Source organism: Chelmon rostratus, chromosome 4, assembly GCF_017976325.1.
Source record: "Chelmon rostratus isolate fCheRos1 chromosome 4, fCheRos1.pri, whole genome shotgun sequence".
NCBI lineage: Eukaryota > Metazoa > Chordata > Actinopteri > Chaetodontiformes > Chaetodontidae > Chelmon > Chelmon rostratus.
In genome coordinates this window covers 9,259,490-9,373,090 of record NC_055661.1, presented here as the reverse complement: position 1 = coordinate 9,373,090, position 113,601 = coordinate 9,259,490, and the positions used below count along the sequence as shown (strand labels likewise).

Sequence of the window (113,601 nt, the reverse complement as noted above, 5' to 3'; positions counted from 1 at the left end):
AAAGTTTTGAACCGCGCTCCGTCATAGCTTCTGAACAACTCAGCCTTAGGCAAGTTAGAGTTGAGGGAAAGCGACTGTTACGAAAGCAAGCGCTGCTGCTTTTTCACCATAAAACTTCCACATGACTTCTTTAATGTGAGGAAAAAGAGAAGGGATGTTGGTGCGCAGCGTGAATCTCAGCCAGGACTCCACACACAACTGACTGGGTAGGTACACGAGGTTCAGTGCAGCTCTGTGGTTTGACCGCGTGGAGCTCAGCAACAGGTGATTTTTATTTCCCCAAATGAATCTGACAGAATCGGCAGCGATGCTGCATTCACTGTGCCCACTTATACTGTAGTGTTTGAGCTCGCGCTAAACAGCTCGCTGGCACCATTAAACCAGCAGTTTTCTCTCTCTCTGCCTCACACGTGATTACACAGAGCTCTTCCTGAGGCCGCTCATCATCATGGAGGGTGGTTGGATTTGTTGTCGTGTGCAGCCCCGAGGTCGTTGGCTTGATTTTATTCACATAGTGTCGGTGATGTCAGTAGAGTTTCCTGTTCCTTTCACTGTGAGGACGCCGTGACAGCCAGAATGTGACCGTCCTGCTGAAGCCTGCTTGCCAGAAGCTGCTGCTTGGAGATGTGATTAAACACAAAATAAGAAATGAATGCTCCAGACGCGGCTCACGCTCTCTCAGCCGGACCCTCTCCGCTCTCTCACATGTCGCTCCTGCAGATCGAGTGAAGCTCCCGCAGCGTTCATTCACGCCTTCGCTCACAATAGTTTGGTCTCTGAGCCGCCGTGATGTCGCAGATAACGACTGGTCCTGTGTGTGTGCTGGAGGCAGTGATTGCAGGAACTGTAGGGGTAGGTGTGTGAGTGTGTCTGTGGGTGTAGCTCTTGGCAGGTAATGGGGATAAGGAGAGACAGGCTGAAAGGGAGAGAGAGGAATGGAAAAACAACTCCAGCTGCCTTCAGCTGCTCAGCCTGCACACATTTTTCTTTTCTTTCTCCTCTTGTCTGCTCACTCAGTGAAGACTGTTGGTCATGTGTGCCAGACTCCTGCATGTTCACGTACCTGTAGAGCTGTCTCTGCGTCACACACACACACACACACTCCGACACACTGGAAGTGCGTCCTCGCTGCTCTGTTGGACTCTCGCTGACCATTTCTCCCCTCTGCTGTCACGCAGCTCTCCAAAATGTGATCCAAGTCTATATGGAGACATTGTCGCCCTCCTGTTTTTATGCTCGTTACTGTCGACGCCAACATAGAAAAACAATCACAGTTTGCATCTCTGCCGCAGGCCGACTGACAAGCATCATTCCCGCCTCCCTGCTGAACGGATATCTGACAGCGGTCTAATTGTAGACGCTCAGATGCAGACACATAAGGTCACAGTTGGCACGGAGCCTCCGAACGTGTCAGTCGTGGGATGTGCAAATGTGGCGGCTTTGTGCAGAATAATCCCACTAAATCTGCCCCAATCACATTTAAAGGGTAAGGCCGATGATACTGTGTGTTTCTGTTATTGTCAGCAAATCCCACGGAGGGACTAAGGTGTTAGTTCATCCCTGAATATGTTCTGACTGCTATGTCCCAACCCTGTCTACTCCTACTGAAGACAGAAATCTTTAAAAATCCATTATATTTATACAGTTTTATGTTTTTTAAGGCTTGATAATCTCCTAAAACAGCTGGGTACTTTAGTTCTTAGCAAAGGCTAATAAAGCAGGAAGAAATAGTGAATTTGGTGGGACTATTTTCAGCTGCGGATGAATACATATTTGGGGCTTTAGTGAGCATTTACAGCAGCAGGACGTCCTCCCATTCATGCGTCTTCAGTGTTTTTGCACAATGAGCTCTGTAACACAGAAGAGTTAGATGAATTAAGCTTTTAATGCAGAGGCAACACCTCTCAGATTTTTCCTCTTTTAGTGGGATCTTTATGACCATAACCATGCAGAATATTTCCAAATGTATCCTTTAAATGAGTCGGCAAGTGGCTGTGACCTGTGCCAAACAGCTGGTTCAGCTCCTGTGATGGAGCATTCAGAAGCCGCCACGGCTTTCCACCCGCAAGACAAATGTCAGCTTTTCTTACTGTCTGAGTTTGACACAACAGGTGACCAGAATGTCTCTGCAGACTGGTCAGTTTACAAGCCCCTGCAGGATGTAAATAAGAAAAGCCAGGAATAAATCCCACGGTTTGTTCTTGTTAGCAGCCATCAGATGTTCATTCTTCACCTTGGAGGTGGTGTTTTGGTGTCTGTTGAGGCCCTCTTTTCTGTGAACAGATTAGTTCTGGTGTTTCACAACCAGCTGATTGTGTCTTTATTCTGGTTTTCTTTCAGTTTCTTCGACCTTTCAGTCTGTGGTTTTGTTTTTAGGGAAATGAAAGTGTTCATATAGATAAGATCCTCATCTAGATGTGGAGTTTCCCTGAGTCTGAGCGCAGCGTAATGTCATATGGGAAGAAGGTCTTGACACTTTTTGCCGTTTCATCACGTCACCTACATGTTTCTCATTGCTGCCGTGCGTTTGGTAATACGAGCTTAGTTTGGTTTCACAGGTGATTCTGTGCCTGCGCCTGTGTTACAAGCCCCGAACGATCAGCTTTTGTTAATGCACCTTACATGTCTGGTTGAAAACCTTTGAAAAGAGCCTCTAATCCCGTTTGTTTTTGTTGTGTTTCTAACTGAGGACTCCTTCAGATACCTGCCATGCTCAGACGTGGATACTGATACTTCTTTTTTTCCAAATGCTTGGAATTTAAATGCAATATTATCTTTAAAACTGCCTCCCACAGTAACAGTATGGCAGAAACAAATAGTTTTACAGCTGGGGAAGGAGACATTTTTTTTACTTGTGTGGTTATTTACCTTTGCAGAATATCAGAGACTTTTTTTATTGGGGAATGTTGTGTGTTCCTGAGCGGTTGGGCTGATAGAGAAAAGGTTGGATCTCTTATTTTTCTGTGCCTCTCTGTGCCACCAACTAGACGTGACGTCCTCATGATGATTGTACACAAAGGGGCCCGGTTCCCCTTCGGTAACACAGCACAAGCAAAGCCCGCTCACACACACTGTTCTGGAGTCTGGTGTAACGCTGGGACCCTGTTAGCGAGCCGGCTGCAGTTTGTTGCAGTTCAGGACAGATTGTGTTTCTGTGTAAATGCAGCCTCGGCTTATTTTTGTTGGACTTTTAGTTGATAGAAATATGATATTAAAATGCAGTTGTTTTACTTTTAGAGTTCATTTACATCAGAACAGAAAACTTTATTTGTGGTCTCTATAGTTGTGGATTTTTTGTTTGTTTGTAGTGTTAACACCAACACGGCTCAATCACTTCAGGTTCAAATCCAGATTTTTCTGTTCTTGTGTAAACGAAGCCTCCTCTAAGCTTCAGTGCGTTGCCATTGTACCAGTATGTATTCTGCATATTACACAAGGTCATTGGTGAGGCTGGACTTTGCAATAGTGAATGACTGTGTGTGTGCGTGTGTGTGTTGATTACAAAGCTTTGCAATACTCAAATATTTCAGATTTTTTGACACATTTTAAAGGCTGTAGATAAATCTAGTTTTGCTGTGCTTCTTGCTTTGTAAACAGGTTTTTGCTTTTTAAGTATGTGGATTTTCGTCTGACCTGAATTATACTGTAGATTTTGCAAAATTTTATATCACACTGACATTGCTATTGTTTTACTGTGAATAAGGTATTTCTAGAGCAATTTTAGCATGCCTACTTACAACTGTAATATATAGAACAAACAGTTTCCAGTAGTTAATAATATATTGCATTTGGACTGACACAGAAAGAACACGACACTGATTTTATTTATTTTTTCATTGTGTATTTATGGATACTTTTACTTTACATGAATCATACTTTCTGTCTTATTTTTTTTTGAAAAATATATATATATTTCTTTTCTCTTATTTTGAGCAGAAGGAATTGTCTTTTACATTCCTAAATAAAATGTGGACTGAAGCGCAACTTTGTCTTGACTTTTGTCTCTTTCTTTTTTTTTTGCCTTTGTGCCAACAGTCACAGTAAAAGCCACAGTACAGTTGCAATGAGTAAACTGACCATTTCTGAAATCATGATAATGTCTGACTGGGCGAGACGGCTCTCCTGATGGATTTAAGACCGTACCCCCCCTGCTCAAACTGTTTGACATACATACATACATACAGATAAAATACACTTCCATAATAGTTCAGGCATATTGGAGGATTAAAAAGGAAATGATAAAAATAAAATGCACATACGTAGTTCTGAACGTTATGTCAACAAGAGAAATTATACTTTTCAGAACAAATGAACAACAAATGAGTGCCATGTGTATAATCAGCGGATTATTCAATCACTACAAATCCTGTTTACTATCTAAGTCCTTCCATATATACTCAGCAACAATGGCAATTGGCTCTTCTTTTTTGCAATATTATGTAAAGTATACAGACATTTTATCAAGTATTTGTGGCCTTTACAGATTTGAAGTTAAATGTAAAGCTACAAAGAGAATTGAGGGAAAAGTGAAGTGATGCTGCCCTCAAGTGTCTCTCACTGGTACTCATCTTAATCTCTCACTCCACAACTAACACCAGTGCTGGATACTTGAGGACATAAGTGGACTAATTGGATGCATACAGGCTCTTATTAACGATCCGCTACATTATTTGATGAACTGAACTCAGATTCTAAACAGATCCACCTCAAACAATCAGGCGGCCTGACAAATCTCAAGACTGGATCTGACGCAGTGTAAAAGATGATTTTTCCTTCCTGGTGGATGAAACCACATGAAAGGAGATTAGAGAGCCATAATCTGTAAAAGAAAAAATGTTTTCTCTTCCTGAACGTATTCTCACTGGTGTCTGGTTACAGTGCGTAAGTCAAGCATTTGATGTATTACTATAATTACATACTTATTAAAATGCAGGTACAAATAAGGACTAATTCATTTTTGATTAATCTGTGCATTATTTTCTTGATTAACTGCTCTATAAAATGTCTGAGATTAATAAAAAGGTCCATCACAGTTTCCTGTTTAGTCCAACCAAGTCTAAAACAAAGGAAAGCAGAGAACCCTCACAGCTGTGAAGCTAAAATCAATGAACGTTTGGCCTTTTAGCCTGAAAATGGCTGAAGCAATTAAACCATCTTTCAGCCTCTACAAGAATGACGCAGTGAGAGGACTGTCGCTGACTGACTGCTGGCATCTGCACGTGAGCAGAAAATCCAAACGTTTAGCACACATCATGTCACAGCTCCCTAAAAGGAATAATGTGTCTATGAGGGAGTCTATGAAACAAATGGCAGTGGCACAAACAGTGAAAAACCACATCATCATCATCTGTGTTATTGCCCGTGTCCCAGCGTCTCCATCCCGTCCATCCGAGCAACTCTCGTGATTCATCGGCGATCCACTCCGTCACAAAGAACGCCACACATCCGTTTGGCTGTGTGAGCGCTGAACAGTTCCTTTCTCTGCGCTGATTCCACCGTTCAAGGTTCCATGAATGAGAGCGACATCGGCCATCAGTCCACACAGAGGCTGAATGGTTATGTGACCGCACCGTTGCCGGTCCGACTCCAGCCGGGGGACCTTTGCTGCATGTCCTGACTCTCGGTCTCTCCACAATTTCTGTCTGTGTCTTCACCCCACTCCGTCCAACAAAGGCGAAAGATGCCCATAAAATATCTTTAAAAAGTCCACACAATTATAAGGCAGCACATCGTATGAGCCATGTGTCCACATGAGTTTTCTTGCAATGCAGAGAGCGAAGTCTGTTAGATACACTCGGAAGTCCTTGGTAAGATACACGGTCATATTAAGCAAGGGGCGAAGGCTACAAGATTCAACGAGACTGACTGGTTTCATCCAAAAAACTCGGCTCAAATGATGAAACATCAGAATAATACGAGAAATACGAGAGCATCAAATGAAAATGTTAGAAATATGCCAGAGTAAAACGAGTTGATGAGGACTAAAGTTCTTACTAACAAAGTTGTGGAAGGTTTATATGCGAGAATGAAGGAGCTTTGGCTGAAGCTCTCGTCCTTCTCGACTGTCTCTGTGAAGCTGCAGAAGCAGATGCTGATCTGGGGTAAGTTTTGAGGTCCGCATCTTTTCCCTGGTCGGCCCGCTGAGTCGCCTTCACTCCCGGAGCCTCCGCCGGTTTGATGTTTAAAGGTCGTTTTGTGGTTGGAGCTGTTGCTGCATGTTGCTCAGTTCCTCGATCAGGCGACTGAAGGTGATCCTCTTGTCGGGCATTTGCTCCCAGCACTTGCGCATCAGCTCGTACACCTGTTGAACATGAATTTTGTTAAACTGCGGCATAAAATGTTAAACCTGACAGAGAGATCAGCTACAGATGCAACATGTGTCGCCTGCAGGTGTTAAACTGCAGCAGCTTTTACTTTCTTTGCCCGCAGTGGGAGAGATCAACATGTTTACATCTGCGGGTACAAACTGCTGCTGCTTTAACTTTCCTTCCCTCTAGGTGGCGCAGGTTAGTGCATGTCATGTTTTGCACTACTAATGCTCCATAGTTAAAGTAGTCTTTCCTTCTGTGTTCTTTCCATTTGTTTCGTAAATACAGACCATACTTTAGAACATGCCGAGGAAAACCTGCGTCTGTGTCATTATTGTGTCGGTACAGAGAAGACAGTTTCTTACAAGCTCAGGACAGCCGTCAGGACGTGGCAATCTCCTCCCTTCTGTCAGCACCTTCACCAACCGGATGACAGTCATCTGACCGTGAGTCCGACCAATCATACCGAGGAAGAGCTGCGTGGGCGAAGACAAGGACGGGTTACAAAAGAAACCATGTACAGCACTGTTCAATGCTGGCTCTATTTTTATTCAGACGTGAAACACCTGAGAAAACGAGCTAAAGACAGTGACGAGTGCAGCTACAACGGCTTTTCCTTTTTAGCTTCTGTTACATCAGGTCCTTTCAACAGGTCTCATTTTTAACATTCGCTTGACCCGTGCAGGTTTTTAATGACTGATTGTCTTCCAGTAATGGTTACAGGTCAGTCAGGATAACAGTGGCAGCTAAAAGCCTGATGTAAATCAAAGATCTTCATGATAAACTAAGCTCTTTAGTGCTGGCACAGGCTGCAGTTTGGACACAGCTCCTGGTGGAGTCTGTCGTCTGCTGCTCTGGCCAAAGACCAACACCATCTGCCACATACAAATGACTGTGTGTGTGTGTGTGTGTGTGTGTGTGTGTGTGAGAGAGTGTGTGTGTGTGTGTGTGCGTGAGACAGAGAGGGAGAGATAAATTCAGTTCCTTATTTCTGTACTGACTGGTACAGTATGGGTTATTAACTGTGTAATCATTATCCAAGCTTCCAGTGATAAAGGATCAGAAGTGTTTCTGGAACACCTGAGTGAGCGTGAGGACGATAAGAGGAGTGCAGCACTGACCATCATCGGGCTCTTGGAGGAGTCGCAGTAGGTGATGAGTTCGTACATCGTGACCCCAAAGGACCAAACGTCCGAAGCAAGGTAGAACTTACAGTGAGTCAGACACTCTGGAGCGTACCTGAAAAACAAAGTGCTCCAGCATGAATACTTCAGTTGTTATCAGGCGGTTTTATTGCACCTGCAGGTTAATATCAAACGCAGCATGTTGTTCCTGAAATGTACTGCTTTAATGGTTTTTATACAGTGTTGCACACCTTCAGATGCAGTACGAGCTGCAGAGAGAAACAGCAACAACACACCACAGAATCACAGAACTCTCCAAACCAGCCAACAGAGACGATCTCTTCTATTTACTGCATATTGTCTCTTTTAACAATAAGATCTCAGCTTTCACAGTCGAGCCAGACGTTTCCAGCTGCTTCCCTCCTCTCGACTCACCAGAAAACAGGGCTGTCGTTCTCGTCTTTGACCGTGTAATATCCGTCATTGTCCTTGATGCTCTTGGTGAGGCCGAAATCTCCGATCTTCACCGTCCTCTCGTTCTCCACCAGCACATTTCGGGCGGCCAGGTCCCGGTGGATGTAATTTTGAGATCCCAGATAGTCCATTCCCTAAAAAAAACAAACAAACAGGGTCACTGTTCAACGGGTTCAGAGCAGCCAGTATTTATTTAGATTTATGAGGCATCATCCATTCATTCTAACACTTGATGCACCTGCCAGCCATGTGGGTTAAATGTAAATGACTGCTCAACAGTTCCTCATTACGGCACTGTGTTCACACCATACTGACACTTTATACTACTGCTATGCTAATACTATACTCACTAGTACTGTACATAAATATTCTTCTGCATTGGCTTCACCTGCTTACTCACCTGGTTACTAACAGTTTGCATCTCGGCATATGTATACTAACTTTACTACCGTGTTCAAGCTTTGTATACAGTGAAGTACTTTTACATCAATGCAACCAACAACAACCATTTGAAGGTTCCTGTTCATACCTTTATCAAAACATTTGACAATCGCATGACTACGGCTTTGGAAGGTAGTTCACCACCAGAATCTAAACAGGAAGTGTTAAAAGATCCAAAATGGTTTGAGTGTGTGTGCTAAAATAACCTTATTTACCTGCGTAGTGGTCAAGTGTTAAATGCTAAAGGCTAACGTCTTGTATTTTACTGTTGCCAGTTAAATATGAATGAAGGATGAAGAAGTGCCTGATGGTACAACCCTGATTCCAGAAGAAAGCTTGAACGTTGTGCAAAACATAAATAAAACAGAGTGTGATCATTTCCTAATCCCTTTTCACATATACTCAATTGCAAACAGTACAGAGACAATATATTTAATGTTTTACCTCATCTGATTCAGTATTTTTTGTAAATATCTGCTTATTCTGAATCTGGTGCAGCAACACGTTTTAAACAAGTTGGGACAGGAGCAACTAAAGACTGGGAAGTTAAAGAAAGCTCCAAAAACACCTGTTTGGATCATTCCACAGGTAAACAGGTTGATTGGTAACAGGTGATAGTATCATGGTTGGGTGTGAAAGGAGCATCCTGGAAAGGCTCAGTCATTCACAAGCGAGGATGGAGCGAGGTTCATCACTTTGTGAACACATGATTGTATAAAGGAGATTAATACATGGACTCAGGAACACTCTGTAAAACCAGTGTTGGTAAGTTTGTTTACAAATGATTGCATTCTGTGTTTATTTACGTATTACACAGCGGCCCAACTGTTCTGGAATCAGGGACGGACCAGCTGGTCTCATGATACAGCCTTGTGAAAAGGAAGCTTTACCTTGCATATCTGGATAGAGTAGCTGAGCAGGGTGCTGAGGCTGGTATCCTTTTTGTGTCTGGGTAGATACTCCTTCAAACTGCCCAGTGGAACGTACTCCATGATCAGTTTAATGGCCTGACCACCTGCAAGCACAGTTACACATGAACAGACACAAATTCATCAGTAGAAATTGTGTGTTAATATAGAGAGAGATTCCGTGTGTGTGTGTGTGTGTGTGTGTGTGTGTGTGTGTGTAAACGCTAACCCCAGTTTGTGCCTCTCATGTATTACCTTTACATTTAAGTCTCAGAGCTAAGTATTCGCTTCTCTAAAAAAATAATGATTGGATCTTTGAACAGCCCAGGAGGCTGTTTAAGATCTTACTGCTGCTCTGAAGGTATTTTGAGATACATCAAAGACTCTTCTAACCATCTGGATGAAAAAATATTCTGTTCACTGCACGATAAAAAAGATTTTCAACCTGTTTCCCAAGTTGTGCCTCTTCTTCCTAACCCAAACAAAGATGGCAGCTGGAAATGACATATCTCCTTATTCAATTAGCTTGAACGAAAATGAAAGATGTTGTTACCAGTTATATTGTCAGGGCTGATCTGCAATAGCAATATATTCTCCTTATGTTAGTGACCCAACTTGGAAAATGGGTTCAAGACCTTTTTTCTGTGCTGTGGATGGAATATTTTATTATCCAGGTGTATGCTTATTCAGGTCTGTGTGCATAACACTGGTTCCTGGTAAGGTACACTCCAAATTACTGAAACACCTGCCTAGAATTTGAGAATTTAACTAAAGACACATTATGTGACTCCTGCCCTTACAGGCCACACTGCCCATCTCTACATAAACTCTTCAACAAGGAGCACATCACGTTAAGACTGCATGTACGCTATACCTGGATTAAAAATATACAACCTCCAACTGAATCAAGGTTTGTTAGTGCTTGCGTGTTTTTGTGTATGCACTCCATCTTCCATCTTACCTTCCTCTTGACAAATGCCCTTGTATTTGACAATGTTTTCATGGTAGAGTGCCTTCAAGATGTCGATCTCACGCGCGAGGTTGGTGCTCTGCTCCTCCCGGTTCTCAGGCTTTAGTGACTTCACTGCCACCTGCTCACCCGTTTTATCCCCCCGAGGATCATAGCGACACAGCTCCACCTTGCCAAAGTGGCCCTGCATGACAAACATGGGAGAGATTTAAATTAGTTGGACAATCAAGAACAAGTTATAGTCTACTTCCTGTGTGGGACCAGTTGTTTCTTATCTGTAGATAATATTGTCTGTATCTTGTTAAATCCATACAGCTGGTTTTAGGTCATGGATCATACTGGCTGTGGCATTTTGTAATAGTAGTAAGAGGAACTGACCCGTTTAATAGGAGGCCATGCTCACTAAAGTACCACAGTACAAAATGCACTTAAGGTAATTATAGATTAATACAAAACATCTACCCATGTATGTAAACTAGATGCTGAAGTTGTATAATTTGTGCATTTGGGAAAGCATAAAAACAGCAGGAACAGCGTACCTCTCCCAGATCTCGGACCTTCTTCAGGAATCTCTTCTCAAACACAGTTGGGTCCACCTCTGGTGTAGGTTTGGGTTTGATATATGGATCTGACAGATGGAAAAAGAAATGCAGCTCGAGTTGGGTAAGACATGTCTTTTCTTCAACGTAAGCGCACTTGCATCATAGGAAGTCCATTGTGGTTGGCAGTGTCAAAGTTTTCTCCAGAATTTGCTGTGGTTATATAACCGTCCTCTTGTTCTGGTTTCCACAGCAGTAGCCTTTATAGGTGCGACTTGTATTAGACCAATATTCTAGTTAAGGTGATTTTGTAGATGTCCTGGGATTTTAATTTAAAGTAGTCAAGGGATATTAACCTGAAGCTTTAATAGGGCTGAAAGTTTGCAGTATCAAATTCTGGCCAGCAGGTGGAAGAACAGAGTCTATTATGTTGCCTTGGGGCCCAGCTGAGGGGCAGATCAGTGATAATGCACCTAGTGAACTTCCTCATGAACATCTGAGCTGAGTAAACAACTCTCGCTCTCTTTGCACTGCACTGTACTAGACTGGTGCCAGGTGAGATACAAAACATGCAAAGCATTCAGATCGTATTCCAACTGTTAACAACAGCCTTGAATGTTTGAACCTGTAGCTGCTTTTCAGCCTGTTCTTCAGTGTGCGCTCAATTCTAACATGTTTTGGGAAACACCCAAAAGGCAGAAAAGGCCGACGCAGTAGCAATAAGCACTCAAAGCCAAGAGACAAAAAGAGGTTTCACTTCACACATCTGACAACCACATTATATGAGAACACCTAACATACAATGTGGAGTAGATGAGTTCCCCTCATACGTACTCTTTTCCTCTAGCATGTCTATGTCTCTGACGATAGCCCTGAAGAAAGGTCTCTTCTTGGGGTCGTAGTTCATGCAGTCGGTCATCAGTTCAGCCAGCTCTCTGCAGTCTGGGGTGGCCAGCTGGCATTCTGTTTCATAAAACCTCTCCTTCTGCACAGCACAAATACAAAAAGGACCAAAAAAAAAAGAGCAGGACAGCTGTCAGATTTGAAATAAAAGAGGCGTGGCATGAGTTCAGATGGTTGTATGACTATATACGGTCATTGCTGTACAAAGTTCTTGCATGTGCTTTACCTCTGTGAGTTTCTTCTCTTTGAGGGGAACCTCTCCATCATAGCAGATCTCCCACAGGGTGGTACCAAAGCCCCACTTGTCAGCGGCGACGCTCAGGGAAGACACACTCTTCACACACTCCGGAGCGATCCATGGGATACGATGCACACACTCTGCAGAGGCAAACAGAGTCCGCTTCAGCAACTGTACGTCAATTAAGCGCACATTTGCTTCAGTCGGCTGGTGTCTTGGTAAAAACTAAAGATTATTAGTGAAGATGTGTGAAATACAGAACAAGGAAAATATTCTGATGAGTGATGAGACCCTCAGAGGTGAACCTTGCCCTCTTGGATGTGATGGTGGATACCAAGCAGAGAAAACATGTACTCACTGTCTGTCTTACGCACAGACACCTTCAGCAGACAGAAATCATAATAACTGCTAAGTAAGGGATAATGCTTCGCGTCGGACGGTTCACGCCTCCGCGTCGTCCATTCATTTCTGATAATGGACACCTTGAAGGGCATTATCCTGCTTATACCACGGTCACTTACGAAAGAAATAAATATTAAATCAATTATGAATACCTTAATGTTGTTTTTTACCATTAAAATCCTAAGTTTTTCACAAGAAGCGGCTGAGCGGACTATTTAATATCTCTCGTTGTGATGCGTTGCCAAGGTAACCAGCTCTGGCCACAGAACCTGCAGCTCAGTCGGCCTCAGCTCCCTTGAACACAGTGTCGCTAATGATGTTGACGTTTCTTAAGTGTCGATTAATGCCGGCTCTCAAACTCCTAAAACTGGCAACACTGTATTCTCCTCCTTCCTTAGTCGACTGGACAGACGCATAAAACAGTCGCAAAATGTCATTGAGAGTAGTGGCAGTGTAGCTCTCAAAGTTGATGTCCGTGTTTTTCTAGGAAGCTAGGAAGTCTCTTAATGTTTTAACTGCCCATTTCGTGGTTTTCTTCGTGTTCACCTCGTCCTTTTCAACCTCTAAATTGTTCAGTGTCTCCGGTGTCACCTCCTTGTGTCGCATCTCCTTCTTATATTCTCTTCACTCTTTCTCTTCTGCTGCATCTCAGTCTTCAAAATGATCAAATTCACCAAACAGGTTAAATGAAACTATAAAATCACTCGTTTTGTCTACTGTCTTGCCGTTGTGATAAATAAACTGTGAAATAACGTATGTTAATGTATGTTCTGAGCTTCTGTTGCCACGGTTACCAACTAGCGTTTGAGCCAGCGCAATAATTTGGAACAATCAGGCTATTTGACCGAAACTTCTTTTATAGGTGTCCTATAACACTTTTTAACGGACACCCTGCAGCCAATCAGAATCAAGTATTCACCCAGACCATGGTATAAACTGTATTAAACCATACCGGCTCATCTGGCTCTAACATTTATATTCTGTATTGGCTTTTTAGTCCGAGTCCTACAAAGGCTCTGCCTGACATCTTGTCTGATTCACATTCTTCATATATGTTTGCTTTTAGTTTGCTAATATTCTCATTCTTTTTCTACATATCATAATTTTGTTTTGTATTATTGTTGTTTCTCTTTATATATGGCATCCATTGCATGTCTGTCTAGGATCCCTCTGATCTTCTGGATGTTGTTCTTCCTGAGGTTAACTCCCTTTGTCTACCGTTGGAGGTTTTTGTGTAGTTTTTTTCTTCTCTCTGATCTGAAACTTGTCATTTTGTGTTATCTAAACAAAAACTGCCTTGAGCATCTTTATTCATCTTTATCTATAATCCTGTTCTTTAAAGAAATTGTCAAATTAAGAACAGTATTTGGAAGTACTGGTTGGGTCTGAGCTAACATATTCTCACCATGCTACAAATACTGGAACCATTATTAAAATACAGTACCACTCTGACAGGCTGATTGAACGGGCAGAAGGCTTAAAATGTTGACTGATTGCATCCCCTGAATCTAGAAAAAAACCTTGGCATCGGCTGTCTGAAATATATTACTCTGACAGGAAGACAGGCTAACTGATTGGCTGACCTCCAAGGTTGGCTTTTTGGCTCCACAAATCCATAACATCAGAGGAAGGGTGTATGTTAGTAAGTGCATGCAGCTCAGACTGGCACACAGGATGACTGACTGGTGGGAAACAGGAGGAGGAGAAACGAGGGGAAGTAGTGGAGTAGAGTAGTGGAGGGGCTGGATGGGGAGAAGGGGGAAGATGGAGACAGAAGTGGGAACAGGAAAGCAGATAATTGAGTCTAAAAAAAAAGAAAAAGAGAAAAAGAAAGACAGTGAGGAAGTGATGAATGGGTTTGAGGGTTTGAGTAAAGTGATCAGACATTGCTGGGAAGCAGGGCAGAGCGCTCCCAGTGGGTTTCTCAGCACTTTATCCACTACATGTTCAATCAAATCTATGTACAAGGACATCAATGTGTAACTGGAAGACTGATTGTTCTGCAAAGTGGTGGAGACAGGAGAAGAAATATTAAGAGTTCTGGAAACAAAGGGGGGGGCATCCCCAGGGGGGTGTAGCGATGGACATTTGCGCAGAAACATTTCCAGCCTGTGCTGTGGTTTGCCAATCCATCTGCACAACCACACTGTGTTATATCACACAACTTCTAGCTCAGACAGACAAACAGAAACATGAGGTGGCCATTTGAGGGGAACCGTGCAATCTGAGAAATGTCCTTGTTGTGCCATCTTCCCTGAACTCAGATCTAGCTTTTATAAAACAAATTACAGTCTGAGGGGGAAATGTGCACAATGCATTTTAAGTATGTGAAAATATGATTCATGTTACTGACAACCTCTGCTTGATGAGAAAGGCTCCTCTTTTTTTTACTTGTTTTTTCTTTTTACTGTTTTTTTTTTTAGAAGAAATGAGGTACGTAAGATGACATTTAAGCAAACAAAACAAAGACAGAAATCCAGCTCTGTGCGGCTGTGGCATTTTCTGCATGTTCATTTACAGCTGACTGGAAAGTTATTTGTGGAAGTTATTTTGAAATTTTCCATGGTACTTATATTCTAAACAGTTAGGTTTCACTTTTAGTAACCCTGAGAGAGCAAGAGAGTATGTGTACTTTGTACTCACCCTCTCTAGTGAGTACTGTGATTGGTATTCCTGGGTCGCTGAGCTTGATGAAGGGCCCTCCTTCATCAGTTCCCAGTCCGTCCCTGGCCAGCAGGATGTTTTTAGCACACACAAAGCCATGGACCAGCTTTTTGTCCTCCTACACAAGATACAACAAATCTTTTACCTCACAATCAATAGAGCAAATATAAGGATTATGTTGATAAAACTGACTTAACATGGTGCAGGTAATTCCATGGATACATACAGGACTTTAATGCCTACATTCCTATAGTTTGTGTTTACATGTGTTTTCCTGTCTCACCAAGTAGCTGAGGGCTGCAGCCAGCTGCTTGGCCACCTGGAACTTCCAAGGTGTGCTGAGCGGGCTCTGCTGTCTCCTCATAAACACATCCAGTGGTCCTCGCTGGACAAACTCCTCAACCATGATATCTGTTAAACAGAAGCACAGAGAGAACATCAGGTTTTATAAAGAGACCCACACACTCATTCCTGTGTACACACACAGCTCTCAACATGCACTTACTCTCCTGGTGGCGGACACACACTCCATACAGCAGCACTATGTGTTTGTGGGACACTTGTCGCATCATACTGGCTGTTTCGAAGAAAGCCTGTCAACAGAAAGACACAGATGACTCAATACACAGCACACCACAAACATCTTCATGGTCTGATTAGACTGTGAAACAACTTACTGATAATAAGTATTTCAGTATAGCTTCCAGTATGGTTAGATGTTACACCACCATGGATGTCTCCATGAGCAGACGTCCATGGTGGTGAACAAGCATCTAGAAAACTGAGTGTCTCTCACCAAGGAGATGTCCCTGTGTCCAGAACCCAGCACCTTCAGGACCACCTTGACCTCCTGAAAAGATGAGTAACCTGCATCTTCCTCCTCCTCACTCTTCACCCTCAGTGTGCCTGAGTATATGTTGGTTCTTGTGCCCAGGCCAAGGTGCTCCTCCTGGTTTAATCAGAGCAGAGACAGCACAGCATTACATAAAATAGTTACCCAGTATCCAAACTGTGTTTACTACAAGAACACCAATTTGAAGACAAATCACATTTTTTCAGCTGAACACACTCTGAAACTTTTTTTAAATCAATGTTTTTCTGCCCAGAGAAAAAGTCTGTTTATTCCATGTGTGCTGCAGGATAAGCAACATCTGCTTGTGCACCCTTCTTTGAAATGAAAAGACAAGAACTAATAGGTAAACAGATATAAGTTCAACTGTGTGCTCTGTGAGGAAAATATGCCAATGTGTAAACCCAGACATAAACTATACACATACATAAGTTTAAAGTTCAAAGAGTCAAAATAATGTCTTCACAGGTCTGATGACACTAGACTGCGTTCATGTTCGAGGGATCCCTTTTACATACTGTAAATTAAGAGAAAAAGGGAAGATTCAATCAGTTATTACCGGTATTACCTATGTGGATTACTGCAAATGTGTGGAAAAAAATAATTATTTGCATACTGTAAAATTGGTGAAAAAACTGTGACAATGCAAATGCAATGGCCTGCAATAATGGCACAATTTTAGAAGCTTATGTCTTGACTAAACTGCGGTATGGTTACAGGCTGTAGTTTGTGGTGGTCCGGTGTTAAGAATCCATTATATTCTACACCCTCATTTACATATATAACATGCAGCACACTGGAAGATTAAAGTGTCACATAAAAAAACATTGCATCTACAATATATTTAAAACGTTGTAACACATTATACTGATTCGCATTTTCATTATTTATTTGGAGAGTTTTTCATCTGCAGACATCCTACGACTGCATTACACAATCTGCGGTACCAATTTAGAGACAGAGAAGATATGAAGGTGCACCTGTTCAATCTCCTCCTTGAGAATGCGATGGAAGCTGAGCTGAGACTCCTGCATCGGCGTCTGAGGAGCTGGAGCTCTCTCTTTAGTGACCACCAGCAAGTTGGATATCTCTGCAAGAAACACACACACGAGTATGATACTGTTTTAGATTCTTCTTTGTCAAAATTGAACTACAGAGAGGTAACCCCTCACAGAGGATGTCATATTTGCTTGTATTGTTGTCATGGTCATGTTATTGTAACACTGTCAACAATTTAGACTGATTTGAATAGTCTGCACTACATTTGCACAACAATAAAAGCAGAAATGATGTTCACACACAGTGAAGTGATCTTGGGTTGAGGTGTCTTTCGCAGCATGCAAGAATGCTACAAATGTATAAACGCTTATATATGCACTGGCATTCAGCATGAAAGTAAAACTGTGTTTACATGTGGTAAAACAAGCTCTCAACAATTACGTCAATGTGGCAATGATGTGAACAGCTATTCAGGTCGGGTTACCATACCGATTCGGTTTAGTTTTTGTATATACAGAGCTTTGTGTGGGTGGATGAAGTCAGAATGTGTCTTTGCATCCGTACTATATGTGTGTGTGTGTGTGTGTGTGTGTGTGTGTGTGTGTGTGTGTTTGTGGGTGTCTAATGTTGTGACAAAACCAGCACACTGTGGTTTAAGGGGGAAAAAGGTATCTGCAACCTTCAGCATCACTGTGAAAGACTGTGAAGAGCACTGTTAAGTAACACGCAATCTGTGTTTTCATGCAAAGCCCTAACACAACATACACCCACACCTACCGTTGACTATTACATGCTGCACTGCACCTACTCTTTAATCCTCTGACACAATCCAAGCCTAACGTTTATCATTTACTCTGAGTCTGGTACCAGGACACACAAGTGCCCACTCTCAAACCATGAAATTTTTCTTTCACCCATCTGCCATCATATAATTACTCTATATTATTTTCAAGTAAAGGCAAACTGCATCATATTCTCAGGATGTAGGCATATCAGTCTGTTATCGCTGCAGCAAGATTGTTGTATAATGCATTATAAATATTTTAACAGGGACAACAATACAGCACTCAAGTCTTTTATCTTTCTCTAAAGCAGACACAGCCCAAACACTGACCCAAAAAAGTCATGCCTTATGATAAAAATCAACACCACACAACCTCAACAAACAAGTACAGCTCAACAAATCCATGCACACATGCAAACATGGCTCCACCTTTCCCTGAGTGAGGTAAACACAAGAGTGTGAGTTTGGCTCCGGAAACCCACATTTACAACTCTCTTCCTCCCTGACACCATTTCACACAGACAGATAGACATGCACATTGTCCATGTCAGCTTCTCCAATCTCAGCTAGTGAGAGACTCAAGAACACGCTCATGCATTTACTGTCAAGAGCAACATCACTCTAAATCTTGCATGGAGGAAAGGTTTTGTTCAGTGACCTCTATAGGTTGAAAGTTTTAAGGCTGTCTCATTTTTAACCCCACCCATGTAACATAACAGGTGTGGTTCACAGCTGGGTGTGGTGACACCCAGCTGAGTTGTAGCATTGCAAAAAGTAGTGCATAGAGAAGTGTTGTACTGCACATGGTGTGGACTGAGGAAGCCAGAGCAAGCAGGAGTTTTAGTCTGCTGTAGCATCTATCTGTTTTAAAAAGTATGAATGCTGCTGAGGGTCAAAGGGCTTTTCTTAAGTATTTGTCGTCGCTTCTTGCAATGAGGACCTTGCAATTAACCGTAGCCATTTGGTGGAAATGGTTTTAAGGAATATGTTTTGTCGACCATCATAACAGACAGATGTCCCAGTTATATAAATCAAGTGTGCACACGCTGCAGAGGGGTCAAAAACAAGCCACTCTGTCCTGATAGCTTTTATATGGACATTTTCAGTATTTATTAATAACGCTGCTTGCTGTAAAACATTAAAATTCATTATATCAATGGAAGGACTCATCTTTTTCTGCAGAAATGGAGGACGCCACTGAAACTTTTGGGAGTTAATTATAATCTGGACTTAAATTTGTAATATGATGGTCATTGTCATTCTCTCTCTTATTGTCATACATCGCCGCATATTACATGCTACTGTACAAGTGTGAATTATTTCTCTGCTAAGCTTGTTTGTGGTGTGGACCAGTCTCACAGCATTGTTTCTGTTCCTGTAATGATCGTGTTTATTGTGTACTGTGTGGTTGTGTATCTGTGTTGAAAACAAAAATTTTATAAACAGAATTTACAAAAACAGTAAAAATACTTAGAGGTGAAGTTGTGTGTGCTACTCATCCTTAAAGGATACCTTTCGTTTTTTACAACCTGGACCTTTTTTCTAGCATTAAATACGGCCATTTACTCACTCAGACAACTTTGGTGGCATTTGGAGTCGTTTTGAAGAAATTAGCCCCAGAGGAGCAGCGCGTATATTCGTATAATGCGAGTACTCGGGGCACCCGTGCGTAGCCTCTATATAATGCATAATCTGCGGTGAAACTCGTTCATATTCCAATATTTTGTTATAATATGCTGGTGCTGTTCCCCTCTGAGCCGGCGGTCGGCTGGTTTAGCTGTAGTTTGGTACAGCTATGGTTCGTTATTGCGTATTCGTAGCCGACCGCCGCAGAGTTAGCCGTGTTGTTGCTGGCAGCGCGTTCGGTAATGACATCATCCACGTCAGAAGCAGTTGTCTAGAGACACCGGATGTTGATAACATGCCACCACGGGCTCAGAGGGGAATAGCACCAGCATATTATAACAAAATATTGGAATATGAACGAGTTTCGCCGCAGATTATGCGTTTATAGAGGCTGCGCATGGATGCCCCGAGTACTCGCATTATACGGATATACACGCCGCTCCTCTGGGGCTAATTTCTTCAAAACGACTCCAAATGCCACCAAAGTTGTCTGGGTGAGTAAATGGGCGTATTTAATGCAAAAAATAAGGTCCAGGTTGTAAAAAACGAAAGTTATCCTTTAAGTTTCTAAACCTTTTTTTATTGCATGCTTTGTGTTGATAACATCTGTTGGCTCTGGCTTGCCAGCATAACACAGCACAGAAGCCACCCTCAATCAAGTACATTAAATGAAATATATGAAATTGTTGCCGTTTATCATCATAGGTTATCGATCATTCTGGTTGGTGTTCTATCCCCCCATGTGTGCACATCTCCCAATGGTGTCTCTCAGAAACTTTTTATCACATCTAATACAGTTCTTATGACACAGCTGCTTTAAAGAGCTTTTTACTGTAGCGAACCCTGCACGGACATAATTCACCAAACTTGTTATAATTCACTCTCTTGCTCTTGGTGTATGTAATAAATGTTTCAGATAAACAGCCACAGAGGTGTGCAGCCAAGAAGAGAGGGTTACTGGTCTTTCCAGTGACTCCTACAGTGGTGACCCTGATTTCGAGCCTTTTCTAGCTCAGTGAATTTTTGGTAACTGTGTGCCTCTCTTTATTGGGTATTGGGTGTTACTGCATGTGCCTTGTAGTTGATCACCATGACACTTTCTATGTCTGTGGCAGGATTAAGTTTACCTCTCGGCTGTGGAGGGCAGCAGTGTAGCAGCTGGAAGTGAAGGTTATCGGTGCGAAGACTTTGGCCCTCCAAGTGCTCCAGAAGCTCCCCAAGAGTGGAACCAACCGTCTGAGTGCCGTACAGGCGGAACCCGTCGGAGGCCACTTCAATCTGGAAGTTCTTATACAGACGCACAGGACGAGAGTCCTTCAGGTCGATCTGGAAGAAGAAGAGAGTTTGTAACTGGGACACAACAAAATGACAAACATGGAGGTACGGGAGACTGAAGGAGAGATCAAATGAGCAACAAAAGTGAAGCAGACAATTTTAGGAGAGAAAAAATCTGAAAAGTAAACATTAATGAGGAGGAGCACGGAAGACCAGAGAGAGTCTCTATGTCCTCTAAGAGTATGCAAGGAAAAATGGAAAAGGGCACTGAACTCATTCAAAGCTGATGTCAGTATCTTAAAAACTAAACAAATGTTGATGTCTAAGATGTCTTAGAGTGTTTATCTTTTGTAGAAACTATAATTATATTTGAAACTGTTTCTCTTTCTTTTCTTTTTCAAAAAACATTTCTACAGCTCTGCTAAAGCTCAAACTACACATGCAAACACCACAGAAATGTGTCACTGCTAAAACACCTCAACATCCTCATCTAAACTGTGTGTAAACAGTGGGTCAGCTTTGTAAATTTTTGTGTGTGGGTGTTTCCACCCATGCAGACTCATACAGCTGCTGCGCACTGTAGTGACCTGCCTTAATCCAAGCATCCTGTAATCCAATATAAAACAAATATTTGGTTTGATGCTCCTGCGTCTCTTTGAGTGTGTCACGCCCTCTGATTGGTGAATATCAGACACAAGGCCATCCCAGGACACCACTGGTATGCCAGTCATTACCTGTCCTAAAAATACACGGTTCATTCATATTGTCTATTACTATAGTCACAGAGCGCTGCTTGTAGGACTAATTTGTTGGTATGACACTATGAGGACAAGGACAGATTGCATAAGAGGATCTGAGCTTACATCAGTTTATCCCTGAAACTATTTTATAGCAGCGAGGCCTGTGGAAATATAACAGACACAAACAACAAAAATGGGTGTGGTTTTGTTTCCAGTCTTTGTTTTTAAACTTATTGCATCTTATAGACGTGATTACACTGAAACTTTTGTCTTTTTATCTTTGTTTCTCAACAGGCACACAACATTCATCTTGGGTTTGCCCTTGGTTACTGAAATAACATTTCAGTTCAATTAAAAAGAATTTTTCAAATAAATTTTCATTTTTTTTCCTTTAAAATCATCTGTAGTCGCACAACAGTCTGTAAGATTTTGTAATCTGAAAATACTTAGAATACTCTGGAAAAGCAATCCACAACTACGTCATTATTTTGACCAAGTTATTAAAAAATACCGACTAGATATGGATGACCCAGTGTTGTAAGAAATTTTAGGGGCCTATCTGTTAGGAGCCTACCTGTCAAAGTTAAACAACGGTATTATATCCAGACCGTATAAGGGCTTTATGACAAAAAAAAAATCATTCCACAGAATATGTCAAAAACAAATGGGAAAATATGGGTAACTGTGAGATTTCGAAGGAGGAATGATACAACTATTGCATCTTTCAATGGAAATGCACCAGCTCACATACATGGAGAGAATTTGGATTAAAGTGTCTAATTAGATTTTGTATTACCCCAAAGCAGAAAGCACACTTTACAGGAGAGGATTCAAGGTGCTGGAGCCTGTGTGGGAGTCAGGATGCAAATCACTGGCATATATTCTGGGAATGTCCAGTAATAAGACCTTTCTGGTCAGAGATACACAAGACATCAGAAAGCATATTTAGTGTGAAAATACCTTTTCAATTCTGTATTTTTATTTTAGGGAAAGCTGATTTTCACCGAGGGCACTTCAACGAATATTTATTTGGCGTTCTGATATCTGTTTTTAAAAAAACATCACTAGGCACTGGCTGCTTCCTGACTCCCCCACACTAGAGGAGTGGAAGGATATAGTTAATGAAGCATAAATAATTACAAAAAAATTACCCTTTCACTTTGCCTACAAATGTACAGATTTATTAAGTTATGGTCAAAATGGGTCTCTTATGTACAACAGTCACAGCCAGATTTTGTGGAGTTAACAAATTGATAGATTTTGTTTTTGTTGCGGTGTTTTTTTGTTTTTTTCCTTCAATGCACAGATTTACTCTCTTGGTCTCCTGCTCATTTTATTTAATTTTATTTTAATTATTTATTTTATTTATATGTCTCCCAACATACCAATGTACATTTCCATTACATTTCCCTCTTTTCAGAATTTAATAGTTGTTAAAATTCTACAGGATGCATACTGTTTAAAAAAAAAAAAAGGATGGATGAGAAGGGAAGGGTGACAAATCCTGCTGTGTATATGTTGTATATTTGATCCTCTCTGTAATTGCAAGGGAAAGCAATTCTGTAATGCTCTCACTTATCCTGTAAATAAAGAATTGAAAAAAAAGAAAATACTTAGAATAATACAATTCTTGTACTACTAATGCATGTACTAATTATAATTTATGAACTGTTTATTCCATAATGAAGCAATGACACACATAATTTCAAGTTTTCCAGAGGTCAACAAAGAAGGGTCAGTTGTTTGTTGTAGGGTCTGATGTTTTGGGAGGGATAAATTAAATACAGCTTCCTAAGGAATAAGTCTACTCTACCTCATTGCAGACAACAGTGATGATGATGTACTGGTAGTCAGTGCAGCTCCAACGCAGGATGTAGGTGCCCTCCTCGTTGCCCTCCTGACGCAGCTTGTGGATGGCATACTCGGTACTGGGGAAGGGAAAACACAATAAATGGGGGCAGTAATGGGGTTCTATCAGAAGCAGATTGAAGGTTTAAAGTTCAATAGAAGCTTCAATGAAAGATGGTGTGTCTGTTGGTATTACTGTTATACTGTTGCATGGTACTAACTTGAAAACACAAACAATAGCAGCTAATTGTTTATTTTTTGGTCGTTATTTAACACCTTTCTGACACATGGCTAAACAGTGCTAGTCAAATAAGAACTAACCAGTAGTCTGTCATTACTGTTGTTTTAGGTGCATGCTCTTTACTCAAAGCAACAATGGCCACGCGTGAATGACACCATCTTTTCCCAAATGCCCTGTTTCACATATAAAACCTTGTAAAAACCATAGTAAGATAGAATACAATGATAACAATGGAACAACAGAGGCTGACAGACATCTGTTTGGTGACTGCACTGATTTCTTAGGAGTAGTGAAAAACAACATTTAGACAAACCCAAAATTGCTATAATGGAAAGGATGATTAAAAGCATGGGTTAACAACGAGGCTGTTGATACCCTTTATTACAAACCCTTCATTTAGGCTGGCTTTTAACAGCTGTGTGTGATCTTTGTCCAGGTAGGAGGCAGACAGGGTGTAGGTAAATGCAAATTATGGTCAGCAACAGATGGTTTATGATGAATGTGTGTAATAAAGCTGCCTGAGTCCACTGACATTGTGCTTTTGTGAAGAAACAAGCACACACACATTCCACCAATAAATCTGCCAGTACAAACCAGATGGGTCCGTGGCAGCCGTTGTTGATGTTGTGCACAACTGAAGCAGGGGCCACCTCCTTGCACAGGAAGTGGTGGGCATCCACTGTCAGCCTGAAGTAACCATCCACAAGGGCGGCATAGGACAGAGCCTTAGCCCGAGAAGCCATTTGCAACTCCTGAAAAGAGAAAAGACAGGGAGTGAGAGAGATGGAGAGAAGGAGGGAGGAAAGAGGTGAGGAAAATAGGAGCTCTTACAAAGCCATAATACTCCAGAGGGCTATCTAAAAGAGCAGTGCTGTATTACAAAGCTCAAATCCATTTTCATGGTGAAGCATGATATCATCATTAGTCATGGCTAATGGCATGTGGGCAGAACGGCTTTGCTCTAATTTGAGGAAAATCCAAATAAATGTTGCCGTTGGTCACATTAACTATAAAAACAAGAAGTGGCATAGGTCCAGGTTAGGAAAAACAAGTGAGAAAGGGTAATCCTATTATTACTGTACTAAGACACATCACAGCTGTATTTGCTTTGATATATTGAGGCAAACACAGCAACGCAGCCACAGGGATTTTGTACAGTGAATCCTTTTCAAACTAAATTCTTGAAACAACTGTTGTTGCAATGCAATGTAAACGCAGTCTCTTTACATTTTCTGTTGTAGAGCGACACTCCTTTACTATGCAGTCACATTTTCATACTGTAAATGACAATCCACAGCTCAAAATACATGTGAAGTCGCTGCTGGCGTTAAACAGATTTGGGTCTCAGTGACAATATGGAGGGTGATCCCACATGAAACACTGTGCTCTTTGATTTGTTGTTATGTCTGCCTCACCATCCTCTTGTTGTCCTGTCTGTAGATGGTGACCGTTGCCTCTTTGATGACAGTGTGGGTGATCTCATGGAAGTCACAGAACACCACCCAGCCTTCGTTCACCTCTTTCTTTCTATCGTTTTTCTGCTTTCCATCCAGCTTGTTCTTCTTTGACTTGCCCTTTTCTTTAGAGATCACAGGTGTCTGTTTTTAAGAAAGACAAAGCAGGTATACATACTAATTATGTAAGAAAATAAACCATTAGTATTGGTTTGTCCTTGATAAAATGCAGTACCATCACATGTGGACTAGTTATTTCAAGAGCTAATCAAGAACAAAATGAAGACAACTATGCTGCTCTTTCAAAGCGATTGACACTCTGGTCCATTATCATGAAAATACAAGGAGATGTGTCCCGTATAAAAACATCTCAGTAATGTCTTGAGAGGTTTCATTAACCTAACTCCAGTTCTGCATGCATAAGAATAAGAAACCAAAACAAGACATTTGATACAAGTCATTTGTTTATGGTAAATATTTTTCACATGTACATTATTCAGCGGGATTTTACGACTGTTAAAGCAGGATGCAGATGGGACACATTGTTAACGAGCAAGCACTAAAACAAATGAAAAAAAATGAGCACTAGTTCACAAAGTTTCTAATTTCTGTATAATATTCCTATTATATGCCTACAGGAACTTGAAACTTGGGACTTGATTTTATGACTTCATGCTTTACATTCTTACATTCTTGAATGATATTTCTTTCTTAATGATCCTAATGTAGCTTTATCTGATATTTGGTGACTTTATCCAACTTAACCTTAATCTTAATTTTCCACATAGAAACATGTGTTTGGTTGTAGATAGTCAACACGGAGTTAACAACATTTTTCCTGTATGACATTTGCATAATTCTGTCGAGAAGTTTTCCAGATAACAACAAAAAGATTTGTCTCCACCAGTTTATCTGAAACTCCTATTCGCACACAGTTTCACTCACTGTAACGGGCTTCTTTCTCCAGGAAATGCCAGTGGTACCAGTAACCAGGACCTGCATGTCATGGCTTGTCTCCATGTTCTGACTCTGGCTCTGCCCTTGGCACTGGTTGTAGAACCCTAGAAACAGCAAACAAACATTATACTACCGCAGTTAAACATGCAGCCAAAATGTATGAATGCTGCAGTTACAGGACACATAGACTGCAGAAACCTTGATCACTGCACGAACATTCATAGCTAGTTGGTTTCTCAGTATTGTTTTTCAAACCTCTTGCAGTGATTATGCAGAGATGTAATCTTATTGGCTATGGCTACTGCATGTTTACATTGAAAGAAAGTTCTGATCTTAAGCAGGTTGCTGAAACCATCCGGTTCTCCATCAGTGCTTGAAAACATCACACAGTGGTTAGAAACATCCAGGGTCTGGTCTACTCTGTGATAAGTGGGTTAATGTGACATGTAAACATCTTGTTCCTTTCACTTTTGATTTTCACCATCTGCACAAAAATGTTTAAGGTATTTTTGGCTGTGTGGGTAGGACACCACAAGTTCTCTGAATGTAAACATGCCAAAGTAACCATATAATAACTCTTATCCAATATAGCTGGTTCAAATGATGCAATATGTTGCAAAAGGGCTGTATTTTGTCTCATCGTGCCTAATTATTTAAATAATAATGATCGTTTTATCTGTCTCTCTCTCCTGGCTTAACACCTAGACAAACTTCCTGTATTGTTTTTATTGCAACTCCCAGTGGTATTATGTTGGTAGACAAACAGTTCTCTCTTTTAGTCATCTATAATCTCCTGTAATTCTAATAAAACTACATCTCAAACAAAACCCGACCCTGAGCTGTTGCCACAAATCTGGCACAGTTCTCTTCCTGAAATCTTACCATAGTAACCTCCATTGAAGAGCTCCCCTTCCTGCATTACACTGAGCGAGATGGGCTCAAACACCTCGCTGCCAAATCCGCTGGTCAGGCCCTCTAATGTGGCCAGATACTTGATCTTCAGGTCATACGGCGTGATGTTGCTGTCCTTGACTGTGCGGCGGTTGAATTCGCTGAGGAACTTCTTGAAGACGTTGTTGATGCGGATGCGTGTCAGAAGGTTACGCTGCTTAATGTTGCGGTTCAGCGACTCTGGGATGAAACGTTTGTAGCTGGTGGGAGTAAGATAGAAAGATAGAGAGGAATGTATGAGCTTTTTCTTTAAGTACTTGCTATGCTTTGTGCAAGTGTTCTGAAGGTAAGGGAAAATAATATGTGACTTCTCAGAAACTATGGATAGAAGAGTGGCCATTAGGTATGTGTCTTTTTGTGTGTCTACAGGCACTCTAACCTTCAAATGTGGGGTGTATTATGAAGTGGAGGACATGAGCAAGAGGATAATTATGTAGAGGTGGCGATGGAGATCCAATTAAAGTTGCCAATATTTTCATAGTTTTCCATTATTTGCTTAGTTTAAAGTGTAAACAGATTGAAAAGTCTCCCAAAATGCATACTGTCTGAACTCTTGGTTGTACAATGTATGTAGAGGAAAAAAATGGAAGTTAGCTTGTGAAAGCAATGCAGTCTTGCAGCCATCTCTCAAGTTGATGTCAGAGCCCCCTGCCACCGGGGCAGAAGATTACAAATATGGTATGTTCTCAACATGTGGAAACACAGGTGTGTGTCAGTTAATTATATGCACACTTTGTTCTGCTTTCAAGGGAGAGTATTTCTGTCTCTGGAACTGAATTCAAAACATCAGAGCCCCCCCTGCAGCTATATGGTGTCACCAAGTCTGTCAACAAGTCTACTCAGTTAACTGATAAAATTCACCACAACTATAAACAAGAAAATTTAAATTAACAACAATTAAACTTGTTTCGAAAATCAATGATGCAAGCACATGCCGTATTGTGCGTGTGTGTGTTTTACCTGATTTCATGTGAAGTGGGCATATCCATGTTTGTGGCATAATGAGTGATAGCAAGCACAGCCATGCCCAAACACTCATTTTCGATCTCGTGTTGTTCTGCTTCTGACTGGGACATCCTCAGTGGAACCACGCCTTTCTGAAAGTCATGCTGGCCCTGCACAACAAATATATATTTATGTTTAGTAGAAACGAAAAACATAGACACAAGAAACACATATGAACAGAAACACCTAAAGAGAAAAGGCAGAGTGTCTTATTTACAGAAAATCCAGATGGACCTCTTCTATTTGAGACACTGACAATTCAATTATGCTGTTATTTGTTTGGAAACATCAGTTCCTCTGAGTTACAATTTCTTTCAGTCGCTTTATATTTGAATGGGCTGAAAGGACAGTGGCTCTAACTTACACAGAAATTAGTGCTGCCTATTGCTGAACTTATAACTGCACTTCCTGGTATTGTTACATTTCCTCCCAGCTGTTGACATTTTGAAACACTGTGAGCTGTGTTGATGTTTGAGCTTTAAAGCAATTTCAACCAAAAGAAATAATAAATATAAGAAAAACAGTTTTTGGTAGACTCTGATCTTCTTAGGTGGTCTGTCCAAATATATTCTTTATATAGGCGACAATGAGAGAGCAGTGCTTAAAATTACTCCCATGACACTACAAAGAAAGTCACTGCTGACTGATTATTTTTCCACCTGTGAAAACAGGTAGTTCAGAGAGGCAGCATCCAGCAGCGGCGTCCCTTCCGGTGTTTTCTGTGGTCCTCCTCTGAGTTTACTGATGCAGTGTCTCCAAACTGGAGACTCTCCTTCAGTGGTGCCATGCCAGTTTCTGAAATAAAACCTGACAAGCAACAGAAAGAAGACAAGTTTACAAACTTTATACAGGGTGTGCAAGCAAGAAAGTACACATGGCTTTAAAAAACAGTACTAAGTGGAATACCCAGTGACATTACAAGATCAGATGGGTTGCTTTATGCTCAATGAATTCCAGAAACCCATTTTATTCTTGTGCTGATTTGAACTCACTACTAGGATTTGAAATTACTGTCTGGAAGGAAGGACGATGTTCTATAAATATCAAGCCTTGAGTTTGCATTGATGGGATTCTGGCGTTTCGTCAGAGAGGTGCCTGCCAGGGGTGGAACATCAAAATGAAAAGATGAGCTGAACTCTGGATTGTTATATGCATGCAGCTGAACCACTGCTGTGCACTAAATAAAGATGTCCAGTGTCCAGTGTTCCCCATTTTGTCATCTCTGCTCTCACATTTCATTCAAATATTACCCTTTTTTTGCCTATTCTCCTGTTTACTCAGAAATTAAGCAATATTTGAGCTGCTTGAGATAAGACTGCAATGTATTTCAGAGGAAAAACCAGCTCTGTCTGTTCAGTGTTACACACATCTGTCTAGACATGTGGCAGTGGACAAGGGGGGAAACTGCCAAGCCAACATTTGCACAAAAAAAAAAGAAAAAAAAAAGAGAGTATACAAAAGACAAAAACGGAAATTTTAGCAAATAAAACAATATATTCAGCTAATGGCCACACAGATACTGATGAGGCCTGTGGGAGGAAACCTGCAGGACAAAGGCAAAAATCGGCATTTTTGGCCCAAACTGTTCTGGAGACTGCCTGAGAGGAACTTTCCACCGAGTACCTCCCCCAAGAACTACATATCTTCTTGGGCTTTTTTCTGTTTGCATTTGCACTGCAAACCAGAGCGCTAAAGTTATTTAAGCCAGCTGGCGGATGCCATCACAACATCACTTCTGCAAGAGATTCAACAACAATTTGGTGGACATTTGTCCATGTTCTGTTCCATTTCTTAGGACTACAGTTACAACGTTTCATACATTTTTAAAAAATGCAGTTTCCAGGGCTGATTTTGCTCATGTGTTCAACCAATCAATACACTTACATCTGGACCAATCAAAGTACAGTGACATGTTGACCTATCAATGTACACTTACATCAGTCATGGTTCCTCTTATGCTGGGAGAGTACCTACTCTGAAGCAAGAGCTTAAAAAGTCCCTAAAACAGTGTTCTAACAAATCCCATCAACCCCAGTTATTGTAGAGTGGAAATCATAAAAAGGCAGGTACTTAGTACTACACACCTAATGTTACCCATAAGGAGCCACCCTGCTGTCCGTTGGTAATGTTGGTCTGTATATATATATGTATATATATATCTATTGGATGGATTCCTATGACATTTTGTACAGACATTCGTGGTCCCCAAAGAATTTTTCTCTGGACAAATATTAGCATGCTAACAGAAGGTAGACTTCAGCGAAAAGCACGACTGTAAGTACAGCCTCACAGACTTGGTTACAGACTTGAAATCTGTTATTTCTTCGTTTTTGTTGACCTGATGGGAATCCATCCTGGTGGCACTTCAGTCCCTGTGTGGTTGTGTTGAACATCTGTTTATGCTTAACACTGCGTGTATATCACGACTTGACCACAATACCCTGCCTGTCTGGCAGATTGCACTACATCACGCAAAGCAGGCTGCAGCACACTTACACACAAATACAGACACAACACACCACAGTCACACTCTATGCATACTCAATTTTCTCTCCACTTGCTACTGTCAAAGCAGAGCACAGCGAAAGAGGAAGTGCAATTGACACCACAGTAATGTTTTCTTTCCTCTTTGCGTGAAATGCTACCTACTTTGCAGAATAGATTCTCTGAGGAGGGACATAACTCTATTCAAAGTAATCCAGTCAGGTACAAATGTGACATGGTCTGAGTAATAAAAACTTTTCCCTCCAAACTCTAACAACATTTTTTTTTTTTACAGGTTTCTTTGTCAGCAGCATCACTGCCATTCTATACACCTGGCTCTGACAACACACATCCATCACACATTCATGACATATTTACAACCTCCAAACCTACCAGTTATAGTAACAATAATAATCTATTTATATAGCACCTTTCTCAACAAAGCTATAAAGTGCAGTCATGACTCATTTCACATTCCCAAATATCATTACAATGTTACGTGTTTTGCTGTAGATGAAAATACCAGACTTGTGGCTGGGTGACGGATGTGGAGGTATATGCTAATAATTACTAAGAAGGGAGCTGTTAGTCACTGATGCCTTGAAAATATAACAAATCTGTATTTTCTCTTACCCATTTAGATCATTTCTGGCTGCAGTTCTACATACAAGGTATGTACAAGGTAAAAGGTATTTTTTCATTGGTTAATTTCTATGAAAACATAAACTGAAAAAGTAGCCGGTTGCATACAACTGAATGAGATCTGTCAATAAAATGATGGTTTAAATGGTAAACAATGTTTGAAAAGTGTAATGGTGTAATTGATTCTGCTTCCTGACTATCCTTCAATATGGACAAACTGTTTTCTAGACAAAATACATGACACATGATAGTAGCACGATAAACAAGGCAGCCCTGGAATCCACCTCTCCATGTCTCTCAGCTTTTTCTGAGGAATCCTGTGGCATTGCTAGGCCAGTGCAGTCAGTCCAACACTAAACCTCTAATTTGGACATGTCCCTTGAAACCTCCAAAGGGAGGTCTCCAGGAAGCCTCCTGATCCAAAGGCGATCATTTCAACACAAAGGAACACATTTCAACCACTTGAATTCCAGATCTCATCCTTGAGATACTTCCAAGCAGCCAGTTTTTCTGGCCTCTGACTGTCATTCTACTTTGGCCTGAAACAACTCCAGTGCGCACTAGAGTTCACAGAAATACATCACGCACTCAAAAAGCAGTCCTGAGATCACCACACCAAATTCCATAGCAGGAAGGCTGTTTCTCTTGAACACTTCCCTCCTTATTCTTTTGACATCACAGAAATGATCGTTAAAGTCTCCTGGCAGAGCTATGGTGTCACTACGGTAGCAGGCTTTAACTGTTAACTTTACATAGGTGAAAAGAGTTCACAGTTAAAGCCTGCTTGGTATTGCTCCACCTCCTGCTTCTTCGCACCAGAAAGAGGCATTCAACATCCCAGGAGGCAGCATGCTTTGGTTCCTGCCTTGGCCTGCCACAGACACAGTTCCCTGCGCCTACTCCTGGGGGTTAGGTGAGGAGGCTTGATTGAGAAGGATACACCACCAGGATTAAAAGTCCAGACAAAGTTGCTCTCTGCTGAGGTGGGTGTTTCATATACTGTTGGTCTTTAAATTGCTTTTACTCTGAACACTCATCTCACAATATTTTTCAAGAAATATTTCCACTATCTTGAAGACTAAAGAATTTCAAATTCAAGAAATTATTTCATGGAAACAAATGGCAGCTATAAAATTATAATATTCAGCTTCAGTGTAGTCATCCACTGCTGTGATGCCATTCTTACCTCATGCGGTAGCTCAACTTGAGACTGGTTTCATCTGTGATCTTGAACTCATAGTTGGGGGGGTACCATGTGTCAGTTGTCTCATTGTACAGGGCAAATAGATTATGGCACAAGGGAGAGATTGCTGAGAAGGAAAGGAGAAAAGAGGTAAAAACAAGAACAAGTCAGACCAATTGTTGGATTGGGACACTTGCAAATTTCTGCATTAAATGCCGGACTTCAACTACTTAACATTTAAAGAGACTGACATGATTTTCATCTTAGCCCAGCTAACCAGAGTCAGCTAACCAGTCAGTTAAATGACTAATTGTAAATTAGAGAGAGACACGTTTTTTAAGATCCTCTAGAGTGGCACTTGGTTTTACAGCATATGAGTCATTGCTTTTGCACACTTGTTGCTTTTGCACTTGTGTGATGTACTATGATAATATTACTAAGGGGAGCCATCATGATGTGTATCTTTATTGGAATCTAATGTACTTCATTTAACATGTTGACAGCTCAATGAGGTAAAGCAGTAATAAATGTTCATTTGGATTTCAGATTCTTGCATTAGTTCCTGTAGTTTACGACCTCTCTTGCCAGTTGTTCCCGTCCTTGTGTTCATATGTCTCTCTCTCTCAGAGTACATGCCATAAAAGTTTATTTGCTTGTTTGTTTGAAAACACCCTGTAACCTTGACTACTTCACCAAAACCAAGACCCGGAAGACTGCATCTCCTAATAGTCTGTCCCTGTTACCGACCAACAACTGTAACAGTAAATCTTTACGACTAGTTACCAGAAATTTTTTGCTAATGCAATGTCATTTAGGAGTTTTTTTAATCCCCGAATGATTTACCACATATATACCACGTATGAGACTGACAGTAAAATGTACCCACGTCCTTCATTACTGCAATCAACAGAGATTATAACAAGAAGCAAAGCAGGGAATTCTTGATTTTGTCAAACACTCAACAGGTCAGTCACTCACAGCATTTCTTGGCGGCATTGACACAGAGCTGCTCTGCAGTGTAGCAGCCGCTGAGATACTCTAGCTGGTGCACCTCTGGCATGTAAAAGTGGATCTCCAGGCCCAAAGTGGAAGTAGGAGAAGAGGGGAACTGGGCCCTCCTGGACCTCCTCATCTTCCCACAGAGTTGCCTGCTCAACTCCATCACCCACAGAGTTGACATTCAGCCACTGGAAACAAAGTGAAAAAGAGAAATGAAGAAAGTGGGAATCATTCACATAAATTGTTTGCCTTTAGGTCATAGTTTCTATAAGCAACTACTTTGAGGCTTTTCATAATGAGTACACCCATGTACCCACAGATTATTGTATTTTGATGGTCAGTGGAAACTCAAACTTCATATACCCTGTTTTACAAGTAATTACTACTAAGTAGCAAAAACATTATTATTATCTTACATTTTCAAAAAAATTCTTGTGGGTGTTTTTAAAACTTAACAAGAGCTTTTGATACCAAGTTCACTACAATTAACATACTTATGTTAGCCTGTCCCACCCTTATATTTTTAACATTTCAACATTTTCTGAGGAAATGGGTGACCACTGTGTAGTTAACATCAATCAAGCGTGTTTGAGGGGTGTGTGTATGTGTGTTACAGAAAGGCAACAGTAGTGATTGTGTGGCGACCTCAGCAAACAGCAGCAGAGACTCTGAGTTCAATGTTCATTAACCTGATGACTCACACTGAATGTCGTGCAGAGCCACAACACACAAAAGTAGACAGAATACAGTGATGCCTCACTGAAGTGCAAATGAAATGACGTCAGCCTCTCAACTGAATTGATGACATCCACACAGAAGGCAGATGGTTGCTGCGCAGGGGCTGCGAGGAGTGTGTGTCTCACTACTGGATGAGTCTAATAGCCTTTCTACACCAGCTGCACAGCAAAAGCAGCACGTCAGCAGCAGCAGCCCTGAGTCCTTCATCAGCACGCTGGACCCATTCAGCCACTTTTTTTTTTACACTCAATGGTGTGCTGACAGCACTGACAGCTAAATAAAAAAAACATGCAGTTAAGTGCAAACATAAAGAGGAAAAATTATTTTAAGCCGGAAAAGACACTTCAAGTCGCAGACACTCGTGTGAATACAAGATGTTATTTGACCCAGGTACACAGCTGCATTGATTTGATGCATCGATTGGATACTGATATCAAATATCAGTCCAAGATTGATTCAAATAGCTGGATCTGGTATCAGTGACAATGTGGCATATCTTAGGGTCGATCTATTACAATCAATTTTATGTTTAGAGCCTTAGTGCCTATTTGCACTAAACATTCCTGTTTATTTTGAATCATTTGTTTTTACCAAGTTACTTGTGTGTACTACTTGTGGGAAATGGAATTCATCAAGTTTGCACCAGTTTGTGACTTAATTGTGATTTAATTGATTTAATTACCATATTTCTGGAGCGCAATTATTATCATTTTAATGATAAATAACATGCATATCTGTGGAATAATTGAGGGATTTTGTTTTACAAAGTTAGGAAAGTAATGTTTAAATCAAGCCTGATGTTGCCTTCACATACAAGAATCATCTCGGTCTCTTCCACACAGTGAAGCACAGGACTGCAACTGCTCATTATTTTCATTAATTTCGTTGATTGCTCTGTCAATTTTTTTCTCAATTGGTCTATAAATTATAGGGAAAGGGTGAAAAACATTGATCAGTGTTTCCCAAAATATTGACCAGTGTTGCCCAAAGTGATTTTGTCTTGTCTGTCTTTTATCCAGAACAAGATATTCAGTTTACTGTCATAGAGGAGTGAAAAAAACAGAATATTAACATTTAAGAAGCTGGAATCGAAAATGTTTTACTATTTTTTTCCCCTAAACTACTAGTTAGAGTAAACTGAACTATTTACCAAAGTTGGACTTTCGGTGTGAGGGAATATAAATTAAAACAAGGTGCAATGACATCATCATCATGTCAGTCAGCCAGCTTTTAGTTTTAAATTATAGGAAATGAATAGTAATTGTAATCATAACTGTTAATCATTCCTGAGCCCTGCCTCTTTCCTTCAATGCTCCAACAATATTGACGGCTAGGCTAAATGCCTCAACAGTTTAGCATGATACAAAAGACAGTTAAAACACATGTTGCATACATATTGGCCCAAACGGTGGCATTCTGCCAGCTGATGACATGTACAGCCTGATCATCTCTGACAGAGAGAAATGTGAAGAGATTGTGATGTAGAACTCAACATCAGCTCAACATCATTGTCTTCCTCTCGTTTCGATAAACCAACTTTGGAAAGAACAGATGGCACAGAAAATGTTTGCTAGTCACTGACATAAGACTAAGAATTTTGTTTACTTTATCTCTGTGTAAAGACTCTACCCAAGCTGCAAGCAGATGTTAAGCAGATATTATGGGACAATGCACACAAAGTTTGAGCACTATAAGAGGACTAACACTGCTGGCCTGTGTAGGTGAGATGGACTTCGGTATAGCATTAAGTCTAGTTGAAGGCTTTCAACAGTGAGTGGATACTGAATTCTACTGATTTTAGACACATGAATGTAGAAATATGAAAAGACTAATACATCTAGGATCATAATAAACACACACACACACACACACACACACACACACACACACACACACACACACACACACACCATGACTCAGGTTTGATATGAAGACAGACCGGTAATACCAAATTGTAACACTAGGTGTCACACATGACTCAGCTGCTCCTGAGTGGAGCATAAAATGAGAGCTCATGAATGAGAGTGTAGTGGCACCACGTTAACTGAGTGACAGTTTTAGGGAGCACCCATTGCGTGTTCATCTTTGTTTTGAGATGGATTAATGACTCTTGTTGGGAAGCTCTTATTGCACTTACAGTAACATAACGAGTTGTCGTCAACTCAAAGAGCATTATTTTCACTTCACCTGTCTGTGTGTGGAGGGGCTAAGCCCATACGACCATAAATGACAATAAGTCATTAATAAAGTCTCTCATACTGAGCTGAAATGAAATGAGTGCACATAAATCAGGCAAATAACAAGCAAAATATTATGCTAATCACATTGTCATCACTTTTTCTTGATTGCTTAATGCAACACAAGATGGATTTAGCACTGTCTGTTTGCCAAGGTCATACACCGGACTGGACCACAAAAACAGAAACCACCCCAATCCAATAGTTCATATGACTGTTCAGTAAAGAGCAAGGAGCATAAATCACACCACAAACCTACAAAGCGAAAAATCATCAAGTCGTACTCTTCCCAAACCAGTGGGGCGCACAACACAACGCACCCATGACTTCGCTGGCCCAGTCCACCAGCACAAGCAGCCAAAACATTGATAATCATTGCGCAGGTATCCTATTTCACACTAAGCTTAAACAGTCTTCATTTCTCATTTTTTGCAGCTGAATTTCTTGAGAAGAGGTTTTCAATGAGTCATCTGCCTTTTACAGCAACTGAGTTAATCATTCCTTTTTCTACCTAAATTCAATGTAATACTTCTGAATGTCTCTAATAAATGTCATTTGGTGTCTTTAACAAACGAAATGATCAAGACTGGTTGAGACTGGGAGCATTTTGCAATCTTAAGACCAGACTTTCACAACTTCTCCAAGTTCACTTCAGATGGTAGTTCTTCCTTGTCCCCCTCAGTGATGTCACACCGCCTTGTCTGCGTGCCCTTGTTTTGATGAAGGTAAAATGACTGGAGCCATTATTTCTGGCAAACAAAAAGACTACTTGGAGCAGCTTATAATGTAACCAGTGACAAACAGCCAATCCCAAAAGGTGTGTAGGAGATTCAGATGTGGGTAAAATTGAGGCTACTCAAAAGCCATAACAAATACTGCCTCCATGTGTGTCTGCCTTAAAATAGTAAAGAATGAAATATTGTAACAGGGCTGCATTGATTAGTCCGATTATCAATTAATCTGACCATCATTTTCTAGATGTATCAAATTTGGTGTCTAATATGTCAAGAAGTAGATAGTAAGTAATGGTCGTCACAAAGCTGGAACCAGAGAATTCCTGATGTTTTTAAGAAATTATTATTATTACTAATCATCTTACAGTTTCTGGTTCTTTAAAACGTTTTACAGGGTATGGTAGCTTGAGTGGACTGAACCAAATATATCAATACATCATTTGGTGCCAGTGATTTTATACATGTTATATAAATTAATACTTGTACAAAGAATGTATAAATTAGGTTGCTTGGGTGGTCAAAGCAATCAAAAAACAAGAAAAGAAAGAAAATAAATACCACACCAACAAACAAATAAGCTCTTCTGCATCACTTCAATTGGCGGCCCTTCTAAAAAGTGGAGGTAAAAAATAAAAAAAACTGACCACAAGCATCATGAGAACAAGCTGAAGAACGAGAAAGTGAAACTAAATAGCCTCTTTTTAGCTATCACAACCTGCTCTTACAGATACAAATCTTCCTTCCTGTAACTTCTTTTCACAATAAAACACTTCTAGCAGAGACAATGGGGCATGACTTTTATTGTGTTTATGGGAGACCCTGGTTGACATCTTATCATAGGTTACTTAGGTGTTCACTAAGTTTTTCTTTAGGTCAATTAGACCCCATAAGGTGAAGATCTGCAGACAGCGACAACTTTGCTTGTGGACAATTTGTTTTATTTTATTTATATCTGTGACTTGTGACCACACCTGTAACTGATGCAGGGTGTGATCCAAAAATATTTTTAATCATCAAGTGAAAGCACATCAAACCATTGATGAATCAAAGTTGCCATTTGTTCCAGCAAAATTACGGTATCAATTAAAAAGGCTTTAGGCAATCACAGATGAGCATGCTTTTCTCCTAACACATTATGAGCTTTCACACCCTCCTGCACTCATGTTTGAGATAATAGTTATCAGTGGGGCGAATAATGAGTGATAATGAATTTATGTGAGGTCTGTCTGTAATATGGCTACAGTGCTGCATTGAAATAACATAATAAAACTTATCAGTGCTTGGTTGCAACATTGTTGTAAGGATGCATGCTGACTAACATCCCCTGAAATGTCTCAGCTTTAATAAATAATTTAATTAGTGCACTTTTTCTGTTCCTGTTTTTCATGACTCAGCAGCACGCATGTAAATTTATGGACAATACACTATTGGCATACCTCTGTCGCTAGGTCAAAGTCAGCCACTCAAAAGCTTAAACTATTTTTTACTATATTCTATATGTTCATTAAATTGGCTCAATTGTACTATTTTGCAGCAAAGGAATATTAAACTAACAATAGCATGAATGCGTGCGTTGATGGTCAAGGATTCAAACTTTCTAGATCTTCATTATGGTGTCTTCCCTTTTGATTCTCTAGCATCTTTTGATATTTTAAGCAGATGCAACTTAATTTCACCATAACCACCATATAAGGAATTTACATATTGACTTTCTGTAAAGCATTGTTTGCATTGCTATGAATTAAAAATTCTGGTGTTGTGACACCATAAGCAAGTAATTTCACTTAATTATGTATCTTAAACCAGAAAAGTAGTGGTAATGTCAATTCAGAGTAGGTCTTCAATAATTCAATAAGTCACGCCACTGAATTTGATAAAATAAAAGTTGAGATAGGGGGACTATGCTTAAAACACATAATGCTGTAATTTGAATAGGCAAGATTTTCTTTCAAAAATGACCATTTTGTTTCATTTCAGCAATATGTGTCACACCATGTTTTGCTTTTTGAAAGCAGCAAAGCCAATGTGCCTGAAAGGAAAATGCAGTAGCAAAGCAATAATGTCACAGAGGCCATTCAGTTATTTCAAGAAAATGTCAAGTAAGTGACAAACTAGTGCTCTTTGATATTAAATGTCAAGTTACTGTGGACTTATTTCTTCAACTGAGATAAACCTCAAAGTTTAAAAAATTGGAATATTAAACTATGAAGAACGTACAACTTTGATCACAAACTGATACCAAGAACATGAAAATTTTCTGACTTTTAATCCACATCAGCAGCAGCCTACATTTGGATGAAAAATTACCCCTTGCGAGTTCAACTTGAAATCCAAGTTCATTGGGTTAAAACACACACACACACACACACACACACACACACACACACACACACACACACACACACACACACAATACAAGGGTATTTGGTCAATACAAGGGTTAATAGTAAAAACAAAATAGCACTGAAATTAAGACTGCCACTTGTTCATTCTGATATGAACACAAGGGCTATCAAAGGTAACTGTGTGGTTGAAGCGCTTTAAACGTTCAAAGTCTGACAGTACACTCAGGAAGAGCCGCAAGAAACCACGTTCCCTCAATGTTTGAAATGAAATTTTAGAGAGTGGTGGTGAAGCCAGGAACTGTGTGTGTGTGTGTGTGTGTGTGTGTGTTGGGCCCAGAAGGAAGCACCTAAATTTGTCAACCTCCACATGTATGAATCGACTTTACCTTCGTCATCAGGATTTTTTTATGATTTAGTACATTATGTGTATTACAGGTAGGGCTGCATCTGACAATTACTTTGCACTATTGACAAATCTATGACTCTTTTCTCAAGTTATTAATTACATGCCTGGTCTATAAAATGTCAAACAAGGAGCCTTCGTAAGTTCCCAGAGTCCAATGTGACTTCTTCAAAATGTCACGATTAGTCAGACGAACAGTGAAAAAACGAACAGGCGTGGATATTCAGTTGATTATCACAGAAGAGTAAGAAAACCAGAAAAACAGTGAATTTTTGCTATGTTTGCCTGAAAATCAACTTAGTTATTGAATCACTTAACAAAATAATTGGCAATTAATTCTCTGTCAATATACTAATATATACTAATAAATTAATTGACTAATTGTCACAGTTCTAATTACAGATGAGGGACACAAAAGTGACACCTTTGATAGGAAAATCCATTGTCCGTCTGTTCTGTTAACATTTTAAATTCCAGTTAACAGGGAAGTCATCGAATCGAACCATTTACTTATTTATTTATTGTTATAAATAATTTACTTCCTTTACCCATCGCTGTGTTGTGTGGAGGCAGGGACCCAGTGGGCCTCCTGGTCACAGATAAAACTAACACAAGTTTCCTTTCACAGCCTAAAAGCACAATGAAATCATGTAGACGGCTGGCATGCATTTATTCAGACATCTTTCGCTTTCCCCACTTTCAGTTTTACGGACTGTCGGGACAGTCTGGTTTCAGTGGACAAAATTTTATTCAATCCAACACAACATCCTTGAAACACAAATTGTACTTGTGAATCTTATAAGACAGCAATTGTCCTTAGACGGAGTCAAACTTTTTTTTATTTAATGGTAACGTTAGGCCCGACTTTGTGATGGCGTTGATGTATTAGATTGCATCATATTACACGATCTAATAATTTGTCCTCACTTTAATCAATACCATATATTCCTAACTGAATTCTTATTTGGATTAAGTTTTAATGACACGGTACATCCGCCCAGCATCTCTGTCTGCACTGAGCCACTGGACATGGATGGAGACTCACTGCTATCACGCCAACGTTGGTTAACATTAGCTTCTTCGCCACTGAACTAGCCGGTCAAAGCTAACGGCAGCTGGATGTTTCTCTCGCTTGACAACAACAACGAAAGATGACAGGCAAGTGTGTGTTTCCAACGGACCAAAACACAGACATTTTCTTCGATGGCACCATTTAATAAACGGTTATCTACTCACCTAGCAAGCTTAGCCAGGCAGCAGGCAAGTTATTTCCGTTTCGTTTAGTACATTTGACGCTTCAACCAAGTTGGAGCTCCTCGCCAGACGGATTTTCAGTATCGTTTGTCGGCTATTTGATTCCAAAACGTCCAGAGAAAAATACCCGGTATCCAGAAAGAAAGAAATATTTATTTAATTCCACGGAATTTATTGGTAGTTTGTAGCTTTAGCGGAGACACAGTCCACCTCTGCTCTCGCTGAGCCTTCCTGACAAGCGACGTCCCCTTTCCCGAAAACTACGCAGTGGCCTTGTGTAGAATACGGCAGTTGATTGGCTGCTTAGCCCGTCACAGATGATGACATTAACCCTTCGTTGGCTGGACACAGAGAGGGGTGTGTGCGTTTTTTCTTAAAAAAATCCATGCTGTAGGAGTACAAATGTATTTACACAATGGGGACTCACCTTTCATTTACAGATAAATAAATGAAAAAATGAAATAAAATGTTTGTTTTTAAAACAAATTCGATCAGAGGTCAAACTCTGTTCCCTAGGTCAAAAACGAACATCCAGCTTCATAGATAGATAAACAGATAGATAGATAGATAGATAGATAGATAGATAGATAGATAGATAGATAGATAGATAATTTAAACACAGATAGATAGATAGCTCCAGATCATCTACTGGATGAACCTTGTTGTGAGATTGTTTTTATCAACTGTCTCCAAGGCAATGGTAAACTTTCAACTTCAATACAATTTTAACATGAAGGCTTGGATTTTGGTTAAGGTTAGAGTCAAGGTAGGGGTTGGCCCTAGAAAATTATTACAGTTGAGGTTTAGACTTAAAGACCTAAATTGATGTGCTGTGAATAAAAATTTGTGTCTGGTAAGGATTTTCCACCAAAAAACTCAATACATATGTTAAAGTTTTTATTATTATTATTATTAACTGCCTGTTCTCCTTCATTGGAAAATCCAGAATCTATGAGGTGTAATACTGTGTAATTGCTTGAGACAAGATGTCTCCTATGTTTCTCTGTTAAGTCAGTGTATGTTCACCAGAGGTTTTACGTCATCGCATCACACTTGTGTTCATTGCATATTGGCCCACAATTGGCTTCTGAGCTATCTGTGATGTCACAAAATTATGCGTTGGTTTTTTGTTTTTTGTTTTTTTGTAAATTCAAAAACAGCCCTTTGGTATCAGACTCTGCATGTATATAACACCATATATGAAGGTCAAACATCCAAGTTAAGTAACACTCTGGGTGTAATGTATTCCTAAGGGACAAAAAAAGGCATAAAGACAGGGGAACAAATAAGGACTTTTCACACACATGGACTTCACAGCTGTGCATATCTTCTGAACACTGTGGCAGGGAGTGTAATCATTCATCTTTGCCATTGTGTAGGTGGCAAAATGTAGGTAGTTCCAACAAGGTCTTTGTTTGAGCTACAGTATCTAAAACATCTTTGTGACTGTGTTTCCCAAACCTGACAATATGCAGTCATTGCCTGTGTTTGTAATTGCACTACCCCATCTCTTGCAAATTTGCATTACTGCCCTTTTGGATGATGCTGTTTACTAGAAGCAGTGTTTGTGCAGTCAAGTGGCCAAGCAGTGCCAATATCCTAATTGTGCTTAGACATTCCACACATCATGTCGAATACGAAGAGATTCTGTTGCAAGTGATACATCAGTTTCTAATTTCAAAGAGAATTTTGTAACAAAGGGGAAATCAGAAACCTAGGACAAGAAATGTGTAAAAAATATGTGACAAATTTTCATCTTAAAACTAGGAGTCAGCAAACTCATGGGATGATGTCACCACAAAAAAACAAATAGTGGCATTTCCCCACTGATTGCATTGAAAAGAATCTAACCCAGAGACCAGGTGTACATATTGACATATGTCAATCATCACTTATGAACAGTGCTGTGACAGTTAGCTCTGTGAATGTGGAAAGAAAACAAACAGATCAAATAGATGAGTTATGTATCACCTGTCTGCCAGGTGTAGCATCCCTGAGCATTCCAGTGCAGCTAATTAATCCTACAACACAAGTTTAGGATACCATTTTACTTTAAGTCCCCTTATTCAGCATTCGTAAGCAGAACACAGTCATTTAATGGAATAACACTCACTATGATTTTTATACAACTTTAGGACAGTTTTAAGTGTTTATCAGTACACAGTGTTTGCCAGCACTTAGGCACGTCCACTTCATAAATAATGGTTGTTAAAACACTCTATCTCCTTCATAACTACTTTATAACTGTAACTACATTTGCAGCATTTTATAAACAATGTATTAAAAGTTTATATTATGCTTATAAAAGCTGAATACATGCTTTAATTACAATAAAGTGTTCCAAAGTTGGGTTTGGTATTTTTGTACTTTCTCACATTTTTTTTTCACACATCAGTCCTCAGCTTGCTGCGGTCAGTCTCAACAACGGTCCTTCTCAAAGCTGTGAGTGAGCACTGCTGACTGGCCATCAGCTCCGAATCACTTTGCTGCTTCAGTTATAAACTGCTAGTCACCTGGTCAATTGTTCCAGCAGCTTAGGGGATATACATGGGTGGGTGATGATACAATGGAAAACTGCTTTGTTTCTATTGTCTATTGAGCATGGGCATGAAGCCAAAAGAAAAAAAAGGGGGATTTTAAGGAAGGGAACTGCCACATCCCAGTTATCACTTGTTTTCTTGCTTTATAGGAAGTTTGACAGAATTTCCCCATGATCATAGCTGTCGTTGTCAAGTACAGTTTTGGATGTTCACTAAAACAGTACTTGACTATACTATCAGGAAATTTAGCAGATTTGAATGCCTGTTCTTATTTTAACAATAGCTAGCTCTTTTGAGAAATGTAAACCACACTGAACTTTTAACGGTTTATCATTAAAAAATATGCTTAACAACAAACATGTAGATATCACACAGTGAGTCAGAAAAACACATGCGAATCAAGACGAGCTGTGCAGATTGAGGTTAGAGTGAGACAAAAACAAAATATGTTTCATGACACTTTGGGGATTTCCACCGCAGCCGCAGCATGTACCCTCTGAATGAAACATTCTAAGGACAGGTGCAGAGTGACCTGTAGTTTATGAGACATGACTCAAGCAGTGCATGTATTATTCAACAGTGTTCTGAAAAATATGATTCATTTCAGCATATTCAGATTCACAGATCACAGTGTGCTTTGATCTGTGATATATTGATATTATACACTGAACATGACCTATGATTAAAACAATAATGAGTTAGGAGTTTAAACCAAAATGGAGGCTGTAGTTGTCGTTGTGTGTGATTCATACATTTAGTCCATAAATGGTCTGTTTAACTGGGAAAACTTACTCACATAGCCTCGTAATGGCACTATAAATTAGATTCTCCTTTTGTGTTGTCAAAAGTTTATCTGACAAGAAATGTGACAAATGAGCACTTTCGTTTTGATCAACTTTGCTATCAACATACTCATTACTTAGATTTCAGAAACAGGTTAGACAGGACAGAGCTGTCGTTGTTCAGACCACAAAGCACATCAGTACCAGGTCTTTGGCTCCCCCTGTTGATAACAATGTGGAACAACCACTGAGGACCATCTTATACTTCAGATTGTAATATAGTGCTTCTGGTGAGCCGGTGTAGCGCCTAACCCCTGATAGTTAAATCAAGAAAAAACATGGAGAACACAGCATTATTATAAAATGATATTTATAAGGAGTTAGGACATACGTCACAATGAAAGGTTCAGGAGCATTAGAAATATGAGGCTTGACTATAAGGAAGCAGGAAATTAATGTGGATAAGCGTGCATGATGCACATGAGTTTTACAGCCAAATGGAACTTCAGTCTTCCAGTAGTTGACTGTTTTATGGCTGCAACCTTCTCTATGTAGGATCCACTGAATTTTCAATGATAAATAAAAGAACGTAGACATTTAACTAAAAGAAAATTCACTTTATTTCTTACAGTGAAGCAGATGTTACATGAGCAGTGGAAATAATACTAATGCACAAGGTTTGAGCTGAATGTTTCTTAAATACACAATAATAGCCTCATAGATATGTCATTGACCAAGGTGCGATCCATGGACAGATTCAACAGTTTTGTCAGTAAAAACACACAGACTTTTGGACATCACATCAAACCTTCTTAAATCAGCACACCGCAATAATTTCTTTCTTCTCTTTGGTCTTCTGGCTCATTTAGCCGAATATGTTCTGATTCGCTGCACTCGTGTCAAGTTGGCAGCCATCCTTCAGTTATCACAGTACTGTACCTTCGATGGGGACAGCATCAGCACTGTGATAACTGAACCAGGGCAGCCTGTCAAATCTAGCAGTCCGGGCCTTCGCTCCATTCGTCATTCACCCACCTGATGTCAACAGGTGCAAAGATAACAAAGTTTCCCTTTGCATTTTTTAAAGCTTATCAGCTGGTATCTAATTTAAATCATGTGCAAGTTGCATCTCCAACATTTGTTTGAACACAAATAATTTTAAGTAACAAACAGTTGCTAATACTATACCAGATAAATCTACAGAGTAAGACTGTATAATCATGTAACCAAACAAGCCCTAATTTGAATACAATACTTGTTGAAATATCCTTTCCTCCATTGGTCACCAGCAGGAAGTGTTTTGCCCTCTAACAATGGGATTTAACCCTTTAAAATTCCATAACTTTTTTTTTTTTCTTTTTGGAAACACAATAAGACCATCAGAAAATAAACAAAGTCAGAGTGAAAAAGGTTCAAATCAGAAGCTACATTTCATAATTTGACTAGGGGAACAGAAATAAACATAGAGACCTCTTAAAAGAGGAATTGAGTACTGGGCAAACCAGGGGAAAGTTAAGTCAGTCCTCACGCCTTGTTTTGATTATGCAGGTTTCCTTCATACGACATCCTACTGTTTGTGTCCGAAAGGCTAGATTCAGTGAAAGTGGCTGAGCAGTATGTTTTGCACATGCACTCCAATCAGGACAGTGATGTTATTGTACAATTCCCTTTAACGTAAATTTGCACAACTAACGTGGCTAAATTTGCCCTGCAAAAGACAGACTGCGTTGCACATTACATGATGAAACTCCTACCTGTGTCTGAACGGTGGACAGTTAATAATGCACAACCCTGCAGCATGTGTAATTTGAACTCAAAGGCCTTCTGGATGTGAATCTGTGATTACAAACAACACTGTGTAATTCCTGGAAACGGGAGGAGGATACCTGTAGTGTTGCGCATGATATCATGAGGCACATGTTTTGTAGACTCTTTCCATATGAAAGTATTTTAGCTCATTTTTTTTCCATTCTGCTCCTGCACGGAGGCCTCGTTAATGTCTCATCCCATAAAACAATTACGCATACAAAGACCCCCCCCCTCAACCTCTTTCCAGCTAGGACTCGGCAGAGACAAACTACTGTATATTATTCATACCAACCACAAGGCCGAGTGACGTCAGACTTGTTATGATTCTCCACGCGGGCTCCGCCCCCCTCGGCGCGAGCAGCCTCTCGAGCGCTCGCGGCTCCTCCTCCTCGTCAGTCCGCCCTCCGCACTTCATGTAAACAACTCCATTATTAGCCCCGCTGCTCAGGGCTCTGGCCAAAAATGTTCCCGACGGACGGGAAAAGCAAAGCAACATGTGTACTAACTAAGCAGGGCAGAGGACAAACAGCGTCGGGGCTCAGTGGCCCCAGTAGCTGTCACGAATGTCTGTTGAAAAAAAAAAAAAAAAGAAAAAAAAAAAGGAGAGAGACCCCGTGAAGAAAGCGCGTCCATATTGTTTAAACCCTCAATGTAAATAAGTGGGGACTGGCTCCTAACCTGACAGTGGAGCTAACAGGCAATACACATCAATGGCTCCGACACTAGATAATAACGACGGCAGCACAAGTCAAAGCGGTGCCAAAGCTTGTTGCCGCTTTCTACAAATAAACTAAAGTTGGCCGGATCTAAACCGCGCTGGCATTTATGTCACGACACAACAACATGCACACCTGCTTCAATGAGGCGAAATAAGCTCTACAAAAAGCGACCGAGGGTAAAATCTAAATGCAATGTTCGTATTGAACGCTGTGCAGCCCAACGTTGACGCCCAGCGTTGCATACACACCCCTTTCCCCAGCGAAAACAAACAGCATGCCCTAACATCTAAATATAATCATTTATTCTTAATTACGTTCAGTCCGCATTAAATACACAACGCACATTTGGCTCACTCACCTGCTATTTTCCCGTTTAATCCCCCGTGTTTACATGAATATTTTTAATGACGCAGCAAGACCACACAGAGCAACGTGATTGTCGCCATTTTTTGTTGTTATTGAATTCTCCAAAGCCATGTGACAAATTGACAATGATTTTAAAAGCAGGCTTCCGGGTGTGGAGACAAAAACTAGTTTCGCGAAGCTAAAAAACAAGAAAGAAAGAAAGAAAAAAGGTTAATCTTCCGAGTTGTTTGTCTGGTGGATTAGTCTGGCTTCTCCACTGACTGGAGGCTGTGCGCAATATTTGACAGCTCCGGGACGCTGCCGCCGCCGTATGGCTCGCAACAACTACTCACTCGGTTCCTCCCGTCCGCAAACGTTGCGCAGAAAGACAGCGACTCATGTGCTCTTCTGCGCTCGCTGCCAGCAGCGCAGAACCACACGAAACAGCAGCCCTCATGGAGCACAAGAAACGCTAGAAGCTCTGTTCCGACAGAAATGCTGTCAACAAGTGGTGGAATGCAAGACATGCCCACTTTATCAGTTAGCGGGGTAACGTGCACGATGCACAGTAACTCTCACACTCGTTTATTTATTGCAGAACTGAACGGAAATGTCAACTTTCTGGGCAGAATCTGACAAGTTTATCCATGCAGATGAGCAACTTGCAAATTGCAAAACCCACTTGCGCTATTTTCACGGCATCAGGCGACTTTCAAATGACCGCACCTTTTTCTGGTTTGTATGAAATAAATGGCCCGACACTTTGTCACCAGACTGTGTTTGTGCCGAGCTGTTACAGGGTGTGCTGCTGTAAATGTTAGACAACCGCGCCACCCCGTGGTTGAATCCTGCATGACACTTAGGAACCGGAAGAGTCGCAGCCGTGCGCCACTGCCGTGCTGATGCCTGAACCTGAGCCCGCACGGGAAGCGTGGAGCCTTCACCAACATGCAACAAGCCTCAACATGTACTAAAGGCGGAATAGTCTGATTTTCCAGATGTAGATCGCTATAACTTGATAATGATTTAGTCTTAATCAGCTCTAGGGCATTCCCTCACTGTTCTAAACATCTAATATGTTATGGTGAATTGAATTGATTATGCATTTAATTTAGTTATTCTTTTGTTTTTGCTTGCTAACATGAAGGAAAATATTCTGGTCCTTTTATGATAAATTCTAAAAAACCTGTCCTCCTCCTCCTCCTCTTCGTCCTACTGCTTTTGTTAGATAAATGTAATATTCTTGTCTGGGCCTTTTCGCAGTCGTCCCTCTCTTAAGGGAAACTGTAGTCAGTCACCAACAGTGACAGACTACAGTTGTTGTGCCACTTGTACGTTAAAAACTACAGTAACCAGTTTACCCCGCATGGTTCGTGTGGATCAGTCATCCGCATTTTTTGTGGGTGATGTGCGCAGGAAAATAGGGCGTTGTGGCGACTCCTTCATTCATTCGCGGAGAAAAAGTCTCTGTCTTTAAAGCGTAACGTACCCATAAGCGAGCAGAAAGGCGGAAAAAAAGAAAGAAGAGAGGCGTTTTGACTTGATCGAAGCAGGATAGCCCCAGTTTGCGCAGAGAGTGGGCTCTGCGTAAAGGACCGCTCACTCCAGAAATACGCAGAAATTTACTTTGGCAGGACAAATTTCCAAGACGTCCAATCCTTGGACACGTTCGACCGCTCATGCGCGCATCTGGTTAGGACTCTAATTTAGAGATAATTCGCTCCCTCGCGCGCAAACAGGAACATCAGCATTTGTGCGTCCCGGGGATTTTACCGTTGGAGCCTGTGTTTAAGGAAGACATGGCCAAGTTATTCCGAGCTGCAATCATGGGCCCACCAGGATCAGGGAAAGGAACGATATCCAAGAGGATTGCGCAAAGCTTTGGCCTGCAGTATCTGTCCAGCGGCCACTTTCTACGAGAGAGCATAGCGGCAAATACAGGTAAGATACTGCACATCTGCTCGCGTGCTGTTGCCCAAACATCCAGACTACGGTGCCAGCAGGAAGAGGTCTGCAAAAAAGTTGATCCAACGCGTCAGTGTTTGTGCTGAATGTGTTAATTTGACGATTGTAATTTTTCTTCCCCTTGATGTCATTCTAATAGTCAAATTAAGCAAACCAGCATTTTCCTTGATTTGACTTCAATCTAGTGTAGAGACTTGAGTTGCATAAGTGTCCAACCACACAGTGAGTCACTGTTACTCCAGTTAAAATCCCTCCAGCAGGCCTTTTATCATGATTATTTTCCCAAACTTACACATTAAATCATGGGTTGTGTCTCTTCCTCATTATAGCTGCACAACTGGAATTAATTTAATTCACAGAAGAAGTCCACGTACACCCTACCGATAAGAAAATTGGAGTTCAGTGCAGAGAGCTTAAGTAAAAACATATGTGCTTGGTTGCCATTACTGAAACATTGCAGAAAAGCTGGGACAGTGGGAACCAAACCTTTTTTTCTTTAAGCTTTAAAACAAGTTCCAGGATTCATGAACCAACGCATTCAGTTGGTGCGTTTGTTAAAATTCAGTGGCTTAAATGAATTCAGCGGTTTAATTATCCACAGCAGGAGTGTCATTTAAAATGAACAAGATAGGCAAAGTTACAGGCAGGGGTTTGCAGGTACAGTTAGTACAGTTTTTTTTTTTAACTATTTACTATCTCTGATCAGATAGTTACACAAACAAGATGCTCTTGAGTGTTTTATTTTTAAATTTTTTTTGGCTAGCTCAGCAGTTCCTGTCCTGTTGTGTTTTTTTTATTTATTTTTGAATAGACTTGCATTGACTGCCTTTCCCTGTCTGTTGTGTATCAGAGGCAGGTCTGCTGGTGAAGACCTACGTAGAAAGAAGCATGCTGGTGCCGGACCCCGTCATGACCAGACTGATGCTGCCCAGGCTGGAGCAGCTGAGCGGCCACAGCTGGCTGCTGGATGGTACGAAAAACGGAGGGTTTGTTTTTATGCAAGTGCATGGTCTGTACTTTAATCTGCTGATGCACTGTGGTGCACCGGCTTTGCAGACTTTATCTCACAGCAGCCTCCATCCTTTGTCTCCCTTTGTAGTGAGGGAATATATTCTTCATATTGCAGCCTCATGGCCAGAGGTGGGAACTGCCAGCCACCCCTTAAATCTGATTGGCCACCCCAGGTGCCACCCCCAAAATTCGCAGACTCATAGCCATGTTAGAGGCAGGGCCATGAAGCAAGCTTTTTTATTCACACCTCTGCACATTCAGAAACATGGCCCCCAAAGTGCCATATGTGCTGCCCCCTTCACGGAAAGCAGAAAAGTCCTCTCTACATTATCCTACATCTGTGGGTAGTTAATACTCTGAGGTACTCAATCTTGTACCAGCAGGTCTGTGCAGGCTCTCGACTGTCACTCAACCTACAGTCGTCACCAAGGATTAACATCAGATTGAAAAATCAAAGGTCAAAGTAAAGATAACGGATTGCCATCTAAAAATCCCTTTTGTAATGTATAACACAAATGTACAAGTACTGGCTGGAAAAAGGCCTCAGAAGCGAGTTATAAAATGCAAAACTGCATGTTTTCTTTGTTATCTGGTAACATATTTAGTTTGAGCCATTAGTAAATGTCCTTTGTCAAGTTGAATATTATCTACGATCTTCAAGAGAGATGCCAAGCATTGATGAAACATTGATGGCTGGTGTTAGGCTTGTTTTAACCTGGGAACATGGTCACTGAACAAATAGTTCGGCTTTAGCAAGAAAAAAGAGCGGCCAAACCAGTGTTACACACACACACACACACACACACACACACACACACACACACACACACACACACAAACACACGTGCTTGCATTTATCTCAGTTCATCATGTTTATCTCATGACTCTGAGTAATCAGTGTCCCCAGCATATTGATTGATCGCGTGGTGTTCTTCACGTTTCTGAGTTCACAGACACACAGACAGTAAATATCCTCCTAAAATATTCTGCAGTAGAAAGGCAGAATTTCCTGCCCGCTGTCTGTCTCTTTCTCGCTCTTGTTCTCCCTCCTGCGCTGGTGCCCTCCCATCACTCATTGGTGGTTAGAGAGATTTAGCTGCTCTTAACAAACGAGCGCACAGAGCGATGCATATGTCAGTGCCAGTTTCTGCTGGCAACATATAAGGAAGCAATAAACTGAAGACCAGGCAGATTTTTTGCATACCAAAGCAAAAAAAAAAAGCTATGTGGTTTGCAAGAGACAATGGGCTTAACGAAAGGAACTAACATTCACAGTTAGCGTATCCTTAAGCACTGGAGATCCCACTGGTGCTGTTCTTTGCTGTATAGGTCAATGGGGTTTGGCCTCCCGGTGGAGTCTCACAACAAAAGTGGAATAGAAGACTATAATATACTATTTCTAATTCTGCTTCTGTTATTCTACTACTCTTTTTAGCCACACTGCCTCGATTAATGAAAACGCAGTGAAATCTTTCAACAACAGATGGATGGACTTCCATGAAATTGTGTCCAGACATTGATGGTCCCCAGAGGATGAATGTCACTGACTTTGGTGACCTCTGATTTTTTCTCCTTCCAGCTCAAAGTTTTCACTCACCCAGTAAATATCTTAACATCTAGTAGATAGACTGACGCGATGTCTTTGGTGAGTCCTTGACTTCATGTCTTTGGCCACCGCGGGGTTGACATCAGCACCATGACAGCTTGCTCAGAAGCTAAACAAACATGTGACCATATTACCCATCAGCATGCAGATTTTAGCAGATACCTCAACGTTCAGCCTCACAGAGCTGCTAGCGTGGCTGTAGACTGTTATCTTGTTACTGCTGCTGGTGGTTCATCCAGGCCATGTCACTGAGAGCATTGTTTTTTCAGTAAGTTCATTCACATGTACATAATCCTTTTATTTTGTCACAGCTCCAGACTGTTATACTGGAAAACTGGAAGCAGCTTGAGTCCAAGTTTACTCGCTGTCAACTACTGACTCCAGAAAAACAGGAAATAAACTGTGTACTGTATGTCTGAAACTGTGAAATGGCCTATTACTCATCAGCATGTCTTCCTTTCTATCATCATGGCTTGATGCACGTGCATCGCAGTCTTTAATGCAGTTGATGAAAAAAACAAAGGTCACATATCGGTGTGTAACACCAAACATGAACTGTTCCTGCTTGACGATGCCTCACTCTTTCCTCCTGCTCACTCCGTGCCCTGTCTAGGCTTTCCTCGGACTCTGTCGCAGGCCCAAGCCCTGAACAGTTTGTGCCAGCTCGACCTGGTCATCAGCCTCAACATCCCCTATGAGACCCTGAGGGAGCGACTGAGCGACCGCTGGATCCATCCAACCAGTGGTAGAGTCTACAACATGGGTTTCAACCCACCACGAGTGCAGGTCTCAAAAGTCTACCAGTGAGAGTATAGTCACAGTGCTTAAAATGTCCTGCCTGAGATTTATTTTGTGGCCCTTGATTTTGTGGAGGACAGTTTTGTCCTTTCAGTTTCCTCCCCAGTGATTTGTGTCAGTGTGTTTTGGAGCTGGTAGGATTTAATGTCTGGCTTCAGCAGAGTGGAAGCTTGTCAGAATGAGAGACCTAACTCACTATCCCACCCTGTCGTTATTTTGCTTTACAAGGTCTTTGTTGTCACACTGACTTCATTTACTATTTAGTATTGTTATCTTTCTTAACCAAAATATATTAATAGTAGTATGGTAATATAGTAACCTTTAATTATATGGCACTTTACAAAAACATGTTTACAATGTGCTTCACAGACAACTGAACAACTGAACAATGAACAAATATGTAGAACATACATTAGCAACAACAGTAGAAACTACTAAAAAAAGGACTTTAAATTTTGAAACTGAATTTTTTTCATCTTCATGGGTTCTTAATGTTTCAACGAAGCTGAAGAAGTGATTGTAATTTTGAGAATTTTCAGCGCTGTGTTTTTACAGTTCATAACACATGTGTGCAGGGGGATCTTTAAATAAATAAAAATAAATGAAGTAATTGCAGTAAAAGCCGGTTTGTGTCAATAAGTTTTAAAAGAGGATGCTGATAATGCTCACCTCATATTCAGTGGAAGGCTGCTCCAGAGCTTTAGACGCCCTGACATTAGAAGCCCTCTGGCTGCAGCACAGCTCTTATTTGCGACATGACTGTAGATGTGTGTCTACCTGCAGCGTGGTTTTTATTTTATTGTGTATTGTGTTGTGCTGTAATCCTCTGCGCTAGAACATTTTAATGCGTTGTCTGGTGTTGACCTTTGATGCATTGTTGCATGTGTGACCTTGTGTTGCCCTCCTCAGGGTAAGGATGACGTCACTGGCGAGCCACTGATTCAGCATGATGATGACAAACCAGAAGCTCTGATGGCCAGGCTGAGACACTACAAAGATGTGGCCAAACCTGTCATAGACTTATACAAGTCAGTAAATGCATCCCTTTCATGTCTATACTCAGTGTTTTTAACGGTGATTTTCCTACAGGCAGCCAGCAGTGTGAGTTCTTGCTGTCAGCATACGGAAATCAGATTGAAACTCTATTAAGATGATTCATCAGAATAAACATTAAGTGGCCTTTACTTTTTCTAGCATTATCAGTGCAAAGTTTCATCGTAACATGCAGATAATTCATATTTGGTCACTGAAAAGCAGTGCATTCATGTGCTATGTCGCAATGATATCAAACAATAACAAAACACAGACCTCATGAGAGGGATCATAGATCTATTTAGTTATATCTTACATTAAAAGTGTTGATTTCTCAAGCCTTGGATATTTTGTTGTGCTCAACACTTTATTTTATAATGTTACAGCCCACCCCTAGGTGGCCCTATGGGGCAATCAACACTCCACCACTGGCCCAAATCAACCACAAAAAGACACTTTTTAAAACACCACATCTATGGGATTTATTACTATAAAGACATACAAACAACCAAGACACCAAACCAAGACTAATTAAAGACACAAAGTCAAAACAAAACATGCAACACAAAATCCCAGGCTGAGGGGCTGCCAGACCAGCTGACACCACACCAGAAGCCTCTCTCATCTGATGCTGGGACAGCTCTTCAATCCCAGGTCAGGCGCACCTCATTCAGCATCAGATGTAGCACACCTGGGAGTAGCTTCTTTTATCATGAAGTAGTCACAGGAAATGCAACGTGTTCGTCAGTGATCATTAATCAAAAATGCATCTAAAAACAAGACAGTGTTCATTTTTGGGATTTTTTGGCAGCGGATCAGTTTGAAATATTGCAGGCAGGGAGTAGTGGAACAAGAGGCAGCAGCCACAGGGAGCTGTTCGATGAAGAGCTGCAGGCGACAGGCTGCACACCTCCAACTTCTCAGTGACGTTGCAAACTCTTCACTGTGCTCTGCTGTTCACAGACTCATGCTATGTGCAGCATTATATGTGATCAGGCTGCTCACAGAATGGTGGTAAAAGGCCAACTATTGCCTGACTTCTTTAAAATAATATGACAGTAGTTTGTCTTGCTGCCCCCAGAGTTATGTGACCTGTTGTTTTGAACCCCATTTGTTGTTACCACCTGTAACTACAGGTGGCGCCAAATCAACCGCAACTGAATTCTTCGAGATTGACACTTTAAGATCAAACAACAGTGGTGAGGAGAACACGCTCCTTTCTTGGATGGCTGTCTTACTTTGATGCCATGAGGCTAATGACTGGAGGCTACATTAGCCACGATGAGCATAGTGCATCCAGATCTCTGACTGGACTCTCTGCGGTTGAGTTGCATTGTGGGTAATGCTGCTTTCCCCAGCTTTGCGCCTTATTTGTTCTCTTATTTGTCCGCTCAGATCACAGGGAGTCCTGCACTCGTTCTCCGGTACAGAGACGGACCGGATCTGGCCTTATATCAACTCTCTCCTCAGCACCAAGATGCACACACAGCCGTCAGATGCCGTCCAAACCCAGACACCCTGACACTGCTCCCAGTGAAGAGACCATAGCTGGGGTAATGTTTCCACGTGCTGGTCCCAACTTTCAGTTTCCTCATTAATACTGAAGTTTAGAGTGATGGACAAGGACACTGATCAAAGCTGAAGCCATCCAACATGTTTGTGATTCGATCACGTGTTGCTTTTTCAAATGGACGGTTGTGTGCAAAGCTTTATTGACTGTGTTGATTTCTGCAATGTCATAGTGAAATGTTTAGATGCTTAAGGGAATATTACAGCTGATCATTTTTATTTTGGAAATCCTAGTTTTATACCAGCACTTACCATCAAGCAATTCTTTCTCTTTTTTATCGGTTCCAGTTCTCTCACATTGAATTTAAATTTTTGCTCATTGATTGAGATTAAAAGCAAAAGAAAAAGTAAATAATACATAGAAAGGCTTCCCTTCATTCTTAAATATTTGATACCAAACTCCATATAATTATTGTTGTTCAGAAAATAAAACTTACATGAAAGCAGACTTAGGACATATTACTTAAATAGTCTGTAATCTTTACAAATTTGAATAATCGCATCCAATTTTTGTAATCATGCAAACGACACCCCATCACTGCCTCAATGATTATACAGATTTTTGATTGAAACCCTTCTTGTACCCTTCGAAGTGCAGGTGGAGTTGTGGTTTTTCACAGAGCACAATACACATAACAAAATCTGTTGTATTAAAATCTGTCTCACCACAGCCTTAACTGACATATTGACTGAGGGCAGCCCTGATATGATGCATTGTGTCGTATCTCAAGCCTAAATCAGTCTTAGACAGTCATTTATTGGGTCAGTTTTTTCTAAAAAGTTGAAGCCTGTGCTAGCCAGAGTGCTGTGTTATATGCTATATACAATGCCTACAAGTCAGCTGTTACATATGAAACAAACCGTTTTTTAATCAGCTCAGTGTTTCTAGAATATATCCATCGATAAGGCAAAAGACCGTGCACTGTATAAACTGCTATTCTTTACGTTTTGTACTGAAACGCTGCAGCATATTATGCACTCTGCAACTGTTAACATGCAGGAGAATGTACTGGGCTGGAGCCGGACTGTTTCAAGAAACCCCTCACAGTCGCTCTGCAGCACACTCTGTGGCTGGGATGAAGACCAATGCACAGAATATAGAGTGCCTTCAATGTTGTTACATTCCTTTGAATATGTGTCAAAGGTTGCCTTGAGATTTGGGGTTCACAGAATGTATTGTTTTGCGGCGTTTGTTCAACTTTTAAAATGCTGCTGGATATAATGTTGGCAAGTAACAGGTCACTTTGATGTAGTTTTGTTTTTCGTATTGATGACTGTATAAATCACTGTTGCAGGGTGAACAACCACCTGGGCCTTTTATTTTTGGAAGTGACTGGTAAAGGTTTGTAATGCTTTCTCACCCGACAGAACCGCTTCTTTCAGACGAGTTTAGTATTGTATTGTTTGGCTTTTAGCAAACAATTAGCAACTAAACTGTTTGATAAAGACCAGCACATAGGGTTTGGCATTAATGCTGGCTCTGCAGTTTTCAAATTTAATCATAACATGTTGTCACCTACATTGCATAGTGAATGTAAATCAGGGATTGGCCAGAAGTAACCAATCACATGCAAAATTCACCTTTTTTTTTAAATCATTTTTTTCATGAGGACAGAACTGCCTTGCAGTGTTTTTCTGGTGGACTTTTGGTTCTCCTTATTGAAGGATAGTCCGTGTTGTGTGTTGTACAGATGGAATCCCTCTAAGACAAATGCAGACAAAAGATGCAGAAAAGAAACACTTTTACTCAATAGAAAATAGGAGATGTCTGCAACTTGTCCGTGTCTCGGTGTCCGCAGCTGAAAGAAGACATCTGTTGATGTTGATTTGGTAAAGTGGGGATGTGTGTGGAGGAGCTGTCTCTCTCACACCCTCTCATGTACACTCTGGTCTCGTATTGGGTGGCACACTAGGCCTGCATGCTCAGTGTGTGTTGTTGAGTGAGTGGCCATGGTCTGAAAGCTTTAAGTTGTACAGTATGTGACCACAGCCCACTGCTGCTGTCTGACACCACAGTGGATTTTTTTTGCTCCCCCATTTTTACACCATGTTGTCAAACACACGCTAGATTCCAGGAACAATAAAACTATTTTCTCATGGCTGCTTTCTCGGTCTTTGTACGAGATTAATGTCCCTACATGCACACATCTGTATTGTTCGTTTATTCTGTTTTAAGATCTGTCTTTGCAGGCAGCTCAGGCACTGCTAGTCACTACTTACTTCACACATTTAGTTCACTTATACAAAATACACAATACTGAAGTTGGCATAAAGTGATAAAAATGAGCCCCACCTTTGCCATCTGAACCATTAAAGTGATGAACACATGAATGCATCACTAATTATAACCCAGTAACATATATGATTTTGAAATAAGTCATTCTGCATTGAAATGACAGTTGTTTTCAGACATATTGAGGTTTGATTTTTAGTGGTGGTCTGCCTGGCTGAAACTACACAAAACCGACTGCACCGTTACAACCGTAAAGAATCTCTGGATTTTCCCTATAATCTGTGGCTCTGTCATAGCCACATTAAGGTTTCTTTTCTTTTCTTTTGTGTCTTTTTTTCGGAAAACTAAAATAACAGTAAGGCCTTGCTCCTCCTCTCTTTGCTCCTTGATCTTTCATGTCATGCGAAAACAACAGGAAGCAGCAGCAGGGTGTGCTATCCTGCGCCACGCGCAATAGCTATGGTGGATATTTAAAACGCGGACTAAATCACACACCCACCCACGCACCCACCCACCCACACACACACACACACAGTCGTGTTTCAATCACTTTTGGGGACATTACATAGACTTACATCAACTTATGTCAAGCACCCGAACCATGATCGTTACCACGACTTGTCTAACCCGAACACTTACCTAACCTAAACCCTAACTCAAGTCTCCATCCTAAAGTTGAGTGATTTACGTTAATAGACTTGTGATTTGTCTCCATAAGGAATGCGAGTCCCCACAATGTGCCTGTCCCCACAACATGAGTAATACATGGCCACACTCACATGTAAACACGCACGTAAATAGGAATTCTGTGTACATCTCCTCCTCCCCTGTCTAATCCTCTCAGATCTGTAAATAAACGCCGTGTGCATTAGAGCTGGTTGGAGCTCGTGCTCTACTGTCACGGATTACGGTCTCATCTGCTCTCCACCTTGACGGAAGGTGCAGCGCCGCACTTCGTGCATGCACAAAGCACGGCGCAGATTTACAGAATTCTCACTTGCATAACAAGAAGTCTTTTATCCCAGCGCGTCCAAAACCTCAAATGCAGCACAGCTGGTGTTGCGTTTCAGGGATTTTTAATCTTACGGGGACCTCTACTGTAGGAATGCGGTGCTCAGCCGTTTTGTGACCTGATGAAGAATAGAATATTGTTACCTGTTATTGATATTGATGAAGAATATTGTTAAATATTCTTCATCAATATTTAACAATATTCTTCATCTCCATAATAATTATTGTGTCATTGCTACATGTGTTTGTTCCGGGACTGCGTCTCTCCTCATGGGTAGAGAAGTTTCCTGCAGTAAATCTACATGCGCTCCTAACATCCAGCCTGTCTGCGGAGTCCAGCCCAGGTTTTACCAGACTTGCTCAGCCTCTCTGACAGCGCAGGCAGATGCGCTGTAGCCTACACATTCATCCACATCCAACCCTCCCTTGCATCGTCTCGTTTAGGCTCATCCACATGTTCTACAGATCTACACATCGCCATCGCGGGACCTTGTTTGTTGCTCATATGCTAAAAATGTGATTATATGGTGATGCCGTAGCCTGGTGCTGCCTCAGCAAATTCACCGACGGGTCAAGTGAGAGCTGCCGGCGGACAGTGTGTCCCACAGGACGCTCGGCGCTTCGACCTTTGACTGGCAGCGAATGACAAACCAAAGGTCGGTGTCTGTGAGCGGAGCAGGGGTTCAAAGCGCATCTCCAGCACGGCACAAGACGGCGCGCCCGGGAGGATGGTAGAGACCGCTGTGACAGGTAAAGTCATCCGCAGCGTTTTCAGTTCGTGCTCAGTTTTGATGTGATTCGCGAGGCATGTTTGATCAGTGCTTTCTTACACCTGTAACAGCCAGAGAAAGAAAGAGAGAGAGTATCGTGATCCGTGCGTGGATGTTACATAATATCAGGCTACCTCTGGAAATCACCCCCCCCCCTCTCTGCACGGTGGCCCGACAGGTTATCATCAGCATGCACTTGTTCCACGGGGAAATACTCTGTTTGTCCCCACCGAGGTGACGCTAAAATCACACACCTGTCTCTGTCCTGTGGGCCTCTGTGTGGCTAGATGCGCACACGAGCATTATGAATGACATCATTTGGGTTATTTTTGCTCGGGAGCTGTCGACCCCCCCCCCCTCTCTCACACAATGAGACATTTGATCTTTCCTGATAATTATTGATATTGTTTCTTTATTCTTATGATTGATGACATTCTAGGGGTTAGATTGAATGAACAGCGTGAAGGTTGCCAGTTCAGATGGATTTTTCTGTCAGCTGACGATTTCGGTAACGGCATTTCAGGACACCAGACACAACACTATATGCAGATCAGCACATTATTTCTACAGGGCAGGTGTCTTTTTTTCTTAAGACAGCCTCGTTAGCATTCGGACGCAGTTGATTCCCTCATCCTCTAATTTGAATATTAGTATTATTACAATCACCGTCTTCATCATCCAGGGCTGGCTCTGCGTTGAGAGGAGAGCTCCTCTCCTGTTTTGTCCAATCGCGATCGTCACATCACCACCCGCGTCACGTACATCACGTGAGCAGCTTAACACAGCTTGGTGTGGTTTCATGTTGTGATCTGAGTCTCTGAGTCAGCTTTTGCTGTGCTGTGCAGCCATCAGCCTTTGCTGTATTGGGAACTGTCATCGGAGGCGGACACCTAATCAAAGATGCTCGAACATAAGATGATGCATCACAAGGTGCGCCAATAGTGTGAAAAGGCATACACTTCCTGCCTCCTCAGTGGGCGTTTCAGATTCAGATTCAGGACCAGCTGTTAGCCCCTAAAGGGGCGGGTCCCTGGCGACAGCCACGTGACACAGATACAGGAAGTGATTCTTAAGTAGGCTGCCTAGTTTATTTTTCACATTAAAGTCCCAGTGAAACTGAAGCCAGAGTCTTATTATAATGTTATCTTTATTTTTTTTGCATCCAGTGTTGCAGAAGTACGCGGATCATTTTAAAAAGCAGTGATATCACAGTGAAAAAATAGTCTGTTACAAGGAAAAGTTATATTCTCACTTGTTTAAAAGATGATTAAAATACCAAAAGTGCAAAATAGTGCATTTCAGAATAATGTATATTCTGTAACTGGATTACAATTGTTTATGCTCTCATATGTAGGCCTACACCACTTTAATGTTGCAGCTGGTTAAAGTGGGGTCAATTCAAAGGACTACTTATTTACACATTTTATGTATGCATAATAATACTTTATTATTTTTTTGATGATAACATTTTGTATTATTATCTGTATTGTTTGTATCTGAATCTGCAAAATAACTAGCAACTTGAGTTATCAAATAAATGTTGTTTATGTTGGAGTAAAACAGTACATTATTTGTGTCTGAATTTTAGTGGAGTAGGAATATAAAGTAGCTAGCAGAACTTGAAATACTCAAAGTACAATTCCCCTTAAAATTGCACATAAGTACAGTACTTAAGGAAATGTACTTAGTTTTTTTTCCAAGACTGGTTTTATATGAAGGGTGGAGTTAGTTTGTCACCCCAAATCACATCTGATTGCATACATTAATATGACCGCCCTGAGTTCAAGATGAGTTGTCAAAAATGTGTTTATAGATTTCAATCTATAAATATTCACATAACATTTTTGATTCATATTTAAGATGCCAAACGGGATACAATGGATGATCAGCATACAGGATTAGAGCCTGGAAAATGTTTTTTTAATTTCACTGTACCTTTAAAGCATTGAACTATATGAATAGATTTCCTTTGTAATGATTCTGTTTATGGTGCATTCAAAAGAGCAGTTGCACAAGGGGTTAAAGCCTTTCTTATAGATGAAAGCAGAGACTTAGTAAACACGTTTTCAGTCCCTAAAGTAGGCCACCTGTCAGCTCAGTGGTAAGACCAGGGCAGCACAGATACTGCTGTGTTCTATGAAGACAGTAGCCAGTTTGTAACTGTGATGTTTCAGTTTTTACCACAGAGAACAAGAATCCTTGGATTATAGGAGCTAAAGTCTCCCAGACTTAGCCACAGATTGAAGTCCAACGTCTGTCTTGTCAAGTGAGTCCTACAGCTGATCCAGCAGATTCCTGGATTCTGCTTTAACTGTTATGAGGATAATCATTAATCCTCAATCTCTTGTTGAGAATGGTGGTAAAACCAATGATAATGGTGATATATCTTTTAAGAGACAAGGCCAAAGTCAGTTTCACATTACAGTGGTATTGTAAAACATTTAAATGTAACTGCATTGAATTTAAAGGCTTCTCAGGAATTCTTATGAGGGGTAGAAATTAATGCCTCAGAAGTCATCATGTGGTCTCTTCTCAAACTTATACAACCTACAGGTATCAGATGTCCCGGATATCACAATGAGTTACTCAGGCAGGTAGTGCACTGTGAGCATTGACTTTTTATTGTGAGGTATCCATACTGGTGCAATGTAAAAGAAAGTTGAAGGGCTGACAGTGGCCTTTCTCATCTACTGGGGTTCTAGGAAATCACAACCCACCATTGAAGTGACAGATTAAATCACAAATAGTTCAGAGGTTCCAATGAAGAGAACTTTATTGCTGAACTGTCTTGACAGGGTGTCTGGGAAGATGTCATTGCACATGTAGGTTTGCATTTGGGTGAGTGTGTGTGTGGTTTCTGGAAGGAGGATAAAAAATGTATTAAGAATATAATGCAAACAAATAAGCAACAGCTTGCTGGAAAGAATTCACTGCTATGTAGAGCATCAACACAAAGTGGAATTAGGAGACACAGCTTATTAACCAAACTAGGCAGAATTCACCATTAAAAGTCCAGCGATGTACCTTACACGCAATATTAAGGGATTTGGGTTAACTAGAAATACAACCAATGCAAACAACGTGTAATGTGCTTAGATTAAATGTGAACATATGAATACAACAATCTTCCACATATGAAATGATTGATAAGGGCACAATCGCCCACAAGCTCTGCACAGGTAGAAGCCAACATAACAAACATTACACTGCCCTGAACTGGGCTCAATTAGCATAGCTAGCAGCAGTGAGCAAGAGAGGAGCAAGTGGTCTTCATCACAAAAAAAGAAGGTGGCTGAGACTCTAATAATCTCTGGCATTAAGTACTTGCAGTTCAATAGACGCACACAAAACAAAGACAAAGGCAGGAACACCCATATTACAGCGTAACTACTTGTTGGAACTTAGTAAACAGGCTCCCCTGAACAGCGTCTCCATGCAAAGCGACGAGGAGATGGAACATACCACTCTGAGAGGGGTGGGCGGAGTAGCCCAAGTTACAGCCACCGTCTCATAGTTCATCCGCGGCATTGCTGCCAACATGATCGGCTTTGTTCCGCCTTCACATGATCTGCAATCGTCTCATCTCCCCATTTGATGAAGACAATATTGTCCAGGGATTATCAGGCCATTATCGCCCCGTTTCAATCAGCTCCGAAACTTAAATAATGGTTTATTAAACAAGTTTATTAAACTTGACCGAACTTCAAATTCATAACTGATCTCAAACTGATTCAGACAAAACACACCGCGAATGAAATTGCCTCCTCATCTGGGTTACTGCTGTAGAGAAAGAAAATATGTTAAGCCAAACTGTTAAACTTTCTGCTGTTTTTGTCCTGGATTCAACAAAACATACAGAATTTGTGAACAGCTGATTAGTTTTCTTTCTTTTCAAATAATTAGTGCCTGTGTGTAAACAGCTGTTTGTGGCGCAGCTTACAGCGGATGAAAGAAGCCAGAGGAGTAAATTAACCTAAAATTAGACGCAGGACCAACATTTTTGTGGTAATTAATTCAGAAACATCGATTCTTTGATTTCAGACACGAGAGGCCAAAAGCAGGCTTCTTATTTTTATGTTGGCTGGATATTTTATCAGCTGTAGCTGCCAGTCTGTTTGAAAACTCCTTACTTTCGTGTTTCCAGCTCACTCCGATGAAAACGAAAAAACCTGACAAAGGACTCCCTGCCTAGCAACGGTTGCTAGGCTGACGTCGCTGTCTGGGGGCGGGGTTTAGCGAACAGAATTTCTTTGATCTGTGACGTCAGGTTTTCATGATATCAGAGATCAAAGAAAGAAAAGCAAAGGAGTCCATGATTAAAAAGATAATAGTAGATAATAGAATAAAGAAAATAAATCCAAGACGTTCAACAGTGATACAGTTTAAGGCGAAATTAGATTAGATTAGACTTTATTGATCTCACAATGGGAAAATTCTATGTAATGGAAAGAACAGGACAATCACAGATGGAGGAGATTCCTAAGGTCGACGTTGTGGCCGTCAGAGAGCTGGTTCAGTCCTTCCTGAAAGGGCTGACCACAACACAGTGGTCGTCACTGACGGCTGGTTCTCCTGATGTTTCCACCAAAATAATGATGGCGGAATTGATAGCGGACTTGATTGCATTAATGAACAAAGCGTTCTTGATGGCTTTTAAGGAGAAGAATGCAGTCGTGTCTGATGAAGATGTGATGTCCAGTCTGGGCAACACAGTCTATCAGAGTTTTGCAGAGTCTTTGGGGGTTTCGAGCAAAGAGAGCTGCAACAGCTCAGAACACTTGTCGTACTTGATCAGTACAGAGGTCGCAGAAAAAGTCAACTCTGCCCTCTCCAGGCCTTCATCAAACTCACCAGTATCTTCGCTGTATAAGCGCAGCGTTCCCGCCAGAAGATTAAATGCTATGGTTAATCATGCCTGCAAAATGTTGAAGGCATTCAAGGCCAAGATGAAAACGTTCTGCTCACGTCTACCATCCAGACAGATGCAAAGGTACGAACAGCTGCAAAATGAGCATTCGGGAGACAGCGATGATTTCTATCAGTGTGCCAAGGAAATAATTACTATAGAGGTGAATGCTGTCGTAGAGCCTCTTTTGAATCAGTTGTCAGACTCTGAGTATCAGTTGTTGCAATCTCAAACCTCTCAGGAGATTGAAGTTGTTGCAAGTGATATTTGTCAAGTAAGTAACCAAACGGTTCAGACCACGGAAGAGACAGAGAAACTGGAGGAAAAGGTCGAGGCTTTTCTATCAAAGAACATGGTCGTAGCGTTGATACATCGCATGTTGGCAAAACTGAAGAGCATATTTCAGTGGGATGCCAAAGTTGAGAGGAAGGAGTCAACAGAGTCACTCACAGCTGCTGTTTCCGCTCTGCTTCAATGTGATGAAAATGAAAAGGATAGAAAACAGGATTCGGTGCTTAAGACTTGCAGTAACCTCGTTTACAGTTACGTCACAACTGGGATGGCTCCCACAGTACTCTCAAAGTGTATGAAGATGTATGATGAGGTAGAGAACACAGTGTGGATCTTCCTGACACTGGTGAGCTGGTGGCGAAACTCTCAGGCTCGCAGCTACAGACAACAGGTGATGCTCACTTTACTGGGCAATGAATCAGAGACACAAGAACAGACAGCGCAGACAGAGAGAAACAAACAGTCTGTGCAGGTACTCATGGAGAAGCTGCTCACACGGATCTGGAGAGAGGCAAAAGTTGACTTTAACATTGATAACATGGGGGACATCGTGAGCCATCTGTCCGAAAACATGTGGTGTGAAGTCCAGGGTGCAAATATCAATGCAAAAACATTCAAAAAGCTCGACGAGGCCATTTTCAAGAACCTACGTAAGAAGTGGGGCAACATAGATATGTTGCTGATTTCAATCAAGATGAAGGACCCGGAAATCGAAAAATGTATTTCTTCCACTCTTGAGGTTTACCTGGAGACACCACCAAAAAAACGTAGCCTCTTCTCCAATTTCTTATTCCACCTGGTCCAGATCCCCTTTTGGTGTTGTTGCATTCTACCGGACGATTAGAATGTAGTTGGTGTCATTTAGGTGAAACATTGTATTCATCTTGGTGGAAAAAAAGTGTCTCCAGTCCTCTTCTGCTCAAAATGAATGCAATAAAAAGCTCAAGCCCTCCTTCACATGCAGGTTACCTTCTCCACCACTGGCCTCTGTCCATGGACAGAGACCAGTGGAGCAGCAGGACTTGAGCGGTATGGCCACATCAGCAGTGTGACCTCATTGCTGGAAGGCGATGGTTCGATTCCCGGTCCTGAGCCTTTCTGACCTTGTGTGTTATCTGTTCGTGTGGTGTGGTTTACTCCGGGTGCTCCGGTTCCTCCAACTTTCTTCATACCATGCAGCAATTACGCACTCAGTTGTGACCTAAAGCTAATTGGTTTGATGATAAAAAAAACCCTTCTCCACCACTGTGGAGTAGATGTCCAGGTAACCTTGCAGCAGCAGTCTTGACCTCGATCTTGGTCAGGGCTTGATCTCATATCGCCACCTCAGCAGTGGCCTCATTGCTTGAAGGCGAGGGTTCGATTCCCGGTCCCGAGCCTTTCTGACATGGTGTGTTATCTGATCCAGTGGAGCTCAGATTTCTCCAACTTCCTTCAAAGCCATGCAGCAATTGGGCACTCTCACTCTTAATGATAAATAAACTGTAATTTCTGCCTATCTCTTATCCTTTGCTGCCAGAGCTGTAAATATTCAACTCAGGCTTGCTCCAATATTAAGGCCATAATGTAGAAGGTCACTCTAATAACTTTGACACAAAAGTTAAAATGTCAGCGTTTCATACAACAGTTTCAACATCAATAAATCTACATCGTAGAGCTACATCTACAAGATTCAGTCAGTTTCTGTGTGAACTTTTTTGTCTTTCCAAATGTGTTTTTCTTGTCTTTGTAATATCATTTTAATGAAAGTCAGGGCAGATTTTTGAAAAAGCATGTCAAAATTCATTCAACAATATCAGCCTCATTCTGCAAGGCATTGTGTGATGAAAAGGACTCTGAGACTTCAGTGTTGCATGTCCACCCCCAATACACGTCAGGTGAAGGTGATCTATGCTTTTAAAGTCTAAACATACTAGACTAGACTAAACATACAACCTTTAGACCTGAAACATAGATGTTCCTTTTTTTGTTTTGTTTATCTCGATGAAAACAAAAGTTACGTGCATCAAGTTTTTGCTTTAGTTTTGAGTCTCGAAGCAGGAGCTCAAAGGTCATGGTCCGTCCGTGCTGCTGAGACATCAGGCGGTCTTGGACATACGAAGCTTTCAGGCGCACTGACAACACGATGAAAATACATCAGATTACACTTTATACCTTAGCTGGTGTGGACATCACTTTGCAGTGCATTTGAAAATGTATTTCGAAAAGTGTGAGATTGCAGGTGACGCATGTGGCAAGTTATTTAGAAAGCCTCCACATAATGGCAGCATTGTAGGTTCATTCACTTTTTACTCACTGATATAATTTTACCAACAGATGGCACCACTAAAAGAAAGTTCAAGGGCTGACAGTGGCCTCTCTCACCTACTGGGTTCTAGCAAATCACAGCCCACCACTGGAGTGACAAATTAAATTAAACCTGTAATGGTTAAACTGTGGTAAATAAATGTGGTGGGAAATGTGGTTTATATGAGAGATCTGATATTGGCCCAAATAGTTTTCTATAAGGTTTTTTTATGCAATGAATTTGATCTAATCTATAATATGATAAGGTTAATTCAACTTCAAATTCAAGGTGACAAAGAAAAGTGGCAAATATTCACATTTGAGACACATGAAGGGGAGAATGTTGTGCAATTTTGCTTTAAGAATGACTAAAATGATTAATCGATTAACAAAATTGTGTCAGCTCAATGTGTTTGATTGGGCTTGTCCTGTCCTGTGTAAACCTTTGATCCTAGGCAGAGCCTGTGGTGCCTGCTGGCTGTACCCTGAGCAGTCACACTCAGAACGGGTAAATACTGGTCGGCACGTTTAAGAACAAGACAGGAAGCTTCGCCGCTACAATGCAGCGGCAGCACTCTGCGTCCGGTTATGGCGGGGGTTTCGTTCCTCCGTTTTGGACATTCCGTTCCCGCTGGGCTTTGAGCTCTCGTCTGCCCTCCTAAAAGAGTTTCCCAGGCTCATGTCCTCTTTTCAGAACCATGCAGGGTTTCCGTTGCCAGGGGACAAGGCCAAGGCAGGAAGCATGCCATCAGTGGTCATTGTTTTGTCCTGCTTGGATCCAGGGGCATCACCCAAAAAATGAAGCTAAAATTACAAATTTGGAGCTAAAATTAAATATCTGTTGGGTTTTAATTCTATTACAAAGAGCCTATTGACATTCAAGGCTGCTGTTTGAGTAGAGGCTGAGAAAGCTCCCTGTGATGCAGAGTGAGTTTCCTTTTTCTGACAAAGCATGGTGCTGTTGTCCTGCAATACAAGACACCTCTTATTTGAATCTTTTATTATGACAAGGCCAGGGCTCTGCGTTCATTTTTCAGCACAGGACTCAAGTAGGGGATTTGCTCTATCATGGGCCCACACTCTTAATTTGCTCCTTATTTATACCCAAAAAAGCAGGTCATAACAAGATATTCTTTCAATTAAACACAAGATTTCTTCCATCTTTTTACTCCCTGAGGTCACACTTTAATAAATGACACTGCGAATCTTACTTCATAGCACACTTCATGCCATTATCACCTGTGTCTCTTCGCTGTGCACAGTCACGGTTACAGCAGACTCCATCCATTATACATCTATGGTGCATTTGTCCTGCATTTAAGTGAATCAGTTACACTGGTCAATTGTCAACTATTTTGATAATTGCTGAACCATTTGGGTGACTTTTCAAGCTAAAATGTCAAACATTTGCTTTTACCAGTGAGTAATGGTCTGCTTTTTTGTCTTTTATAATAGTACATTTTAATATGTTTTTGATTGATGATTGCAAAAAATTACCAATTTCAAGACTTGAACTCTGGGACATTGATTCTTCACAATTTTCTGACATTTTAGAGACATTAGGATTAAGTAAACAAGAAAATAATCAGTAGATCAATCGATTATGAAAATATTTGTGTAGCCTACTTAATTCTGCAAATGTTATCAACCCAGCAAATATTTAACGAGAACAACTATGCAGGGTGGAACAGTTGCCACCTACTTCATAGTTCTGCTTCAAAGGACAGTCAGAATTGGCACAGACATTTTGAAAAGTGCCTTTAAAAGGGAACTCCACCCAGATATTATTCATAAAACCGGGATCCCAGTATTTTTACGTACGAGCATGTGAGCAAATTTAATGACATCACATAAGATAGACATACAACATAAGATGGCTTTAAAATTGAATATGAAATTCATGCAATATTATGCAAATGTTAATGTATATGTGGTACTATTTTAAGGCATGTTCATATTTGTATTATATTGCTGGATTATAATTAGTTCTGTATTAATGTGTTCATAACTTTAATGTTGCAGCTGGTAGAAGTGGAGCTAGCTCTAATTACTTTATATAATGCTAGGTATCTTACCCTTAATTTCATAATTTATTGTTTATATGTTATATTAATAATCTGATCATCTCCAAAGTAGGCGTCATTCCTTGAGTAAAAGTACTCAAGTAGTAGTGTTTATAGTATGCAAGTAATGCTCAATAGTGAGTTCACTGTGACATTTTTTTTACTTTATGATATCCTGATATATTTTTACAGGACCATATTCTTGTAGGTTTTACATAAAATTGCTCTATATTGGTCAGCTTGTGGAAAAACATTCCTATAGGCACATGCACAATTACAGGGTGTGAATAATACATGCAGCAATAACATGAGAGGATTGTGCGTTGGGGTGGATTTCCCTTTTACTCAGCCGGCGACTACAGCAGCAGCAGCAGCGTCGTAGTAAAATGCGGTGCTGCTGAGAAAGAGGAGGCGATAGACAGACACAGAGAGGCAGGGAGGGAGGGAGAGAGAGAGAGGGTAGAATATTCCTTTCAGCAGAAAACAGAGGAGACCGCTCGTCCTCTCCTCCTCGGACATGTGGTGCACCCAGCAGCAGTAAGCTAGCGGCAGCACACCCGGCAGCAGCGGCGGCGGCTGTGGCGGCGGCGACGGCGACGGCGCGGCGTAGCCTGCTACGTCTCCGGGGTTTCTTTTGTCTTTAATTTCATTTTTTTCGCGCGTGTGTGTGTCCTTCGGTAATGAGCTTGCTGGGGGCCTACAAGAAAAAGACCAGTTACGATGGCTATGAATCTTTGCAGTTGGTCGATAGCGGCGGAGACAGCTTCAGTGTCGGCAGAGGGAGCAGCAGCGGCAGCAGCACACTCGCAGGCTCCATAGCGGCCACCCTTGGACCGAAGGCAGGCCCGCTGAGAGAGGAGGACTGCAGCACCATGGACAGCTCAGGTAAGAGTCCTCGCCGCCTCCCGCAACCGGGATGGCGATTGTACGCTGACCTGGAGAGTGCTTGAGTGGGATGTGATGACTAGACACAGGAGTAAGGTAGCCTATAACACAATGGCTAACAATAGTGAAAGTATACAATGTGGCTATGCACTTCCTGGAACCCTCTCCTGGGCTCAGAGTGCCTCCCAGACCCCACCTAAATGCTATATTGGGCTATTGTATGCAGGACAGATGTAGGCATGCCCTAGTGCCGTTGGTTTTGTGTTAAATCGTCTGCATTATGTGTGAGGTGCTGGCCAGTCCTGCACATCTTCCTGTAAGGGAAGCAAATGCTGACACAGCTTAGACTAGACTTAAAGGTAAAGGTATGCTTTAGATGTGCAGAGTGTCAAAAAGCGTGCAAAGATGGGCATGATATTTTGCAAATGCATGCACACATAGCACCAATGCTCTATTCTAGTGTCCTTAATACATTAAAAACCTATCAGAGATGTAAGCGCAAGTATAAAATCACATTTTACGGCCAGTTTTCAGTGATATCTACCATGATAACTACATTATATAGTATATGTACTTCTCCATATGGGCTTTGAATGTGAAACTGTGCAGTCAGTAGAATGAATATTACTTCAGTGTTAGGCAGCAGATGCACAGAACTCTTTCAGTTTAAAAGTTAAGTCAACTGGCCAGCCGTGAATGATGGATTATAAGGCTCATGTATCCAATTAAAACCAAAAAAAGAAAAAACATGGTCCTCATGGTGATAAAGGCACACTATAATCCATCTGTTTATCATTAATCTGGTGATAAATCCTCTACGTGCTTTATTGAATCCAGCGTAAGTAATTTCTTCTGACGCTTTATCCTCGCTGAGATTGATTCTGTCCTCTGCCATACAGCCTCTTGAGTAGAATAAAGTTTTATGGTGACAGTTAATGTCAGTACTGCTACTGAGACCATTCCTGCTACCACTGCTACAAGTATCCTGCTACTGCAGTAACTGGAACTGCTATCACTCATGGCTTAGTCTTATTTATGTATCATGCCAAACATTTGGCCTGTCCTGTATGGGATTAAAAGACGCCGCTACTTATCAAACCATGTACAACATGTAGGTCTATGTAGATTTAAACAACAGCTTTATGCAATTCTTTTTCAAGGAAATTGGACTCTGAATAGTCGGAGAGAGAAAATAAATGGCACATGTCTAATGTTTCTTCTTATAAACTGCTTTTTTCCCTCGAAGTAAATGGAAACAGCCAACTCAGTGTTTGAGCATCATCCATGTTTACAAAATCAGTTTGAGTTTTTCTCTCAAAGCAGTTTCCAGGCAAAATGACAACAGACCAATACAATTACCACTACAACTATTGCTTCTAATATTACAACATGAAACAGTAATTATTTGCTTTAATAAGTGAAAGCCAGGAAGTCTGTAACTTAGGGTGTTTAAAGTCAGGTTTAAAGTCCGTCTTCACCTCACCGCAGAGCTATGTGGAGTCAGCCAGCCTCTGGGGACGAACACTTGTGTGAAACAAAAGAAGCTGGATGAGGAGGGTGGAAGGGGCAGTGAGGAAAGGGGATTGGGATTGGTGATGAGGAGGCTGGGTGGGGGGGTGGGGGGATGGGCTCCAGTGTCAGATGTCTGTCTGGCCTGCCAGGCCTTATGGATGGTCTCTTTTATGTATGTGTGTGTGTGTGTGTGTGTGTGTGTGTGCATGTCCCTGCCTGTGTGTCTGTGTATCCGTCTGTCCCATTCAGCCTGATACTGAGGGCTAAAGGTTGGCACTCTAGAAAGAGGGAGACACATTCAAACAAACCATTGATCTCCCTGCCAATCCCCCCCCCCCTTGCTCTCTCTGTGAGTGGCTGGGCTCTCTGCTGCCGTACTCACCTGACGGAGCCTCCTCTCAGAGCCTCCTCTGGTGTCTATATCAGCGAGGTTTGTCACTGTAACTGGCGCACCAGTCTGCACACCCCCACATCCATCTGGCCACAGACACAGAGGCTCACAGACCAGCTAACAGCCAGATAGGCAAGACTCCCGCAGATATGCAGAGAAATAGATGCAACATAAGATAGAGACAAAGCATATGATGCACAGGAGGACATACATGTAGGGAGCGAAGGTACGATTAATTCACACTGCAGACATAGCTGATTTAGACAGCAGCATTTATAAAGACAGCTTGGGCGCTATAAAGTAAATAGGCACCTAAATTTATCTCTGATATTGTTTCGAGGTGATCATATAGAAGCTAGTTACTGCAGAGGGTTCAAATCCATTGCTGTGGGACCGAAGGAAACACTGATTACGTTGACTGTGTGAGCTAATTTTTGCATTCGTAGCCTGATGCTAACAATTTAGGTCTATCTGTGTATAGACCAGTGTGAGATCTGAGTGGTCACCTGGTGATTAATGCGGCCCTCGAACATTTATTCTCATTAAACAATCTGAGAGGTGCAGAGGAGACAATTGACTCTTTGGTTAAACTGCTGATAACTCGTATATATCTTCCTAAATGTCACCGGGTGTTAGCAGGCACAGCTAACGGCTACAGAGAGCTGTGGCTGCTAGTCCACAGAGGATTCATGGTCTATTACAGAACTGTGTTATGAAATACACTATTTTAAACAAGAGGCTGAAGATGACTGATAAGAATAATTAGATATGGCTTTAGGCACCAAGCATAAAAAGTTGTTATCTTTATTGCATTAGCAACTGTAGCTCATCCTCAAACAAGTGTACCAAGGTCAATCAACATGATCTCTGCTCATTTCCCAACTGTATTACTTTCCATGCTTTGCTGTGAATTAAGCAGGTGTCTCTCCTGTCAGTGGCCTTGTTTATGTTCTGATTGATAGTAGTAAAACCAGTCTGACTCTCAGAGTGACAGATTTTGTTTGTTATGCAGTGGCTGACGTACCCTGACTGCAGCTCTGTGACGCCCTGGTGGCCTGTTGGGGTTGAGGCGCTCGCCACGAACCGCGACATGACTGCCTCAAGTCTGTGTGGGAGCCTTTATTGCATGTCTCTCTGTCCCCTCGTTCCCTGTCATGCTGCTTGTGTCAGTTTGTCAACACAAATGAATCAGATCTGTCACATTCAATGGCAAGAACGAAAAGAAAAGCGATACCTGTTTACGCGCAGACTCATTTATGAGCTGGTTTGGACACAACAGAACCACACAGAGAATCATGCTCAATCTGTCGTCTTTGAAACATGCTGAGGAACAGAGTTAGTTAAGAATGTCAGACCTTTTATGCAAAACTTTCTTTGGCCTCTTAACATACAGTTTGTCACAGCTTTTACCAAGGTACTATGTTTTAAGCAGCCTGTAAGAGCTTCCTTGCCATTCAAAGCAGTATAATACTCCCCTGGTTAAGCTGTATAGTAGATGATTAATCATACACTTCTTAACTCATCAGCAGCATCTATAATTAAGCAGATTAGAGCCTGGGTTTACGCCACAGCCATTCAGGACCAGGACACGACGAGGCCCAGCACAGCGTGGTAGCACTGAGACGGAGTGCAGCGCGCTGTGTTTGCTTGTCAAGCTTTATTGTTGTGTGTGTATGCGTCCGTCTGTGTCATTCACACCAAGCCTGATACTGAGGGAGAACGGTTTGGGGCCGTAAGAGGAGGGAGACATATTCAGACAGCCCACTGATCCCTCTGGACATAACTAGAACTGTCTTTCTCTTTTCTTCAGTCATCTCTCCCTCTCCCTGTCTCGTTTCTATTGGTTGACTCTGGGAAAGCGATAGGGGGGCGGTGAGGAGGGAGGAGGGGAGAGCTATTGGCCTGGTCCTATTTTCGTGGAACAGCTCTCCCTGTAGGCTGGTGAGATGTCTTTGAAGCATTTTTTTTTCTTCATCACCGCAGATGCTTCTTTACCTGTGCAGGCCTCTGAACGTGATTGGCAGATCTCATATAGCTCGTGATTTCAAGGCAGAGCAGGATCCAGGTTTTCCTTATACATCCTGTCACACTCTCTGGCTGGGAAATTTGCATAGAAAGATGTTAAAAATAGACCAAAACTTCAGGTGCTGCCCAGAGAACATAAGAGGAGCATTTCAGTTCAGCATAGACACGCTTAATATGGCTACCAAATCAACAGGAATTCAGCCTTTTTGGAAAATACTCTCGCTTTCTTGCCGAGGGTTAGGTGACAGTGGTACCACTCTCATGTCAGCTGGTTAGCTGGTTAGCTTAGCTTAGCAAAAAGACTGGAGACAGGGGGAAACAGCCAGTCTGGCTCAGTCCAACGTGTCGCTCAGTTATTGTGTCGCTCACCAGCACTTTAGAAGTGCTGGTGAGCGACACAATAACTATTTCCTTCTGTCTTTTTGCTAAGCTAAGCTAACCAGCTGCTGGCTGAAATAGGTAGCCTGGCTCTGTCCAAAAGTAACAGAATCCACTTACCGGCACTTCTAAAGCCCTAAAGCTCACAAGTTCACATGTTATATCTTGTTAGTTTAATCCATACAAAAATTAGGTGTGAAGGCAGATCTTGTTGCCTTTGGCTAGCTGTTTCTCCCTGTATCCAGTGTTTGCGCTAAGCTAACCAGCAGCAGGCTGTAACTTCATATTAGTGCACAGACATGAGAGTAGTATTGATCTTCTAATCTAACCCCTGGCAAGATAGCAAAACAACCAAAAACACATATACGTGTGTAGAACTATTCCTTCAGATGGAGGTTAATTGGTAATTGTATGATGTTAGGCCAGGATGCAAGCAACAAATTAAATGATGTAGAAGTTAATTCAGTCAGCAGCAGAGTTAACAGGGTTATTCTCTGTATATTAGGCAGCTCAGCCTTTGCTGCATGTTATCCTGCCCGTCTTTTCCTGTGTGTTGACACTCTCCGCTGTGCAGATAAATAAAGATGAAATGACAGAAGCACACACAAAACTTTCACCTCAGAAAGCCGAGGACAGCAGATCAGGATGTGAAAAACGAGGCCTGCTGTCAGATAAAAGGGTGGAGGGCTGAAAGGCACAGATGCGATAATGTCAGTGGTGCAGTTCTTGACATTAATTCTTTTTCGGCTCTTTTATATCGGGTTTCAATGCTCGTGCTTTCATGTAAGAATCCTATAGCTCCAGTTTCAGTGGTTTTCAGATATTCATGTCAATTGAAGAAATTTAATAACACTGGGGGGATAAAGGCGGGGATGCACATCACAGCTGTTGAGCTGATTATGAACATGATTTGGGCGTGACGACTGATTGTTCTGTTCCAGCCTGGGTTCAGTGCCCATAGTCAGTGGATAAAATCGTATCATGTGTGATATGCAAAGACTCATTTTAAGTTATAGATCCAGTCTCTCATAAAGATTTTTTAAAACGTGTTTTATATTGATACATGGAGCTGACATCAATGTCTGAAACTGCACATCTTTCCACCTTTTTTCTGCCTGTGTTATTTAGTGCATTTACTCAGTTTACGTTTATGCTCCTTCCAGACTAAATTAAAGACTAAAACATCTGTCCAGTCTTTCCAGGTTTTAGCTGGTCTTCAGGTTTATCTCAGGCTTTTTACCTCTTAATTACTTCACTCAGTGTTATACTTGTAGATGTATAAAAGTCTATTAAAATGGCATACCAGTGATTTACTTGCACTTTAATTCAGTTGGAGGACTCAAAACAAAGCTGCAGAGGCTGAGATATTTGGACTTTTAACCTGGGTTAAGCTCCAAAAACACTCAATCCTGCAGTTCCTAGAATGCAGTACCTCATGTTGGACTCTCCCTGTCTGGGAAATTCTCATTTCTGTCAAACTCCACATCCAAACTTTGTCTAAGTCTAAAGCCCAATCTGAGATAACTCTGATAACATAAATATGTGTTTTGAGGTATTGTATTCAACTTTTTTTTTAATGCAGCGAGTGCCAATTAAAACAAAAGTTAAAAGCTACAGCTAAAATCTGTAATTCAGTTGATCACACAGACACATCTGTTTTGATTGCCATGGGCAAAGTTCTATTTGAGTTTTGGAAATTTCCGGGGATCATATGCTGTATGAGTTCAACAAGCAGGAGCTTTATCCTTCAGAAAAAATAAATCCCTGTCACACATTTCAAGCCTCTGCAGTCGGAGATGAAAAGTCTAAATTTGGAATTTGGTGAAGAATTGTCGGGTGGGAGGAGGACAGGAATGAGTGAACCAGGCAAGAGGGGAAAGAGGAATCAAAAGTACACAAGCAATGTTGGTGAAGGAGTAAGGGGAAAGAGAAAAGAGTGAAAGAGAATAAAACAGCCGCTGCTCGTGATTACTCAGGAAACTGTCTCAGCAGCCGGCATTTCTCTCGAGACAGATTTCCTCAGACACAGTCTTTGTAATGTGAGTATGTGCGTAAGTGTGAAAGTCTGCTGTTAAAATCAATGAAAAGTGTGCGCCTTCATTACACCACAAACGTTGTCTAGCTCTGGTTATCTATCCAACTGATAACATTAGCGCTGAATGTGAGGGGATGCCATGTAAGGCATGGACATGAACCAGAGACCAGAGCCCAGCATCCACTAGTGAGACATTATAACTTGAATTTAAAAAACAACTACTCTGGAAGGGGCCATGATGTAATACTAATAGCTGTAGGTTGAATAAGGCACTGTGGCCCACCAGCATAAAGCAACAATGGCCTCTAATAGCCCATTAGCTATTCTTCTTAGGTTATGTTTTTAGTGGAAATACATCACACAAATTGCAGCCAACTACCAGCTAATGACACAACACTGTCTCATCATAATGAACCATCTGCCTCACCTCAATATCATCCACCCGATACTGGCTGGATGAGCATAGCTGGTACACTCAGGACTCCCAGCTGAGGCTGACATTTCAACTGGTACAAGGTCACAATGTTACTACGATTAAAAAAACGCCTTCTGGATATTTTGGGATTTTGAGAAGCTCCATTTGAACAAGGTTTTGCTTAATTCCTTCCATTACTGACTGTAGGCTTTGTTTAAAGTTGTGCATTAGCTGCGAAGCTGACACACATAGTCTCCGTAAGGTACGCTACAGAGACACTGTGTGCTCAGACTGGGGTGCTTGTGTTTTCTCCTAAAAGACTCTGCAATGTACTTAAAGCACAACACAGTGTATGTATGATACATCTGTGAATTGCTGCTATCAGCAGGTAAAATCCGACGTAAACTAGAAATCAGGCGGTTTCAGTCCCTTCCACTGATCATAAAGCTTTCCAGGCTAATGCAACACATACTACGCTCCCTGTGCCTCTTTATCTTTTCCTGTGTGGAATAAAGTATCCTGCTTTCACACAAACTGCAACAGGCCAAAGACTTAATTATGTTCCACCCAAATCCTGTCTTAGCAAACAGCTGTTTACAGCCAAGCCCAACTCGAAACCTACTTTTTCGAGACCTGCTGTTGTCAGGTAGTGGGACATTACACTCAAGAAGCACCGCTTCACAGAACCACTTTATCCATGTCAGATCATAAGCTAGAGCACAACGCGATCGATTGGTAGCTTGTCTGTGGGTGGTTTCCTGTGGACAAGAGTACAAGAAGTTTTCGATGCACCCAGGTGAACGAGCTGGAAACGCTGAAAATCCCTTTTGTCTGCAAATTTGTCAGCACTGCCGGGTTACGTCTCAAGTCATGCCACTGTGTTGCTGTGTGTGGATACATGAAGGGAAGAGGAGGCAAAAGAGAGGGAAAGAGGAGGGAGAGAAATCCTTAGATCACCAGAGGCGTGCTGACTAAGATATGACACTTGAGTCTGTTCCAGCACTTGCTTACTCTTTATGGTGCATGCACACACACACACACACACACACACACACGCACACAGCAATACACAGCTCCAGATGGCATGCATTTCATTGTGTGTCTTGTCTCTTGTGTCCTTGTCCATCATTCCTTTACACCTACACTCGTGTTTAGTTGGTGTGTTGTGCAGTGACTCATTTGTTCATCACTGAAGTCAAAAGAAAACCTCTAAATCCGTTAAGAATTGACAATCATGTTTATTCAATAGGCATCATATCAATAGATCATAGATAAATATATCATCTGCAACAGCAACTATTTTTCTGCGTGCCTCTGTATATGCACTGTGTTTGTGTCCCTCTGGATTCTGATTGGCTCAAGGTCCTCTGTCCCCAGATATGGATGCCAATTATGGCGGAGGACTGTTGGACATGGTGAAGGGAGGGGCCGGGAAGTTCTTCAGCAACTTCAAGGACAACTTGAAGGACACACTGAAAGACACCTCCACTAAGGTCATGCATCAGGTTGCCACGTAAGTTACCGCTGCAATCATACACTTGTACTGTACTGTAATATTGTCATACAGCACCCACTGTCAACTGCTTTTCTGTTGCACTGCAGCTACAGTATCGACTGCTGTTTTGTTCAAATGTTGTTCTTTTTATTCTATCATTGCTTCTGCTTTTACTGACAGATGATTGGGGATATTTTTGCATGATATGGGATGACAAAGCCCTACTTGTGGTCTGGCACTGTATGTTACAAAAGTGGGTTCCTACATTTAAATCCAATATTTCCACAAACTGTGCCAAGTTTCTCAGCAGCATTGGTACAAACTGCAGACAGACTCTGCTCCTCTCTTCTGTGCTATATAAGTTGTACACTCTGCAGAAAGCTAGGCCATCATACGCTCAGACAAAAATGACAGGAGCTAAGCTATGTATGCTGATGTGGTAACAGAAAACTAGACATAGTATGTGTAAATATATGATATTTAACTAACAGGAATATGGTCTGGGGATAACTAGATGCAGAGGAGGTAAAAGCTGTGATCAGATGGCTTTAAATTTCAGCACACTCCATCAACCTGCACTGCATCCTCTTTTATTTTTTTCTTTTCTTTCTGCCTCTGCATCCGTATCGCCTTTTTCTTCGGATAAACCGTCCACTCACTCTTTCCTCTCAAAATCAATTAGGACAATGTGAGAGGACAAAAGACACAGGTTTACACTCCACTGCTGGGGGTGCAAGTGGCAAAATTGCTTCATTTGTAGGTCTGAACTGTTGCTGTGCAACGCTGCCAAGCGGATTGCCTGTGTTGCACAAAGGTTGGAAAGGATGTAAAGGTCCAGAAGTGCAGATCTGAAAGTTTCGATGCCACAGCTCTGCAGTCTGGAACTGGATGATATTGGTTGGGCCTGGTTTTGTCTCCTTCATATCAAAGATACTGTTGTGGATGAGAAAACTGCTTTTAAGGCTCTGCACTGTGTGACTGTGTGCTGTCTCGTGGCAAATGTTGTCAAATCTTTGGCTGTCAGTTGGAAAGGGTGGTCTTAGGTTGCGCTGTGAGACGTGTACAGAAAAAACTAATTTGGAGCAACGGCGACCGAAGACAGCCTGCGTTGACAACCTGACAGGGTCAGAAACTGAAGAATCCCACAATGTGACAGCTGCTACAGCCCACATTCACAGACCAGACAGTCACAGTATATCGTGAAATTACCTGAATACACTGGTCAGCTAGTGTAATGCTACTGCTTAGAAACATATTTACCCTAAAGTCACAAGTCCACACTCCAAAGCACGAGAGAAGTGCTGATGGACGATGAGAGTCCGTCACATGTTGCTGCTAGCATGTGTTTTATCTGAAATGCCTTAATACTGATATCGTGCAGTCTGACATGCAGTAAACTGCGAGACATCTAGCACAATGACTTTGACATTAAATGAAATTGTGATATTGTTGTTATTGCACACTGTGTTTGTACCATGTTACAAGTGATATTATAGAATTTGTAGCAGTTTATAAAGTCATGCAAAACAGTTTCATGGCTGCCTGAATCTTGTCACACTGTGTAGACCTGGTTACCGCCTGCTCTGCATGTTTTACCACCTGTGACTATTATTTTGAAAATCCTGAACAAGAGATTACCATAATGAATAATTCTGATTATAATGAACAATGAATGGTTGTCAGAAACTTTGCTCAAATATTAAATTAGTCAGATTTTGAATATGTTCGTCTGACTAGCATCATATGTGATGATTACTTCGATTGGTTAAATGTTGTTTCAGCTGTTGATTACAATGTGAAGTGAGTCTCCACCAGCTTTAGAAGTGAAACAGAGCAGTGTGGGTTGAGGGAGGAAAGAGGGAGGTTGCAGAGTCTGGCACGGCTCGGTCGACCCAGTGTGTTTGTGCTCAGGCATCTGCACCGGGCAGCACAAAGGGGCCTCTGTATTGTCAGAAACACACAGCTCCTCTCTCACTATTGACTCAGCAAGTTTGATGGTGATTATTCCTCCCTTGTGTCTCCCCTCCTCTGCTGCACATCTTGGCAAACTCCCACTTCTCCTGTCCTGTCGTTCCCTCCTGTCTCTCCCCTCTCCCCTCGCCTCTCGGCTCCACCTTCCTCTCCTCTCCTCACCTCCCTTTGCCGTCTATCGCTCCTCTCCTGGCTGAATTATTCATGGCAGTTCATTGTGCCAAATGGCCAGTGCGCTGCTGATACAGAAGGATTCATTTCATTAGGGCCCTGTGTGTGTTGCTGTGTGTTTGTGTGTTCTGTATGTGCATGCATGAGTGGGTGGTTGGGATAATGGGGCGGTGGGAGGCAGGCTACCGTGGCAACCGGCTGAAAGCCTCAAAAAGGAAAGGTAGATGGGCAGAGGTATACTAACGTGCCACAGTTTACACTTTAAAACAGGTGAGACAGGTTTCTTTGATGATTCAAGTGTCAGCATTAACCATCCTGCTAAGATCTGCCACACAGTTAATTCTGCTGTTGTATGTATAACATTTAATAGATTTATTTAGAAATAGAAGGACAGAAAGGATGACTGTGACAACGTGATTTCCCAGGGTTGAGGGTGTACTCTATGGTTTATTGCCCTCATGAATAAATAAACACCTAGAGAACTGAGCTATACGACTGACTGTGTAGTGTAGGAGAGCTACAGAACAGTTTCAAGCATGATGGAGGGATATTATAAAATGATGTTTTTCTGGGTCCTGCTGCACATTGATGATCATGGGTGTTTTCCCTGTGTTGGCCCCATGAGGGTGAAACTTGGAGACAAAGCCAGCAGTTAATTGGAGAGAAATAATAAAGAGCTGTAGGATCTAATGATGTATCCCTCTTTCGCTCTGCTGAAAAGTGATTCATGGAAGTCATAATATCTTATTATAAGACGATAATAATCATATTTTTCTCACCCAAGATAGATAGTCTTACCAAGCACCATTTGCTTTAGGCCATTAAACCCTTTTCAAGGTAACTGCTCTTGATTTTTCTTAATAAGATTTTTCTTTTTCAGTTTGGATTGCATAATTGTTGTGCTCATATTCCAGACATCTATTGAGAGAATGCTGGATTACAAACCCTAACCTTTAACCCCAACCCTAACCCTGAACCCTAAGATTTAGACATAAGCTTTTTAATAGTATTTCAAGACTCTAACCAATCTGAAAACCAGGCAGGGTAAAAAAAAAACAACATTGCAAATACTTTTTTTTTTTTTTGAATCAGTCATCAATGTTTTTATACTGGATCAAATGAGTGTGTAATGTGAAAGCGGTTTTTCAAACATGAGCATTATCATCTGACTCGCTCCCTTTGAGCAGTTTAATCTCTTTCAAGTCACTGTTTCGGTTTTACGGTCTGTAACTTTACTGTTTAGATTCGGCCTCACTGCTGTCATCAACCCTGCTTCCAGCTGCTCTCACTCTGCTCAGCACCAAACAGCAAACAACAAAGGTAGCAACCAGACAATTCGTGCTGAGGGCTTGCGGTGCTGCCCCGAAGCGGCCACAAAAAAATAACTTACGGTTTGCAGGTTTAAATCAGACGTAAACAAAAAAAGAGAATATTAATTCCTGAACCCTTCTTGGCTGTTCATTTGATTCTATTTTAAATTAATCTTTTGCAATTTTTGTTCACCTCATTTTCGCCTCAACCCTCCAGGGGTTTTTTGAAGCTTGAATGTTTTCTGGGAGAAGAAACAGCAGAATTTCTGCCAGAGGTTGAGCATGTGTGACCCCTTTCTCTCAGTTTATTGACTGTTGGAACACTTCAGTAGAAATCCCCCTGAATAAACTTGATATCAGGCAAAACCCCCTGTGAGCACCTGGCCCTCTTTTAACACATCAAACTAGACTTGATTGGTTCCTCTCTGCTCTCGTCTAATCTACATTCAAGGCAAAAGGCTGCTGCTGAATTATTTAAAGCAGCCTGCTTGTTTGTTTACCTGACTGAGGAGGAATCTTTCAGGGAAACCAATCTGGCAACAACCATCAGCTGTGTGCTCCTCTGTGAGAAACACAACGGTGGTGGAGTCTGGGTGGCTGATCTGGGTTTGTGAAAGGCACAGTGTCCTTGGTCTGCACCCAGACTGCCCCCGCCCCCCCACACCCGCCCCCTCACCCCACCACCCCCTCCAGACACACATTCATCTCTCCTTTCTGCTCCGTCTCTCTCACTTCGACTGGTTTTCATCCATCCTCTTTCTTTTTCGTCTCTCATGTCCTAACGTCATTATGTCTCTGTAACTGTTTTCCTGTCTTTTTCCAGTGGCTAAAATATATAAATCATGACAAAAAGAGACAAAAGAGAAGAGAGACATTGAATCAGGCCCTGGGGTCAGCGGGCTGCAGTGCAAACATTATATAGCCAGTGCCTTTCTGTCATCCTCTGCTTTAAACCATCCATTATGACGCACATGCTATAAGAATGTGTTCAGAAAGACAAAAAGGCTGTCAAACAGAGAATTTTGGAGAGGAGCATGGAGGGAAAGTAGAAAAGCCAAATCTAATATCCATTGGGATCTAACCCACTTACACTGTGTTTGTTTGGGTGTATGTGTGTGTGTGTCTGTGTGTGACTACTTAGTCACTGGAGACTCCGTTAGAGCACCTCTCCACTCATATAATGTGGCCTAGAATTTGTGCTCCAGATGTTTACTTTCCAGTTGGAAACATAAACAACAGGCACTGTTGGTGCTGGTGCTTGTGGGTATCTGTATATATATATATATATATATATATATATATATATATATCTGTTCATAAAGTGGTGAACCTCACTCCATCCTTTATTATGAACGACGGAGCCTTTCCAAGGATTCTCCTGTCAGACCCAATCATGATACTCTCACCTGTTACCAATCAACCTGTTTACCTGTGGACTGTTCCAAACAGGTGTTTTTGGAGCAGTCCACAACTTTCCCAGTCTGTTGCTGCATCAGATTCAGAATAAGCAGATATTTACAAAAACCAATGAAGTTGATGAGGTCCAACATTAATATATTACTATTTTTGGTTGTACGTTAGACGGCATCCCAACGTCTTGGAACTGGGGTTGTAAATTAAACATGCATGTCAATATTTTCAGACAAAATAGCAGATACTGCAATAGAACTGTGCTAGTAGGGTCGCTACATGTTATACTGACCCCAACTGCTGGTGTCAGTATAGAACATTGATACTGCGCCATAAAATTACTTAAAGCTAGGTGCTTTTTATCTAGAACTTCATACTTTTTCACTTTCTGTCAGTTTTCTGTGTTGCAAGACAAGAAATACAAAGAACTCTTCAAACATCAGTGAGGGAAAATATTTAATTGTGCCACAAAATGTGACATGCAAAGCATTTGACTGTTAGCCAGCTAGTAAGCTACATATATAAGAATGGTAAAATGGTTGGATAAATATCAGTTTGCTCTATAATCTCTATATTGTGTATTTAGTCTACAATTCTGAGAGGTTTTCCACAGCTAATAGAAAACCAGTCGAGTATTACGTTCTACTCATTATACTAATGGTGTCAGTCATATTAAAGGTGGACAACATTTACTGAGCAAGTTCCATAATAACGAAAGAAGAAAATTCCCCAAAGTCAGTGCCTTTTCCAGTCGTGTCCTGCCACTCATTCATTCTCTGTACCAAACATTGCAGTACATTTTAATTGGCTGCAGTTCTAACCTCAAGAGGTCAGGGAGACGGCTTATTTGCATACTCCATGGCTATTGGCCATGTTCATTTAAACCTTACCCCTGACCTGCTTCTCTCCTATAATAGCCAACCAGCTATTTCAGGAAGGATGCAGGTGAAGCCACAGATTTAGTCAGGACACTGACAGTATCCTGTAGAAATCTCATTGCTGGAATGGTAGAAGTTCATGCATTTTTTTCAGTTCCTTGAGTGACTTTCTTAAAGATTCTTCAAGCATTCCTCTTCTTTTGCGGGCTAATAAACAATTTGTGCTCTTACAACCTCACATTAATGATAAGAAAAGTAACCCACACACTGGCTTAAATGGCACTATACTGTCACGTCACTCTGTGGAACCTGCAGTCTGCTTTTTGACTCAGGGACAAACACACAGAACTGGATGAAAATAGAAACTTGAACTGTGGTCCAATTACTTCATTATCCGGGGCTTAAAGACACAACAACAGTCTCCTCCCGCCTCTCTCTCTCTGATGGATTTAACTCAGGATGTTTCTCTTTCATATTAGCAGTTGTCTGCTTTTTCAACAATGAGAAAGTATCTAAAAAATGCATTTATCTGGACCACGAGAGAAAATCCCAAGACACACTTAGCCTGCTCTCACTCCAAAACGGACCAGTTGAGTAGCACTGCATTACATAACCAGGTCTAGGATTGCATCAGGGCCATATGGCACTCCTCCATGACCACACTGAGATGACTGCCCCAGATCAGCCCTGCTTGGGGGATTTTCGCAGTAGGCAACAACTCAACTCAGTCTGATACACATTAGCCTGCTAATGTGCCATGATAATTGCAGTACAGTGGGTAGTCAAGCCGTCCGCAGCTTGCTGTTGGGTAAAAAAAAAATTTTAGTAAGTAAGTTTAGTAAGTCTTCAAATCAACTCTGACTCTAGGATGATCAAATTGTATTTTCTCATCCAAGATACAACCCTGATTCTACAAAGTAAAATGTTAATAAAAACAGAATGCAATGATTTGCGAATCCTTTTCAACCTACATTCAATTTAATACAGTACCAAGACAAGATATTTAATGTTCCAAATGATGAGCTATATTGTTTTTTGTTAATATACACATTATTCTGAATGTGATGACTGTAACACGTTCCAAATAAAGTGGGAGGGTAGCATGTTTACCACCATGTTCCAGCTCCTCTTAACAACTCTTGTGTTTGATGCTTTGAAAGTGAAATTCTGTGCTGTTCTTGCATGATATACGAGTTGCTCAGCAGACTGCTATCCCACACATTTTCACTGAGATAGTGGTCTGGACTGCAGGCGGGCTGGTTAAGGACCCGGACTCTTTTACTACAAAGCCATGCTGTTATCTTGGTATTGTCTTTCTGAAATAAGCAGGGACATCCCTGGAGAACACGTCGTCTACTTGGCAGCATATGTTGCTCCAAAACCCATATGTACCTTTCAGCACTAATGGTGTCTTCACAGATGTGCAGGTTACACATGCCGTGGGCACTAACACACCCCCATACAGACACAGATGCTGGCTTTTGACCTTTGTTCTGAAAACAATCTGGATGGATCTTTTCTACTTTATCCCGGAGGACACAATGTCCATGATTTCCAAAGCAATTTGAAATGTGGACTTGTCAGCACACTTTTCCACTTTTTGTCAGTCATAAGGAAGTGCTTCTATCGGCTACACATGCATATATGAGTAGCCTCCAAAATTAATAAAATCCTCCATTTGAATAAAGTGATTAATTGGATTAAATGAGTTTTTATTTAGTAATAATATTAGTGTAGCCTAATCTTTATCTGCAACTGTCCAGAAATGTCAGCTTTAAACAGAATGAATAGACATGGAAAAGGGAAAGCTGTGCAGCATTCAAATATTGATTTAGGATTCAAATGTCAGTGTTATGAATGAAGCTACAAAACTTCAAGCTATTGGGCACAGATTCGTAAACACTGTTTTCCAGCACTTCCATGGTACAGCGGTAGTGGATGTATGTTATGTGTGTGCACTGCAGCTGCTCAGTGTAAAAAAATCTCCATATGGAATAGCTAAATTTGGCAATGAAAGGCGACGATGCTCAATTGAAGAATTCACATATGGTATTCCTTTGATCTCGAGCAGTTCAGCCTCAAGTGATGAGCCTGAGGAAGACAACTTCCCCACAGCCAGACACATGGAAGCTTCTGCTCGAAAGTTTATGAAGCCTAACGACTTAGATATGCATGACATGCAGCCTGATACATTTGACAGCGAGCGGCAGAGAGGCTGATCAACCTTTTGGATGCTGGACAGTCATGTATCGATCTCTTTTTTAATGATTTCATATATTTCAAGAGCGGGGAAGCTTTTTACCCTCCTGACTAAATGCTTGTCTGATCAACACGTGTGCCTGCTCTATCTAATAGTATTCAAGGCACAAGGTCCAGCTATTTATCATTCTATAACAAAGGGTTGTACAATAAAATGTTATGCTGCTCACAATACAGACATGACATAAATGGATAAATGGAAATTTCACAAATACTGAGCAAATCTTTGTGGCTTCCGGTGGATTCACTCCCACGTTATCACATGTTTCTAATATAGCTGAAGGCCATCAGAGCTTTTGCTTTTAATCTTTTCCTCTTCTTATTGCTCTTTCTTTTTATGTGTCACGAGAATTTCATTGAAAAAAATGAAATAATCTTCTCTTTCTGTGTTACAGGTACACTAAAGGGGAGCTGGACATTGCCTACATCACATCACGGATCATAGGTAAACACATTAGGTTGTAGCTGATGGACTGTGACCTGTGTTTATAGATGAAATGAGATAATAGATAAATGAAAGATAAATCAGGCAAACACGGGTCTGGTCCACAGTGTTAACCAGTGTCACCATTAAAAAGCTGCAGTTTGAAGTTAGTTTCAGGTCTTGAGTGATTCTCTATTACATTCAAAACTTTCCCATAACTAAATAGACAACAATTAAATGCATTAAGTTATTATGTATTAGGCATTTAACACTAACTAATCAGCTTTCCGATCAGATTTGATTGATTTGACAGTGTCCAAACAACCCAACAACCATCATTAGATGGAGTGTGAGCGTTGCTGAATCCTGATTGGTGTGTGGGAATACAGAGCTGACATTAGTGTGCTCATGTAGGATCCCAGTGCTCAGTAGAAAACTCTACAGATGAGAAGGTTAAAGTGTGTCATGTCTGCATAATGGAGGTTCATGTATGATCCTCAAAGGACGCATTGGTCTGGTATTACCTGGGGAGAAGAAAATACAAATTTGCCGTGAGAATGGATCAGAAACGTGGGGGCTAATTTCTGAATCTCATGAGGTATAATGGTGCCATGCGAATAGGGCTTATGATTGTATTAATATACACATAAGCACCAACACATATAGATGAATAGACACCTGCACCCTCCGCTTTCAGCAGAGAACACATCAGCTGGACGTTTGGCACCGGAAGGGCTTCTTTTCCCTTTTCACTTACTGCTGAATAATAGTAGAAAAGGGTGAAGGTAAAGGACAGCCAGAGTGTGTGAGCCTGTTAAACACACTGTGCATGTGAACATCTGCCAGTTCAACCTGAACACATCTCACCCAGCAGCTGAAAGATGGATTTATCTTTCAGTGATGACCTACCCAGCAGAGTCAGTGCAGATTGGCTACCAGAACCACGTAGAGGACATCCGCTCCTTCCTCGACAGTCGCCATGCCGACCACTACACTGTCTTCAATCTATCACAGCGCAACTACCGTGGCGCCAAATTCTCCAGCAGGGTGAGTGTGATTCTGCCTCACGACGCTACAGATGAAGCTGTTAGAGGAGTATTGGTTTTTAACCTATTTGTTAGTAGTCGCTGCATCATTTTTCGCTCCCTGGGTTAACACTAGAACAAGATGTGAAGACTACTTACAGTTTGCTGCCTACATTTGGTCTCACAGCGTTTAAACTGGGGACTATCGCCACATGTGCTCATAAACTGTGGAAACAACAGAGTAGAGCCTCTAATTAGATTTCCAGAATTGGGCATTATGATTGGTCACCACTCCTCTGTCATTAAAACTACAATAAGTTAATTTTATTCACAGAGAATTATGACCCCACTCTGCAATTCCCCCACAGCATCTGCGGCTTTGATAAAGCCGTGATAAAGCTGCTGTACGCTACTTGTGCAGCAGAAAGGCAAAGTCAGTGAACATTTAGCCACTGAAGAGCCAGAAATTTCCCTCAAGAGCTGGTGGAGACCAATAACAGAGTTAAAAACATGTTCGTCAGATCAATTTTATAATTAATATTTGGTCAATGTTGTGTTTACAGCTTAAAATTGATGTCGATATCAATACAAAAAGTGATAATATATTTTGTCATGCTGTGTTTATTTGCTGTTTCTGCGTCCTCCCACTCCAACATCCCTTTAAAATGGCATCAAAAGGAGGCTTAATTGGGACAGACACCATCTGAACTCCTGACTATACAACTTGTTGAAGTTGAATGAATGTTGATGATGTAACAGCAGTGATTGAATGTGCAGTGTATCTTCAGCAAACTCCACCACAGCTATAACCACTTGTGACCAGAGATGTCTTTAAATTAGGAAATATAATTGGTGGGTCCCTCATCCAATTGTCCCAGCTGAATTCAAAAAGCAGAATTTGGATTTGTATTCGAGTGAAGGCACATCGACAGATAAAAGACAGAAACATCCAGGGAAGCTGAAGAGTCAAGCTGTGGAGTTAACTTGGCCAAGATGGCCCCCTGTCTGCTTGTGGAAGTCGCTGTATCTCCAGCAGATGACTCATCGTGGCAACTGGTGTGTTGTGTTGCTCTGCTGCTGCAGTGCTGTTGCTAACCTCCACCTCTCCCTTCCCCTCCTGCTTTTATGTCTTTTTTTTTTGTATTTCAAAACCTTCCTGTTTCTCTTCCCTCCCCTGTCTCTCTGCCTTCCTTTTCTCTTTTTTCATTTGCAACCTGCCTCTTCTCTACCATTCCTCTTCATCTGTTTCTGTGTCTCTCCCTGTTCTCCTCCCGCTCTCATTTCTTGTGCCAACTCCTTTCCAGGTTTCAGAGTGTAATTGGCCTTCTCGCCAGGCTCCCAGCCTCCACAACTTGTTTGCTGTGTGCAAGAACATGCACAACTGGCTAAAACAGAATCCCAAGAATGTGTGTGTCATCACCTGCTCGGTAAGAAGACACTCACACACAGTACCTTCATCATATTCATCCCTGTGCAGTGATTGTCTGGAGTCTAGCTGATTTAAAGTTGGTTTAGTGGTGAATACTCCACGTCTCACGTGCCCCCTGTGTTGGAGAGCCTACAGTAAACGCTGAAACACGATAAAGCCAAAGGCAACCTCTAAACTAGGTGTTTGGTTTGTCCGTTCTGGGCTACTGTAGATATATGTCCGTGCAACATGGCGGACTCCCTGAAAGAGGACCCGCTCTCTCTGTAGATATATGATAGATAGATAGATAGATAGATAGATAGATAGATAGATAGATAGATAGATAGATAGATAGATAGATAGATAGATAGATAGATAGACAGACAGACAGACAGACAGACAGACTTTATTTATCCCAAGCTGGGAAATTGCAGTGCAGCAGCAGCATTACACACAGTGAAATAAGTGAAAATAAGACTATAAAGAACAAACTATACATAATAAAAATATAAAAATAGCGAGCAGTAAAAAGATTATATACATAACAATAATAATAAAATAGCCAAATAGTTAACAGTAGTAAAAAGTATTGCACAAAAAGAATATCAAATGCAAATGTATATCAAAATAAGAATATCACAAGCAAATGGCAGTGAAAATAAAGTGTACCGTGACTGTAGGAACAAACTATATATAATAAAATATCGAAATAGCAAGCAGTAAAAAATTATATACATAATAATAAAATATCAAAAGCAAACAGTAGTGGTAAGAAGTATTGTATTATTATTATTATTATTATTATTTTCAGCTGTTATTGTACAGTGTAATGGCATGTGGCAGGAAAGATTTCCTGTATCTGTCCCTTCGACAGCGGAGCTGTAGCAGCCTGTGGGAGAAGGTGCTCTGCTGTCTGTCCACTGTGTGATGGAGAGGGTGCTGATCATTGTCCATGATGGATAGCAGTTTATTCAGCGTCCTCCTCTCCACCACAGTCTCAAAAGACTCAAGTCTGAGTCCAAGTACAGAGCCAGCCTTCTTGATGATCTTATCAAGTCTGTTGGTGTCGCTGGCTCTGATGCTGCTGCCCCAACAAACGACAGCAAAGAAGATGGTGCTGGCAACAACAGACTGGTAGAAGATCTCCAACATTTTGCTGCACACGTTGAAGGATCTCAGTTTCCTCAGGAAGTAGAGTCTGCTCATCCCCTTCTTGTACACAGTTTCTGTGTTGGATTTCCAGTCCAGTCTGTTGTCAATCACCACTCCAAGGTATTTGTAGTAGTCAGTTGGGTCAGATGGCCTCGGCTTCTTGGGGACTGGAACCAAGCAGGACGTCTTCCACAGCCTCGGGACTTTCTCCTGATTCAGGCTCAGGTTGAACAGATGTTCAAGTACAGGAGACAGCTGGCTAGCACAGGTCTTCAATAGCAATATAGAGCTCATTCTAAGGTAACAAAAACACACGTATGAATATTATATTCCACTTCTGCCAGCAGATCCCTCTAAATCTTACACACCGGACCTGGAGTTGGATTTATAGGTGGAACATTCTTGCTTTTACACTGCTAACATTGTAAATGTCATGTTTCCTGCAGTTTACTGTGACATGAAGATAAATGAAAAGGCACTTTTGATGTGTAGGGACCTGTTTTGGCTGTCCCACATCACATCAAGTTTTTTGGAGTTGTGTTTTAATTGTCCTGTGACCCAGTTTTGAGTCCCTGCACAGCACTCCGAATATGCTGCCAGAGGACTAATTGACTCACTGCACAACGGTTCATTTTACGCACATATTGCCAATATGTCATCTTGGTTGCTTCATCAAATGAAGTGCTTTTGAGAAACTTTGAGAAAATCCTGAGCCTAAAGATCTCTGCTTTAACCTCATGTAACAAAACTGTCAACCTCTTGTTTTCTGGTATAGTAGATAATTTGCACTTTACATCAAATGAAGGCGAAGACCATGCAGACAAGAAATCCTACAGGGGCAACAAACCCCACTTTTAGCCTCTCTCCCACCCCTCTGCTCTTCCTCTCCTCTCCCTGCTGCCAGCCTTGGATGTTGGTCTGCCTTGTTTTTACAGTGAAACACAGCTTGGAGCTTGTCAGCCTGCTCCCATCGTTTCTGTTTAGTTCCCATCAGCCCTGACACTTTCTCTACCTCTGCTCTTGCTGAGCAGTTGGTCTTTGTATTTATAAGAGAATTTAGTCCCTGGCAAAGTAGAAGAGAGGAGTTTTTTATTCCAGCGTGTCAGCCTTGGAGGTTTCGAATTCAGTGCAAGTGTGGACGTGAGTCATGCTTATGTTGGTCAGAGAACTGGAAAAGATAGATGGCTACTCTCTGATGTATTTTTTATGTGTTTGGTAAAAAAGAGATATTACAGTGACAGGGACAGAAAAAGAAGTCTTCTCATCCAAAATACATGGATTTTGCGTGACAGAGCTCAGTTTGGAAAAGCAAGCAGTTGCACTTTTAGTACTCACATGATGGCAAATTAAGGGTTTGATGAAGTCAGAAATATTTCAAGCACAAAAGAAGCACGAAATACTCTGCAATACATATGCATTGCAGTAGAGTCGCTCCTGAAGTATTGACTGAAATTTGCCTTTCGGCCTGTTCTAACTCAGTAAAAGCAGTACTGTACACTGGCATGTGGTAAAGCATGTTATTGCCAAGTCACTGCGGTTTGGCTGTGGCTTGGCAAATTGCTCCATCTTGCATAACCTGCACCAAACAGTTCCCTTCTAAACTGTTTTCTCTGCTTCAGATCACAAGAACAGTCACATAATTTGGCCAGAAACCCAAATCACTGAATGGTTTTCCTCGTTCACAAGTGGGCGAACTACCACACCCCTGTCACGGTTATACTGGACGACCTCATCAGCCCTGCCGTCATACTAACACTATTAGCTGTGTGTGTGTGTGTGTGTGTGTGTGTGTGTGTGTGTGTGTGTGTGCTTTTAATGTAATATTGTGTGTTTTCTTTCCTGCTGTTTTTTACTGATCTGTAAAGTGTACAGAGACCCTCTGGTTGATGAGCACTTTAAATACATAAAGATGAACCTGAAGAATGTTTTCGTCTCCCCATAACCTGAATTGAAAGGTTTTTACATGCACTTTCATGGCTGTCTTTAATGTCATTTACAGATATGTAATGGGAAAACACTTAATAAATAGGGCATTGAACAGTGTGGCTTCTGTAGATTTTGAGAGGAGGGAAAAGAGCCAGTCAGTGTTTTCGTCTTCCTGAAGCTGGGCCGTTGTTCTATAAGCTCTGGTGGTTTTAACTGCGTACTTTTCTAATGCAGGATGAGGCTGTTCAGCTTTGTAAAGTAGCTTTTGTTCTTGTGAACGCGATATCTCAGGAACACCTTGAGGGAATTTCTTTTTGGCACAAATTTTCACTTGGACTCAAGGATGAGCTGATTAGATTTTGGTGGACTAAGGACAAAGGTCAAGGTCACTGTGACATCAACCGGTGACGTAGCTGAGGCATTCAACCGCGATGTGGTAATACTAGTTTTAAGCTTGTATTAAAAAAAATGTAAACTTTATAAGTTACACTTTCATTTATTGTTCTTCAAAGACACGATTGAAATGCTGAGATACCGGCCTACGCTATATTTTGAAAACGATTTTCTTATGTGCCTTAAATTCAAGAAGGCCTTGCAATTCCCCATGAAGCTTTGGTGACCCCCAGTGGGGGTCAGTACCCCTAGGTTTGGAACTAGTGCTTTAAGTGTATGTGTATGTAGCCCTCTGACCATGTGTAATAACAGAAGCATACAGAAAGTTTGAATCACTGCATTCAGTGGCATCATCTAGACATGTTAACATCTGATACTGTCATGGCTGTAAGGCTACGATGTAAATGACAGCAGCGCAGGGCTTAATGTGCACAGCAAACAAGACCAAAGAGTACATTGGTGAAGCTTCAAAATGTAAAAACAGCTCAGCGTTTCACAAAGTGTCTCCTTTGTTGTGTGTGTTTCAGGATGGTCGTGCTCCGTCGGGTGTTTTGGTTTGTGCCATGTTCTGCTTCTGCCACCTCTTCAACAACCCAGTTCCTGCCATGCAGCTCCTCAGCGCCAAGAGACCAGGTTCTGGCCTCTGGCCCTCACACCGCAGGTTTGCAACCCTGGACATGTGCATGCACATTTGTGTGAGAGAGAACCAGAAAGAGAAGACAGGAAGTGTAAGAGAGAGAGAAAAGGACAGGGAACTTCAATTTGGCCTGAAACGTCTTCGTAAAAGCTCTTACACTTCTTCCTTCCTGTGTTTCATCCGCTGCTAAATCCCACTGTTTACCATCTAATAAAGCTGCCAGCATTAACATGAGAGCAAAATTAAAGTCAGACAGAAACAGAGAGGAAAGTGGTTTATATGTGAATGTTAGTCTGCAGAGCTGGCAGAAGGATGAAGCCTGAAGGATGCACGGTCTATTACCTTGCCAGACAATAGCTGTAGTGTTTATCAGTCTGTGCTGATCTGCCTCATGAGTCCAAGGTTTAGTCCAAGTTGACAGAGAGTTTATGGGAATGGTGGCAACAGAATAATTGTGGACATGTTCAAAGTGTGCTATCAGCTTCCTCTAACTGTGCTGTTCTGCATGTTGATACAGCTACTGCACGTATATCATTGGTCACTTTAGGATAAAAAAATGATCATCTGTCCCTCTACCCATGCAGGTACATAGGCTATGTGTGTAGCATGGTTTCAGAGAAGCCCAGTCTACCCCACTCCAAGCCCTTGGTGATCAAGGCCCTGACCATGAGTCCGGTCCCCTGCTTCAACAAGCAGCGCAGCGGCTGTCGGCCCTTCTGCGACGTCCTCATCGGAGAGACAAAGATCTTCACCACTGCGCAGGAGTACGAGAGGATGAGGTAGGAAGGGGACGCTTAAATCGCTCAGACATAGAGAGATTAACAGCTGCTAACAAACATGTTCATATCAACTAAATTAACTGGTTTTGTCACGTTGTTACAATAACATGTCACCACTTTGTACAGAGAGCACAGGCTCCAGGAGGGTAAAGTAGTTTTCCCTCTGGGCGTGAGTGTGCAAGGAGACGTCGTTGTTTCAGTCTACCACATGAGGTCGACCATTGGAGGGCGTCTGCAGGCCAAGGTAAGCTTCATTTGATCTGCTCTGTATCCTGCAAGGACCCAGCAGCTGTTGAGGGACCAGACTACACACAATGCACGTGTACCGATAAAGTCAACACCCTTATCAATCTTGACAAAAACAACAATGTTGGAAAAATCTTGGCACAAGATCATACTATCTGAACTATCTCAGGATGTGAAGGAGCAAAGAGTGACAGGTTTTTTAAAGATCAAATGTTTACTTCATTTTTAATTTGCACATCTTCTATTGTTGTTAGGTGTCCAACACCCAGATGTTCCAGATCCAGTTCCACACTGGCTTCATTGCTCCTGGTACCACCATGCTGAAGTTTAACAAGTAAGGACATATTTTAAAAACAGTCCTGCCAATCCCAGTCTACTTCCCCTCTCTCTGCCTCTCACCATAACACACAGACACCGTCCTTCTCATACACGCAATGTTTCCTCTCAGACCAGAGCTGGATGCGTGCGACTCTCCTGAGAAGTACCCCCAGCTTTTCCATGTGATACTGGACGTGGAGGTGGAGGGGGTGGACAAGCAGAAAGACCTGACGCCGCCGTGGGAGCAGTTCCCCTGTAAAGACCTCAGCCCCAACGTGCTCTTCTCCTGCCACCAGGAGCATCAGGACGCGCTGGCTATTGCTGGTACTGTGAGGATGGGAACACTGGGGTCAAATACAAACTGCCTCTGCTGACGTGGCCTGCACACATGCATTTAATCCATAACGTACTGTTACGTTTAAGGTGGGAAGCTCTGTAATAGCCTCTGATTCATCAGCAATTGCAATACAAGGGCTTTCTTTCCATAGCCTCTTTCCAAGTGTCCACTACTACACTGGCTAATGAACTGTTAATATCCAATGACAACATCTCTCATGACAATGACTCAGATGCTAACTGTAGTTGTTGAAAGGTAGCCACACTGCTAGATCTTTATAAGTTAAAATGACAAAGAGTAAGAGTAAGTGCAGTTGTAGCTAAGATAAACATATGGACAGAAAAGCCCTGTATTGAGTTTCAGCACACAGCCTCAATTAGAAAATACACCAAAACAAAAGTACACATAATGCATAAAAGTCCCCATCAGTGTTCTATCATATTATTGGATCATAACTGATGAATTAATATGTAAGTTGTACTTGTGTTATAATGTTATAATTTAGCTTCTAATTTGAACTACTTTGTATACTATTGGGTAGTTTACTCTAAAATATTTGCCAATTTTATAAACTGAAGACATCCTTTTTGTCTCAAATCTTAATCTGAAAAATAACCAGTAACTTTAGCTGTGCAGTAAAATGGAATGGAGTAAAAAGTACAATATTATAGTATAAACATGAAATCGATGTACTCGATTTGTACCTAGGTACAGTACTTGAGTAAGTGTACCATGTTCAGTGGCGTTGCTTTCCACCACTGCAGATGGTACACAAGTGCTGTTCATGCAAAAACACATTCACTTGTGTTTACGCGCAGACGCATGAACAAACTAATGGACTAACTCTCATTTTTGTCCCTGCAAGATGAGATGGAGGGATTGGATCTGGAGGGTAAGACAGTAGAGGAGAGCTGGTAGAGAAACTGCTCAGTACAGTGACAGTAGTTAACCAGGGTTTGGTTCAATTCAATCAGACTCATTGATTACATTGACAAATAAATCTTCTGTTATTGTAAAATCACTGGGCTGTTTCCACTTGCGGTACTGATTGAATTTAAATGAACCCCATCCTTGTTATGAAGTGATATATCAGTTTGGTGGATGATTTTAATCTACTGCATCTCTGGCATAAATATCAGTCATCTGGGGACCTGAATAAATTGCCTGTGCAAGTTATTCCCCTAACACACATCCCCTAATAAATGACTACAAGAGACCAATGGATTTTTTCCGTGTATCCAGGGAAACATTTTTAAGAAATCTTTGTTAATAAGGAGAACTGGGAAAAACATTCCAGTCATAGTAGCTAAAGGAAGCCAAGTGCAGCTATAGCGAGTGGTCCAAATTAAAAATGCTCTACCAAAGTGAAATATTGCTCCAGATTGTCCGAGGTTTGCAGTCATACCATGTGTCCCAACCCTTTTTTAAAAGCATACTGTACATTTTATTGATTGGAATAAAGATCTTTGAGAAGTTATCTCCTCCAATTTCTGTAGTTAAACCAGCTACCAAACTGCAAAGTGTGCAGCTTAGTGTATTATAGCGCGCAGTATCGGGAGAATAGGTGGTGCTTGTAGCAGAGATGACCTACGTAGTTGCCCATTATTCCCGACTCCAGTCTTGTCCTTTTCTCTCTTAACCTACTCTGTATTTCCGCCTGCTTTGCCCCAATTAATTGCCTGCTTTGTTATTTCTTCCACGCTCTACTTTCTCCACTTTGAATGCGTCTGTCTCATTTGGTAACTCCCTACATTTTTCTTCTCTTTCTTTCTCTCTCTACCTTCTATTTCCGTCTCACCCTGCTGCAGAGCCAAGCCGGCCCCACGGAGGTCCGGAAGGTCGGGGCCCCTGCGAGGAGAGCGAGCCCTCGGATGATGAGATGCTCTCTCTCTCCAGCCAGCGAAGCAACGCCAGCGCGGCCCCCCAGAAACCCGACCCCCCTGCACCAATGCCTGCCGCCCATGCACCCGCCGAGGAAGTGGATCTTCTTGGCCTCGACGGGGAGGCGATCAACTGCCCGTGTCCCTCATCTCAGCCCCTGTCTACTGCAGCCACAGCCACTGACCTCTTAGGCGACTTGTTCGGGGGGCCACCCCAGCCAACCAGTGGGCCGTCATCTGCCCAATCCACACCACATAAAGTAGTCCCAAACACTGCCTCGCCGTGTCCCTCTCCTGCGCCACCAGGTGAGATTAAAAAAAATATCCAACGTGATGTTGCACAATGTATGTTTCAGTAGTTTTATAAACACTGATTTAGTTAAGCAAGCATGAAAGCTTATACTTGAACTCACAAACAGTGAGTCTGTAATTAATCATAACTTAAGGTCCACTTACTGGCTTCTTCTGGTCCTTTCAACTGCATCTCACAGCTTTCATCAGAGGGTATGCAGTTAAATCTCTGCATCTCAAAACATGAATGCATGAACAAGAATTAATACTGTAAATATGTCAATAAGGTTAAAGAAATCTGATATACAATAAATTCTCAAACCTGGCACACGACAATTAATGGCACTTTACACCAAAATGAGTGTGTATATGCATGATTTTAAAGGCAGCTAAACCCTGCCAGGAGACGAGTTGTAATAGGTGTAATGAGCTAGCAGTTCAGTCTGATGAGATCATACTTATGCAGCAAAGTCAAGCACTTCAACCTGCATCATCAAAAGGATAAAAAAGGAGAGTGTTCCCAAAGAAAGTGGAATGAAACCAGTAAGACAATGGGTATGTTTGCTCCCCTTAGCGTTTGATCCCTTTGGGGCGGGTCCCATGCCTAAACCTCAGGACATGATGGGGTCATTCCTTGGACCAGGTAACGTGGGGCAGCCAGACCCCTTCCTGCATGCTGCTCGCTCTCCGTCACCCACCCTGCAGCCTACAAGCTTGGGTAAGGCATGCTGCTGCTGCTCCCTCACAGCATTGTGGATGTAATAAAGCCTTTGAAAGAGTCCATGTCAGGGTAAGGCATGTTATACTGGACAGTGTGCAAGTCACGCCTTAGCACGTAAACATGCAACACATTAAAACACAGTTTATTCCATTTATATTCTTTAAACAGCACCAAGTTTTTTTTTTTATATATTTTTCCATTTTCTTGGCTTTGCACTACTTACTGCTTACTCACACACCCGCTTTGCAAGAAAAGTCATTTTTATATTGCTGCCGTATGTTTGGCAATGAATGGGTTTGAGTGGGTTTGATGACTATTTGCAGCCTGTCTGATTAGTACTGCGCAGAGGTTGCATGGGTTTGATATTTCTCCTCCAGCAGGAATTATTCCCCGTCTAACTAACAACATTTCCAGCCTGAACTCATCCCAAAGACAGTACTTTTCTTTAGACTCAGTGGTGGGATGTAAGCACATACAATTGAGTACTGTGCTGAAGTACAAATTTGAGTAACTTATACTTTACTTTTTCTTTTCATGCCACTTTTGACTTCCACTCCACCACATTTCAGAGGAAAATATTACACTTTATACTCCACGACATTTATCTGACAGCTTTAGTTACTGATTTCTTTACAAGTTAAGATTTTACACGGAGAACATCACAACAACCAAACTCCTGCTTTACCTTAATGCAGAAGCATGCATTGGTTTAAATATGCTTTTACCAAAGTAACATTTTCAGTGCACGACTTTTCCTGAGTTGAGTATTTTCACTGTGTGGTATTAGTACTTGCTTCCTCCACCGCTGCTTCACGCCTTTGCAGAGCACTGTATGCATGCATAATCAGTGTATCATTTTAAAACTGAAATGCTTATTGCTTGCCTGAACCCAACCTGAGCTCACAGTAATGCTTGTGAAAACAGGTCTGAATCTGTACATAAATGTACATGACCTGTGCAGTGTGGTATGACACTTTTTCAGTGCCTCTGAAGCAGCGAGATATCAGCACTAAATACAGTGTCAAGAACTAACAGCTAGATCCATTCAGACATCCAACAGCCTCTCTAACGCCTCTCATGAGCTCAACTCCGCTATTATTTTCTCTGGCTGTGTGGGTTCAGGCTGCTCAGTTCCCATTCACGGTGTGCTCAGTCTGTGACAAACCTTTATGTGCTTGAATAGGCCGGAGTTCCCCTGTCCCACCCACCACCCCAACAGTCAACATTCAGCAGCAAAACGCCATGGGAGGATGGGACTGGAACAGACCTGCCACCACAAGCACAGGTAGAGAGCAGTAACCCAACCATATGCACACACTTACATGAACGCAAACAACACTGAATGTTTATCTACTGCTTTAATTTGGGAAGCCAACTACACCTTTTTGTATGTGTTCGTATCAGAGGACGCTGGTGGAACTCCAGCGTGCTAAAGATGAAGAGAGCTAAAAGTGTTTTCTCTTGTTGTTGCTGTTTGCTGATTAATCCAGGAGCAGGCTTTGGTATGGGCAGTCGGTCAGCTACTACTAGCCCCACAGGCTCGCTCCACAGCACCCCCACCCACCAAACCAAGCCAAACACCTTGGACCCATTTGCCGACATAGGCAACCTCGGGGGAAGCCTTGGAGGTCAGGCACTGGAAATATTCCGAACTACATGACTCTTTGTTATTTTCACCACCATATGTTGTGTCATAATCTCTGTCCTTTACTTCATCAGGTTCTGGCTTCTCGAGCAAACCCACCACACCTACTGGAACCACACCTTCCATCCCTCCCATGGGTTCCCCATCGCGACCTCCTCCATCTCCCCAGCACGCAGAAGGGTGGCAGTCCCATGCAGGGGCCGGCTTCCCCTCATGGCAGCCAGGTGCTGGAGGCGGTGGAGGATGGCAACCCCAAGGACAGGGCCCTGCCTCGCAGCCAAAGCCCAGCCCCAGCCACACCCCCATGTCTCACACATCGCCCCAGAACCGACCCAACTACAATGTCAGTTTCTCTGCAATGGGTGGGGGCTCGCCCAGCGCAGGAGGCAAAGCACAGGCTGGCATGGGTGAGCCGGAGATGTGGAATTAGACTTCGTCTTGTCTGTTAAATGTTGTGGTCAGGTTGTGAATTTGCAGAATTCTCGTAGGCGTGATATGGTTTACATAAATTACCATAACTCTTCAAAACAACATTTAGATGGCGCTTCACTCTTAAGTGGTCCTGCAAAAAAAGCTGCATAATAAATTTAAATGGCTGTTAGTGTCAGTAGTTGTTCATCTTATAGTATTCACTTGAAATTTGCACCATTCCCTCTACAAAACCATAACATTTTTAAGCATCACTTCTAGAAGATTAAACAAAATGAATAAAAAATCAATTATAATGAATTAAAATTACTGTACAGGTCGACAGGTTTACTTTTTGAGTGTTACAGTTTTGAAAAATGGCCGCTCACAGATCCATCATGCTCTGACGGAAATAGGATTGTAGGACGCTGCTGTGAAAATCAAAACTGCCTGTTTTAAAATACTTTATTTGATATTTGATTGAATAAATATGTAAATATTGAATGACTTTCAAATGCATTCCCATACATGTGCATATTGCAGGCACATTCTCTCTCCAGTGGCGAACAGATCTGTCACTCAGTCGTACAGTTGTTCACAGTACGTTGCATCGAATAGTGCAGGAAGGTAAGTTCCTGAGTAGCTTCAACAAGTTTGTTTTCTCTCTTTGTGTTTGTGTCCCTCTCTGCCAGGCTCTAAGCCCAAGGCCTCAGATGCCAACTTTGATGACCTGCTGTCTGGTCAGGGCTTTGCAGGGACCAAAGAGAAGAAAGGGCCCAGGACTATAGCAGAGATGAGGAAGGAGGAGATGGCCAAAGAGATGGACCCCGAGAAACTAAAGGCAGGGGCTGTTTTTTCTGATTACAACTGTGCACTAATGAAAATAAATGTGTAGTTTGCTGTTGAAGATTCTGTGAGAAACACCACAAAGTCCCATGACTCTTGCATCACTACATCTGAGTAGAATTACAGTTTGGCATCATTTTATTGGGTTTTTGTCGTCTGTTTATCCAGTGATGCACAATAGAAACAGTTCAGTGATTCCCAGAAGCAGGATAGTGTACTCAAAAACCTTTGGCTGTTAAAGCCTCTCTGTTTATTCCAGAATTAATGAAGCGACCAATGTAGGTCTCCCATGACCAAACTTTGTTTCCTCTAATTATTCCTTTAAAACATTTCACCAGAGCCGAACTCACTGAAAGCATCTCTGCTAATTATTGTTCCAAATCTGGTCATCACTGGCTAATGGCTCCACTTCTCTCCCTCTCCTGTTTGTGACCCAGATTCTGGACTGGATTGAGGGGAAAGAGCGCAACATCCGTGCTCTGCTGTCCACCATGCATACTGTGCTGTGGGAGGGAGAGACGCGCTGGAAGCCTGTGGGCATGGCTGACCTGGTTACTCCAGAACAGGTCAAGAAGGTCTACCGCAAAGCGGTCCTGGTCGTCCACCCAGATAAGGTGAGACAGCTAAAGACTGGAGGACTGTAAGTGAAACAGGCATCTCCGTCCATGCGTCACACAACTTCTCTTTTATTTGCGCCTGAGTTTTGTTGATATTGGCTTTATTTCTTCAGTGTTTGGGGTCCCACAGACACCACTGCTGTATGTGTGAAAACATCTGAACAACATTCAATTTTCTATCCAGTCAAAAATGATTTTTTATTTGTTAACAAAAGTTGACAAAATACCAAAATCACCATAGAGCAGTGCTATTACACCAAATAAGGAAATACTTCATAATTTATGTGTTTCATACACTATGAATGCCTTTTGTTGTTATTCACAAAGAAGTGTCATATTTGTCATCCTACATGGTGACATTACTACAAGAAAACACATTCACATAGAAAAACACAGCATGTATTTGTATTGTATTTATATTTTACAGCTTTGATCCCTGAGACCACAAATGGAAGTACTGTGGCAGACTTTTGTCTATTCAACATGTTTAAAATGAAGAAAAGTCATGAAGCTGATGATACAATGACAATGACAATGTGTTACGGGGTACACTGTTACAAGAGACATATAACCTGTAAGGATCAGTAATGCTGGTTAACAGTTGAACAGGAATTTTTTCACACATGAAATGAACAAAGACAGTAATACGATGAATAAAAGCAAAAAAACTGTCACTTCAATAATGGGATAAGTCAGCGATCCAAAAGTCGTTCTCAGCCAGTCAAATACAGAACTGCTCTCCTGGTGAACAGAGTTAGCAGTGTCACGAAGGTGGTTTACTATATCACCAATCGTGGCATTATATTCAGGCACAAAGGTACAACATTCAGAACCAATAACAGAACAAGTTCCTCCTTGGGCTGCTAATAGAAAATCCAGTGCTGCTCTGTTTTGTAAAGCTAGGAGTCTAACAGAGGCGAGTTCACTCGATATCAGCATGAGAGCCTTACCAGTTTCATTAGCTATAACTTCTATTGCATGAGACAGATCGGCAATTTGATCCAACGCCGACATGATTCCGTAAAAAGGAAGAAGGGGACCAAGCGCGTTCTTGAAAGGCGATTGATGATGAGTCCCGAAGACATCTGAAACTCCACGGCGTGCTCGTTTAAGAAGAGGTTTCTGTGGCAGGGAGTGAGCCACTCTCATAGCCGGGACGACGTATGCTAAGCCACAGCGTCCTTTGTAATCCACGGGAAGATACGGGTATGCCAGGTTTCCACATACCCAGTACATCCCCACAGGAGAGGAGATGGAGCAGCTGGCGGTGCGGTGAGCTAGAGCGCTGAGGCGAGCCTGGCCTGCTGTCTCCAAACAGTGCTGAGGCGCAGAATCCACGGCTTTAAAGTCAATCATGCTTTGTCCCCGGTCCCATTTGAATGTACGAAGGCAGTCAGATTCCCCTACAGGGGTCTCGCCGTCATTCTGGAGACACCAAGGGAACGGCTGTGGAATGAGCAGTATGGGAACAGGTTTGGGGGTTTTGAGACACCTGTAGCAGTTTGCGTGTCCCCCAGAACAGTCAAGTGGTCTCATTTTGGACATTCGGGCACAATCAGGGTGAGAGTAAGAATGAGACAAGGGAATATGCATCAGGTGGCAGGTGTCACAGTCAGAGGCAGGTAAGGCCATTAGAGGTAAGCCTTCTCCAGCTGTGAAGGGCATTAGGCCACAGACATAACAGCTGGAATTAGGGTGTATGTGGTTGGCTACCTGCCATGCCATTGTCAGAAAAATATTGATATCATCCACCTGTACATCTGCTGCTTTCCTGACCTGTGGAGCTCCCGTGGTAGACTGCACAAGGACCAGTATTAGGAGATGTGGGATCAGGGGCATTTTTGCAGTGAGAGCCATGGAGCCACAATATCTATCTCTGGATCTGTGCAGACTCTAGAGCAGTTTCGTGGATGCATTTGCGTCATGCAGAGCGAGTCATCAGCCTCTCGCAGAACATCAGCGCCATCGCCAGGAGTCTGGAAGGTAGTTTGCACATGTGAAATGAATGCAGTGAAGAGAGAATGACTCACACAGGCACAGCAAACCGAGGTTCCTCACTGTCCTTAAAAAGTGGCAAGACAAGGGAAAGGCAAACAAACTGGTGAAATGACCTTACCTGTGGTTTCAGTCTTCTTCTTCTTCTTACTGTCAGAGGGTTCAGGCTATGCCTCTGAGGTCTGTTGTGAGATCATGGCAGGTAGACATCACCAGCAGGCATGCAAAGAGAAACTACAAGACTTCTCACCCCTGTATTCGCCCCCTCTTTTATCAGCCTGTAGGAACAACCCAAAATGCAGGGGTGTGGTGAGTGAATCACAAGATCATTACCCATTGGTCAATGATTACAAGATGGCAGGTTTTCAATCATCAAAACAGGGCAGACTTAGAGGCAGCTGACTCGGCTGCATAACACCAGATAATCACCTTTATTTAGCAAAACAAATGACATAACAAGGAGAATGAATATAAAGGACACTTAACAGCAGGCTTCTCTGAATATTCAGTGCAGGAGATGCATAAACACACACACAGAGGTACGCACAGACTTCCAGACCCCCAGTATTTAAGCACATATAGATGTTGATTGTTGTTAAGAGGAAATATAGAACATTAAAACTTGCCGAGGCAGTGCTTCACAGTAAATCCAACACATGAAAGAGAAACATAAAAGTAATAAAAGAATAGATTAAAATGAATTATAGTGGCTTATTTGAGCTAAAGAGTCTTGCACAGTGGAAACAGTGTTTGGGGGATTTCTCAGTTTTAAGGTTTGAAGTCAAGACTATTTTGGCTGTTTGTTTTTTTTTTTTGAGAAAGTTTTGTTGTGTGTTTTCGTTAGAATTTTTACAGACCAGTTGTTTGTTCACACCGTCTCCGAGCTATTTGCATTTAGCCACAGTTCATTTGTCTCCTACACGCTTCCTCACCTGTGTGTGAATGAATGCATGGATATCGTGTGTGCTTGTTTGTTCCTTTTTTGCGACTGCAGGCGTGGAGTAAATGGATCACATGGCTTGATATTGCAGCTCTTGAAATTGAAGAGCAGCTTTCAAGTGTCTGGCCACAGGCCAACCTGTTATGTGAAAGCAGGTGTTTTATATCTGTGTGAGGTTTATATCGAGTTTTCCATAGGTTCAACTTGTTTTTTTCTGTCTTCCCTCACAGGCAACAGGAAAGCCCTATGAACAATATGCCAAGATGATTTTCATGGAACTAAATGACGCCTGGTCAGAATTTGAAAGCCAAGGACAAAAAGCGCTCTACTGAATAAAGAGCGAAAGGAAGTGAGCGAGGAGAGGCCGCCCCTGCTCATCCTGTCATCTAATCCTAAAAATCTGTCGCCGCCTCTGGTCCACATGATACAGCCTCACCCTAAAACATCTGCCTTCATACTCGTGCTTTGACCCGTACCTCTCTGCTCACCACACACACACACACACACACACACACACATACACACACACACACACACACATACACAGAACATCCAGTTGATCTGCAAAGACAGCAAAAGACTGCAGAACTCCAGTGCCCAGACTAACAGTGTGACCGAACTGCAATGACTCCCCATAGCTCAAATGTACCTACCCATGTATGTATGTGGTGCAACACTGTCCTTCTTGTTGAGTGTCCTTAGCCTTGAAGCAACCCACCAATCAAAGCAGATGTCACCGGGATGTCTAGAAAAACAGAGGAAGGCTTGATTCAGAGGAGTCAGATCAAAAGAGAGCATGGAGACGACGGACACATAAGACAGATAAGAGAAAAACACATCAGGGAGTAAACTGAACAAGCATTTCACAGACTGCTCTAAATACAGCATTCAGAGCGCCAGAGAGTCTGTAAGGCACAAAAAGCATTTAGCAGCAATCAAGCTACGTACCCACAAAACACTCTGTCTGGGAGGTAGATTTTGCTCTGTAAGTTGTGTGAAAAGTGGATCCTTGATCAGTTCTGTCATAACGAATCCACAGTTTTTCATGCTATTAAATGTTCTGAGAAACACAAAAAAGAACAGCGGCATTCACTAACTGGACGTTTTTCACTGATAGAAGTGAAACTGAACTGAAGCCAAACCTTTTCTTAGTCAAAAATGGGCCGTTTGGAGGTAACAATCTGTCTATTTTATAAAGTGTTATGTAAGTGCAAAGGCAATGAAAAGCTAACTGCTACTACTGCTTTTGGCTTTCATCTCCATTAGCCTTCGGATTTATTCTGCAACTGAAAATGAAAAAGTGAATTGGAGGAAAAGAGTAAAAACACAGGTCAGAGGGCTGCTACAATTTAAATTCTTGACCATTTTTCATTCTTGATCATTTATCATTGGTGTGTCTGAGGTAATCAAGCCTTGTATGTTTCCATGTTTGCAGGGAACTGGCGATTGTATACTGTATCTTAGGATTAGCACATGTACAGTTCCATATATGAAGCACCTTGAGGCCTCGTGCATACTCACTCGTACAGGAACGTGTATTTTTTCAAGGGAGCTCTGTGAAAGCACAAACTGGCAGGCGTACTCGGCACAGCTTTGAAGGAAAGCCATTGTTATTTATTAATTAGCTTTTATTTTGTTGCTTTGTGTATCCGACCTGCTGCATTTTGGTTTGAACGAACTGCACGTGACGTCAGCTACTGTATGTAAAGGACGTGTTCAGGGTTTTTGGGCCATTAACTCATCAACTGGCTGACAACCTAGCACAACCAGGGAATAATTTGCAGGACTATATCACAGTTTTTGTGTGTATAGCGTTTTATAGTCTGCAATATCTGTTTCCATCTCAATGAAATATCACTTAATGTGCTCCAACACTGCAGTGCTGCACATCCGATGCTTCCATTGACCCCACAAACTCCCTGCAATGCGAAACGCGTTGTAGGTTGAGTTTGCAGATACCTTTTTTTACATAAGATGATATGTGACGTTTGAGGCTGATGAGTGGATTAATGTGCTTTACTGTATGCTTCATATCTCTAACTTCACTCAGATCCGACATACATCTGCTGTCATTACGACACTTTCATAGAAACACTGGTTTGCAGCGATTGCAGCACACTTTTTTTACTTGTTTTATGTAATTTGTTTACGTTTGTGAGACATTTCTCATCCCACTGACACTTTTATTTATAATTATCATGCAGCTTTCTGTCTGGATGAGTAATATTGACACTATTTCATATCAAGAGTGAGATACAACACACGTGGCTCAAAGTCTCAGTCTTTTTTCAGGAGCTGTACATGTTGCAGGTGGCGTTTCTAATAGTTTGAATCCAGAACAGATGTTCTCTCCATGTAATTTCACTGATATGACTGATGTGATTGTTCCTCTATATGATGGAAATTGACTTCTAACATTGTCCTCTTGTGTAAAAAGTATTTCATAGCCCTGGGATGACGTCTGCAGGCAAAGACAAACATATGCAAGAACAAAATCTATATATTTACTTATTAGCAAGTGGAAAGTGAAGGGGTTTGCTGTTTTCACAGGACACTAATATAATTCTGTAACCTCCTCACCTGCCGAGCTCTACTGTGACACCAGGCAGAGCTGTTTTATTCTGATCTTTATCTATTAAGAAATGTGTTTAAAGTCAATTTCAACACATTTCACATGTTCATGAACTGCTTAAGTTCTTTCTGTCGTTACCGCTTTCATGCTCTTTCTCTCTGGTTTGAAGATTTATGAAGGATTAGATGATTTTTGTTGTCTTTAACCCTTGTGAACATCATGTTTTTTCCCCCTTGTTGGACTTCATTATTGCCCAGTATTCCAACTTTATTCATCTACATTGAGGACTGGGTGCTGATCAGTGGAAAAAGAGGAGTATGCCTGCTATAAAACGCTGTTTCTTCAGCTGGTTTGGACCCAGAATGGACCACACCCCTGAACAGGACACTGGGTCTGGACATGTTGAACTCTGATCTAGAGGCTACTGCTTTCTTTGGTGACTTACCAGACACAGGAGGTGTGTAGTGTGTGCTTCTCTATTTACACCGAGGACTTTCATGTGAAATAACCTTCATTAACTCCCTCGCTGACTGATTCTCTATCTGCAATCTTATGGCTATGTTACGATGCTAACCTCTATATTGTAGTCAATGGATGTGTGTTGTTTGAAGTCGTGGTACGTATGGAAGTGATCAGATTTGGGTACAGACTACTGTACGTTATGTGTTTGCCTGTCTGCTGTTCAAGTATTACTAAATTGTGTAAAAGTTCTGTTCATGTGCTCCTTTTCAGTTCTGTTTACGGTTACAGGATGTATATAATGATCAAGTGCAGTGCACAAAAATAAATAGTAAACAGAAGGTAGAAAGGGTGAGCAGCGTTCAGCAGGGTCTGTGTCTCTCTGTGCTTCTTCTTTTGATCACTAGAGGGCAGCAGTGTACAACACGTAAACCACAGTACTGTCTTCTTAAATGAGGTGTGCAGTGTGCTCACTGGTGGAGCAAGTACTCAGAAGTAATAGTACAACAATCTAAAAAATACCTAATTAAAGTAGAAGTCCTTCATCTGAAAAAGTACAAAAGGTGTTATCAGCCAAAAATAATCAAATGATGAAAGTAAAAGAGCTTGTTCTTCAGTAAAAATGACCCTGTGACCGATATATTATGTCCTTATTCTGTTATTGTAGCTGTTGAGGTGGACCTAGGGTTACTTTATACTGCCAGATGTTTTAGTTGAGTTCAAGCCCCTTTCATAGCATCTCAAGATAAATCTGAGGGCTCATGAGTAGGAAAAAAGAAAAAAAGGCAACAGGAAACACTGGGTAATTTTACCTCTTTCGGCCTAGCGTTGTTATTTAAATGACACCATCTGAGAAGTGGAGCGAGGGAAATCCCTCTTTAGTGGAAGTGCTAAAAACATCTGAAATGTGACAAAGGCCCCAGCCAGACACTGGATCAGAAGACAAAAAGATTAGGAACCCATAGCTGTCAAACCGCTGTGGTGGAGTAGAAATGTAAAGTAGCACGGAGTGGAAATACACAGGTACAAAGATCTCAGAATTACTTCAATATCGGACTCAAATGAATGTACTTAGTTAGTATACTTTCCACCTCTGACTGTGCTTGATATTAGACGAAAACTTGGTGTTTCAAGTTTTCTGTTCACCATCTAGTCGTATCATTCAGGAATAAAAACATTTCATGTATGCCAGTTGGAAGAAGTTATTATTTTCCTTTATTTCTAAAGTCAACGTGCAACAACTTTTGCTTTATCCTATCAGTGTTTTCAGGGGAGATGCAGCATTTCAACATCGATGGTAATGAAAGAAGACTCTAATTACATGCTGTTGTTCACTACATCAACAGATCCTCTCATATGTGAACAGTTATGGGGTTGATAAGTTTTCCCTTGGGGCTCAGAGCCGGGAAAAGCAGCACTGCAGTGTCAGTGTTTGACTATCCAGAAGGAAATTTAGGGTAATTGAAAATACCACCCCCCCCCCAATCAGTGATTCATTGTAAAATAAGGTTACTGCTGCTCTCTTCAGTTTTTCCCTCCTCCAGCTCGCTCTGCTGACGCACTTCCAGAGCTCTGATGGATGTGGACCATTAGCACAGGACGATGTTTTATTTTTCATGGCATCCTACACCATTAGGCACAAGTCTCATCTCAACGTGAAGCTGGGACACACACACACCATCATTTGTGGGGACATTACATGGAATTACATTCATTTGTTGTTGACTTGCATAACCATAACCAAAGTCTTCACCTTGAAATGTAATCCTTTACATTATGGGGTCCAGCGTTTTGGTCCCCACAAAGTTGTCAAACCTCCAACACTGTGATTGGGCCTCTACTGGGACCCCAAATATAGAAAAAACAAGCACACACAGTTTCAAATAAGCATTTTGATACCAGCAAGGACATGGATGCCCTACACTTCATTTAGTTAATTGCTGCTACGGGTGCTTAACAAAGCACCTAAAGCACCGTTCTTGGAAGTTTCTCCCATTCTTCCTGGCAGATTCATTCGAGAGCAACCAGGCTGGGTGGAGAGTGTTGGTGCACAGCCATTTTCAGATCTCTCCAGGGATGCTCTGTTAGGTTCAGGTCTGGACTCTGGCTGGGCCACTCCAGGACTTTCACTGAGTTTTCACAAAGCCCTTTGTCTCATTGGAATGTAAACCTGAGCACTCTGGAAAAGGCTTTCACTCAGGATCGCTCCATTTTTCCACATCCATCTTTCCCTCTATCCTGACTGGTCTTCCAGTCCCTGTGGCAGAAACACATACCCACAGCACCTGAGGGGTGCCACCCCTGTGTTGGACTGTATTGATGGCATTAATGAGGTGGTGTTCAGTGTCAGGTTTCCTCCACACTGTTTAGAACCATGGCTGCATAGTTCAGTGCAGTGCTTTCAATGCTGCGGACATTTTCTTGTATCCTCCCCCAGATCTGTGCCTCGCCGCAGGTCAATAAACAATTCATGGCTTGCTTTTTACTCTGATATACACGCCCAACTGTGAGACCTCATATGGACAGGTGTGTGCCTAACTGTGTCCAATGAATGCAATTGGTCACAGGTGGACTCCAATCAAGTTAAAGAAGCATTTCAAGGACCGTTGATAGAAGTAGGACCCACCAGAGCTCCTCAACTGTGAGCGTCAAAGCAAAAGGACTGAATGAAATGTCTTTTATTTTTAATAAATTAACAGAAGACCCCAAAAACCTGTTCTTTGGTTTGTCGTTGTGGAGGGTTGTGTGTCGATTAATGAGAAAAAAATGAACTTAATCCATTTTCAGACGAGTCTGAAACATAACATAGCTGGACTGAACCTGCACACTGAGGGAGGGGTTTCTGTTTGTTAGTCTTCTGCATCATACTAAATAATACACAATGAATGAGAACTTATATGCAATGAATGAGAAATAATTCTCATTTTGTAGGGAAATCATAATCTGCTTCCATTTAGAACATCATGCTCCCAAAAGATGTCACACAAAGTTGATTTTCAATGCTTTGACATCAAGAGAGGAAGTTCTCCTGCAGGGCTGATTACTTTTAAACAAAGGTTGGCCATATTAAAGCTGGATTAAACCACATCTTTCTCACTGCATGACTCTATCTGGGGAAAGTCATTAACGAGAAGCATCCCAGACAGAAGAGCATGCAGAACATTAGACTGCAAATAAGATGGCATTGGAAAGAAATGACTTGCTGCACCCCTCCCTGAGTCTTCAGACTCATCAGACAAATCATTTCTTTTTTTGTCTGCCCACTGAAAGAACATCTTTGCATACCTCCTAACATAAAGAGTGTGGGCTTATAAACCACTAGTGCTCTATTTTATTTAATCTGATCGGATATTTCTAATTGATTGACTGACTGTGTGACTGATTATCTATACTACATCCTATATGCACAAATGGCTGCTCTAAGAGTGGACAGACAAAAAACAGTATTAAAAAAGTAATTTATGACATTACTAAATTCACAGTGCAACCTAAGTATCCATGTAAGGACAGGGAAGGAGGTCTGAAAAATACGTTAGATTCAGTTATCTTAGTTTGAAATAAGGGGTCAGGTCTAGCACCGAGCTAACTTCACCTGACTGAGCTGCTGGAGGAGGCAGCGTTGTGAATAAATTCAGGGATGGGGGGCACCTTGCTTTCAGAAAATGACAGATGGTGTTTAACCAAGAGAACATTGTTTTTAAGCATCAAGACTGGTGTCCTAGACAAGCTGTAAAGTTGTGGCTGTAGAAACTGAATAAATAATCACTTTCACTCTGTCGAGCACTACATGTTATCCATGAAAGCACTTAACCCTGTTAGTGCCTCACTGATCGCCAGATAAAAGAGCTCCTGCTGTAAATGACTGTGTTTAACTGTGTTCCTGTCAAGAACCAAGAAAGCTGATTTGCTTACTTTTAAGTATATAAAAACAAATGTGAAGAGTTTTTTTTTTTAAAAAGCAAACGTTAGAGTTGTTGTACAAGCACGCTGTTTTTTGTTTTCTTGTCAGCCGACTGGCTGGGAAATACACATCTCCAGAGATGCTGCTCCGGTCTGGGAACTCATTAGGAATAAAAAAAAAAAAACCTTTTCACATGGCCTCGCTCCAGTGAATGCTAATCATTACAAAAAATACGTCAGTTAGTGGATGGCTGAGTAGTTTGGATCTTTCTGGTGTCTCTGCTCTTTTGTCTGCCTGTGCAGAAGAGTTTTGTATTGAAGCTGAATGTGGAGAATACAGCACTGAATTCAGAATCAGTTATAGCTAATGCAAAAGTTTAGTTTCAAACATTATTTAAGTTACAAAAACCACAAGAGGGAACAAAAAACCAACCCAGCTGATCATTTTTCCTGTAATGTTGACTGTGCACCTGAAAAAGTTCCGCCTGACAAGCAGACGGATGATTTAAGAGTCTGAATAATATCATTTATATATATTTTGCCTTGTTCAGCATCATAGTTTAACGTGTTAGCATGCTAACATTTGCAGCAGATGTTATGGTTTTACTGAGTTTAACAGGCTAACACCAGGTGCTGAAAGAGGAGGCAGGAGACATAACTTTGAATAAAGCAACATTTTAATAAATGTTCAGCAAGCAAACCACGGGGGAAAGTTTCCAAGAATACTGAGTTCAGTGGTGTACAGTCCCAGAGCTCCTGATCCGAGTCTTCAGGGTTAGCAGACAGAACTAGTCCTAGATGAAGCCCAAGGGTGGAGCAGGATGATCCAATGTCTCCACGAGGAGCCCAAACAGATGAGATCTAGACGAGGGCCGAAGTGGCAGGATTTCCACTTGAGGTCTCACAGGGACAGCAGACAGGCAGGACGCAGACAAGAGCAGGTGACTGGAAACACCTGAGCACAAACACATGAGCTGATCAGGTAACTGAGCACAAGAGTTAGAAGACAGACTGAGGCACAGAGCACACTGAAGAGGTCTCTTTCGTTACCACTCTGACAGGGAGACGATTTGATGAATACTGGTTGTTTGTCCGGGGTTCTTATACTGTGTGGTCATGTGGTCCTGTTTGTATGATTGAGCACACCTGTGCACACCTGATGATGTACTGATGATGTGCTGATGTGCAGACGCTGTGCGCTGAGGTTCAGGAGCAGAAATCACGTTAACCACGTTTGATTAATATTTAAATTGCCTATTTTTAAGCATATATTCATATTTTTCATAGTTCGGTGAAATAGTCCTTTTATTATTCAGGTTGACAGCTGACTGCACGCGCCAGTAAAAGACTGACGGCACGCAGAGAGTGGACGATTTTTTTACCTTGCTGCCGGTGGAGAATTTAAGTTTGGTGTTTTTTTCATAAATGCAAGAAGCACTCCAATACACATTGAGAATTTTACTTGAAAGTACCTTCAACCCAACGTCTTTTTGTCCGACTTTAAAATGTTGTTGCACGCTGAAATGTCATTTTGTTTTCTCTGCAGTCGTTCAGTTATTTCAGAAATGCAGCACATTATCGTTTGTTTGTACATAGTATAAAGGCAAAAAACATTATATGTCCAAAGGGTTTTGTGGCTCCCAGTGTTTTCTGTACTGTGGGAAACGGGTCCAAATGGCTCTTTGAGTGGTAAAGGTTGCCGACCCCTGCACTAGACAAACAGGGGAGAGACAGAAAAAACACAGGAGTGCAAAAAGGGAGAGAAGGAGAAGGGCCTGCAGATCTCCACTGCAGAGGCTGACGGGAATGTGCTGTCTTCTAAAGATATTTGCTCCTAAACCAAAGTATTTTTATAGTATTTTTGACCTGATGATGGCACTGCATGAAGAGATCACCAAAGTCAAGATATCCGACATTGCCACAGAGCTACATCGCAAGCATGACTACAACCACTGGTCTTATTGATCTTTGATCCGTTTGAATACAGAGGCACCATCACTGTGGGATAAACAGGAAAACAGCCTCATTTAAAAGCCATTGCTTCAAGCTATTGCTGCCAAACATTACTCTCATTATGGTTATCAGGAGACAGACATGTTGAGTTCATAACATGTATTTTAAAGTGCTCTCTGGCCTCCACCTCCGTAACGTTGCAATCATGTGTCCATGACCTGCACTCCCTGCTGTTCTGATAATCACTCTTCATTTGTGAGTGATTAAAACGCAGCCATTGCAGGCTGAGATGTCGATGCAGATGCACTCCCATCATTCTCAAGGACCTTTAGAGGGTTTCTAGAATTGTGAGTATTGTGACTAAACATGTTTTTGTCGAGATGCTGGGGACGATGGGGTTGTTGTTGACAACAAAGCAAATCATGTTTTATCGGTTAATATCAGAGATTAAAGCCATACGTTTTTTTGTCTCTGTAAAACTCTTGAAGATGGAAGTTTTCATTATGATTTTTTTTATGAGACAACAGTGATCATACTGCTGCTGAATAACCCACCGACAGTTTATGTTTCCAGGCAGCTGAACAGACGTCCTCTGCCATCCTTCAAACATGTCTCTTACATCGTCAGTGCTCTGATTTCCCAGCATAAATTACTATCTAAACTCTCCTTGCTACATGTAGTGACTTGACAGGAGGGAACATTTTGCCACCTACTCTATGTGATGCAATAAGAGTTACGAATATTGGTCTCTCTTTGTGTGTGTGTGTGTGTGTGTGCATGCACGCACACTGCATAGGAATGTGTGTCTTGCATGCCATGACACAGATGTTGCTGGGTGTGCAGATTCACACAGGAAACAGAACCAGAACATTCGATGTAGTTTCGAAGCTGTCTTTGGCGCTTCCTGTTCTATTGCTTCCTCCATAGAGGAGACAGACTACGAGCTGAGCCACCGAGCAGCACAGCACCACCGCCCATCAAAGTATCCAAACATAAAATTTATTTCCTGTCGATCACCAAAGAAACAACTAATCATTTCAACTATACTCGTATAAACTGTTGGGTAATGTAACTTATTACAAAACATTACCGATGAATGTGGAGTGAAGAGTACAATATTTTCCTCCTATAAGTGCAA

General features: G+C 41.6%; 3 protein-coding genes across 3 annotated transcripts; 2 read left to right on the top strand and 1 right to left on the bottom strand.

Annotated features, from left to right (window-relative positions):
- Window positions 1-3,916: 3,916 nt before the first annotated feature.
- On the bottom strand, window positions 3,917-40,954 carry jak1 (Janus kinase 1). Its single transcript, XM_041936151.1, has 25 exons — window positions 40,703-40,954; window positions 32,989-33,197; window positions 32,014-32,137; window positions 28,361-28,508; window positions 27,657-27,811; window positions 26,628-26,896; window positions 25,734-25,849; window positions 24,750-24,932; window positions 23,929-24,086; window positions 23,059-23,173; window positions 20,358-20,556; window positions 16,802-16,911; window positions 15,768-15,920; window positions 15,477-15,564; window positions 15,255-15,382; window positions 14,951-15,089; window positions 11,894-12,045; window positions 11,599-11,749; window positions 10,765-10,853; window positions 10,217-10,409; window positions 9,238-9,362; window positions 7,868-8,040; window positions 7,430-7,547; window positions 6,674-6,784; window positions 3,917-6,301 (listed from the first exon to the last, which is right to left on the bottom strand). Exons 2-25 carry the CDS (start codon window positions 33,188-33,190, stop codon window positions 6,182-6,184), a joined length of 3,519 nt encoding a protein of 1,172 aa, XP_041792085.1. The 5' UTR covers window positions 33,191-33,197; window positions 40,703-40,954; the 3' UTR covers window positions 3,917-6,181.
- A 7,382-nt stretch (window positions 40,955-48,336) lies between these two features.
- On the top strand, window positions 48,337-56,995 carry ak4 (adenylate kinase 4). Its single transcript, XM_041934971.1, has 5 exons — window positions 48,337-48,856; window positions 49,731-49,850; window positions 52,111-52,283; window positions 53,205-53,323; window positions 54,723-56,995. The coding sequence occupies exons 1-5, from the start codon at window positions 48,715-48,717 to the stop codon at window positions 54,847-54,849; spliced, it is 681 nt and encodes a 226-aa protein (XP_041790905.1). The 5' UTR covers window positions 48,337-48,714; the 3' UTR covers window positions 54,850-56,995.
- Window positions 56,996-69,136: 12,141 nt separating this feature from the next.
- dnajc6 (DnaJ (Hsp40) homolog, subfamily C, member 6) lies at window positions 69,137-103,911 on the top strand. The gene is made up of 19 exons (XM_041935763.1): window positions 69,137-69,341; window positions 77,460-77,610; window positions 85,987-86,036; window positions 86,914-87,062; window positions 88,345-88,467; window positions 92,447-92,580; window positions 93,141-93,335; window positions 93,462-93,579; window positions 93,836-93,915; window positions 94,030-94,223; window positions 95,102-95,128; window positions 96,045-96,422; window positions 96,982-97,125; window positions 98,312-98,413; window positions 98,619-98,756; window positions 98,848-99,180; window positions 99,874-100,022; window positions 100,465-100,641; window positions 103,810-103,911. Exons 1-19 carry the CDS (start codon window positions 69,137-69,139, stop codon window positions 103,909-103,911), a joined length of 2,949 nt encoding a protein of 982 aa, XP_041791697.1.
- The last annotated feature ends 9,690 nt before the right edge of the window (window positions 103,912-113,601 follow it).

What these genes read in the sequence shown, in the direction of transcription:
- jak1 (XM_041936151.1), bottom strand. Translation starts at nt 33,190, where the DNA reads ATGTCAACTCTGTGGGTGATGGAGTTGAGCAGGCAACTCTGTGGGAAG. An exon ending in GACAGGACAACAAGAGGATG is followed by an intron (nt 24,087 to 24,749) that starts GTGAGGCAGACA and finishes TTCTCTTTTCAG; the next exon opens with GAGTTGCAAATGGCTTCTCG. An exon ending in TCAAGGAGGAGATTGAACAG is followed by an intron (nt 15,921 to 16,801) that starts GTGCACCTTCAT and finishes TGATTAAACCAG; the next exon opens with GAGGAGCACCTTGGCCTGGG.
- ak4 (XM_041934971.1), top strand. Translation starts at nt 48,715, where the DNA reads ATGGCCAAGTTATTCCGAGCTGCAATCATGGGCCCACCAGGATCAGGG. An exon ending in GAGCATAGCGGCAAATACAG is followed by an intron (nt 48,857 to 49,730) that starts GTAAGATACTGC and finishes GTTGTGTATCAG; the next exon opens with AGGCAGGTCTGCTGGTGAAG. An exon ending in CCACAGCTGGCTGCTGGATG is followed by an intron (nt 49,851 to 52,110) that starts GTACGAAAAACG and finishes TGCCCTGTCTAG; the next exon opens with GCTTTCCTCGGACTCTGTCG.
- dnajc6 (XM_041935763.1), top strand. Translation starts at nt 69,137, where the DNA reads ATGAGCTTGCTGGGGGCCTACAAGAAAAAGACCAGTTACGATGGCTAT. An exon ending in GTCATGCATCAGGTTGCCAC is followed by an intron (nt 77,611 to 85,986) that starts GTAAGTTACCGC and finishes TCTGTGTTACAG; the next exon opens with GTACACTAAAGGGGAGCTGG. An exon ending in CATCACATCACGGATCATAG is followed by an intron (nt 86,037 to 86,913) that starts GTAAACACATTA and finishes TTTATCTTTCAG; the next exon opens with TGATGACCTACCCAGCAGAG.